Here is a 144,179-nt window from a genome sequence, read left to right on the forward strand (position 1 = left end):
ACATCACATTCAATGGTATACTTTAGTTGTCACCATATTTGCTACTCACAATATGATTTTTGAATCATTGTTGTATGTAATAATAAATATATTGAATTTTTTTCTGCAAGCCAATTACACAAGAGAATAGTTTAGTAATTACATGATATTCTAAACTTCAATAAAATTTTATTTGGTACTTTACTTAGAAATTAACTTCAAACTATGTAGCGCATAAACATTACATACATATATACAGATAAAAATACAGAAAAAAGAGCACAAGATAACATATTAAATGTACGAAAGTCAAATGATACTTTACAGATCTTTTAAAATATGTATACTTCATTGGAATACATCTCTCTTGAAAACAAAATAATGAGTTAGTTTAGATTTTAATTAAGAGAAATCATGTTGTTATTATACAAGTTTCACCTTATTTGACAGAAGTATTTATTTGATTTTCTCGAATTTTTTCAATAGATACAAGGATATTGAATCAACTCAAATTGTCTCTCTATTGGTGGTCGATACAATGTGAACCATGAACTGAGTCTAAATAGAACGTTCAGTCAGAAAATTGCCCAATATTTTGGCGATTAAAAAGATTCATAAGTTAATAATGATTTAAGTAGGCATCTTGCTTCAATGCCAACAAATTACTGAAAAAATATAGCCTAGAAACTTATCAAAATGAATTTAATGTTAATAAGGGTTTACTAACGATTAAGTTTATGGATCCTCTTTAGCTTCCAATATCACTGAAAGCTAGTAGGAACGAACCTGAAGCACTAGCCGAAATATCAAAATATAGGAGTAAAAACGCAAATATCCGTGTAAATCAAGGTTCAGAAAGAAAAGGTTATTATAAAGTGCACCCCGGAATCCGGTGGTTAAGCTGTAGATCAATAAACCTGTAACCAAAATTGCTGGATACGATACAGTTGGAGTTAGTAAAAAGTTGCAGTATACGTCTAAGTGGAACAACATGATACAGATTTCTCTCACTGTTATTTATGAACGGTTAACTACGATTGTAAAATAATTCGATCTGTTGGTTTTGAGAACTGATAATATTTTGGATGTATACGTAACCTTCAGGACACAGCAATTGATTTTTTCATCTATAAGCAATTCTTTTACGGTAGCGAACCGACGGACTCATATCATAGCTGTTGGGTAGGTCAAACAATTATGTTATTTCAACTATTCGTGAATGATATAATTAGTAACACCACTGAATAAAATACTATATTTCTGTGTCAGTCATTAAAACTTTGTACTGTTAACCTTTTATATAACGGAATCGAGCACTCCATACATAACAGGAATGTGAATCAGATAGGATAGTTGCACATTCAATTGATGTTTAACACTTACAATAAAAAATAACTGTTACTGGTAAATGGTAAACAAAAGTGTAAGCAGGTACTTTCTACTAACATTTATCTTTACTGCGATTTGTTTGACATAATGAAACATTGGTAACACTGACTAAACCGTTTTTTATCGGTTATGTCAAATATTAATCAATGATCAATAATGTCTGTAGTTTAAATCCAGAGCTGGTCTTAGTTAGATCACGAGTGAAAACCTGGAAGCACTGGATGGTCATTTCGTCCTAGTAAGAAACTTCTCAGCTGTAGGCATTCACGACCCGGACCCAGAGGTCGAATCCCCTCCAGAAGAATCTTCTGCTGGGAATGAACAGCCATCATAGTATTTTAACGTTCGCACTAGTGGTATAGATAAGATCCGTTCGTGATCTATAACATAATAATTCGACAATCATCACAAATCTCCCCATACTGATTAAAAATATCTTTTTATGTCCTATGATTAATAGATGGAGTTAGACTTTATATGATGTAATTTAAGGTTGTTAATTTATTTGTAGAAAGCAGAATGGGTGAAAAGTAAAATTTCAACATTTTTAAAACGTACCATTCATTTAGTTCAAATATTCATGAACATAGGATTACGAATTAAGTGTAGCACGGAAAATATTTAAACTGTATGTGTCCTAAAATATTATTGTTCAGAAAGTGAACAATTTTTATTTAGCACCCAAATTAAATAATAAATCAGGACTGTGAATTAAGCCAAAAATGAATATTTAATAATGTCAAGGAATAAATACTGATAATCTTGATTTACTGAGAACTTATATCTTTTGAATTCGGATTCATCTGCTCAGAATCGAAATGTTCAAGTTTGAGAGGTACACATTTGCTCATTTTGCTTAATTTCGTGATAGATAGTGATCATTATTCATTATCAGCTGAAAGCATTCACATTCACTTTCGACTTTGTTTCGGTATGATAATTTCCTGACATCACTGAATAGTAAAAGATATCTATACATCTTCATTGTTATCTGTATGCATAACACACTTGCGCTTAGCAGATCTGCTGTAAAAGATATCGCGAAACCACTAGGTGTTTCTTTTCCAGAGATTACTGATAATAAATATTTAATCCACCCATTCGGTTCATTTAAAATGTTTTACTTGTGAACCGTAATATTTTACAGGTCATTAAGTCACCAGACAATCATAGAGTCAAGAGGGACATGCTTCATCTTGCCAATTATTATTTTGTTAAATATTAAGTAGTTTTAGTACGAACAACGATAGTAAATACTTTAGAGTTTAGGTTATAAATTTTCTTGTATTCAAATCAATCTCCTATTCTGAACTTTCATGAACAGAGTTTCAACGTTGGCTTAAGTATTGTTTCCAGTGCACATTCACAACAAAGTTAAACCATTCAATAATACAAGTCACCATACAAATTTTTACATTGCTATTTGAGAGGAATTTTAGTTATACGTTTTAGTAAACGCGTTTTATAGGATGGAAATGAAAGCGAGATGTCTTCTTCTATGAACGTGAAACCAACTGTTCAACATATAGAAAAGTGCTTTTTCCATTCACTTCACTCGAAATGACTTCAACGTATCCCGAACTTTATTTTAATTACAACTGTGACGTAATCGTATTTATATATCAAACAATATGAAATAACTCGTGAGCGCTCTTCAATAATAATCTCAAGTTTCATTCAAAGGATCTAAATCATGAGTTGTTCGATTTTCACATGTAAAACAGCCAGAATGTAGTCGATACATCGAATTTAGCTAGTGAATTGAAGTCTCCTGAGTTTTACATTTAATAATAGTGTTAAGAAATATTCTATTGACATTAGTGAAGTTGGTTTAATACAGAGCTAATCATGGTCGGTGAACTTCAAGATGTGAGATTGAAATTATACGTCTCATCTTGAAATAAAAAGAGCGGTTATTGCGTGAAACAGTGAGAAGACGATCATCATTATGTGATAGTAAGTAGAATTCTGGAGTACATTTCTTATCCCATTACTCATCACATGTCTGTAACTTACTTTTGTGTAACTATAAATATTGATTAACGCTTGGTTGAATGGGTGTTGGCTTACCAGCCATCTCCACTCTGCGTCGTTTCTCTTCTCTCTATTCCATTCGTTTTATATACAAAATATATGTATTCACAAGGCCATTCTCGTTATTCGACTTATTCAATTCCGTTATTGACTAACGCGGTTTAAGTCGATGATTATATACGAGGATAGGCGATAACAAACATTCATACGATCTAATTGGAGTCAGATCCACGAGCCGCTAAAACACAAATGACCGGCATAAAATAGTCAAGTAATAACATTTACTTCATTTGTTGATTATCAGAAAATGCATCTTACATGTAGCACAGTTTAAAAGCATATTGACCGACTGACTCAATTAAACAACGCAGCGATGTTGACCTCTGGACAATTGTTTAAACTATACCTTTGAAAAATTAATCTGAAACAACCAGGTCACGATGTTTAAATGTATTTTCTCAAATCTTTGCAATGTGACGTTAATTATTAGTAAGTTCATTGTTAAAACATAATTATATATGCAATGTCAAACTATATAAACATATTTAATATCTTTAAAGCAATTAGTCCCTTTTATAAATTTCGATAGAACAATGAGAAGACGGAGTTGATCTGAAAAATGTGATGTATTTGCTTGATGTATTTAATTGAACTTTTATTTGTTTGACCTTTAGTATTTTCATATAAAAATGTCCTGACAAGTATATGTGTGACCAGATTGTTCGAAATGTATAGCGCAAATACATCACATTTTTCAGAGCAACTCCATTTTCTCATTGTTCTATCAATATTTAATATCATTCGGCTTGAATATAGGTGAAAGTAATTAAAACAAAAATCCATTTAAATTGTGATTTGTCGAAATCCTTATATACGTATCAGTATGATAATATATTGAAATAACAAACATCAATTAATCAAATCACTACTATATTTAAATAATTGTGTGATTTGGAATTCTCTTTAGAGTTGTGACTGGTTGATTAGCTTTGAAACTATTAGTTAATTACAATTGGTCAGTAGAAAGATAATTTAAAATTACTTGGATTCGTATTTTTCTGCATAGTTTTAGAATATCTCATTTAGAAAATACACATAAAACGCCAATGGAAGATATTATTAAAGAAGCTGATAAGTTAGTTGCACAAGGTCAATTTCACAAAGTTTATCATTATCTCAAAGCTTCATTGAAAAATTACGATGATGTTGAATTATTATGGAGATTTGCTCAAGCATGTTATCTTTGTGGTAATGTTCTTGCTTTATGTCATCATGATGAGAAATTTTGTTAATAATACTAATTATTATTATTCTTGCTATTAGTTTATTATGTCACAAATAAACCAAGTAAAGCATTCTGTGAAACTTATTTCTCAGAGGGGATGAATGCAGCTAAAAAGGCTATGGAGAAAAACCCTAATCATGCTAATTCCTTAACGGTATTTTGAAATTTCATTACATTTATATAAGTTATTTATTTATTCACCAAATCTATTCAGTGGTATGGTATCTTATGGGATGAACACAGTAATTTGAAAGGTTTCTCAGAAAGATTCAAGAATGTCTCACAGTTATATGACATATGGATTGTAAGTTGACATGTTACTTATTCATTTGAAAATCGATGGAAATTAAAGAAATCACAAAAACTTGATCCGAATAACTTTTTAACTGAGGGTAGTTTAGGCATATGGTAAGTAGTTGCACTTGAAATATTTTCTTACATCCATACAAGGTATTTTATTATGACAGATGTATACAGTACAAAACCAGAACTTTTTAAAGGTACAAAGTATACTGGGAAGGAATTCTCTTATGAACTGGTATGTAATGAGTAAATTCCCAATAAAAACCCATTATTTGTATGTAGGCATTAAAACATATGCTGAAATGTGAAGAATGTAAGTAGAGTATAGATATGCGCACATAAAAAATGTTTATAATCTTTTCGATAAATGAATAACACAAATTCTCATTGATTTAATTCTTTTTTTTTAATTAAAACATGGAGTGGCTCCTATGAGATCTGTAATAACACTGGCACATTTGGCTAAATGTTATGCACGACTAGGAGAAAAAGACAAAGCGAAAGATTATGCTCTTAAAGTACTTAATTATCCTGCACATCATGTCGAAGCCGATGAGGTAAGTATATGAATGTCATGTATATATATATATATATATATATATATATATATATATATATATATATATATATATATATATATATGAATATGTACTGGTGACCTAGTTATATTTATGACGCAACTAAAGTAAGTGTATTGGCATTGGATTGGATGGTGATTATTATCCGATAGTTGAAGGTAAGCACCAAGGGGCTCTTGAACCAGGTCATCTGTTAGTTGAAACCCTCTAGCAATGTAGATTTGGACTCATCAGGGAACTGACGGTGCCCATGAAATTTGAACGAGTATCATTCAATATCACAGTCACTAACGCCACCTATTAGATGCAAATACGCTTCGTTAACGGGTGACAACTAGCATAAAATCTAGGTGGACGACTCACTAACAGTTTCAGCCAACCCTTTATCATAGAGGTTGATAAGCATATCTGCTAAACGGCTAGATGAACTCATATAACACATTCGGTTGGCTGCACGTACGAGATACTGTGATGTACAATAAATTGATGAAGTAACATTTACTTACCCAATCTTAGGTGTTACTGATGCCGGGTTTATTAATAGTACGAATTCAACTGTGCACAGTTTTAGTCATCACAGTGTAATTAGGAGTCATTTTAATTGTCCTTATGAGCAACAATCACTCTAGATTTGTATCTGTTAGTCGAGATCTAGACTTGGATATGTTCAAGTTCACACATGGAAATAGTTGCTCATACATGTAAACCGACTCCGAGAAGCGAAGATTTCACACATAGACTTATAGAATGTTTCCTTTGCGATAAGCGAATAGAATTCAATTAATATAGCACTTTCTCAACCAAACCGTTGTCACCTTACAAGTTTATTATTTCCATCTGAAAGGTATGATCATATATACTTGTGTCAAAACAAAATGAAACTGGCGGAAAATTAAATTATTACACAAAAGCTTTGGAAAGTCACAACAATTCACTTTTAATTATATGACTTCAGTAATCGTTTTACTAAACACATTTCTGAAAAACTGTTTGTATGCCTAATGTCGGGAAATAGCCACATTTAGGTCCTTCAATCTACTTGGGTAGTGAGTTAAGTTAGATCTCACACTCAATTTCCTAAGATTCAAATATGGAGAGTCATTTCTTTGGCATAATTTCTGACTGCATTTACACACATTTAGTAGATGAACTTACGGGGATCATTTGTCCTCTGTATTGCAGTTTGTTCATCGTTGATATGTAATAGGGCAATCAGTGTATTGTTTATATTATCTCGGATAACGTCTACCACATTATTTTCTACTACATGTTTGTAAACATATATGTCTTTAATCATTTATAGGCTAGGAAAGAAGTTGAGGAATTATTTCAAACACTTAAATGATTACATTGATAATTATAGTAACTACTGTACTATAATGAGGAAGGAATTATATTCCATCACATTAAAATTAATGAAGCGATTACTAGTACTAACGTATCATAGTGTTTCATGTATATGAACATTCTACAAATATATGTGAAGTGTGTGTATGATGAACTTTGTTATTTAAGTTCTGTATGTTCAATTGAATTGTTAACTGTCTATCGGAGTGGCAGTAAACAGCCGTATCTGATCATTTTCTCTATCATAAGAACATTTTTCTAACCACAAAAGAAACGTGTTGCAACTACAGTCCTAATCTATCACCATGATTATTAAGATCAGAAAAGTTACAGTTTGAATATGTTATTCACAAATTTAAGCGATTGAACTCATTGTATATATTATTTGTTTTACTGGTTCCTGATGGAATTCCAATGTGTACACGGATTAGTCTGTGAATAATCACGATTACTACAATCCAGTTGTTAGTGCTTATCAAAAGACTATGGAATAATATATGAAATGTGAACAAATAAAACTTTTGATATTATATATATATAAGCAAACGAACATTTAGGAAACAGAAGTACTCGTAGTAGTCTCAATTTAAGCAGACAGCTGGTTGTTTGTTTCAGAAGTGTTCTACCGAGTTATGTCATTTACATAAAATTCAGGATATTTTACGGATCTGAAGTATTTCAAAGATTGTGATGGGTCATATCACCAACAGGAAAGGAGTAACTTTCAAGACTATTCTTTTGTTTTGATTCATACAGTTCAATGTAGTGAATTTACTACCTAGTCATGGTAGAATATGATAATTCGTTCGGAAAGCCTTGTTTCTAAGCACCAAAACTGGCATAAGTAATCAAATACTACAATCCGCATATCGGTTGGTAATCCGATTGATATATTGGAATTAAATGTATGAGGTGAAAATCCAAGAGCCAATACCTTTCAAATGTCTACACGTGCCTGAGGCTTCGTATAATACTTCTCAATCAGTAAGCTCTTTGATTTGGTATGTTGATATTCTTTCGTTATTCGACGACATACATGTATTGCCTAGTACCGATCCTCTCAGTTATTCTGAAGTCTTTCAGAGTTAGAAGCACTCTCTGAATCCACGGAAATCTTTTTAAACAACATAAGATCCTAATGAAACATAATTGATGACATAGTTAGTTCTTCTGCTTCTGTAATTTTACTACTCGAAGATCTCTTCTCTTATTAGACAAATCCTATTCCAAGCGAGAAACTTTACCAGTACGAGAGAAAAGTCAACTAAGTATTGCGACGGAAATAGAAAGATAAATGTGAGTACATTACCGCGTTTATCCATAGTACACTGTAGGCCAGGATGATAAAAGCCTTGCATAAACGATTAGCCAGTAAGCTTTATTACTATAAGCTTGCTATCAGTGACGCTAAGATTGACCAAGAGTTTGCTTATTTTGTTCCGCTAGTATATGGAAAGTATTTTTAGGCTTCATAATCGTTGATAGTTATTATATCAGAACAGTCTGAAAGTGTTTATGAGACAGAGCAACATACCTAAAATCCCACTGCAAATAACACATTTCAGTACTTTCTTTGATACTACTAAGACCAAAACCAGTAGCATGTTTGTGATGTGAAAAGCTTTGTAACTCCTCTAATCGTGTGTGTTCCTTGTCTCATAAAAAATTAAAACAGGACATTCTGTATATCTAGTGTCTGATTTCTAGCTACCAGCTGCAAGTTTTCTTCTAAGCTAAATACCTTAAGCTACACACTTCTTAATTTGTAAAAAGAATAATTCTTTTCTATCTCGAGGAGAGACATCAATTCAACATATAGAGGACACTGTCCCGTGTCCACCTAATGGGAAATTAGGTGTCCACAAATCTTTATCAGATTTTTTTACCAACTTTACCTTCAATCACAGTTTCGTTTCTTTAAAGGATCGAAACATTAGCTACACTATATACATGCAGACATGACATAAGATATAAGGGTACGTCAATTAGGGAGGTAACCTTTCACTAATAAAAAACGTCAACATAGATGCATCCTAATAACACTTTTTGAATTAATGAAGCCGAGTTTATCGCTCATAACTGAGGTTATCACAAAGCCAGTCATTTCTGTCCCGTCTGTTTCGTTGGGATATAAATAACGCTGTGGTCATTTGTGTTCTGGAGGGGTAAAATGTCTCATTGGATTAGTAATACAGGGTATCAGTAACAAGATTTAAGTGAGAATGTAATGGAAGAAGCAATACTTTAGCATTAGTGTTTGATTTAGTGTTTTCACATCACCAATTACACTTAGCATATACACAAACTATAAGTTATGTTTCACTTGACTATAATCGTTACACTTACATACAAATGTCTTAGCAAAATGTAGTTCTTGAAAAGTATTGACGACATTGTGTTAAATTCATGAGTGTTCCATAAAGTCTGATTGCTTTAAAACAAGATTTATCTAATCATATAGTTATCTAAAAAACGTGGGGGCATATTTTTAGAATAAAATATAGACATAGACTTAGTGTGATCTAATCAATTGAGAGATATTCATGAAGAAACGATACTATGGGCGGGGACATAATCGTCAGTGAGTATCTGAAAATTCGACTGTCAGAAAATTTCACCCAATATTAGCTCTAATATGTACCATTATTCATGCATCCAGTAACGCACAGAGTCCTCTCATTTACGAAACAACTCAAGTACTTATATCTCTCATTAACATGACGATGTATCAAGGGTAAACACAGAATACATTTTACACATGTTCTACACAACATAAAACGCATCAATATTAGTGATAGGTAACCGAAATGTACTAGTCTAACACAATCCAAAGTAGCACTGACTTATACAAGTTGTGTTCATTTCGGTCGTTTCTAAATCTAAAAAGTAACAACATTCCAGAGAGGATCAAAACAAACACTAACCCAATTATTATATCCTCTCAGTAAAATTAAAAGATAATTGAGGACTAAAAGCATAATTATAATACAAGGCCATTACAACTGACATCGTTAGTTAATGGTAGACAGTCAAATGAGAGCAGAAGGATCAAATATGGAACACGGGAAAGGCACTATACCATATGATAAAGCGACTCTTTACAGAATCTATAGCTATTATGAAGATCATATAAGTGAGGGGCTAGTATATGGTTCGATTTCATCGCAGTAAGGTATATCATACGATTTCAACGCTATTAATGTAGGGTTCCCAGACACATGTATAATTAGATGACAAAGGCCCCACCTCTGATTGGTAGTACGGTGATGATTATTTCATAGTTTCACAATAATATGTGACCTAGTGATTGTATGTCAAAAGTAAGGATGTGTAAGTTTTTTCTAAAGCTAATAAGGGAGTCCTGTGGATCGTCAAAAACAACTTTGAAATGACCACTGGTACAGTATGTTGTTCCAAGATGCAGTTATTTAAACTTATATTTGTGAGACGATTCACACTGAAAGATAAGTTTGTCTGCATAACTATACTTCCGTGAATAAGTCACAGTTCATAATGGAATGCAAGTTATTATATTTCGTTTATTTATAAATATCAACAGCTATAGCGAAATACAGTTAAAAATTCATTATGAACTCGTCTATGAAGAATTTCTTTTGCACGGACTCTTCCATTAGACAACTTTTTCATCATAAGATGTACTTCTTCAGGACAGTTGTCTTTCGATAACAGTAAGTAAATGCAGCCGTGCGGTGAGAGCAAATTGTAAGCTTGACTTAAAAATGGGTCAATCACCTGAAATTCAGTTAAGAAAACGCAATGTACAAATAAGGGGGTTGAAGGAAGGACGAACAATATAAACCATTTTATTTGACACACCACAAGCAAATTATGGTATAAAGGAATATGGGGAAATCTTCAGCAAGCGTTTAATACATCTAGTACATTTATTTGTGAGAGTTCCAAAAGATCATATTAATCTCAGATTAATAGAACAAGTTTTAGGAGCAAGTGACTTAAGCTAGCAAATTAGTGCTTACAGATAGGAAATTCGAAATGCAGGGAAAGACGACACTTGGTAATTTCATATATAATCTCCAAAATGAACCTTCTACTTTATTCATTGCTATCCTCAAGATACTGTCTAACAGGCAATCTAATATATTTTCATGTTGAATAACGGTTTCGGTATACAACACAATTACATAACAGAGTACAGAACTATCAACAAAAGGAATAATGAGAAAGTACTAACACAGAGAGTGGACTTTTTTAAATACAGCTACAGATGTTCAAAATGGACTTCAGTGCACAACATCCAAATAAGATACTAAACTTGGATTAAGTTCTGTAATATCCATTGATTTCTGTGATGTTGACTCAAGACCGGTGAAATTAAATCAATTGTTACACACACTGAGTTTACCGAAAAAACACCAAAAATATGCTTATGCCTGCAGGAAGATTTGGAACGACAAGTTTATAACTTTTAACTGAACCAAAAAACCAGCAAAGTAGTCTTACTTCTCTTCCCAGTCGCCCACCAGACCATGAGGCAACTATAGTCGAACTAGCAGCTTTGTGTTCGTCTGACGTTGTCGGTACATAGGGAGGATTAAACATGACTAAATCCACACTTTTATATAGTCTAGACAAGAGGGGAGTTGCTAAAGAACAATTAATTACATCATATGTCACCGATGTACTAGGAACATTTACGTTCAGCACACGTAGAGAAGCGTAACATGCCTACAATGGTAAGATAGTGATTGAATAGCCGCATACAGTGAGGGATATGTCGGTGCATATGTGGAAGAGTGGTTTTGAAATGGATGAGCAAAAGAATGCACTGATAACTCCACTACCGCTTCCAACTTCAAGAGTTAAAGTGGGCCTCAATTCGGACAAAAATCCAGAATCCAACTCCAAAGCATCCAAAAATAAGTAGGAATCCTCAGATGGTGGGTAGACTTCTGAAAACTCCGATTCGTTCATACAGGATGTTATTGGAGTGGTCATGAGATAGATAAGTAGAGATACGAGGGACACCTCAGAGTATAGACCTAAAATGTTGAAAGCATTGTGGGATGAATGATGATAAACTCAGACCCGATACAAAACATCTCAACAGTTTTATGAAATACGTCATTTTGTGAGTTACACGAAGCAAAATTGGTGATGACTATGGTTAGGGGCTCGATCTTCAACGATTATGTCGTGTAAAACCTGTTTCATTGAATCTCAAAATACACGTATTACTTCTAGTCTTTGCATCAGTTGATCAGAACCCACACAACCTACTCTGATAACTACAACTCTGGATGAGCACTTCTAGCATCCCAGTACATCATTTATTCGCTTTCAATGGCACAGTGGTAACCAGCTTTGGGAGAAAATCGATCAGTATTACAGAACAAGTGATTGATCGATCAATGTGGGAGCTGATTGGACTTTGGTGGAATGCTGTACAACTGTGGTTAGTTGTAGTTACAAAAGACATTTTCCCCTCCAGATGACTTTTAGGTAGGTTTTGAGTCGAACTCAGCATCTTCAACTACTCTACAACCAATATTAACCAGGATGACATACTACGGAGTGATTCGGGAAGGTCAGGTAGGTAGATTGATGATTATATGTAGGATACAAACTTCAGAAAACACAAGGACAAAGAACGTCAGAACACAAGCACATATGAAGAGTCTGAGGTTAGTAAAAGTCCAGTTCAATATCCTGACGTCAATATTTCCGCCAAAAATTTCTCATCTATCTTCAAGTAAATATTCACTTCGTAGACTATTAGCATTCATTTCTTCTAAGAACAAATTTGTCACCACACAACTGATCCAATTCAAAGCCCGTCACACTACAGACCGTACACAAAAGTTTGATTCTATCGGCGCCTATTAACATTCCTGAAGTGCGTAAGTTATCACAAAGATAAACACTGATGATGTTGAAAGTTAGTGATTCATCGAATCGACAAATCAGGTTAGAGGACGCGTAAGGGAGTCTGTTGATATTAGACGTAAGATTAGATGCAACATGGGTTCTTGGTTATTAGAGATCACGCCTCACACATCTGAAGGGCTAAATGTGTTGGAGTCTGCATTGACAGACAAGAAGTTACATGATTACGTCCTAAGTTGTACTCTCTGTGTACTACGACCAATACAACAAAACTACCAGGGGTCAACGGAACAAATTCCTGCAGAACGGAAAGACCAACCGGCTTGCATTTTACCGTTATTACCTATTAAGTATACACTATATAGGACGAAAAGCAAAATTAGTATTAGCAATTACTGCTTTTACCCTACGATCCTGAGTATTGACGACCAGATGTTCTGTGTCTACGACTTAGTGACCATTTACTTTGAGAGAAGTGCCATAGGGAAGCAGACTGACTTTGCATACCAGACTCACTTGTTGGATGCAAGATATGAAGTACATCTGTGGCAATGTCACTTGATGTCAAGCGAAAACGTAAGTATACAACAGTTACTACAGTTCTATTCCTATGCATTTATATTCCCGATTAACAGATTCCTAAACAAACTAGCAGTGACTTTTTTTGCTTTCACTTCATAGTCAGGCAGTCAAGTATTGAGCTGTTGGTTCACAACTTGATGCGAACAAGTTATCACAACTGATATTATTTTCAGTCAGTCTATCCTATATTTTGAAACTAAAGACGCTTTTGGAATGCGTATTTAAAATTCGAAAAGTCACTAACTTCAGTTCAGAAGTCACTAGCTGAGCAAAAATAGACTGATTTGAACAACGATTTTGGATCCGCACGACCTTGGAATTCAAGTCAGTACGCGGCCGTTGTACTTGATATCAAACTCCAAACGCTTACTATAGGTAATAGAGAAGTGTCAGTTTGTCGGACTCTCGCAAAAGTCTCTGAGAGGCTTGGAACGTTTAAATAATGAATAACACTCGAGACGGTTGTTAAATATGTCTGGAGTAATTTTTGCAACGGGAATATCAAGTTTCCTTTCAAAAGTATCATGGCCATCTATGTCGTTTTTTCAATCCGTAGTTTTCAGACTGCGACCGAGAAGATTTGCATGTATTTTACATGTACTCTATAGTGTTCTGATAAGCCTAGTACATGTTGGAAGTGGGATACGTGCATTTCAGACATGCTAATATTAAAATCCCGATCTTAGTACTAGAATGAGGTCAATAATGACAGAAGATAGTCAAAAACAGCTATGATCAATCGCCCTAGGCTGTAACACTGATCTCAGTTGATCCAGACCTTACTCTAATGATCATGTTCGACCAAACTCATGGTTATGGTATGATTCACTGCATGACTTATCCGTTGACTGTCCTCTTAGAAGGGTTACAGACACTATCGCGAATAGATATTTGATCCCGTCCTGTTGGAATACTCTTATTGATTTTTAATTGCCGAACACTTATTTATTAACTGGTGCCTTTGCTATACAGGACGATATTTTGTGCCAGAGAAACCCTTGACAATATGGCACAGGCAATACTGTTTGATAAATTCTACGCCCTTAATAATTTTTTCTTAACTTTGAACCGCCTTAATCGAGCCCAGAGTGTGTGTTGATATAATTTAATAAGAGTTACTCAAGAACGTTTCGTACGCTATACGTAACTTTGTTTTGATGGTCTAGTTTGATATTAGTACGTCTATAGTGATGGACCAAATCCCAAAATTGTAGATTTATCGTGATGCTACCATATAATCTACAAGATCTTGTGTGGAAGTCACACCACTGTTTGTACTGACTCATCGTGTTGTGACAATCAGTAATATGGTGTCTAGCACTTCTGAAGAACACATCTGGGCTAGGGAATGATATATTTAACATGAAAAGGTAGAAGTTACATGGAGTTACTACGCCTCCATTACCAAGCAATGCCATTCATAGTTTGTGCTCTCACGTTCGCCGTGACTTGTCGATTCCCAGTCACGTGAACAAAATATGAGAGGCGTGTTAAAATTTCTAGATGAAAACGGAATGAAGTTAAGCAAAACCAAGCGTGTTTGCCGGGTTTATACCTTATAATTTTATCGAACGCAAAATAAATTTAAAAAGGGATTACATCAATCAAAAAATAGGCAGAAAATATTAGACCATATCCCACACCCAGTTTTTTGACACGAGTTTTCAGGCTTAATTGGGCTATAGGTCCGAATAACTTTAACACTATGGCTTTTTGTTAACCACTCATTGATAGTGTTTTCCAAGTAAAAACCCCTTAAACTTTGTTTAAGTGTCTGGATCCTCATATAATTGGCCAACGTGGTCGAATAAGGAAGCTGATAGTGAAACGAAAGAATAATCTTAAGAAGAAGTAAACATAAGAGGACAACCTCAATATCGTTTATTAGTTGCTATGTATGCTGAAGACTTATGTTTCGGATTAATCCTGCTAACGTTTTATCAAATACAGAGACTTAAAATAAATGTACATTTACAGGATACAGAGTTATTATTAGAATTTGAAAATGTCATCCATTTTCACACGATAATAATTGTTTTCATGTGTTAGTGATCGTAAAAGAATGTCTGTAAACTGATTTCACTAACGAATAACACTATTACATCCAATAGTTAGTTTCTCTACCCTCTCTGTAACAATCACGACATATGTATACAACAGCCAAAGTAATCACAATTGATTGATCACTGGGTGGTGATCAATGTCATGCTTGTCTAGTCCTTATTAGAGCAGATCGAATGCTATCGATCATGTTGCAATGTGGCCGCCAGTCTAGGTGACTCGACACTGCGGGCACTATGTATTGAGATTTAGATGGTAGTTGGAGGTAGTCAACAGCCAAAGTATTTGATATAAATGAGTCCGTTTAAAGTGGACATGTGAGCCTCAGGAAATGTAGGTTTGGTCCAAACAAAAAAAGCAGTAGTTCCAAAAATTTAGTTTTCATGAAAATCACATAAGGTGACTACAAAGCCGTCTTTTCTTCCTCGAAACAACTGAACTGCTACAGTCTGTGCCTCTACTGAGTTAGCCTACAAAATAAAACGAATAGATTCGAGTAGGTTACAATCACTTTACACGACCGTCCACTCACTGCCATGTCGTCACTCAGAAGCATTAATATCGAGCAAGTTCTTTCTTGCTTATTACACTTTTCATGTTCTAGCACACAGAAAATGGTTCGGCGTCTATGCTATGGCCCCAAGCATTCGTATTCATATTTACCACGGCCATTGACAGCACGACAGCTTCAGTGCAAAGACAACCGCCATTCTGTTTTATTACAGCTCTGTGGCTATGTTCCAGCGATGCCGTGATCTAGTTGTCCGTGTTCGCTCTGTAGATCACCAATGTAGATGATCTATGTCGAATGATCGGAAGCCTACTCAAGTTAAGCGGGAATGGCGTAACGAACCAGCTAACGTTGAAGTCACACCTCGTGGTCAGCAGCTTACGTAGACCACCCTATTGACGTATCAAGGTACCATAGATGATTTAAAGACTGCACAACACAGAGGACGTTATTACAGAAATACATATTACTTGAAGTAGATACAAACGCAAGTAAGACAACTGCCACATGGGCCAGTCCATGGCATACGATTAACTGATGCGCATTGGTTGTCCCTTATCTTGACGAGGATCGATGATTTGCTCGATATTCAATGACCCGACTCCCGGGTGACTTGGCTAGGGCTCAGTGGAATTTCACTGGCCCTACGATACTCCGCCACCAGATTCAACGGCCGTTTGAATCGATACCAAACATGTTGGGAGTTGTTGAGCGCCGGAGAGTGCCAAACGATTAATATGAATCCCCCGGGTATTGCCGAGCTGTGAGACAGACGGAAAGCAGGCGGCAGAAACTGATCGAGAAAACAGTGAGTATTAATATGTTAGTAGGACGTTCAGTGAACGTAAAGCGATTAACCATAGAAATAATAAAAAGAACGTCGCGCTGAAATATATGACTTTGACAAGTAATTGAGTTCCTCCGATGAGAAACGTTAAGTTTGCCGCAAGAGTAATGGTGATAAGTGTATTATCAATCGGTGTCGATGTATATACTGCCATTGATTTAAAGTTGAATGTCAGACAGTGTCGTTGACAGCCTCTAGTTATATCTATATTTAACAGACTAACCGTAAGTACAGAAGTATAAACGTTCTTACGTATACTGACAGTTGCACTAAACGTTCGTCTAGGTATTATTGGCGTGACAGTTGGACATGTGAATAAAAACATATGCGAAAACTATGGTTGGGCTCGTGGAGAATTTTTGAGAACGTTTAGATATTTTCGAAACCCGTATTGCATGCAAATAAACCGAAAATGGAATTAAAATGACTGTCGTGTAATAAAGAACTCGAGCCATGATTTACCGTGTGGAATAATAGCAAATACAAGGAGTATAGTAAACATTAATTAGAATGGTAACCACCAATGTAACAAAAGTTTAGAGGGTTCAGGTGACGTGGCCATTTTGTAAAAAGCTGATACAAAGAGCTTATTATCTAGCGTTAAGAGACATATTACGTACGACAAAGTGTCTACTTAGGACATGAACCAAGAGTGCTCATGTACATGCAATATGTTCTACCACAGTATGTCAACTAACGAGTCATAAATTTACATGATTTCGACTAAAACTTGACGGCAGTGACAGAATATATGCCTGCTTTACGTGAAAGCAACTACGGAACGTTATCACCCATCATATATATAGTACGAAATAATCTAATGAAATTATGAAACTCGCTTGGGTTACTCTTGCTTCTAAGTAATGAAGATATGAAGTAGACAGTAGCTTGAATCTGGATTATGTACGAGGTACTGTTGGTTAAATTTTTCGATTAACTGAATTTGTGTAAGTCCGACATTAATTTAAGCCAAATGCGTTGCATTGCCTGACGAACAGTCTAAACGAGATCTAAGACTGCAGAGGATTTATAATTCAAACTATGATGATAAGGAGTATTTGAATCATAGTACAAATTTAGAATCCCAGAAATAACGTAATTGCATCAAGAAGTACTCGACAAGCACGAACGAATGTACTGTATTTGGAATTCGAAATCAAGCATTCAACTGGTACAAAGGAATCATTAATTCATTCAAACACCACATCTGCCACTGCCTTAATTCGAGTCTAGGTGTCTGTAATAAATTGTACGTCTTCTTCCCAAATGCATTATGGATCTGTCGGACAGTGTATTGGATAAGGATTCTGTAGAATGTACTCACTAGTATTAGAGTTAACAACCGAAATTGGAACAGACTCACCTGGTTCCTGGAATTGTATTTGGTCAACATGCCGGTTGTATGTACTTAAGTCATTGATATCTAGAATTCGCTTCATAGATTCCCCAACATTCTCCAGCACAATCCCCGCGGATGGTCGAAGATCATTTCTACGAAAATATGTAACTTCTGCAGACTCCAAACATCTCATATTCGACCGAAGAATTCTTCCTTTAAATAGATTTGATGAAATCTCTTGCGTCACCGAATGTCTGGCATTTCTATATTGCAGCAGAAAGGTATCTAGTCCCCTCTCCATCTCATTAAATGTTGGGCGGCAATAGAATAAATAGCAGTTTTCAATGTCCTGATAAAAATTCCTGCCTGACCATTAGAACAAGGACGTCTGGGAGCAGTAAACAGATGTTTGCACCCTGTACCATTCAAACAGGTGGTGACTGCATCTGTATCAAAATGAGAGCCATTATCGGTCACTAACACCATGGGAACCCCTTCGCTACTAAACACCTTTCTTAATGCTTGGATTGTCAAATCAGAATTTGGTGAAGTTGTGAAAAAAACTTCAGGCCACTTTGAAAAAGAATCAATAACTACTAGTGCCTAGTATTTACCAAGAAACGGGCCACAATAGTCAGCATGAATTCTCTGCCAGACCTCAGACGATACTGGCCATGGAGTCTATTTCGAAGGCTGATTTTTCAACTGATGACATTTTTCACAATTGTTTGCCCTACGACATATAACTGCATTTATCTCTGGCCACTAACATGTGGGACTTGTCAAGGACTTCATTTTCTCAACACCTAAATGATCACAGTGAAGATCTTCAAGAACAGATTTACGCAATGAAGGAGGAATGATAACACGATCATTTAAACACAGAATACCATCAGGAGTAGTGGATAACTCACCCCGCTTTGAAAAATAAATAGGAATACTACGTTTCAAATTAGCATTCCAGCCTTTCCGTATAGCACTGAGTATACTTCCAAAATATCTACGAGTTTTTCCAATGAAATCTGAACGTTTCACTGGTAAAGGTTGCACTTACAAGCAGTCTGAAGTATTAACAGGTCTATCTTGTAATGACTGTCGAGCAATGTAGTCAACGTGTTGAAATTGTTTGGCACTTCTGTGCTGAACCGTATAGTCATATGCACACAAAGCAATACTCCATCGTTGAACCATAGCAGCTGAGGAACGTGCTAAGGATTTTTAGGATGATAAACAAACTTTAAAGCTTCATGATCAGTAACAATAGTTAATTTCTTTCCGAATAAATATTTGTGAAGTCTTTTAACAGCCCAAAACACAGCTAATGTTTCTCACTGAATCTATAGATAACCTTGTTCAGCAACAGTAAGTTTGCGTGAAACACAAATAACTGGTCTACCTTCCTGCCCCAAAATTGCGCCAATACCCACAGGTGATGCATCAGTAATAAGCACAGAATATACACTAGGGGAGTAAGTTTGAAGAACAGCATCACTTTGAAGAGACTTTAGTAGACTTCGTAAGTATGACTCTTGTTCCTTACTCCATTTGAATGAATTGGATGTCAAAATACTAAATAAACAATTTGCACGATAAGAGAAGTCAGGAATAAAATGGGTATAGTACTGAAGAGCACCCACTAGTGAACGTAGTTCCGTAAGATTTTTTGGAGACGGTGCATTTGTCAGTGGAGCTAGTCATTTCATATATGGTCTAAAACCATTACTATCAACTAGGTATCCAAGACATTCAAAACTAGATACACGAAGTGAACACTTATTTGGATTCACTGTTATATTCTTCTCAACTAAACGACGCAATAAAGCAATAAGTCTCTGGTCATGAACTACGTTATCAGAACCATGAACAATGAGATCATCTTGATAAACTTCAAAACCTTCGAGACCACTAACTACTTTATTCATAACTTCCTGAAATATGGCTGGAGAACAACTTAGAGCAAATGGAAGGAAATTATATTTGAACAGACCAAAAGGAGTGTTAATTGTCATCGAAATAGATGAAGAATAATCTAAAGGAATTTGAAGATAAGCATCTTTCAGGTCAACTTTCAAGAACACTTTAGAACCATGAAGTCCATTTAGAATATCTTCAGCCTCTACCGTCGTGCACGTTTGCTTCAACAAATGGGAGTTCAGAGTTAATCTATAGTCACCACAAATTCTAGGAGTCTTGTCGCCCGACTTCAGTGGCGTAACGATAGGAGTATCCTATGCTGAAGACTGAATTGGTTCAATTATGCTTTTCGCACACAAATCGTTTAATGTCTTATGTACTGCTTCTCGAAGACCATAAGGAAGTATTCGTCTTTTAAGAAAGACTGGATCACCCTGTACTTGAGGTTTTATAGGCTGAATTTTCATACCTCCACTGCACTTAGCACACGTAGCTATCAAATCTTTAAGTAAAGTATCAGAATTTTCTTTAGAAACTAGGAACGACAACTCCACTTTAAGCCTTTTCAACTTTCTTAAACCCAGTATTGACAGTCCTGTTTCGCTAACTGAAAATTCACAAGGTATGTATGAAGAATTATCGTCTCTTATTAGCAATTCACAACATCCTCGTATGGGCAGCCTGTGTCCAGTAATCCCCAATATTGATACTTCAGTGGGTCTTACCACAAGGTTAGGATCTAAAGATTTCAAGTTCTTGAGTGAAATAATGGACTCTATACTGCCTGTGTCCACAACAAAGTCACGACATGAACCAAGCGATGTTTATAATCGCTTTTGAATATGAGCATTAGCTTTCGAGATGGTAGACAAAAATAAATGATCATTAGGGACAGTCAAATTATTGGGATCTAAGGTACAAGATCTAGTAATACTTGAAGCAAAATGAACAGTAGATTTGTATACTGACTGAATATGTCCTATCTTACCGCATTTAAAACGTTTAGCATTACGAAATGCACATGGATTACGAGAATAAAACTTTCCACATGATAAACATTTACCAAACTTGATCTCACCTTTATGATTCGCTTCGTAATTCCTTGTTAATGCACCTGTGTGGCGTCGGGTTACGGTTGACTATGATCACCACTACAGGAAGACTACGTGCCAGTTAACCGATAAGATCCCCCGTAGGTCAAATATCAGAAGGCAGCTGATGGTTGTAGTCGAGATGTATTTGTTGGCGATCTCGTGGTACCGAAAGAATACTAAGATCGTGCCAAAGGAGTACAAGTGGGGTTACTGAGCGTAACCGAATTCGTGCAAGGCCACAATCAACGGAAGAAAGTATGTCCTTAGTACAGTTAAACAAACAAGTACAGTAAAACAATCACTGGTACAATTGTTTATACTAATAATTGTTTCCATTAAACCAATCGCGTTCTGTTGATAAAAGTAGGTCACTACAGGAGCCCTCCGCTATAAAGGGTTTAGACTTCCGATACGTAGCGGTTTTGTTCGTGGGACTGATCGGCAAACGTGCGATTGTAGGACGAGAGGATTGACAGAGCAGGGAGCGATCGTTGATACTCGAGTTGCCATCAAAGGTCTTTTACGTAGAACGGTACCAGAAGTGTGTTGTACTTGTTGCTCGAGTTAGCATACCACACCAGAATGGCTTGTGTCCAGGATCTGAGGATTGCGTTCGCAGGGGTGCGGACCAGAAAGCGCTGCAGACGTGGGACGGAACCACGTTGAGCCGAGAAACCAGAAGCGGCCATTATAACCAATTGCGAAACCAAACATGTGCCAGACAGATTCGAAACCAGAATATCGACTGAGTGCGTTGACAAGGGCGTGGGTGATAAGGCCAGCTTTCGCCAAAATGGACTGAAGTCGACGGTACCAAACGGGCGATGTTCGGGAGTGTGGCTCAGGATGCAAAAAAAATCAAAGAAAAAGGGAAAAGGTGTAGCATGCATGTAGTATGGGTATAGAGTCCTATACTGTATCAGTTGTTGATTGAGCGGTTGGTTGCGAAAGCGTACAGGTGGGTGTAATCGGTGACTGGAACGTGAGACGGTAGTCTCGTTAGTACCTCATGAGCCTGCAATCTCATCCGAAGTAAAGGGCGGCGTGGTCTGTTGATCTGGATGTGAGACCGAAGTCTCGTCCGTATATGGTGCAGACGATGCGTGCTGTTGACTGGAACGTGACGATGAGGTCTCTGATGTATCTAGAGTGTGATCTGAGGTAGATGTAGAAATCGGTAAGGGCATTGGGGTAAGCCAGGGGTTTTCGCGCATATGTTACATATTGTCATGGATTGTTTGTGTCCTTACTCACTAGCTATTAACAGCATTTTTTCCATCATACGTCAATTTTCGTAATGTTTGTGCTTGTTACATAGGTTTTATTCTAGTTTATTAGCAGTTTGACGTATTTGTTGTTCACCACCTAAGTGAATCTTTAGTAGGCCTAATATAGTTATTTGTAACAATATAAACTCAAGCAAGTAAAATTCACCATTTTTCAAGTAAAAAAATAGACCACAAATTGAGTTTTCATGAAAATAAGCTTTAAAACCTATTACGTCTGTTTCGAGTTCTTGATTATGGTCATGATGAACATGGATGTTGGTAGTTGTTTATAAAATGTAGGTTGAAGCAATTAAGCGTTAAACTATTTATTAATATCATATAACTTGCTAATATATAGCCATAAACAGTTACATCCATTATAAGTATCATCGTTTTGTACTGAAGTGACTTATTATAATGCAACGTATCCGAGAAGAATTATGTGAGTAGCAATTGACGTTGATAGTCTTTCCCATCCTCTTTCTTAACGTATACAGGAACAGTGTATAACACCACTGGAAGTGTCACATTAAGTAGTCACAAAGTCTTCTTGAGTAAAACGATACGTGTGTAGTGGTAAATAAATCCCCAAAATAAATAGCTCTGTAAGTTTTCGACATTGGATGCTGACCACATTAGTTTTAATGGACTCACCTAGCTGAAGGGGCCCGGTCATGCATCCGCACCAGATCACGAGTGGGAACACCGTGCTCAACAACCCCTGCAATCGCTAGCCAGATTAGATCAGACGGTCCTCGATATATTGACAACCTATCAAATATATTTTCGAACCTCCTCTCTTCTGTCTTTTGATTTCGCTTAGTGGGTACGATTCATAATAGGTGTTACTGGTTGAAGCGTTGTCAAACTCCGAATACCTGTGGCATCTTAACGTGTTTCTTTTGAGAATGGTGACAAAACCATGTCGTAGTTAATACTGATTTATGATGTGCCGCCTGGAGTCCCTCCGGGGGCTACCGCCGGCCCCAAGCCCGGATAAAGGAGGAGGGTTGGGCATGGGGTTAGCGTCCCATCCCGTAGAAAACTAACCCGCTAAAAAACTCTCACCAGAAAAATTATTCAAACCTTTTAAACTCTGCCCTGGGAATCAGAAGGTCTTCATTTAGAAGAACTATGACGCCTCATGATGAAAGCCGAATTCCTTCGGAAGTTACGAGGCCGATGCCCCTTCTGACAACCAGAGTGACCATTTATTTAGGTACATGGAATGTTCGTACAATGTGGGACACCGGGAGAGCCTTCCAAATTGCTGCAGAAATGAGAAGATACAACCTAGAGGTACTTGGGATCAGTGAAACACATTGGACACAAGTTGGACAACAACGACTAGCTACAGGAGAGCTCCTGTTATACTCCGACCATGAAGAAGAAAATGCACCACACACACAAGGAATCGCATTGATGCTGTCCAAACAAGCGCAAAATGCGCTTATAGGATGGGAATCTCATGGACCAAGGATCATCAAAGCCTCCTTCAAAACAAAGAAAGAGGGCATTTCAATGAACATCATCCAATGCTTTGCGCCTACCAACGGCTACAATGAAGACGCTAAAGATCAATTCTACGATAGGCTGCAGTCAATCGTCGAGAAGTGCCCAACAAAGGACCTGACCATCCTGATGGGAGATTTCAATGCCAAGGTTGGAATGGACAACACTGGATATGAAGACATCATGGGACGACACGAACTGGGAAAAAGGAACGAAAATGGTGAGAGATTTGCAAACCTATGTGCCTTCAACAAACTGGTCATAGGCGGCACCACATTCCCACATAAACGCATACACAAAATCATATGGCCTTCACCGGATCACTCTACACAAAACCAAATCGACCATATCTGCATCAACAAAAAGTTCAGGAGGACGATGGAGGACGTGAGAGCCAAGAGAGGAGCTGATATAGCCTCAGATCATTACTTGCTGGTCGCCAAGATGAAATTGAAACTCAAGAAACACTGGACAACGGGGCGGACAATATCACAAAAGTTCAATACGGCCTTTCTTCAGGATACTAACAAACTCAACAAATTCAAGATAGACCTCAGCAACAAGTTCCAGGCCTTTCATGATCTACTCAGTGAAGAAGGAACTACTATGGAGAGCAACTGGAAGGTGATCAAAAAGGCAATCACTTCAACATGTCATGAGGTCCTGGGTCACAAGAAGCACCATCACAAGGAATGGATCACTGTTGATACACTGGATAAGATTCAAGAAAGGAGGAACAAGAAAGCAGCAATCAATACCAGCCGAACAGGAGCATAAAAAGCCAAGGTACAAGCTGAATATACAGAAGTAAACAAGCAAGTGAAGAGGAGAATCAGAACCGACAAACGTAAATATGTGAAAGATTCAGCAACGACAGCGGAAAAGGCTGCAAGAGAAGGAAACATAAGAGAACTGTCCGACACGACAAAGAAACTCTGGAAATCGCCGCAAACCAGAACGACCAGTGAAAAGCAAGGAAGGCGAGGTAATCACCAACATTGAAGAGCAACAAAACAGATGGGTAGAACACTTCAAAGAACTCTTGAATCGACCAGTTCCACTGAACCCACCCAACATCGAAGCAGCACCTACGGACCTCCCAATCAATGTTGGCCCACCAACAATTGAAGAAATCAGCATGGCCATCAGACAAATCAAGAGTGGCAAAGCAGCAGGACCGGACAACATCCCAGCAGAGGCACTAAAAGCAGACGTAGCGGCAACTGCAAGGACACTCCACATTCTCTTCAATAAGATTTGGGATGGGGAACAAGTACCATTAAACTAGAAAGAAGGACCTCTGGTCAAAATACCAAAGAAAGGCTATCTCAGCAACCGTGATAACCATAGGGGTATCACTCTTCTTTCAATACCGGGAAAAGTCTTCAACGGGGTATTGTTAAACAGGATGAAGGACTGTGTAGACGCCCAACTTCGTGACCAACAGGTGGGATTCCGTATGGATAGATCGTGTACAGGCCAAATCGCAACTCTACGGACCATTGTGGAACAATCAATTGAATGGAATTCACCACTCTACATCAACTTCATTGACTACGAAAAGGCATTTGATAGCGTGGACAGAATAACACTATGGAAACTTCTTCGACACTACGGCGTGCCCCAGAAGATAGTCAATATCATACGGAATTCCTATGATGGATTAAACTGCAAAATCGTGCATGGAGGGCAGTTGACAAAGTCGTTCGAAGTGCAGACCGGTGTTAGGCAAGGTTGCTTACTCTCACCCTTTCTCTTTCTCCTGGTGATCGACTGGATCATGAAGACGTCAACATCTGAAGGGAAGCACGGGATACAATGGACATCTAGGATGCAGTTGGACGATCTGGACTTCGCAGACGATCTGGCCCTTCTATCCCAAACGCAACAACAAATGCAAGAGAAGACGAACAGTGTGGCAGCAGCCTCAGCAGCAGTAGGTCTCAATATACACAAAGGGAAAAGCAGGATTCTCCGATACAACACAGAATGCACCAATCCAATCACAATTGACGGAGAAGATTTGGAAGATGTAAAAACCCTTACATATTTGGGCAGCATCATTGATGAACAGAGTGGATCTGATGCAGATGTGAAGGCGCGGATCGGCAAAGTAAGAGCAGCATATTTACAACTGAGGAACATCTGAAACTTAAAGCAACTGTCAACCAACACCAAGGTCAGGATTTTCAATACAAATGTCAAGACAGTTCTGCTGTATGGAGCAGAAAGCTGGAGAACTACGAAAGCCATCATCCAGAAGATACAAGCGTTTATTAACAGTTGTCTACGCAAAATACTTCAGATCCATTGGCCGGACACTTAGCAACAACGTACTGTGGGAGAGAACAAACCAGATCCCAGCGGAGGAAGAAATCAGGAAGAAGCGCTGGAAGTGGATAGGATACACATTGAGGAAAGCACCTAACTGTGTCACAAGACAAGCCCTCACATGGAATCCTCAAGGCCAAAGGAAAAGAGGAAGACCAAAGAACACATTACGCCGGGAAATGGAAATAGACATGAAAAAAATGAACAAGAATTGGATGGAACTAGAAAAGAAGGCCCAGGACAGAGTGGGTTGGAGAATGCTGATCTGCGGCCTATGCTCCATTAGGAGTAACAGGAGTAAGTAAGTAAGTAAGTGTTATAGGGTTCGCGAATAAGTTTCTGTAAACAGAATCCACAATCACTGACCAAGTTATGAACAAAGTTATAATGCATATTGTTGAGTAATATCTAAGTGGTGCTTACCAATTTTTTTGTTAATACCAAATGTCTAGGTGAAATACTGGAAGGGTTAGAAAATGACGCGCACTGTTTACATGAAATAAGAAACTTATAGGTTATTTGTAACCTGCTAGTGAAGTCATAAATATACTGAAATCAGAGTTTTAAGGCAATATGAGCTGTTAAACCATTAACATTTCATTTGTATCATAAACTTGGTATAAACAAGTGTCACATGACTGTGAAGCGTTCACAGTTATATGATAGGGATTTGAAGCTCCCAGTCCTTGATACGACACAACCCTAGAATCAAATAACAACTATTAATGAGTTAATTCTTGAATTCCTATTCCATTACAGACTGACTCGTCCAAAGTAATTCATGCAAAATACGTGACGAAAAGTGAACGAGCAGTCGAAGCTAAATCACAAATTTATAGCACTCATTTCTCCTTTGTGCCATATTAATTAGTCACATTTTCCTCATAAGTCGAACGATGCCTGTATGTTGTAATCATAGTAATTATAGCAATTTGTAGATAACACTAATTTGTGATGTGCCTGCTCTAAAGATTACCAATGAATTTCTATTAACGGAATCCGAAATCTCTAATGAATAGCATTGTTAACAAATAAGAGAATTATAGGTACATTCTGTTACCTGCTATTTGATTAACTTATTGAATTTGATACTGATAACAAAGTTTAATTGTTTGTCTCAAGAATGATTTGTTGATTTTCAGAATAGTATGAAGCTTATGGGATTTATGATTGTGAAAGATTGTGTGAAAAACCGGTTTACAAGTTTACGGTAACTGTTTTGTATTGCCTACTACCATGTTCATTCATCTAATAAATTAGTTAAATATAAATATAATAACCATACTCAGTGTTTTACATTATAAATCCTGTAAGTATGTATAATTATAGTCTAAATAAAGCCAAAACAAATATTGATGCAGAATAATGTGACTGCACTATATTTCTTGTTTTCTCGCAAGCTGCATACAACCAAATATGTATGATAATTTAACAATGAGGTAAGAAATAGAATGGAACAATTGACATAATAGAAAGCAAAGAATTGGAATGACCTAGGTTATCAATAATAACTATATATATACATATATATATATATATATATATATATATAGTGTGGCGTCTAGTCGCGTTTGACTATGAACTTCACTACAAGGAGGTTGCGTACCAGAAGTCAGAAGGCGGTTGCAGGTTGTAACGAGATATATTCGTTGGCGATCTCGTGGCATCGAAAGAATACCAAGATCGTGCTAAAGAAATACGAGTGGAATCAGTGGGCGAGCGTAAGAGCGTACAAGGTCACAATCAACGGAAGGATAATGGAAGAATAATAGTTGTCTTTAGTACAGTTAAACAAACAAGTACAGTAAAACAATCATTGGTACAATTGGTTATTATAATCATTGTTTCAATTAAACCAATCACCTTCTGTTGATAAAAGTAGGTTACTACAATTGCATGAGAGACTATTCATCTGGCTAGTGATCTTGTCTTTGATTTCTAATTATTCGAAGTCTCAAGTCAATAATACGTCTCTTGTGGAGCCAGTACACGGTCACATTATATCATTACGTTCACCTATCGATTAGCATTCTATTAACTGATTCTGACAATCGAGAATTTCATACACTCAAACCATAGGAAAATTTTCTTCCATAACAGTTTTTCAAAGTAATATCATCAGAACCTACTTCTTTGTCACTAAATTAACTAACGGAATGTTGTAACACTGAGTGCACCGTAAAATTAGTTATGATTGTGCACTGGTCGATGTCTAGTGATATAACCAGTGGCTGAGTGGTTATTACTCATGAAAAGGCAGAATGAATGCACAGTAAAACCTATTTCCCTTTAATAAAACAGTACACGTATTTACAAAATATATGATGAAAAACTTTCGTGACTGAAAGTCATTTAAAATCTTCCACGTCTGAACATTACTTGTCAGTTAATAAAACTATGATTTAAGTATTGGGCTAAATTCCAGCTTACCAGTTAGTTATTTTTTGAGCTACAGTACAGGAAACATTGCAAGTTACATGACAGTATCATTTTGAAAATGTTAAATGTTGTAAAGACATTTTTCTTTGTATGTCTGCTGTATCTGTTCTTCCATGACATTTATTTCTTATACTCACCAAACTTTTAAACTCATTTTGTCAACCGATCTTCCAAGTAGAAGTGAATACTGTAAAATGTCCCGTTGTTTCGTTGATCATACGATATATTTGACTTCAGTAGTTGGAAATTGCTTTCTAGGTTTCGTTGTTTTTCTATCAGTGGACGTAGAGCCAATATAAAATGTAAGGGAGTGACTGACTTGATATTAATTTTCTTGCTTTGATGCATACATTAATCGTTATTGTAGCTTCAGTGTTACTAGCCAACTGTTTATATCCTAATTGAACTAGTCACAGTCGACAATGAACTAGAGTTTTACGTTAACAAAGAAAGTTTCTAAAACAGTGAATTGATGATTCAATTAGTCCTTCCAGTCATAGGTTTGGTATCACCACCTGAAATTTACGCAGTGAACCGAAACATGTTACATCAAGATAGAACATTGGAGGTTACTAAAATAGTGAACGAAGTCTTGGATAGGGTAAACCAACCTAATGTATTATGAAAAATCACACACTATTTAGAAAATATGGAAACATGCATTAAATATACTATTTCTGTTTATCTTCCTTGAGTTTTCCCATACAAACTCCATCGTTCTTCCATTCCTGTTTCCATTTTGACTGTATTCTGCTTTTTTCTTCTTGTTCTCTTCACTTTCCTTTTCTGTTCCTAAAACTTCTGCTTCCAGTTCCTGTTACATACTATTTACATCTGTCCGTACAAGTAGTACACACCACATTAGTCAACAGTCCGATTGAATTTTTATTTATTTTATCATCGAATCACTGAATTATAACTTGATGGTCAACAGATTGCAAGACCTGAATGTTATCGACTCTACGTTGATTACTCACCATAAAAGTGGCTGAAATTAAGACGAAATACATGTTTAGTGTTCGATGGTTGTCAGTAGTTCATCAACTGGTCTCAGTCTATGATTAGGGTTGTTTTTCAGCTGAACACATTTCTACAAACCAAACAGTTGAATAAATGTTTGGTTTTATTAAATTGTCGTCTGTGTCTTTCTGATTTATTGTTTTATCTAAATCTAAATAGTTATTTTTATAAGTAAAATTCAAAGTAATGAGTTATACTAAGATTGTTGTTATGTTGTCAAGTGCATATTAATTCCGTCCGAAAAGTAGATTATGTAGATTATGCGTTATAAGTCACTGCATAATTCTCCTCACCGAATTACATTGGGATCAATGATTTAGTTTATGTAATCGTGTGATAGGAAACTAATGAGTTAATATGAATTAACAGTTGAGTTTTGTTAGCTTATTCAAGTCTCTTAAAAATGGAAGTAATTATGTTAAAGTCCATTTTAAAAATTTGTTGCATAAAATTACTGTAACATTTATGATATTCTCTCAACCATGACAATTATTAAATCAATCAATCAGTTAGTCCAATATCAGTTATCCTAACTCAGAAATGATGTCTGTCAGTCAAAATCATTATGAATAAAGCTGTGCCATTTCATGTGTATTTCTAATTTGTTAATTACATTCAGAGAGCATAGTGAACTGATATAATCTTGTACACAGGTTTAGAGAAAGGAATTATGTTGTGATAATATCACGCTTGATTATCTAAGCATATAAGTGATATGTTTGGACGAAGTAATTTGAAAGGAGATTTTCAGCTAGATACTTTTCATCAAAACAAATTATAACTCATCTTTGGATTTGAATGATTGAAATAATAACTTTAATTGACACATGTATTCTATTAATGAATATTAATGAGTGGTGAAATGAAGCTTGTTGTCACGATGATGAAAGAAATAACAAAATGATAAGAATGGATATCATTAATGTTCTTATATTGTCTCTACTTTGTTGGTTACTTAGAAGTGCTGTTTATTTTGAGCTTAATTTTTGTCATAAAGTGGCATCATTTGAGAAAGCATAATAGATTGAGGATCAGTGGACGAATGTTTCATCATATTTATGAACTCTTCCGCAGTGCACAGTGATGAATCCTTAAGTCATAGAAGCGTGTGGTGGACCAGACGATATATAAACGCAAAAAGTATCAACAAAGTTAATAAAAATCAATAGTAATATTAATATATACAAGTTAAATGTTACAAATACAATAAAAATGGGACTTTACTTAAGTTCACCCAAAATGATGCGTGTTCAGCTTTAATCTAGGACAATAAATCCACAATTATAGATGCTTGGTAATTCCAAACGTATCGATGAACTCTCCAGTGGTGTAATCCAAAGTGAGGTATGGTGTATTTGTTCTCACAGTCTATGAATGTAAATAATATTTGTTTTAGATCTCAGTTAACTCAATCTCGAATGAAAATAGAACGAGGAATGTGTGAGAAGCAGTGTATTTGTTAGCCAGCAACGGTATGTCACGCTATGTTAGTATCACAGCGGAAAAAGTGTTCAAGGTCATTTACTAAAACAACAGGTACAATCATTTAATGATAAATGTACATGTAGTGAGAAATTGACAAAATAAATACAAATAATATTAAAAATTATTTACAAAATAAGCTTCTCAGACCTATCTCCACAAGCGAAAACCATTCAACCTCTCAATGAATGGGAATCTCGTGTTCCACAACGTTTACATCTGTTAATATTTGCTATGGGTGCATTTCTGTCTAATTCTTATCTCATGTTGACATTAAAAGTCACAACTGCTTACAAAAGTTTAATATAGTTGTCATGCGGTATCATGATGTGTTGGTTCTAAATTCTGATAACTCCAAGAAGTTGATAGACAAATATATAATTAACTTCACTATATACTTATGCTAACACAAATGTCATGAGGGTACAAATTACAGTTTAAATTGATGAGTTTTTTTCATCAAAATGACACTGAAATTGTGGTTGTAAATACTGAAGAAATAAGACATATTACTGCTATTTGAGAGGAATTTTAGTTATACGTTTTAGTAAACGCGTTTTATAGGATGGAAATGAAAGCGAGATGCCTTCTTCTATGAACGTGAAACCAACTGTTCAACATATGGAAAAGTGCTTTTTCCATTCACTTCACTCGAAATGACTTCAACGTATCCCGAATTTTATTTTAATTACAGCTGTGACGTAATTGTATTTATATATCAAACAATATGAAATAACTCGTGAGCGCTCTTCAATAATAATCTCAAGTTTCATTCAAAGGATCTAAATCATGAGTTGTTCGATTTTCACATGTAAAACAGCCAGAATGTAGTCGATACATCGAATTTAGCTAGTGAATTGAAGTCTCCTGAGTTTTACATTTAATAATAGTGTTAAGAAATATTCTATTGACATTAGTGAAGTTGGTTTAATACAGAGCTAATCATGGTCGGTGAACTTCAAGATGTGAGATTGAAATTATACGTCTCATCTTGAAATAAAAAGAGCGGTTATTGCGTGAAACAGTGAGAAGACGATCATCATTATGTGATAGTAAGTAGAATTCTGGAGTACATAGTCATCAGGATACTATGGCTTTAGACTAGGAAATAGTTCCACAGTTCAACATTAGTACTTTCTTGATGGAAGTAATTATCTTTCGTTCTATTAGATAAGGATATACTAGTAGTATACGTTCACTCGTATTGAATTAGTCGGTAACCAGGTGAAAAGCATCTGTCACAATAGAAATGTTGTTTTCTTTATCTCCATCGTAAACAATGATTAAGGTTAATTACGGCTGAATAAACTCAATTGAATTGGGGTTAAGTCTTCTCCCATAGAATGGCCACCAATTTATATATGTAGCATTTGTGAAGTGTACAAACTAACTGAACAAAATTTCAGGTTTACGAGTGCTGTAACACAATTCTGGAAAAGCAAAGTGAACCGAAATATTTTCTGATGCCTAATGTTTGTCTGCTCTCTGTTCTCATGTATTACGATCTACTTTTCGTGCTAAGCTTAAATTTGCGAAGAGTATTTTAACTTTAGACCAGTTGAAGCTGATTGCTCACAGTATAGAAGTCACAGAGATTTAATCATCAGTCATTAGTGACATCAAAATATTACATTCAACACAGATTTATATTCGTCCATTATATTTATTCAAAATTAGACGGTTCTGTTACTTATCGATTAAATAAGTATCAAAGTGATCGGATGAAGCAAACCAGACATACTAATAAACATCAAGTTGACGATGACATAAGAATTAATTGATGCACAGAACAACAGCAAGAAGAGTATATCAAATTTTATTCACGTAAACAATTGAACGATGACAGCTAAGATCCAACATTTAATATAATAAATATTCGCTCGATTACGCACTCTTTTCCGTTAAGTTGGTTATATGAAACTGAATGATTTTTAACTGCTTTTATTGACAAACTCTGTGAATGATATATCACAGTTTGTAATGATGGGTTGGATTATCTACAGTTCACAGTATTTGATGTTTAAGGACAATAAAGTGCACGAATTAATGAATTCCTATGACACAAATGACCAACATAAAATAGTCAATCAATAACATTTACTTCATTTGTTGATTATCAGAAAATGCATCTTACATGTAGCACAGTTTAAAAGCATATTGACCGATTGACCCATTTAAACAACGCAGTGATGTTGACCTCTGGACAATTGTTTAAACTATACCTTTGAAAATTTAATCTGAAACAACCAGGTCACGATGTTTAAATGTATTTTCTAAAATCTTTGCAATATGACGATAATTATTAGTAAGTTCATTGTTAAAACATAATTATATATGCAATCCATTTAAAATGTGATTTTTTGTAATGATTTAAATTCAGTTCTTAATGGATGAAATTTACTAACATAAATTACGGCAAACTTTCAAATTCTGTAATTATTATTTCTAAATTAATGAATATCATTAAAATCACCATTCATCTCATCATCATCATCATCATCATCATCATCATCATCATCATCATCATCATCATCATCATCATCATCATCATCATCATCATCATCATCATCATCATCATCATCATCATCATCATCATCATCATCATCATCATCATCATCATCATCATCATCATCATCATCATCATCATCATCATCATCATCATCATCATCATCATCATCATCATCATCATCATCATCATCATCATCATCATCATCATCATCATCATCATCATCATCATCATCATCATCATCATCATCATCATCATCATCATCATCATCATCATCATCATCATCATCATCATCATCATCATCATCATCATCATCATCATCATCATCATCATCATCATCATCATCATCATCATCATCATCATCATCATCATCATCATCATCATCATCATCATCATCATCATCATCATCATCATCATCATCATCATCATCATCATCATCATCATCATCATCATCATCATCATCATCATCATCATCATCATCATCATCATCATCATCATCATCATCATCATCATCATCATCATCATCATCATCATCATCATCATCATCATCATCATCATCATCATCATCATCATGCTAATTATTATATTATTAAAAATGTCACTATAATTTCTTCATTTTTCTGTTGCACATAAATTACTTTTATAGTTCCCTTTGGTCAAATAAAATCACTAATAATAGTAATCATTATACTTACAGAATTAAACTTAAATGACCTTAATTTAATGGTCAAATAAACCATTTCACTTTATAATTAAGTGTTTGACATTCTACTTTTATGTGTTTGAACGATTAGAATGTTAGTAGGAAGGAGAATAAATTATAGGTGTGTGTGCATGTGTACGAATAGAAGGGTTATGAATGATGTAGTTAAGTGGATAATAAAAAACATGTTAACCAACTAGTAAATTTCCTCATTCCGATTGACCTATTCTTATGTCTGTTTATTTGTTGATACTTGTCTCTACTTGTTTTTTATCCTAGTTACGATTATATCTTCGTTTGTGTACCTTTTTAATGTTCATATTTATTGTCATATGAATTAAAGATCAAACAATTGAAATAAAATAAAGTAACTTAAATTCCATGAATGACTAAAAAGAAATTAAAACAAAAAATATTTAATTACTGTCATGTAAACTCAACAACAATTTGTTTGACCTATTAGGAAGTGAACAATTAATACTAAGTAGAACTTTCGTTCAAAGCATTGAACGCATAATTCTTATATATATTATTAAGAAGAACAATGTTTTTTTTGAAGGGGCTTAGTAAGTGATTTGGAAGTGTCTCACTTAGAATCGGTAGATTTTTAGAATCGAAAATGAAAACATGATAAATCTATGGTTCTGTTTTGTTTACAGTAATTTAACAATTGAGATTAGATGGTAATGTAAGTAGTATTCAAGATGATAAACACTTATCAGTTGTTGAAAAATAACAGATTGAAGTCCGGCTTATAAAATTGTGACCAAATTATAGACTTCGTCAATTCACTTAGTACAGGGAGCTAGGTACTTACTTACTTACTAACGCCTGTTACCCGTGATGGAGCATAGGCCGTCGACTAGCATTCTCCAACCCACTTTGTTCTAGGCCTTCCTTTCTAATTCTATCCAATTGTTGTTTATTCTTCTCATGTCTGTCTCCATTTCTCGGCACAGAGAACTAGGAAGCATAATATATTTTATTTTTCATTGATCATTTATCATACATGGCTTGAACTTGAATATAGTTAGCTGTTAATGTCATTAATTGATGAGAATTTGAATAAGTGAGGTAGACTAGCTTTCTTTGAGTTCGGGGACTTACTTTTCTGATGAGTATCAATTATGTCTTTTGAAGTCAACTTGTAACTTGATAACTGGTTTGCGATAGTGTTCTATAATTTTGTTATCTTCCTTGTCCAAATCTTCGTTGTTTTGTTCTTTCCGATAGTCTGGGACGTATCTGTCATTGAAATATATGTAATTACCTCTAATGGTACATTCGCTTTGCCATCTCTGGTGTGCATCGTTCTTCTGTCTTTATAGATTTGTTTCTTATGTGTGATGAATGTTTTGATTTCGTCTGTGCCCATCCACTGTTTTAGGCGGCAATATACCGTTGGAAATAGTCCTGATACTTCTTCAAAACATGACTTTGGTAGAGAACTTTTCGCCTGGGTGTAGTTCTATAGGCTGTACAGAATTTTGTGATTACCTGACTAGTTTTCACCTTGTCTCCGCCTTTTAGTAATGCTATTTTAGGTGTATCGACAAAGCGTTCTATCTTTTCGTTCGATTGAGTATGATAAAGTACAGAGCGTAAATGTGTTATTCCATTTACACTACAGACGTCCGTTGAATGACTCTGAAATGAATTGTGAGCCACTGTCAGTCACTAAAGTCTCTGAAACTGAGAAACAAGTAAACAAAGTAGACAACTTGTTTATTGGACGGAATCTCTGTCTTCTTTATAGCATCAGGAGGCTTCGTCGTGCTTTTTGAAGTCATTCCAAAATAAAAAATAAAATGTCTTTGTATATGCTATATTCAATGATCGAATAAACCCACTTAGTTTAGATGATGCATTTAACTTTCTTCTCTGTATGTAAGCATAGAACATATGGCGTTTAAAGTGTGCGTGTGCAGTTATCAACTGAGAAATTCAATTGATTATAAGATGGAAGAAAAACACTGTTTTGTACAAAAGATGAATTCTATGGAGTTAAATGATGAACAATTTTAGTAAATGACAAAGTGGTAATTTCTGATTGTGTTGAAAAACTGTAAAATAATACATTATTACATATGTTAAAGTGTAAATCAATACTTTATAATCTATATATATAGAAAGATAATCTGGGTCACATTATCATTTTGTATCGACGAGATTTTGAAAAAAAGAAACGATGTTACTTCAAAGTACTTTGTTTCTAAGGTAACATTAGCTAGAAAGTCAACGAAAACTAAGTTGTTGAATCCTAGATTCCTAATCATCTTATGAATACAATTCAAATCATAAATTAAATATGATATTACTGATATATAAATTTGAATGGTTCACAATAAATATGAAGGTGCTTATTTAACTAATATAATGAAATTAAAATCATTTATTTAAAACTAACTAGTTTATATCATAATACGAAAACATAAAATTATTAATATGATTTAACTATTGCAATGTATACTTTTTATTCATTAAAATAACATGGAAATACGACCTTCCCTTTTTATTGGTTGAAATTAATTTTGTATTATGTAATAAACTTATAATTCATTATTTGTATTAAAAGGGGTTTTTGTGGATATTATAGTAATTATAGTAATCCATAATATCCACAAAAATCTCTTCTGATACTAATCAACAAATGTTCACTAGTGACTGGCTTCAAGAGGTATATCCTGGAGTTCTAGTGAGAAGCAGTGACCAGTGGAGTTTAACCGGGTTTGTTGTAAGATAGTAACTCACTGATGAAAATGGTGGATGTGTCGCTCAATTTTGTGGATTAATTGAAGTTAGACATTAATACTGTTGTATTCCGGCCGACTTAGTGGTCTAGTGGTTAAGCGTTCGCAAGTGAGACCAAACGTCCTGGGTTCGAATCTCACGAGGCATGGATGCGCTCTGCTGAGGAGTTCAATACTAAGATGAAACGGCTGTCCAGTGCTTCCAGGTTTAGCTTCAATTGACTCATGATATCAACTATTGAAATTACTATAATGTTCACAAAAATTCCTGATAAAATCATTTATTTAATACTAAATAGTTTATATCATAATACAAAAACATAAAATTATTGATGAGTATAATTTGACTACAGTAATGTATACTTCATATTCATTAGAAAAACACGGAAATATGATCTTGCCTATTATTTGGTCTAAATTAATTTTATATTATGTAACAAACTTATAATTCATTATTTATTCATTTATTCAATTATATTTTATTAGATATTATATAATAGTTGGTATTGTAGAATGTATTCATTGTCACATGTTATACATACATTATTGTATATAATCAAGATCATAATTTACATATACATGAATGAACACATTATCAAAATGATTTTGTTCTATGATTATAAAATGAATAGAATTATTTATTTAATTATATTATATTATACTTTCATTTAAAACATTAATTATCATTATGATAGATATTTTATCTGATTAATTAATGGGATTATTCTATTATTATTCATTCAATGATTTCCTAGTATTAATTATTTAATGCTTATCATGTCATTATATATATATTCATTTTATTGACAGGAAGCAACATACGTAAAGATTCCTATAAGTTGACATTTGTTAGTTAACCTATAGGCTTTCTGTCGTGGATCAATTCAGTCATATATAAATAATATTCTTTTTTAAAATAACTAAATACTTAATTATATATGAGAATATATGTACTAGTCAACTTTCTACTCATAGATTAATAATGTATTCAAACTATCGATAAATGATTATGGATAATAGGTGAAAATAATCTCCAAACATAAAAGTGGTATTTACTGATGTTTGCCAATAATTCTTATTCACGTAAATATAAGCCTTTCTGCAATATGGATTCTAATGACTAGGATTGAAGAAAACATTGAAGCATCATGTGCAATTCATATGAAGGATAGTGAGTTGATTAGATATTTAAGACAACGGACTAAACACTGAATGCTCTTCTATTTCGTTCTGGGTGTTAATAGAATTCTATTGATTAAGAAGTAGTTTAGTTTCCAGGTCAAATGATTTAATACAACAGTTTACTTTCTCTGATCTTAGGTAGAGATTTACAGAAGATCAATGACAAAGTCTCCTTGCTGCTCATCAGCAAGGGTTTCCTACAAACATCTGAGTCATTGAATAATCACTATTGATTTTGATCCAACCACATGAAGTGGTTTCTTTCAGAATCATCTTAACAAGTTGTTTGAAATCATACCTTATCATATCATTCTCACATTTGGATTAAAGTGTTTTGTTGTTACTTCTTTCAAAAGCCTCATAAAAAGAACAATATAGACCAGACTAGCACCACGATGCGTATTTCTTCTGTAATTGACTGATCGTCCTACATAATATATCACGTCTCCTACTAATGAAGCATAACAAGTTGATTTGCCCAAAAAGCATAGCTACTTCCATGATCGAAATCTAAAAGCTAACACAATTTAAAACACAACTTCTGCAGTTCTTATATTTAACTCAGAATTGGCTTTTTCCAGAAAAATAGAATAATGGTTCTGTCAATTATAAGCCCATGAATGGATACTAATGAAGAATTCTATACCAGTACAAAACAGCCTCATTAGCTGATTTTGATCAATATTGAGAACGATTTTCCGAAATAGAATAATCTTCATAGATTCTCTTTCTTAATAAAATGTATTAAGTGGTATTCAATTCTAATGGGGTAAAATCTATAAGTATATTAATATTATTATGTTTCTATTATTAAGCTTAGACGGCCTACATGAATATATGAATTAGCTGTTCGTGACATTTAGATATTTCAACAGGTTATTTGTTTTTTAATTATATTAACATGTTATTATGTATATTAATCGCATAACCTATTCAGGTGATTTAATGAAAAAATTTATGAACTTTTGCTGTACAAATTACAAAAAAGTACCAACAGAGACATCGTGGTTACTGGCAATGCGCATCTAAAAGAATGAACATTATTCAGATATTGATTCTCGAAGTGCTAACATCTAACTGTCGATCATTTAATATTTCTCTCAAGGATCTATTAAGAAAAAAGAATACTTTGTGCTAAGAATTATATACTATTCTGAAAGTGCAATATTGAATAAAGTCAATAATAATAATGATAATAATGTCTTATTTAATCAAACGAGATTTACATTAATCTTTGATGAATTAGAAACTAAAGCACTACAAAATTTGTATACAACAAGAATTTACCATCATTGTACAATATGGAAATTAAACAAAAATAAAATTAATCATTATTTTCTACTTTATAATATGAATAAGATAAACTAATCCTATTGGTAATGATTAATCTAGTTAGTTTTAATTCTATATTCTTTCATTAGTTATTCAATTGATGAAGTCTATAGATGTCCAATTAGTTTTTCTATATTTTAATTACTACCACTATTGTATGCGTGTGTTGTGTTTGTATTTGTTTTTTTTACCATTTACATTCCAGATCACTACTCATGGTAATGTGATTAACATTGAAATTTAATTTTTTTTTAAAAAAATATTTTTTAATTTGGTGTTTATTTTTTATTTTTTTGTTTGTTTGCAATGAGTTTATTTTATTTATTGTGAAGGTATTCTGTCATGAGTCTTTATCACTGAAGAGGAAGAAGTCACGATGTTATTGATTTCATTGTTCCCTATACTCTTGTTATTCAATATAAAATCATTGGATACCACCAGATGATGAATATAATTATCTTTTTTTTGTGAAAAATAAACGTTGTGCTGTATTTATTGCATGCAACCTAGATTTCTTTGGACGTAACTCATAGTTAAGGATTGGGTATAGTTTCAATCAGAAAAATAGGGGATTGAATAAGATTATAAAAAAGCCTGAATCCTTCTAAACATATATATATATATATATATATATATATATATATATATATACCATTATCGCGTTTCATATAATTTATAACATGAAACATATATATGTCAGCTTACATTGGCAAAATTTATATCAGTGGATCCAAAGGGAAAAGTTAAAATGTAAAACATAAACGGACTGAAATAAATATATCAATTTTAACAGAAATTAATGAAAAGAAAAACCGAAACCAAAGAATAAAATCTATCAAAGATTGATGAGACTGAGTGTCTAAGAGAAGATAAGAAATCAATATATTTGTGTCAACGCTGTCTATTTGAAACTTTATCTTTCATAGTTTCTAACAATAGATTAAGTTTATCTAACATATATTATCCAAAAGGTCTGTACCTTGTAACATTTTTCAGTCTAGGAGTGTGTAACTTAATGTACCTTATGGAGTTGGTTTACAAAATACCCTATATCCTTTTGTACTAACATAATCCCTTGTTATGCAGCATAGCACATTAAGAGTAGGCGATTGGTTTTAAATGAGTAACACATGAGTCAAACACTTCATTACTATCAATGGATAATGTTTTTTGTTAGAATTACTAAGCAATCAATGAAGAATAGATATATTTGAAAAGACCGAATTATTTTCTAAAATGTAATGAATGTAAATAGGTGATAAGGGATTTTACAGAAAGTCTTGATAAGGAACAATGTAACATACGATGATTGCTACAAAAATCAACATTTTTTCACTGTAAGTCAGAAATGTATCTATGAAGAAGCTAAGGTATTAATTAACGAAAACCTCATAGACGCTCTAAAACTAAGTATATTCTCACATTCAATTATATTCCATAAGTTTTACAGTTGGTCGTATCAGCTTATTGAAGTTTAGGTTGATTACTCTTTCATAACTTTTATAAAATTGTTAATTCATATTTGGACAATTTATTTGTTTGCTTTGATATTCAGGTGTGTTTCTACCTTTGATTGGTTTCCATTTTGATATGAATGTTAACAATAAAAGTAGCACGAAGCAAACAAACTTGTTATCACCCCAAATGTGTCTTAACATTCATTGACTCTCTCTCTCTCTCTCTCTCTCTCTCTCTCTATATATATATATATATATATATATATATATATCAGTAATTATAAGTTAAAGATTCTGACTGCTTTTACTGAATGATTAATTATCTCTAATAATATAAACTATATATCATTGTGTATATAAATTGTATTCTCAAAACATTTAGCATTATAATAGACAATAATTTGTGAAACACATATACAACATGTTAAACTCACTGATTACTTACTACAAATATAATAGTAGTGGTAATAATAGCAATAATATCATTAATATCAAGGGTACCACTCATAAAATTGTAGATATTAATCATCTCTGTCAATATTTAATAAGTACCCATGTTAAATAGGCTAAGTGATATTCTACTTAATAATTCAAAACTATCATAAATCAGTTTATATAAGTTTAATTATCCTTTAAATAGGAAAAAAACAATAATTAGCTCAATTAACGGGAAACACTTAATCCTGATCATAAAACGAAATGATCTACAGTCACTACATAGAAGTAATTTATTTCATATATTAAAAGATAATTAAATATATATATATATTGAAGTTACTGTTATTATTGTCATCATTATTATTGAACAATTTAGTTGGAACAAACGTTAGAAAACATAAAAACTGTTTAGTTTTAATGTTAATTTATTTCTTGAGTTTATTCAATATTTACTACTGATTGTAATCAATGTTGTAAAGTGAAAAGAAGTATCCAAAAAAACAGTTAATATACCTAACATGTTCAAGAGTAAGTTAGGATATTTTTTTAGGAGAAGATAAGTAGATGCTTAAACAGTTCAGTGAACATATACATAAAAGTTAAATTTACAAAAGTATAGTCAATCATATGACTGATTTAAAACAGTACAATTTCGACTGAAGTAATTATAGTAATAGTTGTTACTTAAAGCTTAGGGTTGAGTTATGTTTTTTTGAACTGAGATGACTGTTAGTTTATTATTGTTGATATAATTTACAGGACATCGTAGCCATATCGTTGCACAATGTACCGGGACTACTCACCTATTACCATGGGGTAGACTTTTAAATCCTTCATTCTTTTGATGGATTTCATTCAGAGTTTGAGTATCACCCTATTAAGTAAGTGTAATCAGCATAATCACTGTCATTTCATCATCCAGTAAAATCGGTGGTTCATGAATAACTCCTGTCTTGTATGACTTTACAAGTCTCTGTGTGAGGACGGCCCCTAAGTGAACTCAAGATAGCTCTAAGAAGCTCAGAAAGAGCTGAAGACGTTCCATCTAATCACTTTTTTGAAGAATATTCCAGAATCTCGACTTGTAGCCTCCCTATTGGACAAGTGCTAAAATCCACTGTATGCAGATTGGGTGACTGTAATGATGATTTCGTTTTTACTAAAGACTGTAAATACCTGAGAGTTTTGTACCATATTTGACACTGTTTGGAATAAAATTCCTTCTCCCTCGTCTTCTGTCGTCTTACTTGCGATTTGGAGTGTAATAACGCTCGAGTTTTCAAGCAGTACACGGTATAGTAAAATCTAAGCTCGAGATATAACACTCTGGGGCATTTTACAACTAAGAATTATTTTTATTTATGAAATAGCCATTGCTTAATAAGCTATATTCTATAATGAATAAATATTAGAACAACTACTGTAGGTTTCATATTCAATCCTAACATAAATAGTGAAGTTCAGAGCGGACGGAAATTTTGAACTCTTTCGACGCAACTGCAGATAGTTGAGAAGAAAGATGTATTGATAAAAACTTATTGCGTTACTGATATACAAATATTAGGACCTGGTGAATTAAGTGGATTTTACACATAATGAGTCAACATACTGAATAATGTAAACAAAAGACTGATAAAATTCACTCAAATCTACACACAGTCGAATTACACATTCCGTTCAGCAAATTGTTTTACAAATACTTTGATGGCATTACTTTAAAACAATATTGATGTAAAACAATTTTTAAAAAAATTACTTCAACCGGATGTTCATGAAATACTCTATATTTGATAAGGAACTCAGTTATCATGTACAATATTTTGTACATGTTTGAGTCATCTTTTTTTCCATTAGTGATATGATGATATTGTTAGGCTGCTTAAACCCAAGTAGTCCAGCTTGCAAATTAGTGATTAAAAGTAGGATAGTTTAAATAATCAGTTGATGCTTCAAATTCAGAAAAAATGGTAATAATGATTAGTGAGTTTTTATGTTTCTCTTAGTGAAGTACAAGACAGAATCAGTGGTTTTAATGAATTTGAATTTTAGCTAGCAATAGAGTATATGACATGTTAAGTCCTCCTCTAGACCTGGTAGCCGGATCAACTGAAAGCCTTAACATTAACGGGTAGGTAAAAACACTTACAAATTAAAAACAATGATTTCCTGATGTTAAGAAAACATTCTAGTTTGTATGTGTGTAATATTGGTGATGATTATTAAATAGAAAAATAACAAATCTAGAACATCATTGCTTCACTACACAACACAATATGGTATGATAATAGGAAGTAGCCTATATTCATGCTACTTTAACCAATGTTCTCAATTTTCTAATCTAATTATAAATTTCTTTACCAAAAATATTGACTGACTAAAGAGGATTTGAATTTTATTTTATTTTTCAAAATACCTTAATTTATTGAAATTCATTAGCCTGTAACTAGAGATTGGCTGGCTGTATGAATCGGTATAAAATATGAAATGTTGACTGAATATGGTTGACCGGATTCGCCTTTAACTATATTTGTTCCTTTTTCTCATTCTGTCAATAAAATTTATGTCATGTATCATGAATTTATTGCTTTCTCTTATTTCCATTTTTTTTCTCATCGATTCAAATGTCCTCATTTTATTTTTGTTTTAAAACAACTTTATTTTATGTATATTATTCAAAGAAATTTAACTGATATTTGTTTAGTGAGAATAACAATATATAAAAACAAACTAATTTATATCTGAAAAAGTCATCGTTATATTAAATGTAACACTTAATGCTTACGGTTAAACTACCCATTAGATTGAACATGTCAATAAATTAAAATATACCTATGTAAGGGTGAAATGGATGAGTAGGACCTTTAATAAAACTGTAAACTATTCTTGTTATAAACAAAATATAATAATAATAATAATAATAATCTTGTTTAACAGTTAGTTTTCATCATGAACTGATAGAAATTAGAGACCTATTGAAAATTAGAAAGTTGTGAATAGCCGGTAGGTAGTAGTTTGGAAATTCTCAAAAGTGTACAATCTCAATTCATATTGAATCTAACCATATATTTATAGGTTGTTAAGTTGGTCAGATCTTTATGTTATTAACCATAAACTATGACTTCTCAATAGTTCTTTCATTGATGTCATCTTTTGATGAAAATGAACTTTGTGTTGTGATCAATGTCATACTTGTCAATTACTTCTTGGCACTGATCGGATCACATTGATGGGAAAACCTGTCAACTACAGCTGACTGCCTAACAAGTCAAAATAGTTCCACAGTAGGTCATTGGTAACGTCTCTAAATGTAAGGGTGGGTGGCACAGAAGTGAATCCTCCTGGGAGCATTAACACTATCAAGATTACAGAAGGGTCTCTTGTTGACTAAATCTAACCACCTAGATTGATGATATGCTAGCTACATCAGTGGATTCGATTCAGGGAAATCTTTATTATACATGACAATCAGCTTTTAGTTTATTCGCTCTTAAGTAGCTTTTAAATTTATTCTATATGCCTTACTTTATGAATGAATAAAATGATGTTACCATTTTGCATTATAGTACTAAAACCCGTTTTGACAAATATCATTATAGGCACAACATTGTCAGAATTAAAATAATGTTCGTCTTGGAAGCCTTTTCTTTATCAAAAACCATTCGATATAGTTGAGCTCTGCCAAATGTGATCGCAATATTATGTTCATTCAAGTGTTATTATTTAATTCTAGACACCTAAAAACCTAAAGTGTCTAATCTCGAAAGCACTTTCTTTGTAACAGAATATGTCTTGCAAATTCTAGCATAAATGCCTAATTAACAGATAAAACATATTGTACAAATTACTACGTTTTTAGATAGTTAAAGCATATCACAATATCAGAGCTTTTGATTCATCTACTTCATCACATAAGAGAAAACGGGGAGACTATAATTTATGGACAAAACTATGAGATTTAACATATCACGTCTTGGATTCGGGAGCGACATTCATTCTTCTGTACGTTTAAGTATTATTTTGGCATTATCACTTATGTCAGTTCGTGATGGAAACCGTAACTCTAACTACTGACCCCAACTCCTAACTGTTAATCCTAATTCTATTTCCTCGCACTAATGTATAACCCTCTTTTGATCTTAGTAAGTGGCTGAATTTTCACATGATGATCTTAACTAGCAAACTTTATTACATAAATGTTACAATTAACTTCTACATGTTAAGGAATTTTAGGTTACACCCTATTATATTTCGTATTTCCTTTAAAGGTGATGGAATTATTAGCTTCAAATTGGATGGTTTTAATTCTGTATACTAATTTATTTCATACCATCCCTATATGCGGGAATTATTTTGTCAAGTACAATCATCGGAAGCAGTCTAGCCAATATGGAAACTATCGAAGCTGTATTTGAATTTTTTTTTAAAAATCAGAATAATTATTTACTATAATATAAGGTAATTTTAAGTTACGTGATATGAGGTAATTAGAATTTCTATTTTCAGATAGTTCACGCAAGTATAATAGTACTCTGACTATTTTAATAAAAAAAAATATTTGTTATCAATGTTTTGTACTCACAGTGAAAAATACTATTAATCAAATGTGATGTCTGCCATTGAAATCCCAGGAACGTTACTCGTTATTATCGGTAACAACTCTACTGGGAAGTGTTCATAGACAAGTGTAATATAGTTACTAACACTTGAACAAAGGACTATGCTTTTAGAATGCTATGATGAACTTTTAAAAGGTACATTTCATTTTGTTATAAATTAATGTACAAACTCAACAACATGCTCTTACTGCTTCAGCTAGAAGCATGTCTAAACCAGTATTATAAGATATTTGACTATTGTCGCTTTGTAATTTTGAAACAAAAACTTCGTTTCCATAAACCATTACTTAGAAATATTATTATAAACATTTAATAGGAAGTTCTGTACTGAGATCACGATTCGGTCGGCATTTATCAGTAGGATGGACTTACATCCTTAAGAAGACTGGCATCGCCTATGGGATTTGACCCTTCATCAAACACATAACTCAGTGGTAACGTCTCTACCTGTGATCAAAGGTGATGAGAGTTCAATTCCTATGGGAAACATCTATCCCCTCAGGATTTAAGGTTCACCTTAATGATGGGTGTTGGAAAGAATAAAACTTAGATTCATAGGCTGTTATGCACATGGCTCAGCGTATCTAACTTAAAACATAAGTAAAATAATTAGTTTTCAGTGCCATATATTTATGAGATAACATACAATCACATAATTTTCAAACTTAAAATTAAGTGATTTAATGAATACTTCAAGGTTTTAGAAATCTTATCTTCATACTAGTCACTAACGTACTTAAAAGCTATATCTCAGTTGTTGTCATGATTATCAATAGTTTATTTTTTTCAAAGTATATTTATTCTTTTGTTATCAAATAAATGTGTTCAATATCTGCTAATTTCAGTAACTAAACAAGTTTATAAGAGTGTTATTTCTGCATATATCATTAAGAAATACTTGATTTGAAATTACTTTTAAAGATATTCTACAAAATACTTTATACCCGGGGATAGGTTTTTCAACTCTTCTAAACATAACGGGATATTGTAATATTTTTTTGTAGATAAATATAATTAGTAGAATAGGTCCATTATTTTTCGAAGTATACTTCTTCTTTAAAACCGACTTTAATGAAGTGTATGCACCAATTAGTTGATGAGTAATAGTTCATAGTACTGATCGAGATTTTTATCCATGAAGTTGAAATTCGAGGACTAGACTAAGTAACTTAATATCGTGGTATACTCGTTCAATGTTAGGACAGTTTCGGTGATAATAACAATGGATGTAGATTTTGTCTTGGGTATCGCATATCAACAAGGTGTTTCTACTATTATTCACTTAGTAATTAATCAGTACTTCTGTTCCTACAACTAGTGAGAACACTTGGATACCGTATGTCTGTAAATAGTGTAACAATAAAACTTAGACGATGCTTATAGTAGTAACCTTATGAAGGGCTTGGAATTCATCACAATTTTATTGGAGTTCTGTTGAATGGTTAGATATTTAATTATACATTAATTAATACAAATTAATTGGTCTCATATAACTGTGATTATATTCTACACATTTTTTGGAGAAATAAAATGAAACCAAAGAAAAATGATCAAAGTTGGGGATAGACATAAATATTCTTCTGTTATTTCATATTCATCACAGTGTAGACGTAGTGGGATTTCGATCTTTGTAATTTTCACATTCTATGCAAGTGGAATGTTTATTTCCTGACATTAAAACACATCCTGCTGATTTCATCTCATTTAAGTTAGATACTGCTGAAGTATTGTTTAATAATTTCTGGTTTGATAATGTCACATCATTACTATTATTTACAATATTTGGTTGTTGTTGAAAGTCATCAGAACATGTTTTGGTCCCCACTGTACATGATTGTGCATTGTTTAAAGATGGCCTTACCAATAAGGTATAAGTTTTATTCTTCATAGATTTGTTCGCAGCTTGTGTTGGATTAAGTGTTTCCATATGATAAACATTCTGATTATCTTTTAATGGATTTATATAATTACTATCTACCATATTTGCATGATCGATATATTTCCTATTCATTGAATTTGTACGAATAAATGTTCTCAACTTAACGCCTTCATTTGATACAGAAGGTTTTTGTAACATAGTGAGGTTGATTTGATCAGTCTGCGAACTTGAAAAACCCTGGGTATTTGTCGGTGTTGAAACAAATGGTCCTTGTGAACGTAAGATAGACTTATAATTTTGCTTTAATGTTGGACAATAAAGTTCTTGGTAATAAGGAGCAAGATAAGCACTGTGTGTTTCACTGGAGGTGATTACACTTGCTGGTAAACGTGAATCTAAAAATAGTTGAAAAAATGGAGTTTGTGTAGACCAGACTGTTTTAATGTTAAAGATAAATCAATGTATGATCACACAAATTGTATACTAAGAAGACTATTGCCTGTGTTTTGTACATGATGGGCTGTTGTAATTAATTAGTGATTTAGTTTTATAGAAATTACTAGGCTCCGTTTTAACTTCGGCTGGCCCCTTTATACAGAACTGAGTTTGAAGAATGTTAATTAAAACAGATTAAAACGAAAGAAACCCGTTGATCCATTATCGTGTTCATTGTTTTACATTAAACAGATTTACATTCCTGTATAATAATCACTAGAGATGTATAACCACAAATATACTTCAGTGTAGATTTGTTAAATTTGTAATTCAATTTATAATTCTCCCCTTTGATATTTTTATTTCAATAATTTGATCGTAGATAAACTGCCACTGAAAACCTGGAAGCACAGGCCATCTAGCTAAGATTAGTTTCTGATTTAAGTAATGAAAATTCCGCAATCTTCATAAATTCCCCTATACTAATAATAGATATATGCTCACTAGTAACTTGCTTCAAGGTGCAACTCCTTGAGTTTTGGTGAGTAGCCATGAACAGTGGAATTCAGCTATTTTGAATGTGAGACAGTTATTTATCCCATGCAATCGATGAGAGTTGAGCACTACAGTAATCCGATTGAAGTTAGACCTTAACGCCATCGGATGACAGCCCAGTGGTTTAGAGAGTGAAGGTTTGAATCCCAATTGCAGGGTCGAGAATGAGTATTTCTGAGGAGCGCCATCCTGGAATGAAACAGTCATTCAGTGCTTCCAGGTTCCTAAAGGTGATCTAGCTAAGATCAATTCGTGATTTAAACTATTAAAATTCAACAATTTTCAAAAATCCACTCGTATTGATATCATAAAAATCTATGTTATTTTAATGTTATTTATACGCTATGAGATGTAAATAGAGAATGAAGATATGAAAGAAGCACAGCTAATTAATTTAATGTCTCTTTATTTTATTTTTCTAGATCATTTCAAGTTCAAGCATAAGAAAAATATAATTAAGTTACAACACTGGCTTAATGTAAATTATCCTTTGTATGATTATTAGAGGGATTCCAAATTATGCTGTTCTTTATAATCTTGACAGAGCCATTTTTAAGAAAATTCCTTATAGAATAGATGGATTTGTGTGAATATAAAGTAATATTCAAATAGAAATAGGTTTCATCTACGATACTGAACAGTCATTATGAAGCTCTAGACTTCAGGCAACATGGAGGCAGTCCTCACAGGATGCACATATGCCAACAAGATACTGATCAAGTGCAGTGCTAAATAACAATGGGAAGATACAAGTAAACAATATCAAGTGAAGTTATTCATTACGTCTAAATAATAAACAACTACTATTTCACTATTATATAGTAATATCGTCGTCCACCATGTATTTTTTATTAATCATTAACGATTGTAAAAAAATCTAAATTATCAGAAGTTTCATTTTATAAAATTAGTCAACTTACATTCATGATGTACAGATTCTCTATTTGTTTGTAAATCATAATGTTGGTTAATTGATGTACATGTTGTATCGACTGTAGCCTAAAATCAAATAGTTTAAGAAAACTGTTTGTATTTATTTCATAGAAAAGAAAATATGGTGATAAACATTCTCATTACTTTTAAATAATTCACACATATACTACTGAATCACAATTAAAAATCACTAATATATTGATTTATTTCCAATGTATCTTCATAATTATAAGATAGATTTCTCATACACATAGGTCTCTTTATTATTTTGAAAAGAGCAAGAACAAAGATTCTAGCAGAATAGCATGAATTCACTTTATTTCGTAGGTTCTCATCAGCTGCTTACAACATAAGAGGATTTGGTTGGAAGTTATATTGAAGACATAGTAGTATAGTACGCTATACTATAGTATACTTTACCCTCTCATGTTGTAAGCAGCTGATGAGAACCTACGAAATAAAATGGATTCTGCTAGAATCTTTGTTCTTGCTCTTATAAAATAGATATAAGCTTTCTTGACTTGTTAAAACCCACCGATTAATCGTTTTTAATGACTTAACTAAAGTATTTAAAATTGTTAGAACGAATGAAACATTGTATAAGTTGAGATATACATATATGCAGGGGATTATCTGACTTGATTGTAACTAACAATACTCATGAATTCAAACAATTAATACGAGTTTACAATAAATGAATTTCAACAGACAGAAGAACTAACTAGTAAAGTATGCTATGTTATATAAAACAAAGTTGATCACTTACTTACAAATTACTCTATACAAGATAAACTTGGTTAAAACGTATTTCAAACTTAAATGACTAATCAATTTCTATCTCACAGATCATCTATCAGTCTATGGAATCAAGGCTTGATCATCAAAATCATTTGTTGCTCACCGTATTAAGCTGAATATCATGTTGAGAAATTAGAAGATAACAATTTGTTGAGCACAAATTAAGCTAAATAATAGGTCAAGAAAAAAAAGTCGAATTTCCATCAAGCATTATACAAATTATACGATGTTTATTGAAAGGTGTAAATTACTATAAATATATAGACTATATGATATGGTAATTCACGTTGATTCACTTGTCAAACTTGTTCTATGCTCTTTTTGAATCTTATTGTGGCAGAAAACACATCATAGCCGAGAGTCATATAGCTTATACAAAACCTTACTGAATAACACCAGTACAGAATATATTGTTTAGTCTATTGGCAAACATAGAATGTGGTAACCGAATTGTAATAAAAGATTATGTCACTTATCATGATTATTGATGCTGTAAAAGTGATGAAAAGCTGAACTACTCAATAGTTTTCCAGAAATATTTGGATTGTTGAAAAAACGTTCATATGCGCATACTTTGTTTTTACTTTCATACAAAAATGTTATGGAAGTACTAGTTAGGGTCGTTAGATAAGACATTATTAAAAAGAAATACAATCTAATCGTATTTAATTGTCTACTTCCAAGTTATGCCAATCATCTCACTAAAAACTGAAGAATTGACTCACTGACTCAGTTACTATTCTTAACACTATTATTTTTTTTATTCACAGTTTCACAGCATGATGTATCGAATATCGAAGAAGTGACTACCAGATTCTTACATTTTAAATTATCTCTTAATGGGTTAGTATACAAGTTGGCTTTCTATTAAGTATATTCTTAGTATTTCCCAACGTTTTCTTGACAATTTTTTAACAATGTTTCTGTTTTATGTTGATAGCACTTTTACTATCAGGAGATATTTGACATTTAATCCTATTTAAAACCTATTTTAACTTCATGACAGCTTTTCTTTTCATTTTGGAAAGAATAAATAGATGAATAAAATGTTTTCTTAAAAATGGATTATGTTTATGAGGTGTGTAACTATCATGGATTATATCACTGAATGATCTTAGTTAAATAATCATTGAAAACTTGAAGGCAGTGGATAACTATTTCGTACTGGTATGGGAGAAAGGTTGATTCTGTAGTTTTACACATGATTTACAATGTCTATCGGTTTATTTTACCTGTGAAAACATGAATACTGTTTTGGTAAACAAATTAGTGAAATTATCTTTAGCGTTTTAGTGTCTATAAGATGTAGGTATTGCACGTTGGTCATTTTTCCATTCATTTAGTCGATGAGTCCCACATATTGGAGTGTACTTTTCATTAAAGATTTTATTTTAAGCCTTAGCTTCTACTGTAAATGCGTTTTTTTCCAACGCGTGTATCTTCGGCTGCATGCGACATGTTCATATCAGATAGTCGTAGATTACCTCAGTCTATACAAACTGTATAATAACCAATAACACTTTTAAGTGATCAACGCAGACAATTTATGCGATTTCTTCACTGAATCATGAGAAAGCATAAAGTCATTGAATTATATATTCGTTTATGCCTTAAACATACTTATTCAAAGTAAATTTGTTATAACCGCATTTAAACAAAAAAAAGAAAGAGTAGTTAACGTCACAAAATGAAAGCAAAACTCTACTGTTACTACATGTTTGCATTAAGTATTCCTGCATTAATTGGTTCGTAAACTGTGAGTATATCCTGTACATGTTCAAAAGCTATTCATGCTGTATATTACTGTACTGTTAAATGATTGTTTATATTTGATTAATAAAGCAACAAGTTTATTAAAGCAAATCATTTAAAACGTTTCCTGTTTAACTTGATATTTTTCACAAAAAAGTCAGTAAACCAGTACCTGCAACAATGATGATAACATGAAATCTGATGAAAAGCTAGTTAATAGAAACACTATGGTGGTCTCTCAAAAACTTTTCGGCCGTAAAATAATGAAATACAGTACTCAAATATATGAATCGTTGGATGTAATAAAATTCAAACAACCAATATAAGATTACAGTCATAGAACTCTATTGGTACGTCTCGTATCTCATAGAGGAAATCATTATCCGTCCCACTGAAAGTGAGCATAATTTATCATTTACCCAGTATTGATTAATAAGTTATATCTAATTAAATGTTAAGCTTTTATTTTTATAAACTGTAACGCAGTGCAACGAAAACAATCTAAAAGTGATATAAATTTATATACCTTGATTCTATGAAAAAAGTTATGTTGCTCTTGTTCATAGCAAGCCTTAATTATAAAAGTCATAATCCATCTCGAACAGACTATATTTATGCATATATATATAAGACATAGGAAGAAGCAATTAATATTTAAGGAATACATCTTAACAGTATTTTTAGTCAGTCAAATTGAGCCCACTCCACTTATTTTAAGCGATAAGGTAATGTAAAGCTTCATAAAATTACAATCATCATTTCATACAAGAATTCTGTCTTCCTTTACCTTTTCACAACTTCTAGGAAACAAATTATAGTTTGAATGTTCGTTTTATAAGTGATTTTGTCATTGTGTGTCAATAAAATGGAAAAATAGTAAAAATCACAAATATTGAAAAATTACTCTATAATGAATTACTTTATAAATCTGTATTAAACAATTGTTTGTTATCACTTGATATTACCCTAATTATAAGATATTTAATAGTTAACTTCATGAGTCAATCTAAGCTAGATCACAATCAAAAACCTGGGAGCACCGGATTTATAAATTTTGAGACATTGTAATCCAAGTATTGTAATTGTGTAATCAAGTAAGTTACATATTGTAATAATAAACGGTACTAATCATTCTTCGTCAATCGTGTGAAAAACATAGATAATGATGAATTTAGTAGACATTTAGTTGATGACGCAGAATATATATATATGCCAATTTCTCTGAATGTTTTGGTTATTCATGAAAATGATTATAGCATTTTAATTGTGCTCATTAGTATTCTTAACTATTTATATAGATTGTCAATGTCAACAGAGAAGTGGGTCGATTTTATCATAAATTTTTACTTACATTTTATCACTAATTGAGAATTATACAAAACAAATAAATAATGTAACACATTTATTGGTAAAGGAAACACAAATAAAGTTTTAATGCGATTTTTTTTCTTCATTTTCTTATTTAACTTGATTAATGTAGACAATAATTTCTTTGTTTCCTTCTATAATAAAGTATTTATTGAGTAATTTGTAAGATTATAATTCAATGACAAAGTGAATTGCTTTGTATTACTTGTTTTCTAATTAAATTATTATCGATTTCCTGTTAGAGTTAATTCATTCATTTTAACAAAATGTTTCTCATAAAAAATTATATATAGAGAGTTATATTAGTTGAAGTGAACTACGATACCGAAATCATTGTATGAATGATTTTAAAACTATCTTCAAATCTAATCTCTTCCGATCATATAAATATTGATAATTTAGTTGTTGAATTCATGAGTCAATCAAAGCTATACCACCATAAAAACCCTGGAATCACTAAACATTCGTTTCATTCTGCTGTGGGACCCCTCAGCAGTGCGCATCCACGATCCCACCGTGTGGGATTCAAACCCATGGATCTTGGCCTCGCGCTCGAGCGCTCAACCTCTAGACCACTGAGCGGGCATGTAACAGTGTTGATGTCTAGCTTCAACCAATCCGCGAAGTTGCGCTACCGTCCACCATTGTCTTCAGTGAGTTACTATTTCATAACACATCCGTTTGAACTCCACTGGTCGCTGCTTCTCATTAGAACTCCAGGAACTAGCTCTTAGAGACCGTCACTAGTGAGCATATGATAATTATAATCTGATTAAAATATTGATAAGTTAGATTTATTGAATTCCGGGTTAGTTTTTTCGTGAATGGAATATTTTGGTGGAATGTATAGGATAGTCGATAGGATTTAAAGATACATTCTTCAACCACTTGTAGTGTTAGCGAAACAGATTAATAAACGATGATTTACAAGCCTAGATGAAATAGTTGTCTAGTGTATCTACGTTTCCAATGGTTTCTCCAGTTTGTAATGACAATTTTACTTCACACATTAGCACACCTAATAGTAATGTAACGAGAGTAATAAAAAATAATAAATGTTTCATAAGTTTTTCTAAATTTAGCTTTTATCTACTTTCTTTGATTTATTTTGTTTATACGTTTATATTGAAAGAGAGAAATATTTTATCACAGCACATGTACATTTGTACATTTGTATATGTTTATATGAAGAGCATGTATATGCATGTACAAAGTTCAACAATACAACACGCACATATTCATATATATATATATATATATATATAGAGAGAGAGAGAGAGAGAGAGAGAGAGAGACCTAACAGAGGGAAAGGGCCATTTCATTTTTGTTTTCTATCTATTATTTTCATTTATTCATGTATAGTTATTTATTTATTTATTTATTTATATATTACTCATGTTTTCCTACTTTTCTATTCAACTGTTAAGTAAACAACTTATTATACTGTTCTTTCATCTTTAGAACAAAATAAAGCATTTTCACCAAGAAACGATACAATCAGAAGGAAAATGGCAAAAAGCAACAACAACAAAAAATACTTTCATGAATTTAAAGTAAATAATAAAAATCTTTGAAATTTATGTTCTATTAATTAATGATAATAAGATCTGGTATTTTATGTCAACAACTAACTATTCTTATACAGGAAATTAACTATGAATAATGAAATGAAATCAAGTAAATACATATTCAATGTTTATAGTTTCTTTATTCAGTATTTAATAAATTTTGATTATGTTTTTTTGTTGTTGTTGTTGCTTATTCATTCATTTAAATATGATCAATATGTCAGTTAGTTAAAAGTTATTTTATCAACAAATAAATAAACTGTAAACTATTCAAATGAACTTACCCTTAAAATTAGTAAACATGAAAAAAAAGCAGAGATAAATAGTTCAGTTTTATGATCACAAAAATATTCTGGAATGTTTTAAATAAAAATTTGAATTTGAAATTTTAAAACTTATTCCACTTAGTAACTAACTTATAGTACACTATTTTCTATTTTTTTATTTATATTATTATTGACTTTATTCACTATTATATTTTTGGTACAATATAGAATTGTTAACATAAAGTATTTCAACACGTTTCCTTTTTTTTAATTTTTTGATCGATCCTTGAGATAGAAATTGGATGATCGCCAGTTAGATGTTAGCAGTTTGAGAATCGACATTTGAATAATATACATTCTTGTCGATGCACATTGCCAACTACTACGATGTGTCTGATTGGGCTCTTTTGTAATTTGTACAGTGAAATGTTGTAAACTTATCATAAACGCTTCTGAATCGGTTATGCGACCAATGGGAATAATGATGTGTTAAAACAAACAAGAAAACAGATAACTTGTTGAAATATCCAGATGGCAGGAACAGGTAACCCGGATATTTAAACAGGCCACCTGGAATTCATTAATATGAAAAGTTCATGTTTTTATGGAATACATATTGATGAGTATGACAAAGTTTATTTTTCATCAAAATATGGGAAATGAATCTTTTTCAAGTCAAATAATTATGTTTTCTCAGGTCAAACCATTGAATTCAATAACTTATTCTAATAGTTTCATATAAAAGAAAATAGTTCGCTACATTTGATTTTAAGTGGAATTGGACAAGAAAAAAAAACGTAGTTTTACTTCAATATACTACTTATACAAACAAATTATATAATGATATTGTTATATTAATTTATAAGAGAGTTCAATATGTTGAAAAAGTGTTATGAGCAGAAATAATGATTGTTACTGACTAGTTTTTATGAATACAGTGATAACTATTATTGTTACTTATGTGAACGATGATCGGTTTCTAAAATTTTTCCAGTTTATTTTAATAACTAACTGATAAAAAGTTCAGTCTTTGCACTTCAAATGTTAGTTTTCTTTAGTTTAATCTTTTTCATTTTCTGTTTCATATAAATCAAGATATTGACCTGTTTGTACGTGATTATTTTTGCAGTTGTCTTTAACCTTTTTAATCGACAAAACTAAATATTCAATCTTATCCTTGATTAAATTTTTTCAGTAACATTTCAGGAGTTTCAAACATTTCAAAATTGAAATCTAAATTGTACCTTCAGGTGAACTTAGTGAAATAATGTACCTCGAAGTTTTTATAAAATTAACCCGTAGGTACTGGACGGCTTCATCTGAGGTCAAGTTCATGATATCATGTCTCGTAGCAAGAAGTAACGAATGGGTGTACAGTTGTCTATATTTTTAAACCTAGTCACTTTATTTAGTTTTGCTGTCAATATTAATGAGATGCAAGTGTATCCAACTGACGAGTACGAAATAGGACGAAACTCGCTTCACAGAATACAATACGGGCCACCATCCATCTCTAGTTATAGTGAGTGATATCTGTTTCATTCTAAACCTGATGAAACGTCACAGGCCACATTTTTGCATTAGAACTCTAAGACTTCATTCGTTAGTTTGTTGGTTAAGGAAAAACGATAAATATCAAAGTATGCAGGAAGACTATTTCCTAATAATTTAATTTTCACAAAACTCTCACCGCGGTAGTTATTACTGATATCTTAGTTACATAAGTAATGAACAAATTATAAATGAGAAAATATCAATAACAGGAAACTTCAAATTAAACAATTGCAATTAACAGTGGAGTTAACATTAATTTACATGGCATGAAAATTGGAGTACGATTGGAATTTTTTATTCTATAACAATGAATACAACTAAGTAGTCGGAGAACAACAATACCGAAAATGATACACATAATTTTAATACCTAAATCTTTCATATTAAATGGAATTATGAATAAGGAAACAGGTTAATTAGCCAATTTAGGAAGTAGTTCAGAATAGTATCATATAAAGCTTATTTTTATAATGTACTGACAAAGTTCAGTTCACTTTTGAAGGTGAATACCTTCGTCAGATTGATGGAGTTGCTATGGGTAGTCCGCTAGGAACATTACAAGCAGATGTGTTCATGGCACATGTTGAAAATCAGACTGATGACCTAATCGGAAACACGTCAATTTATAAGAGGTATGTGGACGATATCTTAGTTGTTTGTGAGAGAAAAGAGGATATGTACCGTTTATTAAATAAACTTAACACTCTCCAAAACCATATTAGTCTCTCATGTGAAGAGGAGAAAAACGATCAGCATCCCTTCCTAGATATACTCCTGAGTGGACGAGAAGATGGTTCAGTCAAGCGATCTATTTTTAGAAAACCAACGTGGACAGGTCAATATCTTAGTTATTATAGTTATTGCCCTGTGCAATACAACCGTGGTTTGATAAGGTGTCTTTTCAACAGACTCGACCGTATTTGTACCAATGACGCCATTGATGATGATGTTAAGTTGTTAAATAAAACTTTAATAGAAAATGGCTATCCTCTGAAATTCATAAATAGATGGAAAGTCCATGGTTCAGCGAGACCTACTGTAGCCTCGGTAGAGAAAAAGCCTGTCTACATCACCTTACCATCCAGAGGTGATTCAAATAGCCTTTTATTGAAACAACGACTTAAGTCAGTCATCAATAAAATCTATTGCACAGCAAAGGTCATCTTCAAAGAAAGAACAAGGTGCATGCTCCATTCAAAACCTAAAGTACCTGGAAACGATTGCGTCACATCCCACTGTGTTTACCAATTTAAATGTGTGTGGTCACACATACATAGGGAGGAGTAATCGTGATCTAAACATTAGGGTGAGTGAACATGTACCCAAATGGCTTCAGAAACAAATACAATTAAGTGACAAAATAAGAGCAGAGGATAAACATCCATCATCCTCTATTGCTAAACATATAATTGAAACAGGTCACAAGATTGATTTAAATTCAGCTTTTGTAGTGTTGTATAAAAGTGTAAAAGGGCGTATACTAAGGTTTATTGATGCCTTACCCATACGAAAATTCAAACCCCCTTTGTGTGTTCAAAAACCGTTTGTTCTTATCTTAAACCTACCCTGGTAATATTGACTTATTATCCAGAGTGATTAGGTTTCGCTTTGTGTTCACATTATTATTATTATTACTTTTATCATTATCCTTATCTCCTCTTACACCATTTCTAGTCTAGTTGACCTTTTATTTTCTATATATAAATGCTCTTAACAAGTATGTGTGACCAGATTGTTCGAAATGTATTGCGCTAATGTATCACATAGTTCTGATAATCTTCGTCTTTTAATATCATTATCGAAATTTATCAAAGGGACTAATTGTTTTAAACAAGATAATCGTTGTAACCCAAATATCAGTTTTATGTATTCACATGTTATCTTTTATTATAAACACAATGCCTGTTATCATAGTTAGTTATTATCGTTTGTAGATGTTATAGAAATTTTTCAGTTCAAATAGTAATGATTATTTTTATATATACGTTTTTTTCAAAAACATCCATTTTGTTTGCCAAAACTATAGAAGGATTATATACTTAGTTGTTTTAATCAGTATTAAATGATGTAAGCATCATTTCTATTTAAGAACTCTAGTCTTATTCTCTTAATTAAGCGTAATCATGTACAATGTGAAAATAAATATTTTAATGAAAATCTAGTTTTACTATTAATACAACTATTTCAAAGAAAATATCAATCTGGAATATATTCATGAATAGTTGGATCCAAATTAAATGTTTAAAGTTGAATAGAACTACAATTTTCCTAATGTAATCGAAAAAAGAAAAAAGAAGGGGGGAAAACAAAAATCCATCGAATTTTGATGGCTTCTAATTTAAAATGTTTCTTTTTTCTTCACAAAAAAAACATTCCTCAAAATGAATCTTGAAAAAAAATGTCACTGTCTTTTCATGACATAAAGTTGCTTTTTTAAAAATTTTTAATTTTATATTATCCCATAAAATTTCATGAAACGTTTCAATGAAATAGAGTTGAGCAATGATCAACTATTCAGAATATTTCTCTCTTGATAGTTTCGTGCAGTTAATTATAAGTAGGTATTTTATTTTATTTCAAAAATCCAAAAAAAAGATAAACAAATAAATAATAATTTGGTAACTAAGCAATGATTTCCAGTCCATGATTTCATGCATTTCATAAATTAGGCAAAGAAAAATACTAAAAAAAAGAAAAAAAGTGTTATTTATCCTCAAACTAACAACAATCAAATAATTAAACTTATTTAAAAATAAATACAAACATAGAACTGTTGAATCAGAAGTGAAATTTGATAAACAGTTTATAATTACGCTTAAATCAGTTTGTTTTTTATGCTAATTCGTTATTACAAAAATATAAAATGTTAGTAGAAAACAACATTATTAAGGACTAACTCTTATGTTTATGAACATACTGTGTGTATTTCGTTAAATATACGAAAAGTACTTTATGTTCATTCTTTAGACCACTTTTTTTAGTTTTAATATTGATACTACAGATAATTCAATATATCAATTAGATGATTAGTTGAATTCAATTAAAAGAACAAATATTGAAATCCAAGGAAGATTGAATACTTATATATGCTTTGATAATTTTAATTTTTACTCTGAAGAGGTTCAGACAAGTTTGCTGGACGAAACTTTGAAATTGTTTCAATTTCAATTTCAGAAATAATGGACTAAACATTTGTTGTATCTTGATAAGGGACAATTAATGGTTTGATTTTATGTATGCACCTCTCAGCTGTTCGAAACTAGTGCGAAACAGCTATCCATTGCTTTATGATTTGTTATGGCTATTTACTTTAAATCACTCATTTTATTTGTTAATAATAATATAAATCAGTACAGATTTATCAATTCAACTTTGCTTTACACATTTTGTGTGCATGTAAAGGTTAGTATAAAACTACAGAGTTATGATCTAAAACCCAGAGATATAAGTGCAAAATGTCTGAATTAATAAAACAGTGATCTTAAGTAGACATAGAAAATTGAGGCTACAGGTTAAGCTTTACTTGTGAACAATTATTTAACTCATTTATTTAAAAAAACAACAGATTATCGCCATACAAGAAATGCTTTTTCTAATCAAAGAAATGTACATTAGTATTGGGAAAAATATATTATGGGGTTTTCACATAGGATATTCAAATAAACAAACTTTTTTAAAGCAAACTAATTATTTCACTTCACACGGAGTTTCTTTTAATTATTCAACTGATTTCAAACATTAATCTTAGTTGTGAACAGTCCGAACGTGTCATTTAATAATTTTATTCAAGCTCATTCAAGAAAATAATCGAAATCACGTTAATCAATATTAAACAAGATCGAAATAATAGTTTATTAAGCAATCTGTTGTCACACGATAAGATATCAATGATAAAGTTGTGTCATTAATGAAAATATACTAGCTAAAATTCAGAACAGAAAGTGAAAAGTTTCTCAACAACTTTACTTATGAATGTTTTAAGATTTTTCCATTGATGCTATGAAAGTTTGTAAAAGTTGAAACAATTTTCTGCAAAGTCTACTTAAACTACATTAGGATCATTTAATCCTTAATTTAGATCAAGTAGTGTGAAAGTGTAACAGTGAAATATCAATTGATAGTTATCTTTAAAAAGTAAAACTGATAAATACCTTGAATTCGAGCACTACACCAAAAGTTATACTTTGATCAACTAGTCAACATAATCTAGCCTTTAAGATGCTTATTAACACTTACATAGTAGTAAACTAGACTGAATAACGTCAATACTAACTAGGAAAATGCTATGAATATTGGTATATGATAGTTTTATAACATTTTATTAAGAAATCTTGAAGAATTGTTTAGATATGAAAAATCACTATTGATCAATAGTTTTACAATTAATCTTACTTGTCTTCCGTTAGTATCTGTTGAACAAGTCGTAATGAAATTTACTTTATGATGTCGATTTAATACTGGAGAAAATGTTGATGGTATTGTGTTTATTCGTTCAGTATTAGGAAAACTTGTTGATGGAGTTAAAATGTATGTTTGATTTGTATTGTTAAGTGTGCTTTCATCACCATTGGTTAAATTTACCACCATATCTAAAACAAACAAACAAGAAAACAATAGTAAAATTTGATTTTTATTAAATAATTGTTTGAATGTGAAATAAAGCACTAAATTATCAACAGTAAATAGGTTGGATGGTTAAGTATTTGCTTCAAACTAAATTAAGTATTAAACAAAATCGAATGTATTAACATTCAGTTGTATGAATAGACGAGTAGAATTCTTTACTACTATGAAATAAATCTTCAACGGATCGTATGTTGACAGATCCGATCTTGAAAGTTAGTTATATGTTTACGCTATGTAAATCATACATTTTACTTCAGTAGGTCATTCAAACTCTATGCTTTCACTCTAAAGGTATATTTCTTTCTATGTTCAATTTGTTTTATTGTATGTATAGATTTTTATTTACGTCAGAAACTACCATGTCTGTATTGCATTTAAATCATTTTCTCTTAAATTGAAAGAAAATATTGAATTTATATCTTGCCAGAAAACTCATTACATTTCCATCTATTTTGCTTATTCGAAAACCGTAAATACTACTATGGTTGAATGTAATAGGTCTTTCTAACGCTAATACTCAAACATGTGACTTATTCAGTGATGATTTTATAGACCTTCATAAACATCCCATTCATATATTTAATTCGCAAACCTACCACCTTGTACCTTGAATATATTATTTTTGAAAAGTAATAAGCCATTTAAACTATTCGAACAAGAATTAAATGAAACATTTATATTGTAATATTAGCATATACTTTAATCTTTAAAAACATATCATTACTGCTTTTCCTTAGAAACAAATAACGCTAAATAGCGGCAGTACATTAATAATTTTAATTCAGTGAATGCAATCAATACAAGAAACAGATATCCATGTTGTAGACCATTGATATTTACTTTTGCTCAACTCAGAGAAAACAAATGTAGACATAATTTAGTTTGTGTGAATTTGACCTTATTGTTTTCTAAAAACATCTCAACAATGTTTAGGTAGAATAACTTATAAATTTGCATAGATTTTCGGGAAAAGATGTTTGATTTCTGGACGAAACAAAAGACTTAGTCAGAATGTAGCAATTTTTAACTGTCAAGTCATTGTCTGTAATATAACTAAAGTCAGCTGATTTCACTTGAACCCCAGTTTTAATATTCACTAACGCATTCAAGCTCAGTACCTATGACTTGAAAAAAAAACCATCTCCGTATTCATTTGACTACTGAGATATGATCACTATGTAATTTATTCAGGTCTTTACAAACAATATAGTAGTATCAACTTAAGTTGACCATATGGCAACAGATATTATTCAAATTTAACCATAAACATTAACAATACGAAAACATAAATCTTTACATAAGTTAATACTAATTGTAGATATCTTCTAAATTTCCTAAAAAACTGTTTAAATCGTCTTTACTACTTAAATTGAGTTTAGAAAATAATTAACTTCTACATATGTATCAGAAGGGGTTTTGTGGAAATTTTAGTAATTTCAATTGTTGAGATCATGAGTTAATTGAAGCTAGAACACCATGAAAAACCTGGAAGAACCGGACGACAGTATCGTTCTACTGTGGAAATCCTCGGCGATACGCATCCACAACCCACCTCACGGGATTCGAACCCAGGACCTATCAGTCTCGCACCAGACGCTTAACCAACTAGACCACTTAGCCGGCTGGAATACAACGGTGTTATTGTCTAACTTCAACTAATCCACAAAACTGAGCGACACATCCACCATTTTCATCAGTGAGTTGCCATCTTACATCTGACCTGGTTGAACTCCACTGATCACTGTTTCCCACTAGAACTCCAGGATATACCTCTTGAAGCCAGTCACTAGTGAGCAGTAGGTCCTGGGTCCGAATCCCGTGAGGTAGGATCGTGAATGTACACCGCTGAGGAGTCCAACAATAGGACGAAACGGCCGACCAGAGCTTCCAGGTTCTACATATGTGTTTAAATAAAATGAATGTTTCAACATGTTGTTTATTATTTTAATATTGACATATCTTTTTAAAGATAGATTAAACAATAACTCTTTTTGACACAAAAATGTTTCTTTTTTTTGAATTCGTATCATTTATTGCCTAAAGAAAACTTTTCAAACTATAATGTTGACTCTATGGGAAACTTTATGAATGAGGAAGAAGAAAAATTTAAAAAAATCAACAAACACTTGAAAATAGTCAAAGATTTTTAAGTAAATATTGTTTAACAAGTAAATTATATTTTATGACATAATAATCTTGATTTTGTTCATATTGTTTGAAGAAGCATCAATATTCAGTAGATTGTTATAAGTAATATTTATATAAATAAAATTTAGATCTATTCTTTAATTATAAAATAACTTCCTATATCGATAATAAAGGTGTCATATTGTATATAACATTAATGTTTAATAATTGATATGAACTGATTTAATATCACTTAACTTACAAGATGTTGGAGAGTGTTGGTGGGAGGCTTATGCTCCTTGACGAAGAGTAACAGGAGTAAGTAAATCAGTAAATAAGTAAAGGATGATGTTCACATGTATTTCATTCGATCATATTGGCATAATTTATTTATTTTCTAATTTTTTAAGATGAATGTGTTATGTTTATTAGCCAAGATTATAATCTACATTTATCAATGAAAAAATTCATCCGTTTGAATTCATTTATTTTTCTTCACATTTCAAATGAATTCACATAAGGATTTATATAGTCAATTTGTGATTTTATTGAATATTGTTGTTTTTTGCTGAGATATTTGTATCAATGAATTGAGTTTCTTGAAAATTGGTTGATAAACCAATGAAAATCGAAAAGTGCTACATCATGACCTCGGGTTGTCTTTAGACTGAAGTGGAAAATATGAACTAGTGGGTTATGATTCTTATGTTAAGAAGCTAATTATATTGATTGCCAGACTTGAATGCTTTTAGTTCGACTTTGTATAAAGTTGAAGATGTAGAGAGTAAAGGAGTAAAACACTACTTAAAAGTTTTTGATCATTATCTAGTTGGTGCCACTTTGTGATGGATAAAGTTTTAACGCAAATTTTTCTGCTAATTTCTAGCTCAATCAAATGTCAGATAAATTAGCTAGTTGAAATGACATCATAGGCAGTAATAAGACAAATTAACTTCAAGAAGATATAAGGCACTGTGTTTAAGACTATCCTAGACAAAATGAATGTTGGTTGTGAAGCCCACAGGTTTTATAGAAATGAGACAAATATTGTAAGTAAACACTTGATGTATAAATGGAATCGACTTAAAAGAGGTTTAACTTAGGATAAACACCATTCATATTTAGTTGTTGAATATTTCATACTTTAGACAAATAATTCACACTATTAAAAGAGTTATTTTTATACATCTTAAGTATTTATTAGTTATCCAGTATTCAGATTTCAGCATACCACTAAAGTTTTACCAATGTTTTAGAGCTAACACTATGACTAATGAAAATTTGAGAGAAAATATTTAATACAGTGAAACTTTGAACTCATCGTACTAATTTATTGTCCGGCTTTTGACATATGAAGAATTGAAACTCTTTGTGTAATGATAACATGTTATTCCTCTGATTCTGTTAAGTACAGAAATTCTGAAACTGTTCTCTTAAAATGAAAATCTTTTAAGTTTCAAGTAAATTTACCTAAAACATAAGATAAAGTTGTCAAATTATTTTTTAACCACTAGCATTTCAAATTGCATATTCCATTTTCTTTTTCGACATATGACTTGATCTAATTGGATCTTTGTTCAGAATTAATTTTCAGTTATTGTTATATATGTTTTTGTAAATTACAGTTTGGATATAAGAAAACGTTAAGTTTCATAAATTTAGTTCTCTATATTACCTTGAATGGAGCAAGAACAAGGAATTGAGCAAAGCAATCCGAACTCATTTTATTTTGTTAGGTTCGAGACAAATAGTGCAATTTTTCAAACTGATTGAGTTCAACTCATGTTATTTCTAATTTTTAATGATTGAGATCATGAGTTAATTCAAGCTAGACCACCATGCAAAACCCGCAAGCTCTGGACAGCCGTTTCGTCCTATTGTGTGACTCCTCAGCAGTGCGCACCCACGATCCCGCTTGCGGGACTCGAACCCAGGGTCCTCAATCTCGCGCGCGAACGCTTAACCTACTGGACCACTGAGCCGGCATCCAATGGTGTTAATATCTAACTCCAAATAATTGTTTTTAATTTATGTTCAGTTGTTTCATCATGTAATCAATTAATTAATTGTTGCTGTTTGATGATCCATAATCTTCTCTCACATATTAGATTTATTTAGAACGCCCACTATATGTCTTCACTCCCACTACTCTACTGTGATGACACATCCATTTTTACTGTTGTAAGTATGTGAACTTGACAATAATTTTGATTATATATATTATACGTTGTAAGCATCTATGTTATTCTGCTTAATTATTTGCTCTTGCTCTATTCGAAATGACGAGTGTTATCAAGGAAATTCTTTATCTAGATGTAATTAACTTAAGGTTAATTGGTAATTTTCCACTGTTAAATCAAACGCTTCTTTCATCAAGTGTTAATCTAATCAGATTTTGAAAAGTGTAATGTATTGGTGACTTCCTTTCTTTGACAGTATCGTTATCCACCTTAATTAGCAGAACCAAATGCGCTTGGGTTCTTTGGACCAATGATGCTATGTTTCATGTCACTATTCGTGTCTAAACACTGTTTATTAGGGTTAGCGTTGTCAATCACTTTTAGTAAAATTAATAATCTACCCTCTACTTTGTAGAGATAACCACCTTATTAGGGATCTATTCCACTGATGCGGAGAGCATAGTTAGTGATCCGAAGCATTTCTCTTTTTGTACCTGAAAATTCCTGACTAAACATGTATAACGAAATGTAACTATTACTTACTATACAAGATTTTGTTTGACTAATACACATTCGTTTACATGTATTTATTGAAAATCAATAACAGTCTTATCATTTTTGACAACTAGGCTGTCATAAACTATGGACATAAGGAAGAGTAATTTATATGCAGGTTAATTTTTGCAGAATTTAAACACTTTCACAGAACACTTGACGTTTTAGGTCTAAATTTACAAATACTATTCACTTCATGTGAGTCAACAGATGATTTTCTTTAAAATAAACATAGGTTTAAAACAATATTTATGGGGAAGGTTTTATAGATTAACAGTAGTTTCATTCTCAAAGCGACATTTCTGGAATGGTTGACGATCAGGTCTTAAAACAAAATAGAGTTGAAGTATATCACAAAACAACTAACTCCCTTGAAAATGCCTTAATTCGCATAAAGGAAAACATCATTTTTATGTCAACACAGGATTGTGTCTGCAAATTAGAATGTGTCGATTGTGATGCCTTCTACATTGAAGAGTCATCTCGTTAAATCTTAGCTCGAGCCAAAGAACATCTTAGGTACACAAAGAATCCTTTTAACAACGAGAGAGACTCCAAATTAAATCGAAAATATCAATCCATGCCATTTTTAATAACCATCAAGTCGGTATTAAAAATATTAAAATAATACAAAACGGTTTTTCCAAATATAAAGAAAGGCGAGTAGCTGAAACTTTACACATACTGTTTAATCCTACTGCGATAAGAAGAAAAGAAGGCCTTACCGTCAGTTCGACGTGGACCATCTATCCGAGACACGATGTCTGATTTTATTCAAATCTTATGGCATTATCGTACATACAAATTTAGTTCTGTCATTTCGCATCACAAATGTCGCATTTTCCATCCTTTAACATACATACACACGAATATACAAACATGCTTCACATAAATCACCTAAACCAGAGTGACATGACGTTGACTTGGTCAGACCTGTTATTTTTATTGATCGCATCAAATATTCTTGCTTTGTTCCCTTTTACTTTTTAAACTTGGGTTAATTTTATTTATTCTCTGAAGAAGTGGCTTACACTGAGTCATGAAATGCCAGAAAATTTGAAAATTTAATTTTTCTACTCATTGCAATATTACAAATATACTATTTTTATTAATACCAATTTACCGAATACTCAATTTATTTGGAATTATTAAGTCAAACCTTGGTAATGATACCTATTTACGGTAAATTGATTTGTATACGGGTTCCAAGTAGGTAGTACTTAAAAGTATCTCAATAAAAATATTTGTTTATTATTCAGTTGTTTTCAATTGACTACCGTTTGTAACAAAAGCCGCTCTTCATGTTCAGAAAGTTCGATCAAAAAATCAATTGGACTTTTATATTTTTTCACCATCTAAATCATTACGATGATTGATATTAATCGATATTTTTTATTGAGATCATGAACCGATTGATGTTAGACCACCATTGAAAACCTGGAAGCACTAGTTGGTCGTTTCGTCCTATTGTGGGACTCCTCATCAGTGCGCATCCACGATCCCGCTTTCAGGTTTTCAATAGTGGTTTAACATCAATCGGTTCATGATCTCAATCAATAACTTAACAATCTCCACAACCCCTAAACTGTTAATCGATATTGTTGATTTCAAGTTGAATTTAAATTATTTACCACACAACTAACATTAGAATGTTAACATTAATTACTGTTTTTATTAGTTGTTACATTATGAGATAATTTTTAATTTATATTTTACTCATTCTATGTGCTACATCAAAGTATCATTCATTTTAAAGTATTGTCATCTGTACAAAAAATTGCACATTTTATTATCATTAAGTATCTTAGAAACAGGATATATTGGCCAGAAAGTACCTAACAAAATATACAAATAATTTGTCTCTCAAATCACTATAGATATTACACACAACTTTATTTCGTCTTTAATCAAATTTATCGGTCAGATATTACGTCAAAAGTATTATGTAATAATTATTAAAATATTTAAATTATATAAAAAAAAGTTGCTTCAATGAAATTAGCAAAAAGTCAACATACATTTAAATGAAAAACGCTTTCTTAAAGTAAGTATCATTGCGTGCATAAGATAGTTAGTAATAGAGAACTGACAAAAATAATTCCATATTTATATATTCACTTAATTTGATCATAAATATTATGTACAATGCAAAAGTCAACAGTCATAAAAATTTCATTTTATTTCATTGAGAACTGATTTTAATTTTAATGCATTGATGGTGGTGGCATATTTATGCATGAATATTTATATACTTTGAGTAACTTTTGAGGGAGGGAGGTGAGTGGGGGAAAACTTCTAAAACTCTTTTTTTTTTAAATTCATCTAATTTTCATTCAAATGGATGTCATTGTGTTTTAAGTTCTTGTTGTTCAGTGTTTAGTATACTGGAAAGAAACTTTTCCTTTCGATAAATCTTACATTATTATTATTTGGTATACTATATATACATATATATATATTTGAGGCAACACATTTATAGAATGAAATGTGTATATAAATTTGATATTCAGCGATTTGAAAATAAAGTGATTCCTTGGAGACTTCCTTTTCTAATCGTCCAGTTAGTTTTAAAATAGCTTATGTTGATTCGATTATAGTTAAGTTTTGTACAAAAAAGACAAAAACATAAGTAATTAAATATAATAAAACATAAAATAAATAAAATGAAATAAAAAACCCAAATAAACAAACAATGAATGTTTTTTTTGTGTAAAATATAATCAAGTATTGACAGATTGACTAGTCAACTAACTAACTGGTCAATTATTTTAAAGTTTAATGATTAGTGTAAAATCAATAATTGATTAGTTATTTATTTGTTTGAATAATGACAACAATCTATTAAAAATCAATATCAAAATTATTGTTTATCATTAATGTAATTGAATTGAATTAAGGTTGATAAATCGATGTTATGATAGGGCTATATTAATAAGTAACCTGAAATCAAATTAATTTCATAGTGATGTTAATTGTAAGATTATAGACACATTATATTTTTTACGAGATTAAGATACGCAGCCCCGTTCTATCAAACTGGATCGATAGCGGTCATGTCATGGACAGAAACAAGTTATTTAAAGTTATCGTATTCTTACTAGTTTTCCTTGTGGTGTTTGATCCCGTCTATCGCACATAGCAGAAGCTATAGGAATTCGAGCCAACAATTCAAGTCTTTGTGTTCATAAGAAATTTTTAACGCCCTTATCTCTCCCTTGGCCTTAAGAAATGATGATATTAGAAGACGAAGATTATCAGAACTATCCACATAAATATTACTGTATATTAGGGTAAAGCCTCGTGAGGACCTAATCGGAAACAATATTGTTCGCTTATATATGTGGTTCTAAATTTACAATATGGGAATATTCCAAATTTACATAGAATAGTTGTATTTTCTGGTGGTTTATGTCTCTTGAAATAATTGAAATCGTTTTCTAAAAACTTTTTTTTCAACTGACGTAGTCTAAAAAGTTAACGGAAACTAATCAACAGTACACAATTGTTTAGTTATACTTTCGAATTTCTTGAGAAGTGTGTACTTAAAAACGCTCAAGTAACTAAATACCAAAATCTTAATATCTTACTGCAAGCACGATATATTTGAACTGCGGAGCTCAAAACCAGTAGCACATATGTTAAAGTTTTACTGGTAGGATTTCACCAGTGATTAAATTAGGCAGACAAATGTAGAGAATCGAACTAGGATGAATTAAGTACCTAGTGCACACTAGATTTTGGTGTTCACTAATTTAGTGTCAGATCATGTTGGATATCACACTTAAAAACTCTTTCCAGAAAACTACTTAGCCCATTAGTTATTTTGTAAAACATTGTATATTACACTTTTTCAACCAGTAGTATTCCTACTCGTTAAAAAACGACTTCAGTCAGAAAACTGTTTATAAAAATACTTGATTATGTAAAAAAACCCACCCAAGTAAGTTTTTAACATTCTATTTCAACGTAGCTACTCTTACTATTTTTTGACTAAGAATAGTTTTGCATAAATATCAAGCCAGACATGCAGCTGTATAAAATGGTGAATCTGTTTTCATTGTTATATATATGAAGATGAGTAGATAATTATTAATGTACGTAAAGGAGGAATTTCAGTTAAATAAATTTTTATTTTTGCTTAAATGTACATATGTACATTCGTCTACGTAGTTATTCATTATGTTAGATAACTATGAAAACGTATTTCATGGTCTAACAAAAATATTAAAATGAAACAACAATCTAGAGATTAATAGTGTCTCAATCATTATTTCACGTATTTTGCATCAACAATGAATCATTACAAATGATCTCAGTGTAATATTGTGATAGATTTAGTCTTATGAGTAAGGATAAATATATATGATGGGAAAAAAATAATGACCGGACAATAATATAATGAGAAATATATTAACATTAAGGCATAAGTAGCACAGGTTTTCATTATACAAGAAAAATAATAAACACAAATAACAGAAGATTATTATGACGACGAAAATAGTTAAAAATAGATTTTCAGACAAAGTCAGTATTTAAACTTAACTTAGATGGTCAAGCATAACTTATAACTAATAAGTTAAGTTTCCGTGTCATTTATGGATAGATATTAACGGTTATGATTATTTATGATAGAACAGAACAACTATTTATGTTTACTGCTTAGTGATGTTTATTACAATTAAATCGATTTGTAGTTTTAGAATCAAGTATTGATTAATTGTAAACTGGTAATTTTTTTCCCCATTAGCTCTCTAAATATATTGGTATTTTGGGAATACCAATATATTTAGGTATAAATGTGATTGGTATTTGACTTGAAAGTAAATTAAGCTTTCAGTTTGTCAGACATTTATTTTCATTTCATATTTTTTAAAAATGAGCGGTCGTTTTGATTTATTGTGAAGAAAAAGTTTTATATGAAATCTAAACAGAAAATATGAGTCATTCATTGTACAGCACTGTTACCTTCTATTGTATCAGTAGTTCTAGGTAATTTTTTTTCTTTATTAAACTTTTTTTTGTTGCTTAACAATGAGTGCTAAAGTGAAAGCAGTGACCAGTGGAGTTCATCCGGGTGTGTTGTGAGGTAGTAACTCACCGAAGACAATGGTGGATTTCTCGCTCAATTTCGTGGATTAGTTAAAGTTAGACATTAACACCTATGGATGTCGGCTTAGTGGTCTAAAGACTAAGCGTTTGATCGCGAGACTGATAGGTCCTGGGTTCAAATCTCGCGAGGTTGGATCGTGGATGCGCACTGCTGAGGAATTCCACAATAGGACGAAATGGTCGTCCAGTGCTTCCAGGTTTTCCATGGTGGTTTAGCTTCAGTTGATTCGTGATCTGAACTAATGAAAAATATATTTAAGTTAAGAAAACGTTGAATCGAAAAAATGCAGATTTAAAATAACTGGAAATTTTCAGTTTAGCTGGTTTAATGAAGTACAGTCCAACTTCAAATTATGCTTGATCATGGTTAAAAGCATTTTTAGATCTAAATAATTAATTATGAACACCAAATATATCAATAACTGGTAAAACTTATAATGTCTTGAATACATTGTGTTTTTGTGGATGACAATTAACCAGATAATTCTTTGGGAAACTTATTAACAAAAAGATTCGCAAATTCATTATGTACAAAGAGTATACAGCAACATCCATTTTTTACAAGAAAATGTTTTATGTGGAGGGCGTGAACAGATATAATTTATATTCGATTTTGAAAAGGGCAAGAACAAAGATTCTAGCAGAGTAGCATGAATTCATTTTATTTCATTTGGTTCTTGTCAGCTGCTTACAACCTGTGATATTTTCAAAATCATAATTACAAAATAGGTTCGAATTACTTACATGAAAGGGTTTGGTTGGAAGTTCTATTGAAGACACATTAGTATAGTTTAGCAAGGGTGTAAATAAATCGAATAAACTGAATATTGTAAATATCTATATTATATGAAAGAGCATTCTACAACATTGATTGTAACAACAGTTCAAACGGTCAGAAACAAGTGATTACCTAATGAGTAGACACTGATAGGAATAAAATAAGTAGAGCCCAGTCGATAAAATACGATTACTAATTTGAAGGATAAAACTCAATTATGTAATAAATGCAAGAAAAAGTAAAAAAAATTAAGATGCAGCGAAGGAATATTTGTCGCGAAGGCAAGGAAAGATTAATAACTATCTCCACTTGAATACATAAATCAGGTTTTTGACACCTCATAGCAGTGGCTTCAGCAAACGTCATAAGACTGGAGATTGGCTGCTTAATAATCACCTTGAAAGATTGCAAGGTATCGTATCGACCTGATGTCCTGTATCAAGACGAGAATCAACAAAATGAAATAAATTAATGCTATTATGCTAGAATCTTTGTTCTTCCTCTTTTCAAAATGATAAAGGGAACTACGTGTATGAAATTTTTGTTCAGTTGAATGTTTTGTGAGGATTAGTTAAATTGAAGGGTAGTTTCTGCCGAATCATCTAATGATCTAACATAAACAACTAGTTCATTTTATTTTGAGGTTTTTCAGTCATTTACTTCCATGGAGAACATTGAAGGATCATTAGACTGTATCATGGACTGAGTGAAATTAGAAATGAGGTCTCGACCTGGGTTCATTGATCTAATGAGTTGTACTAACTATAAGGCTCTGAGGGATTTTGGTGTCAGAAGAAATCCCAAATAAAAACGGAAGAGCTAGCCATCGGTTCGTAGTTCTCAATAGTTCCCCAGCTAATGTCGATCCATCATGAAAATCACTTACAATTGAAATTTCCACAAATAACTAATTAAATCTATTATTGATGTGGTCAATAGTAGCTATCTACTAGGAATTTCAGTAAAAAGTCATAACTAGTAAAGCATAACTCTGTCAGTTGTGAAAAGTCTTACATCTTCATACTTTGAGTTTGCCAAATTTCATTTTATGATTCAATAAATGATAATTTATGTAATTTTTCAATCCAATTATTTCAAGAACACAATAGAATTTATCTAAATCCAATGAAGTATTCCTAGAAAAATGTGTCTTTATCTGGATCGTTATTGTAACTGATATATATCAATTTTCACAAAGTGACAAGAATTTACTATATATATATAACATAATGCATTATGCTTAATGCTTATTCACTTATAATCTAATTTGTTTCACAAATAAATAATAAATTTGTCAAACTATAGACTAAAGAAATAAACCAATCTTCTCTCCATTTTTATGAAAAATCTTGATAATATATATGAATTCTATACAATTCATTGTTTTATTCTTTCTGTCATACATTTTTCCTTCAATTGTTACCTATACACATATGTATATCTATACATATATTGTCAATTTCTTTGTATAGTCAATATTCTATTGGTGAATACATTTGTACATAGGGTACATATGGGAGTTTTAAGTTGTAATAATGAAACACTTGAGAAATTAAATAATTCATGAAATTAGTTTATAATCTTCATTTTTTTGTTTAATGATATAATAACAAGGGAATTGTGATTTTGTCAAATATTGTACACTAACTCATTTTAACTTATTATTATTATTTATGTCTACTGATACAATATTATCTAAGTATAAAATACAGATTCATTTGACATTGGAGACATAGAAAAAAGAATAAAGAATTTAAATGGATCAAAGTTGTTTATTTTAATTTTATATAAAAGCAAAACAAAATTCTTTATTTAATCAGGTTAATAAATAGAAATACTAATACAAGATATATATATATATATATATATATATATATATATACGTACACTATAAACAAGTAGGTGGAGTCGTCAAAGGGAATTCAGGAAAGAACATGACAGAGTACATATATATATATATATAATATGAGCGGAGGAAGCAGTGGTATAAATTAATCATATGCGTATTAATCACTTACAGTTATTTCCTGTTCTATAATCCTTTCTTTTTTTAATATGAAAGAATAATTTGTCAAATTAAATTATTTATTATATAAATAAATGAATTAATATAACTATTTTACATATACGTTATTATTATTACTATTATAAATCGGTAGATAGATTTGAGAGGAGAAAAAGAAAACTTAAGTATAGAATGAAATGACAAAGATAGAATGAATATAAATATGAGAACTATCAATAATGGTGATCAGTATAATTGTTTTTGGTAACAACTAATTTCTCTAATTTATATATATAATAATGAATTAATTAATAATCCTATCACAATTTTGAGGTAAATATTTAGAAATTATTGAATTATATTACTGATGAAAAACAATTGAGAAACATATTGATCAATCTTTAATTCTACCAAGATTTGTTGTTGTTCTCTTCTTTAATAAATCTAATTACTTCAATACATTATAGTTCATTTCTATGTTAAATAGTTATATAAATAGTAAAGGATTAATAATGACTAATGATATGGTTTAATAAAGATAAATAAAGAAATAAAAGATTATAAATGTGAAACCTGCTTTAATTTCTTTTTTTTTTTAAAGAAATTGTTTTCTATTTTTATCTTTATGTTCCTTTTTTTTCTATTTTCCTTAGATCTTATTTTTGGACAATAACGAAGTCTAATTCATAACTGGCTTGAACATTCTTTTATTTTATTTCATTTATTAGAATCTCCTTTCTTTTTATTGTTTTTCTTTTTCAATGTTATTTCAAAATCAACTTCACTAATTAATGTATTCAAAAGTTTGTTAATAATAATATTATTAAATGAAATTGTACACCGTTCTCAACTGATATAGGTCTACAAATGTTACTGTTTATGATTTTTATTTATTTATTTGTCAGTTAGATACTACCTCATATATTTCGCTACTTGGATAGATCTTTTTCTAAATCGTTTAGAAATGTTTACAATGATTGATTACTTAGTAATATATTGTAGTAACACCTCTCACTGCAGTACTAGTTGATACATGTGAGAATCCATTGATTTAAGATGTAACGTGATTTATTCCAACTAACATGTTGTTTAAGTAAATAATTAACGATATTAATCTTTATTCATCGGTCGCTAAACTCTACTTATAAAAAACAAAAAACAAACCCAGAAAAACGTAGATATTGCTGATCAGATAAGTCGTTTTCTATATTCGGAATGTTTTACACTGGTTACATCGGCAATTGTATATAATTTTAATTGTTTGAAAAAATTACGGAAGGCTTCCTTAGTTTTCCTCTTCTGTTATAAAAACATACCTGTTATATACTTCGCATTGTAAGACAGAGTTCATCTACTCCGTAGATACAGTTAATTAGGTAATAGTCTTAATGGAATGAGATATATAAGATGTACAAAAAATGACGCGCGTTCATAAAATACAAATAAAAGAATTTCAAAGGTGAACATAAATCTTTTTTATTCGCCTATAGTTCATAAATAACATACTAACACTAGAAAATGAATTACATATACTAGTTATTTCCCTTTGGAATAATCAATCTATTTCCTTCTGTAGAGCAAGTCACGTTATTAGATACAATAAGAAATTACTTTTTAACATTATTGAACTCCTAATGTTGCTTAGCTAATGCATAGTTAAAACTGTCAATATTTGTAACTTAAAACTACATTTAAGCGAACAATTAGTAACTCATCAGATTTTACTCTTATATATGGTAATATTTGTATGTTTATGAAAAAATAATTAACATGCCAAGGCAATTTTTAAGCCGTTCTAGCAGATAATAATATTGGATATAAAAATCATATTTGGAGTAATCTCAGATACCGATATTTCTAGAGTTTCATGCAGTAAGTTGATCTAACCTTCTTCATGTAGATACTCAGAATTTCAATTATCAAAGATGAATATAGGTTGTGAGGCCAGTGCCTCTCCCAACAACCAGAGCAACAATGTTTATAGGTATATGGAACGTCTGGACAATGTGGGAGACCGGGAGAACCAGTCAAATAGCAACGGAAATGAGGAGATACAACTTGGCAGTACTCGGAATCAACGAAACTCATTGGACCCAAACTGGACAGCAGAATTTAGATTTAGAAGAGATGCTACTGTACTCCGGTTACGAAGAGAAAAATCCTCCACACATTCAAGAAGTTGCTCTGATGTTCAAGAAAGCATGAAATTCACTTATAGGACGGGAATATCGCGGATCTGGGATCAACAAAGCATCATTAAAAACAAAGAGAGAGGAAATCACAATAAATGTTATTCAGTTTTATGCACCCACCAATGGTAGCAATGAAAACAATAAAGATCACGTCTATGAGAGGATGCGATCAATCATAGCGAAGTGCTCATTAAAGGATCTTACCGTCTTGATAAGAGACCAAAACACCAAAGTTGGGATAGACAACTCCGGGTATGAAGATATCATGAGATGACATAAACTAGAAGAAAGGAACAAAAATGTGGAGAGATTCGCAAATCTATGTGCATTCAACAAATTGGTGATAGGTGGCACAATATCTCCACACAAACGCATACACATAGCTACGTGGGTCTCACCGTGCCACACTATGGACCACCAAATGGATCATATTTGTGTCGGTAAAAAAATTCAGAAGTTCAATGGAAAACGTGAGAACCAGGAGAGTAGCTGACATAGCTTCAGATCAACACATGGTGGTTTTTAAGATGAAACTGAAGCTAAAGGAGCGTTGGACGACCGGACAAACAGCAGCACAAAGGTTTAACACCGGCTTCCTTCGAAATACTAACGAACTCAATGAATTCAAGATTACTCTCAACAACAGGTTCCAAGCCTTATAGGATCTAATGAAAGAAGGAACTACGATGTAGAACAACTGAAAAGGGATCAAAGAATCATTAACTCCAACATGTGAGGAAGTGTTGGGTCACAAGAAGCATCATTATAAGGAATGAATCTCTATGGAAACCCTAGACAAGATTCAAGGAAGGAAGAACAAGAAGATAGCAATTTGCAGCGGCCGAACGGGAACAGAGCAAGTCAAGGCACACACTGAATGCACAGAAGCAAACAAGCGAGTGATGAGGATCATTAGAGCAGACAAGTAAAAATACGTGGAAGAGCTAGCAACGACAGCGGAGAAAGCCTCAAGAGAGAGAAATATCAGACAACTATATAACACAACGAAGAAACTAGCGAAAAAATATGGTAAACCGGAGAGGCCGACCAAGGACAAAGAAGGCAAGACAATCACTAAGATTCAAGGACAGAGGAACAGATGGGTAGGATACTTTGAGGAACTTCTGAATGGACGAGCGCCAATGAATCCAGTGGACATCAAAGCAACATACATAGACCTTTTCATAGATGCCACTCCGTAAACGACGGAATAATCCAGGATGGCCATCAGATAAATCAAGAGTGGGAAAGCAGAAGGAGCTGACATTATGCGAGTTGAAGATTTGAAGTCGGATACAGAAGTAACTGCAAGTATGGTTAACGTTTTATTGAGGAAGATTCGGGAGGAAAAACAAGTGCCGATGAACTGGAAAGAGTAACACCTCATCAAGATACCAAAGAAAGGAAATCTGGGCAAATGTTAGAACTACATAGACACCGTACTACTATCGGTGCCAGGAAAAGTTTTTAACGGTGTTGCTGAACCGAATGAAGTATTCAATAGACGCCTAACTCTAGATCAGACCGAATTGCGACGCTACGGATCATTGTTGAATAATCAGTTGAGTGGAACTCATCATTATACATCAGTTTCATTGACTATGAGAAAGAATTTGACTTTGTAGACAATGAACATTGTGGAAACTTCTTCGATACTATGGTGTATCTGAGTAGATCATCAACATCATCAGGATTGGTAAAGAGAGGGCCACATTCCCACGGTTAAAGAACATATGGAACTTAAAACAACTGTCAACCAGTATCAAAGTTGGAATCTTCAATACGAACGTCAAGACAATCCTACTGTACGGAACTGAAACGTGTAAAACTACTACAAGCATAATCAAAAAGATACAAGTATTTATAAATAGTTGTCTACGCAAGATACTCAATATCCGTTGGCCGGATACCATCACCAGCATCTTACTGTAGCAGAGGACAAACCAGCTTCCATCTGAGGAGGAAATTAGGGAAAGACATTGGAGGTAGATAGGACATACACTACGGAAATCACCAAACCGCATCATGAGGCAAGCCTTAATTCAGAATCCTGAAGGGAGAAGGAAAAGAGGAAGGCTGAAGAACACATTGTGTCGAAAATTGGAAGCAGATATGAAAAGAATGGACAGCAACTGGAAAGAACTGGAAAGGATTGCCCAGAACAGGGTTGGATGGAGAATTCCCGTGGTCGGCCTACGCTCCTCCACGAGGAGTAACAGGAGTAAGTAAGTGATTAGGGTTCTGTATATCTGATAGAAACATTCATGCGATTGAATGTGTGGTAAAGGAAAATAAACATGTTCACAAATCCTGTGAGGACATCCAAAAGCCTGAGAAATGATCAGGAATCGTATCAGTTGTCAATATTCTTTGCTAAGAACTAAAACATTTTGAAGGAGCCTTGTTGCGCTTCAACCGATTGCATCCTCTTTCTACTGCATGTACTACTGTGGTGTATGTTACTTATACTGATAGATATAAGCGATATGTAACCTCATTCGGAAGTGGATTGTCTGTCAGAAGAAGATTGAATTGAACAAAACGGAAAGGAAACTGTTAAGTAATCAAAATAACAATAGAATTATAGGAATAATGGAGTAAGCACAGGACAACGTAAAGGAGATGTGCAAATGAAGTATTCAATGAATGGTTTTCATGTTTTTCTAAGCCATTGTGTAATTTTGCATTAAACAATAAATTGGTTTTCTTCACCTAAATTCTCGTTCACTACAGTAATAATACAGATCTCTTTCGAGTTTTTTTTATCTTCATAGAGCTATGTCACTTTATTCTCATATTCAATTGTTTTAGAGTCCAGTGTAGACATATCAAATTACTGTCATTACTTTGATTTTATAGGTGAAATTGTAGTACAGAAGTAAGATGTTACCATTATTATTTCAAAACACAAACTGACTAATAAATCACAGTAATTGAGAAAGCTTATTTTATTCTTTCAGTTTTTAACGTTTTTCCAGAACTAAAATTGAGTATTGGCACCTAATTTTATTATTAAACATAAAAACTGACAATTATTTTACAATGTTTTTGATTTATCTAGAATATTATGCAATCTATGATCCGATCTATGATTTAGCGTATCTTTAAAGTTTAATAACAAAAATATCGCACACAATTGCGATTTCTTATCAATTTTTATAAACTGAATATAAATTATATGATTGTCCAGTCACGTATAAAGTCATCGTTTATTTGTATTAGTAATATTAATTTCATAGAAGTCTCATTTACCATCAAAAAATTTGAATATTCATTTCATATAATTTTCTGTTGAAGGACTTCTACAAATCAATTAATTACCCTTATTGAAGTTCATCTCAGTTACAGTATATCATTTTTGACTGAAAGAAATTAAATGTATGCAACAGTTCATCAAAATAGCTATTCAGACGATTTCCTACTCCCAAATCAATTATATATATATATATATATTTAAAGAATAGTTAAATATATATATATATATATATATATATATATATATATATATATATATATATATATAATGACAACAGTTAATTGATAAACCTGTTTTTCTGTCCTAATTCATTCTGATTATCACAAAGATAATTGTCCATAATTACTGGATTACATATTCAATGAAGTAATATTAAATTCCTTTAAACTAATTAAGAATATAAATTGATATAAACTTATTGATATCTGGGATATTATAATTAAATTATTAAATCTGTCATTTGATAATGCAGTTCGTATATACTAGGAAAAACATTATCTAAGGTTTGATTCATGTATATAGAATAGTTTAAACAATATGAATTACCATATTTAAATGTTCTATGATAATGATATTTGTAATGATTCATATTAGCTCAGTTGACCTTCTATCTTTACCAATCAAGAAAGAAGACTGATTTTCATCAATAAATAGTAATTAATATAATTTTGTATTAAAGAAATTTTCCAACATTATTTGATATGCATTGTATTCAATAAATACACGAACAGAGGACATGGAAAATTTACTTTGTAAAATGTGTAGTATATTCATCTGCTAAAATACTTTCCCATTTCTAGTAATATATATGTATTCACTTTCACCTCTAAATCTTTCTTTGCCTTGTCATTTCTAGTCTTTTTCTATTCTTGGGATAGATAATTTTCCAAAACTCAATATTTCAGCAGACATCTTGATAGTTAGTCGATAATCGGGAAGTAGAAAAAATTGGACAGTTTCAATATTTTTATTAGCATTAGAAAACTATAGTTGTCCTGACCTTATATCTTCCTCGTAATGTTCATAGCCCTCACTAAGAAGTTTTATCCGCCTAATAAATACTATTTCCTTAAGAGGCCAAACTTACATATGTTTTCTGTGAGTTTTCACTAAGTTGTACTATGAAGCTTAGTAGTTCAACTCGCAAATTTATTGACATGACAATATACAAATTTTTTTATAGATTTCATTCATAAGAATGGAAAACACTTGTGTTTTCTGTTTTTAATCGTTTAATGATCTCCATCATATTAAAGGACTAAGATTTGAACGAAGAATATTCTTTTCGATAAATTCTCTTCAGATTCTACAATTATAGATCCAAATTAATAATCCAAAAAAAATTGCCAGGTTAATGGTAATATAGTTTTCCATTAAATATTTGACTAAATTATAATTGCACTATTATTTCTCTTACTCTCTCTGACCTATATTTATTCTGATCATGGATCTTAAATTCTTAATTAACATATAAGCTAACTCAAGTTAACATTCTATATGAGTCATATTAACATTGACAACTTTATTCTATTTTGTTTGACAATCTTAAATTCGCATGCTATAAAGGATGCCCTTTACCCATTTTTCAGATTATTGATTTGGATATATATTTGTATAACCTGAATAGAACTTATTGAAAAAAATGTTTATCTTTTCTGTTTTTCATAAAGTAACGCTTACAAATGAATAAAATTATTCGATACTGAAAGAAATGATGTGTAATAGCAATAATATCCGCTACTCCTCCTCCTCATCATCATCATCATCGTCGTCGTCGTCATCATCGTCATTGTATTAAAAGAACAATTAGCAACTGTTCAATCATAATTATTACTATAAATATTTTTACTTTATACTTATTTATAAAATTTTAACATCAATAGAATGTTTACAGAGAGAGAGAGAAAAATTCACTGAATAATCTTGTTGTTGATTTTATTGTCTAGTAACAAAATGAGTGAAAATTGATTCTGTTTCATACTCTCTCTCTCTTTCTCTCGGGTTGTTTTGTTTGTTTGTATTCATTACTCACATTAACACATTGATTAACTAGTGATTTTGTATGAATATGTAATGAGACATATTTAATTGTCAAAACTTTTAATATTAAGACATTAAAATGGTATTATTTCCAAATGTGAAGATTTGAGAGTTAGAATGAAAAGAAATTAATCAAAATATAGACATAATAATAGAGTATACATATTTCTAGTTAGAACTTTATATGGTTATAACTAGAGTGATCCTTTTTATAAATCTGATTTTACAGTTGTTCAATTTTATTTTATTGAATGTAAAATCTGATGATTGTTTTATTAAGATTATGAAGTAATTCAATGGTGGATATTCATTACAAGGTGATGTAAGTCAAAGAAAATTATAAAAAGTGAGCAATTACTGAACGGCAATTTTAATTCTTATCTGTGACTGTTTAGTTGCACACCATTTTTTACACACATTAGAAATTATCATTCATGATTGAGGCACACTAATGTTTTATTACGAATTCATTAAAGCTGAAGACAAAGACTAGTGATTTCCAGCCCTATGGTGTAAATATATTTTGTCTTCTATCAGCGATCGATAGATTCTAGTCTGTTATAAGAATATAAAGTTGGTGAAGTTTAATCTTAAGTTTTCCATACTTTGAAGTTGAGATCCGTTTATCATTAAAAAAAGTCTTTCAGGTTTAGTCGAATATTGTGTTTTAAAAGGTGATAATGAAACTAGAATTGGAAGCAAGATTTATCAGGGTAAAGTGATAAATTTTCGCTTTCTACTTATAAATAAAAACTTTCACTTAATTCAATAAACATAATGAGAAATCTTCTTGTTAGGTGTCGATCACTATTGGATATGAATTCAAATGATTGGTTACTATTTGACGGTTGGTAGGTACTTATTAATAACCAATTATTAATAATCTACTCAAAAACAGATGATTATAAGTTACATGGAGATATTTACAAAATTCAATCTTGACACTCTAGGATTTCATGTTCCATTCTATATGTGCTCGATGAACCTTTTTTATTTATTCATATGAGTAATATTCATAACTCTTTTCTCTACCTTATCAAAATATCTATCATTTCATATCCATATCTTAAGTGGAATGCTTCAATATGATTAGTGTCTTCTGTAATTATTGTTATTAACTATTTGTTTCATATTTTTATTCATGTAAATCATCATGCGATTATGCAATTGGTTCGTTACTACAGTTCTAACTGTGTAACCATTATCTTGTATACTATACAGCAAAGTTTACTCAAGATTTCTACAAATTCAACAGCTAGTATTTCCGAGTTTCATTCGCTGAATAATTATGTACAAATTCAAATTGTTTAGATGAGGTATACTTAATATTAATATTTGAAAACAATAGTAACAATAGTTGAAATGATGGCTTCTAGTCAGTTGTGTTTATCTGAAGAGAAATGCATAAATTCTATGTATTTAGACTTTGAAACACTATTAACTGATGAATGTTAAAAGACATAATATTCATGAAGTAGCTTTTATTCAATTGTCTTAGAGCATCAAACCTAATATATAATGCATTGCAAAGTCTAGACATCCTATTTTTGTTAATAAATTATGTTAGTCACCTACTAGTTTTTTAGAGTTCCTATGACTTACCGTTATTCACTTACACTTAAAATACCATTAGATTTAACCAATCCTAAAATTTTACTATCAGCATAAAAAGATGCACAATCACTAAACATTAGGTCAATAGATAAATGATTACATTTAAGTCAATATACTTTGAAAAACAATCGATTTTGATTCTTTTAAAGAATTAGTTATTAGTGGAAAGATACCTATAAGGCATTTTATTTACTTCTTTTATTGTCAACCATATCAAATATATTTTCAATCAATTTACAGAACTATTCATTGAAAATGTTAATATTACTTAAAGCTATTAAAATAGTCATTTAGAGTTATGTATGAATATTAGAAGTAAAATATTGTGATTCTCAGTTATCCAGGTCACAGTATTTGTCAGAAAAATAGATAAATATAGTGTGGATATTTAAAAAAATGGATGTGATAAGGTTTTCACTAAAGATTGATTGAGCAATTTTAATGTTTTCTATCTAATATGATATAAATTCTTAACTATTACAGAAGTGAACAACTATTTGAACTCAGTAGTTCATTTGATAACGTATTGAGTGTTTGAAGCAATAAGTTTTCTGTGTGAATATCAACACTTGTATTCAGGTAAATATAATTGATAATTCCCATATAGGATAAAATGAACTTCCTGTATTCGATTGTTAGCCACTATTCACGTTTAATTAAATCTGAACTACGTGTCTAACCCTTTTTTTAACCCATATAAAACTTTATTCCAAGACTGTTTGTTCTAATTATTGACAGTTGTTCTAAAAAACAAAACATAAACAACACTATTGTTTATACTTCTATTTTACTTCAAATAGATGACACACACTCTCAACTGTACAGATTTTTGATTATTAAATGAGAAAAAAATATCTGATTTTATTGAGTAATAAAAATTTAGCAAAACAACTAGTATTTACTGTTCTCTTGTATTATAAGTAGTAAACATTACTCTTCATAAAATGTCACATTCTTTAAATAAACATTTCTCGTACCCTAGACATGAATATTACGAATAAATTTATCTCAGTAGTATAATCTCAACATGAAAATATTATTCATAAATAAATTTATATTCAACTAAAATCATTTACTGACTAAATTTTTATTTCAGGACTGTTACATTTAATCTACATTCTGACAGTTAACATGTAAATAGAGGGATCTTTGACACAGTTACAAAATACATTTTTATATATCAGTAAAAAGAAATTAAAAGAATTCATTGACTAATATACAAAGTTATTTTAATAAACACCATCATTCTGACCATTAAACTTCAATTAAATATCCATTAGTAACTACTATAATCATTGTCATAAAATAACACTTTTATTCAATGTCCACTAAGCTTTTAAATTAAAACAAGGTGCAATGTTAAACCAAACTAATGGTAAGTGTAACGTGAATAATTCTAATTCATCCTATTACAAAGTTTTAAACTTTAGATAATGACAAAACGAGAATTATATATATATATATATAATAAATTCTTGTCATTTTTATGAAAACTGATATATATACCAGGTTAAAATGACATTTCAGATAAAAGCACTTTCGTCTAGGAATAGTTCATTGAATTTAGATAATCAAAATGCTTCTTCATCTGTTTAAACATCAATATTCATTTACAGCAATTCATGTAGATGGTTGTGAATAAATTATGATTTATTTATTTGAACACATATTGGTACAAAGAGGCACTGAATATATATGCGCCACACAGGTCACTTGATTTGTGCTTGGATTGTTATACTTCCCGGGTACCCAAACCAAAACAGGTGGTTTTTCTTAGGGCGCCACACCCAGAGCCTTCGACCTAAAGATCTAATCCGCAAGATATTCGAACAACATAAGGAGATGCAGTCCCATAGTAGCCGGTGACCAACAATTTGTTCATACTCCATTTGTTCCTTCAGGATGCTGGAGCCCATATGCAGCATTGCATTGGAATCAGGGTTTTCCAACTACCCAAGGTGGACTTTCCGTTTCCACCAACTCGATTAAAGCCCCGGTCATCCTTTTTTCGTCCTCTCAATTTCGTATACAACAACTTGCCACGAGAAGGCAGTGAGTCGGACTTCTATAGCAGTGGCTGTATACGCGTGGTCATATGAGAGCATTCCGAGAGGGAGAGCTAACTCTCCTTACCCTCGACCGTACCAGGGCATGTTCTACTGGAAAAAGATTGAATCTTTGACAAGAATTAAGACAAAAAAGACAAGCAGATGTTTAAAAGGGGAAAATGTTTAATAAAGCCTTCAAAATTGATAGTAGATAGTCTTAGATTAATATTTTTGCCCAAAATATATTCTCGTTCGTAATATTAGATTAAGGTTAGATATTTGATAGGCATTTTTTTTATCTAAGAGATATATATAAAGATTTGTGAAGTAGCCCCTACAATAAAATGAGTGGAAACAACCAATAGGAAATTGTAGATCAAATAGTTAAATCTTGTTTGAACTAAAGCTAGTTGTTGTCTCACTTCATCATTGATACTTAAATCACTCAGCAATTACTGATGTAACTAATCTGATGTATATTAGATTACTTTGATTCATCAGTCTTAGGATTATAAAGAGTGCTTTTTTATCAGATTAACAGAATAATTGCTAGGATAATTGACGATGTATACTATTTAATAAAGTATTTCAATACCTGTACAGTGTATACGACTAAGCAAGCTACGTAGTTATTTAAGGTGGTCATACTTGATATATTAAAAAGAATAATAGATTGATTTCAAGACAGTATTACAACAGCGATCATACAAAACCGAATGGAAAACGTTCTCTCAGGAATCCGGTGATATAAATAACACAAAATTCTCTGTAAAGAAAGAATGTGATCATGAATAGATAGTGTTTGTTTAGAAGCTGTCATTCAAATAAATGCTACAAAAGTAAATTCTAATTCATTTTTAATCTCACCATTGACGTTTGGGACTAAAATTGGTCAACCCCTTTTTTTGGCATATGTGCACTCTGTACGGATGGCATCGAAACCACCCGAAGTCACAAGTATTATAAGCAGAGATGAGTGGTGACTAGCAGTGGAATCCAGGATGTGTGTTTCAGCCTATTTGGCACTCATTAGCTGGATATGTCTGCATCAGAGTTGATGTTCACTTCGGGACTCAATACCAGTACAGTTTACTTCAATAACCACCGCGTTATCCCCCTAGTTGGTGATTCTAGATAGCCATTAGTTTGTACAATAGAGTGGCTATCTGAACTCATTGGCCAAGTGGATAATGTCAAGCAAATGGTATTGAGTTCAAGTCCTCTGGTGAGCATCAACTCAGATGCAGGTACATCCAACAAATCAGTGCCAAATTGGCCGAAACACATATCCTGGATTCGATTGTTATCCACTATCTATGCTAAAATGGATTCAATCTTAATCGTAAATCCGTCTGATTTGTCGCCTAGTGTATCTAAAAAACATTGAAATTACTAGGAACGGAAATTCATTTTTTGAATTTCTTATATCTTTTCACAGTGTTCTTTCAGTAAGTTTTATTTTCTAGACATAGACCAAACTAATTAGCTGATTTTTTATTAAAAATTGTTTGAGTAAAATTAGATATTTTCAGGATTACAGTTATAATTATCACATCAACCCACAACAACAAATCAACCCATTTCTTTAAACATGTTCAGTAAGTTCATGAAAGATCTCTAGATTAAATTTATTTGTAAGTATTCAATATAATTTACTTTAAAACGTTCAGATCATCAATAGCCTCATAATCGTATCAACGTAAAAATTGTATATTGTGTAACATGCTACGCTGGATGATATGGTTAATTGAAAATCATTCAGATCAATTTTCCACTGGAACTGATTAGATCTAATAAATTCACCTATAATATAATCATTTCACTCGTTTTGTCATCAGTTACTTAATAGTATATTCAATTGTTTGTACTCCTTTTTGAATTTATCCCAGTTACTTAGATCTTCTATTTCTTCCTTTATCAACACTACTACTGATTGATATGAAATTTTTTACTACTATTCATTTCATTCAATATTTATTCATTGAATAAAATCAAAATAAATCTTAATTTTAGAATTTCTACTTGATCTCTTGAACCAATTGTAGGTTTACTTCAATAACTGAATCTCATTATGAACGATTTTTCCCAATAGGGTACAAATAATTAAATAATAATAATAATAATAATAATAATAGTAAAGAGAACTTTTGTCGTGTACAATAATTCCCAGTGAATGTTCATTACTCCTTCTTCCTAACAAATATAAACATAAGATAAATAGAATGAAACTAAAGAAAAGCCTATAACAAGAATAAAAAAACGACAAATATAATCCTATCTGCTCTTATTACAAATGATATACTGATTCAATTAGAGTAACATAAGATAAGGTCAAAGTTTTAATGTATTGAAAATTTCAATAGTTGAGATCATGAGTCAATTGATACTAGACCACCATGGAAAACCTGGAAGTACTGAAAATTGTTTGAAAAAAAACCCCAGTAACTAACAACGAGATAATTAAATTTTCATTGGTTTGAATAAATAAAATTTCATTATTTTGTTATTTTTGTATACTCTATTGGATTATATATACATATAATACATAAATAAGATAGCCAACAAACATATCTTCATTTCAGTTGTTTCAAACTTACTGATATATCTTGTTGACAATGAAAATGATAATGATTGCTGACGGGTATAAAATATTAGGTTCATGGTTTCCTCGCCAAATAAACTTCAACAATCTAACATCAGACATTATGCATTGTAATATCAGGTTAGTCAGTCCAATGTCTACAGTTGTGAAGTGATTATTAAAATTAATTCAGTAAAGAAAATATGATATTGGTTTCTAATCAGTATTATTTTTGTTGTACAGTTTCACTTGTAGCCGGAGTGGTTCATTTGAAAAGTTTTTAATTATATATATACAATAGTGAGAATAAGAATCATTTCACCTGATTGGTATATTGGTTGAGATTTGAACCTGCTATTTGAATATTAATTAACCTATGATAACGGAATATAACAATCATTTATGTTTAAATAACTTCTGGTTTTTTGTACTAAGAAATTTTAATATAAGTGTGCTATTTTATTTGAAAGAGATGACTCGACTGTTCATTTGTTCTTTTTTCTAATTACCATTCATGTATTAGTTTAAGGGAATAATGGTTTCATTAAAATCATTAACTGATTTAAATTAAATCACCATTAAAAACCTGGAAGCACTGGGGTCGTTGATGCACACTGGTGAGGAGCCTTATACTAGAATGAAATGGCTGTCCAGTGCTACCAGATCTTCAACGGCAGTCAAGTTTAGAACGGTTCATGCTTTTAATAGAATTCAACTATCTCCACAACCCCATACTAGAAGTAACAACCACTTAAGTGAAAGGAATTCATTGGGTATTAACACTTACATCGTTACAACTAGAAAACTAGCTGCGTAGTCACTGTTGTGATTGAATAGCTAACTGTTGTTGTCGCTGTTATGTACTTATCGACTCTGTTGAATCCACAGTCTTGTCGCTTTGCTTAACAATCTGGAATACCTAATATTTTTCTATCCTGCCTCTTATACTGGGAAAAAGAAACCACTAGAATCCCCACGACGCAAAGTGAGAGCACGAAAGACTGGTGCGATGAGCATTTGTGGTCTTTCCAAAAACATCTCTCGAAAAAAGTCCGAAATCACAGCATTATATCAAGGTACAATCATTTAGACAATAATTTTTACTTACACTTGGTAGTATCACGAAGGGGGGATTGCATGCAGTTACTGTGAAAACAAAATAAATATTGTTCGCTGGAATTAATACAGGGAATAAAATTGCCACACTGAACGAGACTCCATAGAACAAAGTTTTTACTGAATTAATATAGGAAAATTTTGACCTCAAAACGTCACTCTGAACGAAGTTCGCACCTGTCACCTTGGGCAAAATTTATAATGAATTGACAAAAAATTATTGACCTAAATGATGTCATATTGTCCCATCACATCACAAACACGCGCACACACATGTACTTATTGTTCTTGAGATATGATGGAAAGCTGGGAAAAAAATATTAAGTTTGTATCAGGCCATACATTTTGAAATGAAAGAGTTATCTCCCACACCAATGGAAAACGCCGGTGTATTGTTATTAATTGACTTAGGTTGAAAAAGTGGACCGCCAGGTATTAACTTAATGCTCTAAAGTCAACACTATCGTCCGAAGGCCTGAGTTGTAGGTGTGTATTACTGAAGAAGCCCCCACTAGAAAGATACAGTTTTTCCATTAATCCTAAGTTTTATATTTTCGTCTAGAAAAAATTAAGTTCCAAGTGCAAATAATTCTTAAGTTAAACATTTTCCAAGAACCTAACATCTTAATAAAATTTCTTCAAAATAAACCATCTATGACAAATCCACTTCTTTTCTATTAACCAGTAAATTAACAAACGATTACTAGGTCTAATAATACAATGTTCAACTTTAAACCTGACATGAAACATTGTGATTTAAAGAATCATTGACTATCAGATACTGTAAACAAAACAAACAAAAAAACAATAAACAATCTTTAGTTTCCGATTATCATAAAAAAGGAAGTAAAGAAAATAATTTTTTGTCGCTTAGCGACCCAAGTGTATCAGAAGGAAAACTTTTTAAGTGTATACACAATAAAAAAGTAATCATTATCCATATAGGTTGTGAACCATATTACACAAATATATATATATATATATATATATATATATATATGTCAATCAAACATTTTTAAAAGCAAAGTAGAGACCAGAAGAAAGTGTTTCCATCTACTTAGTAAGATGTTTTCTTCTTTTTCTAGCATGACAAAGACCTTCCAAGCTATAAATACCAATCACTAGCCAAGTATCTGAAATTGATTTTAAAATAATACAAATAAAGGCACCGAATACTTTTGTATTATCAATAATAATAATAATAATAATAATAATAATAATAATAATAATGGTTGTCCATAGCAGATTATACATGTGCACACATAATTACTATGCATAAAATATCTTTGTTGCGTGACAAATAACACCTTATTTTGTTTTCAAAATAACTATCATTTGTTTGACGGTGGATATTTTTCAATGTGCTTATTGAATTGGAATGTTTTACTATTTCATTTCGAGCTAAATTATTGTATTGTTTCATCATTATAAATAACCAAACAATATGAGCCATAGAACTACTGGGAAACAGAATGTATTCGACAGTTGTTTCGCCCTCATTGTGTCTCGTTAACATTGTACTACAAGGACTCAATATAAAGTTAAGATCAGTACGTTGTTTTGGTTTAGGGGTGAGATAAACTATACAGATTTCAAGCAATAATTCAGAATCCAAAGGTCTGTGTCTCTACCTTCAGTCAGCTTATTTTATAATGGTGTCCCCATATATAGTCATTGATGTATTAGTATCACACCTCTGAGTTTAACAACTTCCCCACCCGGAAATTCATTTTGAAACTGGTTGTATGTGAATGAACAATTACTACTTACTATGTTGGTTTTCCAGCGATGTTATATAGTTCAAAGGTAAATTTCGTTCTGAATTAATGAAACAGTTATCTAGTGCTTCCTGATTTCAAACTGTTTTCTTATCAACATTAGTTTCTGATAAAAATTACTCTCAAAATCAATGAAGTAGATTTTTAATCAAACGAAATAGGCCTATTTAGTTCAAAAAGGGATATTTCATATTTCAAAAATGTTACCTGTACCTATCATGATCGATTAAACGGTATTCCAGTGAATAAGTCAAAAGAATCTGAACAACAGTATCGGGACCGTGACTAAAAGTTTCAGTAACTTAACCATATTCCGACTTTTTATTATCTGCTTACAAAAGTTATTGTTAACTGCAACATTTTACTATCGATTAAAAGTATTTTAAATGTAGATAGTCAAAAAAGCTTATAATATCTGGTTAAATGGTATGTTATGAGGATATTCACTAATATGTTGTGGAACGTAAGTGTCCAAATTCCAGGTCAAATAAAATCCCGTTGTATTTCAGTTACTTAGCAATATACCGGATATATAAACTTGAAAACACTGAAATAATCGGTGTAGATAAGTACTTTTCAAACATTTTTTTTGAAAAAAATGTTATCTTATACAGTTACATTAAAATTAAAATCATAGCCTGACATTTTACAGGCTATCAGTTATACCTATCCTACTGACTCTACTTTTCAAAGAGGTTATGACGTATCACTAAAGGCGTAAAACAAGATAGTTTTTCAACTTAGGTTAAATCAGACGGAATAACTGTTCAATGATAAGAATAAAAATATATTGCTATGGGCAATCAGTAGGAAGAAGTAAATCAGTCTGTCGTATTTACAATGTTGGGAGAAATTATGCATTGACAAAAAATCGTACTGGGAGTTATTCAGAATCATAAACAGAGATGTTACCAGTAAGCTAATTCAGTCTCCATTGAGCTCCCTTAGAAATGAAATGTTTTAGTCGATCAGTCGTTTCTTATTTGATCTAAAACCATTTTCAATTAAGCGTGAATTTACTAATATGTATCACGTAATATAAATGTTTATCCACTTTTGACCTTGTCTATGCATGTTACAAGTATACTAAAACTATGTCAGAACAAACATTCTAGCAGAATAGCATGAATTCATTTTTATTTCGTTGGTTCTCGTCAGCTGCTTACAACCTGTGATATTTAAAATCATAATTGATGGGTTTAAATTACTTACATAAAAGAGTTTGATTGGAAGTTATATTAAAGACATATTCATATAGTATAGCAAGGGTGTAAATAAATTTAATAGACTGAATATTGTAAATATATACCTTATGTGATGAAAGAACATTGTGACAACAGTTCAAACGGTTAGAAACAAATAAACCTTGATAGGAATAAAATGAGTAGAGTTCAGTTGATAAAATAAGATAGTTGGAATAAAACTCAATGGTGTGATAAATGCAAGAAAGAGTTTAAAGAAAAAGAAAAAAAATTATTAAGATATAACGAAGGAATATTAATCACCAAGGCAAGGAAAGATTAATAACCATCTCCTTTTGAACACATAAATCAGGCTTTTGGCGCCTGATAGCAACTGCTCCAGCAAACTTCAGAAGACTGGAGTTTGGCTGCTTACTAATCACCTTGAATGATTGTAGTGTATCGACCTGATGTCCTGTATCAAGAAGATGTTTGGTGATTGCACTATTTAGAGTCTTTCTTCCTCTTGTTCTGAGGCTTTTGGGAACATGTTCAAAAAATCTGAGATATGCCCTCCTTTCTGTTCGGCCAATGTAGCTGCTTTGGCAGGTACACGTAAATTTATAAATACAATTGGCGGTAACATGAAAAGGATGCTTATCAACTTTTGATTGAGTTATTGAGCATGTTGTTTTATACAGAACTTGAAGTTTGGCCGCCGGATAAGTTCTGGCTAGCGCAGTATTCAGTCGCCTGTTGATTGTGTTTGCAACCTCGTCACCATTGAAGTTAAGACTTATAGTTATTACTTCAATATTGTTTTCTTTACGCTTCTTATACTTGTCAATAAACTTTTGTGGGTAAAAGTTGTCTCGCAGGCATTTTTCCACTTTCATCAATTCTTCTTCGAGTTTGTCAGTGGTACATATCTTTTCTGCCCTATAAAATAGTGTTTTAACTAATGCCTTCTTGTAACTGAGTGGACAAAAGCTATTGAAATTCAGGTAAATGCCATTCCAAGTACTTTTTCGATAAATCGAACGTTGGACTGTCCCGTCTCTCCTACGTTTTATTTTGTTAAATAAATTGTTCACTTTTTCTCTATCCTGCATTTGTAAAAACTTAGAGTTTGAGGATTCTTTTGTGATTTGATTATCTTTATTCATTCAAGACTACTCTTTTTTTTAACTGTAATCTTTAACTAGAATGAAGTTTTATCGAAACCGTACTTCAGTAAAATTATATACAAATAGATGAGAAATGTTTTCTTTTTCCGTTCAAAATAAAGATGTTACAACATATATGTTATATCCTAACGAAGATTAAATTATGGGTAACTTCTGATAGTTATTAATGAACTAATATTATACATATATTCTTATTGCATAACTGTTGAGTAACTAGATTATGTATATTCATGTTCCTCTTATTATAAGATTTATTTTGGCCTACAGACAATCATTATACAATTTATTCTTCTTAAGTTGTACCCAGTTTATTAATTACAGTCCCTCATAATCACAGCCACTCTGGGCAACTGAGTTCCAAACTTTATAAATCATCTATTTTCCTGCTTTGTGATTTATTTTAACTGATCAGTCATGGATACTTAACCATATAATATTTGCAAACTGTAATATGAAAAGCTTATAACATATGATGAAAAATAATAACTATTAAACAAATTCAAGAGGAATTATCAAGGTGACAGATATATTCTTCTCTTTACATATTTTTTAGATGGATGAAAGGTGATTCCATAAAAAAACATGTTGTGAGATGACAAAAGGTGTCATGAGAGAAAAAAAGTGGTCAAAACATGTTTATAGACCAACATAAATAGCAGCTAGGCTCCGCTGATAAGTTATGTCCTCATACATTTTGAATAATAACAAATTAACTGAGTAATAAAAGAGAATAGTACTCTTTTTTGCTAAAAATTATTCACTTTAATAAAACATTTGATATTGGATAAAGGAATAATAGCGATAATAATTATTACCGACAGTATCAAATGGTAGTGATCACACAGTGTCATTAAATATGCGAATCACGGAAAAAAACTAAGCAATTCAGCTGTTTAAAGTTTTAATATTTTCTATCTGAACTAAATTTACTAGGATAATTTTCAAATGACATCGTGTATGAGTAAACTATTATTATTATTATTATTACTAGCTTTATTCAATGATATTTCTTTTGGTATAAGATAGAATTCTCAGCACAAAGTATTTCAACAAGATTCCTTTTCTTACTTATTGGTCGATCCTAACGATAAATATTTGAGTGATCGCCAGTTAGATGTGAGTAATTCATGAATCGACATCGGATTAATGTGCATTCATTTCGCTGCATTTTGCCAGCAACCACAATATCTCTGATTGGGCGTTTTGCACCTTGTACAACGAAAGGTCGTACACTTTTCAGAAACGCACCTGAATAGGTTATATGATTAATAGCCATAATGATATATTAAAACAAACAAAATTAGATAACTTGTTGAAATATCTAGATGGCAGGAACAGGTAACCCAGATATTCAAGCAGACCGGCAATAACTAGGTGTCAGATCAGGACTAATTAACTGTAGCAGAACTCATTCATTTTCAGTTAGTTATTCAAATGTAAACAAACTAACTTTAAACAAAGTGAACAAGGAAATGATGTTTTGTTTACAATTAGATAAAACAAAAATTAACATATCAATTGTTTTGTTTGTTTGTTTATTTTTAAATCTATTGTGTTGATTATTTTGGGCAAACAAATAAAAAATGTCCTGTATAAACATTAGTTATTATTTAAAAGTTTCAACTTTTTGGAGGGGAAGAAGCATTACAGAAGAATATTAATTGACCTGAACAAACTTATTCAGATAAATCTGGTAATAAATGGTTAGATTCTTATAATGACTCATCACTTAGTAATAATAATAATAATTATTATTATTATTGTAACACCACACCTACAAAAAACATTATATATCATATTAACAGTAAATTCTATGACAGTAAATTTACGCTTATCAATTTGTTCCCATTAGTCTACCAATAAATAAAGATAATGTGCATTAAATAGATTAACAATAACTAAAGGAATATAGTTGACCTATTCAATTTTATCTATTTCAAGAATAATAATAACAAACATATGACCCAACAAAATATAGATTCTTATTAAGATAAATAAAGATAAGTAAAAAACTGAATTTACAATATTGTATGATTTGCCATGAGTATAAGACCTTTCTAATGGTTACTGTGATTATTAAATAAAGTTCATTACAATGAAGTAATCACAGCCTAGTAGTCACACTATATTTCAAGATTATACAAAATGACTTCTTTTTTATACAGAAGCTAATTTGTGTAAATTTTTCAGTCATACAGAAATACGAACAAGGCAACAATAGCTAAGTAATAACTCCTCTCAATATAACATTAGATGTCTTGGATTTCTTTCGATTTTTTAGAGTCATCTTGAAAATGAGTGTCGATTAGAATATGAAACCTGAATTCCTTATCAGTATGGGGTTGTGGAGATTGCTAGGTTTTTAACCGAGATCATGAATCGATTGATGTTAGACCACCATCGAAAATTTAGAAGCATTGGACGGCCATTTCGTTCTAGTAAGGGAATCCTCAGCAGTGTACATTCACTGTCCCGCTCGCGAGATTCAAATCCAGGACCTTCGATCCAGAGCGCGAACGCCTAACCTATAAACCACCTAGCCGATATCACACTGTGTTAATGTTTAACTTCAACCAATGCATGAAATTGCTCACTGCTAATGAGTCCCATACTAGGACGAAATGTACGTCTACTGCTTTCAGGTTTTCAATGATGGTCTAACATCAATCGATTCATGATCTCAATTGAATTCCTTAATTATCGTTTATTACCTGGAAACAAAACATTAGAAACTGTGCGCAATCAGTCTTCGGTTGATTGATATGATGATGATTCCTATGAAATTTTTAAGCCTTATCACCAACGAAAGTGATGAATAATAGAAAAATTAAAGAACTATATTATGCTTAAGTCTATAATGAATAAATACAGAGAATGTTGAATATTCAGATGGTTTTTCTAGAAACAGTTAAAATAAAATTTTGGTAAAGTTAATTCCATTTCATATCTACTAAAACATTCAATTAATGTATTTTTTAAAAACTGATTTAAGAAAACAGAAGAAATAACCGATGATGATAACTTTCTCAATTTCTTGCATATGTTTACCCATTATGCATTAATATAATCCTCTTGTGGATTTCTTTAAACTAACATTTTATTCTATATATATTGAAAAGTATAAATGAACTAACCGGATGTATGAATATTCCATATAGTTTCTATAGAATTATCAAATCACTACAAAATTTTATTAGTGAAAAAATCATACTTTATTCATTTCAAATATTGTCTAGGTAACAAATGTTCTAGAAGTTGTTTCTAGCATGTGAATGATATTTACTGGAGTGTTGATGTTTTTTTTCAAATCATATTAATATATTCGATTTGAACTGTTTAACAAACTTAACTGATAACATTTCAGAATCAGTTACTTAGTTTAAATGCAAATAGCATTGTAGAATCATTCTATTTTATTTTATTTAAATTGAAGATCATTTTGTAATATGTGTGAATATAATTTCTTTCAGTGGTATTATCATAAGGATCTTTAATTTCAATGTATCAGTTATAGGTATCTTCATATTCCAAGAAATTAATACTCGTTATAGAATTTAAGGCTATAAATTTTAGTTTTATAGTCATAGTCAAATGTTATTTAAGTTTGTAAAACTAAAACTTTTACACAAATTGATCATTAAACATTATTTAATATTATGTTGTTCACTCTACAGTCCTAATTGAATCCTATAAATCAAATAGTATAAAAAATATTTTCATTAAGGTCTGATAGACTGATATATTATTAGACTTCAGATTCGGAACTTAATTGTTCAAATTTGTAACCTCAATTAATTTACAGAATAGCAAACTCTTTAATATTTAAGATATTAGCATTTGAATCCCATAGACATGAGTTGACCTCACGATTATAGTTGTCTAGTTATTGCATCGGTCCGATTTGCCATACCTCATTAGCACGACAAGATGAACACCAGATTCATAGAAGTAGTTCATTCAGTGGTGGTAATATATGAAAGAAAGATTGCATAAAAGGACATAGTATAGGAAGAAAGAATTGATTAGTAGAAAGAAAGATATGAAGCAATTTTAATCCCATAGTTTAAGGGAAGACAGAGAGTATGTACACCGATGCTATTGTCATTGATTCTGAGTCATGTCACTCACAGTCTCCAATCATTGGTTATGATAGTCACACGGACTCCAACCTTGTAGTGTGCATCTACCACCATGGCTCAGACTAGAAGTTAGTGACTTTGTGTACTGATGCTACGTTTTGGTTTGGACTCCCCTAACTTTTTTCCAACCAATCCCTACAAAAAGAAACATCACTTACAAATTATATCTATCTTTTATGAAAAAAAAGCAGTTAACGATGACATAATTTTTATCCCACACTGACTCCTGTTAGTGAACTATTAAAAATCAAGAAGCGTTTTAAAGCTATTTTATTCTAATATGAGACTTCTTGAAAATGTGTACCGATTAACCTACCAGGAATTGAACCAAAATCTCAAGGTAACTATGATACTTTCCTAATCTGCAATATAATTTTGATAACAAATTCTTTATTAATGAACAATGAAAATAAAGAGAACCCTTCTATGGAACATAAAAAACAAGCAAACAAACTATTTTAACAGAATATTGATCTATTCTATTATTTGACCCTAATTTATTCAACAATATTGAATTGTCAGAAAGGTTAAAATTATTTTATCGTTTTTACTTATTACTAGGATTTGTAATTACTATTATTGCTTAGAAATAACCAGTAGAAAAAAAAAGATGAAATAACATTTCTAAACAAGGATGGATGATGGTTGGCAGAGGAATTCAGGACTCGAGTTCCGCACTATTCGGGACTCATCGGCTGGATGTAGCTCCAACGTAGAGTTGATGTTCACACCAGAACTCAAACTCACTACCGTTTTCTTCAAACTCTATCATGTTATCCACTTAACTATTAGTTCCTGATAGCTAACGAGTCCCAAATAGGATGAAACGCGTATCCTGGATTTTACTGCTAGCTACCATCTATCTTTGCTTATAATACTTATGACTTAATGTAATATCGAGGCAATCCGTACACGATTCTTATATGCCAATATGAAACTGATCATTTGCAGTCCTAAACATCAATAGGAAGATTCAAACAAACAATTCAAAATGAATTTAACAATTCTAAAGTTTTTATTAACAAAAACTTGATAATTACTTAAGAAAATTAAGTATATTATCTTTCTAATTGAATGGGATAACATTTATGTACATTACGTACATTACAAATAATTAGTTTATATTTGTTTATCGAAGAGAAAAAATTCATTTCAATGCATTTTATATAATTCATGATTGTCAACGTAAATTAATCACTTTGAAAATCAATGATTACTGTACAATTGTTTGGTCATCATTAGAGAATAGTAAACTGTATACAAATTGTATTAGGGTACAATTTTCACATATCTTTTTAAAAGAAAAATACTTTCTACGAAATTAATATGAAATTCATGTAAGATTTATTCTAAAATAGATTTTTCTTTAGTTTTGAACCATCATTAATTTTATAGACTATTATTACAACGTTTAGACTAAAAACAAATTGTGAATAATTGGATAAATTAAGAAATCTACTGTTTCCGTGAAACAACTTATTTACTGAATCCTATGGAAAAAAAGATAACATCATTCACTTAATTGGACAACTAAACAAGTCTACACTGTTCAAGATTTCAAACAAGGAAATATTAAACTGCATATTTAAACTATAAGGGATTCTATAAAGTTATTCTTGTTACAAGTTCATACTTAAATTTGATTGGTATTGTTTTACTTGTATCTTCCCATTGTTATTTAGGACTGCAATTGATCAGTCGCTTGTTGGCATATATGCACCCTGTACGGATTGCCCCGATGTGGACTCAAGTCACAAGTTTTTTAAGCAAAGATGGATAGTGACTAGCAGTGGAATCCAGGACGCGCGTTTCGTCCTATTTGGGACTCGTCAGCTGGATGTACTTGTATCCCAGAGTTCATGTTCACTTAGTGTTGATTTAAACATCACCCCATTGAACAAGCAGGTGGCTCTCAAGACTCAGTAACTAATTGAACAACGCGATGGCGTTTGAAGCGAACGGTACTGGGTTCGAGTCTCAGAGTGTACATCAATGTAGGTACATCCGGTTGACGAGTTCCAAATAGGATGAAACGGGAATACTAGATTCCACTACTAGTCACTATCCATCTTTGCTTAAAAAGTTCATATTTAATATCAATTATTAAACTATAATTAACTCTTCCTTAATAACAAAATAAATCTTATACAAAGGTATATTTGTAGACAATAATTATTATTTGCAAAACTTTTAGATAATTTTATTAATAATACTCACCTTTACAATTTAATGTTTCCCAACTTGATGGTACTTTACATTGTTCACTTAATTCTCCAACTGACCAATTATCTGAACATGTTTTATGTGTAGTTGTATATAATTCTGATGATCTAGGACGATTTACTTCTTGACAATTAGATATATTTCCACGAATATAAAAAATAACTATTGAACAAAATACTCCAATAAACATACAAATGATAATAATAGATACAATTAATAAAATAGTCATATTACTATTGTTATTATTAGTAGTAGTAAGTTTATTTTGAAATAGTTGTGTATTATCTTTTAATTCAGCACCATATGAATTTAATCTTTCATCATTATATAATCGATCAGAATTAATTTTATACATTTCAGTATTACTTAATGATGCTAATTCAGAATTCATCGATGAATTGGAATTTTGTCTATATGTAATTATATTTGATGATAAGGAAGGTGTTAATATATTATCAACATACACATGTACTCGTAAACGTGCAGTCGATGTAAATCCTACCTCTTTATCACTATCTTTAACAATTATATACAAAAAATATTCTATTGGATAATGTTGATTATTAGTATTATTATTTGTTGTTGTTGTTGATGATGATGATGATGATGATGATGATGATGAAGATGATGATGACGACGATAGAATAGATGAATTCGTTTGTTCAATATTTAATTTCATATTTAAATTAACTTCATTCATTGTTGTTGTGTACTTAGTTTTATATGTTGGTAGTAATTGTGTTAGAGAATTAACTAAAATTAAATCTGCACTTGCTTCACTATAACTATTTGTTTCAGATATTTGTATTTCATTTGGTTTTAATAAAAAATAATCAGATAAAAAACGAGCTGAATGTAATGTAAAATTAAATTTAGTATGTTTTGGTTCATCTAAATCAGTTACTTGTATTGAATAAAGAATAGTTCCAGGTGAAGTATGAATAGTTATATTAATTAAATCTGATGGAATTTTATTTGATACTGACGTTGATGGATGTATAAATTGTGGTGGATTATCATTTACATCGAGTAATTTAATTAAAACTAGTGCAGTACTAGTTAATTGTTGATTTATTGGCCCAGCATCATATGCAATTACTGTGAATTGATGTTCACGAAATAGTTCTCTATCCATTATACCATCTGCATAAATATTACCATCTAATGATACACGATAAGTAACTGGTAAGTGAATTGGCGAAAGGGAACCATTAACAATTGCATAACGAATAGTTTGATTTGAACCTAAATCATTATCATATGCTTTAAGACGTCCAACTAGTCGACCATGTACACGACGATTACCCACTGATTCGGTTAACTGAAATATAATCCTGCCACTAGGATCTGTAGTTTCAAATACTGGTGGCATATCATTAACATCAGCTACATTTATTCGTATTCTAGTTGTTGATGATAATGATGGGATACCAGAATCCATTACTTGGACATTCAATAAATAACTTGACTGTGTTTCACGATCTAGTGGGATACATGTGGTTATTCTACCAGTTAGTTTATCGATTTCGAATAAATTCTGTGGACTCACTTCATCAGTGACATTATCATCAGGTAACAATGTAAAACTGTAAAGTAATTGTGAGTTAATACCTTCATCATCATCTTTGGCTATAATTGTACCAACATATGTACCAAATGGTTCATTTTCTGGTACACTAAAGATTTGACTTATAAACTGTTTCTCATCTTTTCCTTCTCTGTTAATTCCAGTACTAATTGAATGTTCCAATGGATCATTCATTTTTTCAATGGTCGAAGTAACGGTAGTAGTAGTTGTTGTTGTTAAAATACGTGGTGTATGATCATTGATATCCTTAATAAAAATATGTAATGTTCGTCTAGTTGTTTGTGGATTCACTTCTCCATTATCCGTGCAAACAATATCAATTGATAACTTTGGAGTTTCTTCTCGATCAATTTTAACCCCACTTTTTTTATATAAACTAAATATTGATGGTTTATCTGACGATGTAATATTAGCATATATATCATTTTGCCTCATACTACTTAAACCTTTGTTAGTATTTGTACTGAGTGCACTAAATGTTGGTTGACTTGGTATTAATTCAAATAACTGACTGTAATCGATAGTGTTTACAAATTGTCCAGATTTATCTAGATAACATGTTACACGACCACTGTCTTTTTTATCACGATCAAATGACATAACTGTGGCTAACTTAATTTGATCGTAATTTTCCTCCTCTATCCACAATGACTCCACATTATTGGAGACAGGTAATCCTGATAATGATGGAAATGAAGATGATGACAGTAAATTCTTGGCATTGATATTTATACTATTACTATAATTATTGTCAGTAATATGTGATAGTGATGACTTTACAGGAATTAGCATTATTGTAGGCGCATGATCATTACAATCTTCAACAGTGACTTCAACTTCCGTAAAATTCAACAATCCACCACCATCTATAGCCTCGACATAAACAACAAATTTAGTTAACTGCTCATAATCTAATTTAGAAAGTAAATATAATTTATTTTCTTTAATTATTACTTTGGGTTTGTGATTGTGAGTTTTCGCAGACTCGAAATTATTATCTTGCGCTAATCGATAAGTTATTTGTCCGTATATCCCACTATCAGTATCCATAGCTTTTAATGTATATAAATATCGAAGTGATGATATTTGTGACCTAAACATATTATAGTTATTATTATTACTACTACTATCGATGTATGCTTGCTGATAATCTTGTTCACATTCACTAATCGATGCTTTATATGGTAAACCAATCCATTGGGGTACATTGTCATTCGCATCAATGATTTCAATATAACCACATGTAGCGCCTTGTTGACCACCACCATCTACAGCTATCAAACACAGATATAGCCACTGAAATTGTTCTCTGTCAAGAAGACGAATTTGTTTTAAAATTGGTTGTAGTTTTCCATTAGATCTTGAATACGTTTTTAGCATGAAATAATCGCCAGCATAGTTTTTTTGTAAAGATTCTTCATTGTATTCAGTGGATAATCTCCTGTCATGTTGGTTAATAAATATATTGATGTTTGAATATATCTGTTTTAGAGTTGTCATAGGCTTATGACAAGAATAAGGATATAATGTAAATTTCTCATTATCTTTTTTATCAATACATGGAACCAATCGATATTCTGATATTCCATTCACACTAGTATCTCGATCAGTTGCTTGTGGTAAACGAAATTCCGCATCAATTGGAGAAGTTTCAGGTATTTTTAATGAAAAATTTTGTAAGTCAAATTTTGGCTCATTATCATTTATATCAGATATTGTAATTTGTACATCTTGCAATACATTATTTTTTGATTTTAACCCAGTAGTATCACTGATAAGTACTTGGAATTTAACTTGACATACGCTTGTTGTCATTGGCTGACTCACCATATCAAGTTCGTGATTAACATTCCTGTAGTATCTGGAATTATCTGTTCTAGTAGTTGTTGTCTTGAAAGTTTCAGCTTTCGATTGATTTCCATTGAGTTTATCAATGTCGATAGTATTGTTATTCAATGAGTGTTGATCAGTTTTTATCCTATCTATAGTATGTTTTTTAACACGTTCTAATAAACTATATTCATCACATAAAGCTTCACGATCGATTTTTCTTAGGGCATATATAGAACCATCATTGGAATCAATATGAAAATAGTTTGAAATAGGCTGTTGAGCTAAACTAGTATAGACACAGGTATATGAAGATGTATATTTTAAATCCATTGGAGTTAAGGCAATCGATGATACTGAAGTATCTGCTATCGCTGTTTCTGTTGGCGATAACGATGATGATGTTGATGATGACAATGATAGCCTGCCAATAAAAGTACCTTTTTCAATATTTTCTTCAATCCAAAAGTTAAATAAAGGCGATATATTCAATTCACAACAAGTAAATAATGCTTGTAAACAATTTATAATGTACAAGATTGAGTAAATCATTTCATAAACTTAATCAAGTTCAATGTAATGCTGGTGATTAAATTTGGTTGACATTAAGTAACCGGCCTATATGATTCCCTACCACCCCTTTTAAAAAAATTGTGGGGTGTGAATGAAAAATTTAGGTATCATTGATTGGTGGACTTGTTTTGCAAGTGTGTGCTCAAGTGATAATGAACAAACATTTTGTTACCTTTAATAATTTTGTGATTGGTCGTAAACTGTTCATCTTTGTAATCTGATTAGTTGAAATCGAAATCACATCTGGAGCTGTGATTGGATACCAGAATTTTCATTTTTTACATTTGAAATTTAATGATAATGAATAATTTTTTTTGTGTAATCTTAGTCTTGAAAAAAATTTAGACTTTTGAAGAAAAAGACACCAACTTAATTGCATTACCATGCAATCCTACTGTTAGTGAATGTGTATTGGGATCAATTTTTGTTTTCCGATCAAGTATACCTTGAATTGAAGTCGTTAGTTATCGGAACAGGAATAATCATATGTATCTCAGTAAAAGAAAGTTTTTGGGAAAAAGCATCTGTAAACCGGTTTGAATATTTGATAATAGTGATTACTGAATGAGGTCGGTAGTCAAATATTTAATACCAAATTAATAAACAAATTATCACCAAAGTGTGTGCATAGGCTTTTTTGTAACACACGGTGTGTTAATGGGAAAAAGAAATCAACATATCAATAAATCATCATGATAAATTACTGGTTGCAATATGTATAATTCAGGTGAACCAACCGTAGACGATCATTTAATGAACTGACTTTGACAGTATATGAAAGTAGTAATAAATTTTCCGAAAAAGACACTTAATATTTAGTAAAGGATTATTTTGTAAATGTTCATTCATAATGAGAATTAGACAACGTTAGATTTAAATGTGGTTAAATTGTAAAAGTCCATTGAAACGGCTTATTGTGTTCACTTGTAAATTATTTGTAGTTCTGTATTTTAAAATTAATTTTTTGGTCGTAATAAAAACTAGTTTGTTTAATCAGTCATGTGTGAATATTGTTAACCGCCGTAATATGAAACCTGAATTATCTAGACATTATGAATGTAACCATTTTTGACAAGCATTTGAAATATCAGTTTCATGAAGTGTAAATGAACAAGCCTACGTCGTCTGACTGACTCAACAAATATCTATCGACATTAAACGTATAAATATGAATAAGGTCAACTGTATCAATGAACATTTACAATGCTATTAGTATTATTTATTTTCCTTATTATTATTATTATTATTATTATTATTATTATTATGTCAATTGACAAGATTCAATTCTTGTACTATGTATTTCATTGACACAAAATTTTTTGCATTTTCAATTTTCCTATAATGCTTAGTCACTTATTGTGACTGAACACTTTACTGCAAATCATCCCGACCTTTAGTGAATGACCTTTTAATTTGTAAATATATATATCGTTACAGATGTAAACGTTAACCATTGTTAACACATTACATTGTCAAATTCATAAATGTCATGCCTTATTTTTGGACTTTATAAAATAATAAAATTATGGACTAATAACTGTATAGTGTGATGATGAAGTTAAGGAAAACGATTGTTTCCTAAATTATTTTTGATTTTTGAATATTTTAAGGGAATATTTAACTGGTACAACGAGATTGTACCAGTCATAAATAGTTGATGAGGTGTGCAAATGAATACGGTGATATAATCAGTAGTTATGAATAACTATGGAGGCTTAGTTTACGATCAGACGTACTTCTTACGTACGCATAGTTCTGGTTTCAGGAAATTTTAATATAAAACAAGAATATGAAGTTCTTGTTTTGTGTATCTATGAAACGGATAATATTCTTATTTCTTTTTACACTTACTGTATGACCTTTTATCACCATCATCATTTCAATGATGATGGTTTCAACTTGTTTTCAAATGTCATTATTTTATTCCTAAATAAGTTAATTTTCTCAATTTCGTTTACTTCTCTATGAGCTTTAATCACATTCATCTTTGTAATTATCTTATTACATTCACTAATAAATGTCATCATAAGTTTATTGACCTAACGACAAAATTACGATTTTCACTCATTTAAAATATTCCTATTAAAATGTACTCAAAATGTACTTTTATTAGATAGTTTACAAATGTGTTACTAAAACATGAACGCTAATCACATTATTTTCAATATAAAATTACTAGATTAGTCTTCATTAGATGACAAAATCTTGTCTAAGTTTTCTTAACCTTTATATCTAATAAACGTTAGAAACAAGTTTACGAATACATGAACGATAATCGCTTTTCCACTATTAATCTCTAAGGGATATCTAAATTCATGAGACATTAATAAGTGCTTAATCACTTGACCTTTGCGGCGGAAAAGTAGTAGATAAAAAATAATGGAAATCAAATTGTGGGTGGCCCTGAAAAGGGCCTTTACTCGTTCTCGCGGTCGAACGTCATCACTATTAGTTTGTAATGGCGCCACAGATAGGACAGTGCACTGCTCGTACGTTCGGCGATGGGTCGTAGGCACAGAAGGTATGAAACATTGCTTCACATCTACAGAAAACCCAACCAACAGCATCACCGGTTTCACACGGAGGCTGCGCAAGATTACAGATGTCGCAGAGTCGATTCTCGTCATGCTCTTCTTCATTTTCGATGTCCCGTTCAGTTAACTCTTCCGAGTTAATAGAAATTACTTCCTCCTCATCGTTCATGAGCGTTTCATCCAAATCAACAGTTCCTCGTTGTATAAACGGCACTGCTACGTTAGTCGAGGTTCTTGAAAGGGTGTACGAATGCTGTTCTCCATGTAAGTTTACTGGCGTTGTTGGTAGTCTACCGTGAACTATGAAGTCATGAAGTGAACTGCATTGTTCCTCCGACATTCGCCTGATTAACGCTATCACCGCATTCTTCATGCTTGGCTGACTCAGTTGCATTGGGAAATAATTTTCAACTGCAATATGAGTCAGATAACCATCATAGTGTAACCACCTGTCACAAATTGACTGTACGTTCACTTCGGTGTTACTGTGTATGCAGTAAGCCAATATGTGACGGCATGGTAATCCGTTTTCAATGAAGAATGGACACGAGCACCGGCTAGTGTCGACGTGTACGTAGTACGTCCCCGTGGCGTCCATAGCGGTGAATAAATCTTCCGTCAATGCAGACTGCGTTATAGGAATGCGAAGGTGTCGCTTCAGTAGTTGACAGGCAACTGGTGTCAGTCGTTCCTGAAGTCGACGTACTTCCGGCTCCTCACCAATACCGGCTTTCCCCGACAATCCATTGAATATTTATGTAATCTTGCTTCCATCCAATATCCAGTACGAAGCAGCACATTGAAAATGGATCTGAGAACCGGTGTTTTTCGATTAAGGTGATACATCTTCAAGACTCGGTGGCTGGTCTCGACGAAGTTCGTATTATTCAGTTCAAAGAGAGTGGATGGCGGTCGAAAAGCAGTGGACCATTTGTGTTTCCGTGGTAGAAGGTGGTCTCTGACGTATCTGCCAAATGTTCCGTCCGACATTTCGATTAACGAAAGTACGTTGTTAAAACTACAAAATCATGTTATGTAGATTTTGATTTACCTTTCAACCGTTCTAGTGAACATGAGGCGAAAGAACAGTTGTACAATTTCTGATCGCACCCTCTACAATAACGGTTACTGGGTTAATGTTAATGAACGAAACACTTACCCTCTTTATCACATTCCGAACAAGGTGTACGCGACACAGAATATGGTGTGCATCCGGATACACCTGCGTAATAGCAGCAGCAATTGCAGGTGAATCATCGGTCACAATGCCTACCAGTTGTCGACTGTTGGTACACCGTTGGAAAAAGAAGAGGAATCGAGAAATCAAGGCCGACGTTTCGCGACTTAAAAAGGCAATGCACATGGGTATTGCCTTAAAATTCATATCCATGGCAACGACTTGATATAAATGGACGTTCTCGTTATTAGTTTTGTACGTCCCGTCAAAACCAATTACGTCACAAAAGTGACCGGCCAAATTCACTTGCTCAGCAGTCATGAAGAAGAAATACGATAGACAGTTCTCATCGTCCAATTCGTATTCGCAAAGCCCACCCAAGGATGTTATGTGAGCTTTCAATTTCCCGTAATCACCTATAGTGTACATTATAAATTGGCAAATTCCGTACCAGGAAGGTTCGCGTGTGAGAACACTTTGTACCGCATATTGCAGACATCTTGAGCGGTCAGACATTTCCCATAAGATTGGTAAGCAAAATTCCTGATGTGGAATGCAGCGGTACCGGAAATCAGCAGCGGTCTCACAGTTTCAAACTCCCCATCCGTTAACCTGCGCATCCATGAATTACCCTGGTACCTCAGGGAATTGCACTCGTGATTGTGATGTACATTCCCACGTACAACAGTCCAATAGCCGTCTATAATCTTACAAAACATAAATGCTGGACATTGGGTGTTCATAGAAGCCCTTCATTAAAAAAAATTATAAAACAATTTACCAAATTACCTCCTCCGTCTAATACGTTGTGACGAACCGCTAGATCTTATACGCCCATTTCGCCAACACACAAATTTAATGTAGGATTTTTGATCTCTGCCAATATGCGAATCTCTCACTACATAATGACTGTAAGTCGATCTTTCAAAATTTGTGATGGTGGTCTTTAACGCTTCAACCGATGGAAACGCAACCAGAAACAAGGTAGTCAAAAAGACTTCCTCCATTTCCGTTACGTGAGAAACACTAGCGCTCGTACTCGGCACGTTACTCTGCTCCATAATGACGATTGAGATTGTGCTTCGTCGACAAGTACTGATAATTTATAACAATTTTCAAGACATAACTAACCAATTAAATCTAATTTTTGGAACTAGCCATTTCATTGGACGAAACACGGGATGAAAAATATTGTAATTTGGGGTTGGAAAATTTTTTTAAAAAAAAAAATGGCCGGTCGGACAATATTATTCATTAAATTTTATCACATTTTCTGAACATTCAAAATATATTGTCATCTAATTATTGAGATATAATGTCATCAAATCATGCATAAGAATAAATATGAACTAAACTATAAACGATGATAATTTCTCAAATATTCTAAAATAAACTCATGTAGAGAATGGAATCATCATTACCTGTTATGATGACTAGAAATCATATAAAACTGATAGAAAAAATCTTATAGGTTGTAAAGACAATGGGAGAAAGACAGGTGAGTCAACTAAGTTATACTCTCCAAGCAAACATATACAACATGTGTACACACACACATAGTATATTTCTGTGTACTTAATGATATACATGGATGCATACATACACGAATAGGGAAACATATGAATTAATAATTATTATCATACTCAGTGAATCATTATGTGAAGTTGGGAGAATTTGCATGTAATTTAAAATAAATACAAGAGGAAATACATTTTACAGTGAATTGTCAATTTCAAAAGTATCCATGTAATATGTACATAGACTTTATTATTATTATTATTATTATTCAATATGAGCTTTTATGGAATCTGGGAAGAGAGTCTTTCATTATTAGAGATTTTAATTGGTCCGTTGTTATCATAGTGGTTAATTTTATAATTACAAATTAAATTGGACTCATGATGAGTAAATGAAATTATGAGACATAATTATGTGATTTTATATGACTTAAATGTTATCAAATGTTGAGAAATTATAAATCAATCATAACAGTTGAAATACTTATTTGACTTATTGATAAACTTTGTCCAGAGTGATATTGTAGGAAATCAGTTCGTTTTCATAAATTTAGCTAAATAAGCATTCAGAGTATATAGTTGATTCTTTTAGCTATTAACGAGGCTTATTAGATTAGTTTATTTAGAATATTGTAATACTATTCTTTTTCTCAAAAAGAAATCATCAAAGAATATTAAATTGTTAGAAAAACATAACTTTTGTGAGTAACTACCTCACAACAGACACAGTTAAACTCCATTGGTCACGACTTTACGCTAGAACTCGAGGAAATCCGTGACCAGTGGAGTTCAACCGTGTATGTTGTGAGGCAGGTACTCATTGAAGACAATGGTGAACGATTGCACAACATCGTGGACTCGTTGACATTGACGAGACATTAACACAGTTGGATACCAGCTCAATGGTCTAGAGGCTAAGTGTTTGTGAGTGAGATCAAAGGTCCTGGGTCCGAATCCCGTGTGTGGGATCATATATGCGCACTTCTGACGAGTCCCATACCAGGACGAAATGGCCATCCAGTACTTCCAGGCTTCCCATGGTGGTCTGACATTGATCCATTCATGATATTAATCTAAACTGAATAATCTCCATAACCGCATATTGGTAACTTTTGCATTTAAAAAAGCGTTACTGTTCTGTTAAGTGACTATAGATGCAACACCACACCCTAGATAAAATGTATTCTACCATGACACTAAATGTGTCGATTTGATCTAGTAAAAATAAGTCTGGCATGTAAACAGTCCAAACACTGCTTCCAAACTTATCATTTTCCTTACTTTTCATATGTTGCGTACTATAGTTGCCTTATTACATTTAAAGAACAGATTATTTATTCAGTTAATGATGTATATATCTCAGGTCTTAGGGAGTTATATGAAATTTGTTCTCTTATTTTAATGAAATACATGGTACATTAAAAATCGGTTGTTTGTTTTACTTGAGGAAGGGATTTACCGTTTTTCATTCATTCGTTTTTTATACGTTTTCTGTATTAAACTTAACCTCAGACTGTTTATTCAACCGGCGAGTTAAGTCAGTTTGACTTGCATGGTATATACTTCCATCGGTGTTGAATTACGTCTGTATATTGTTCCAAACTGATAAATCGTATGAAATACTAAGTTTCAATAGACTATCTAAACATAAAAATAATGAAAACCAGACCTTAATTTCCAGGTCATCCAGAGTGAACTGTTTAGAAGAAATCAAACCTAGAATGAGACAACTAGTCTATGTTCCCCAGTTTTCAATAGTTTTGCAGCTGATTTCTGCCTTGATCTTAAGCATTTTTAATAGTATGTTTTAGGCCATTTCTATCAATTTCTGGCGTGGTTACATAGAGGATTATTCTTGATTCAGGTGCAACATTCAACAAATGCTGAAATCACATGGGATATTACTGAAAATCAGAAAGCATTAAATGAATACTCTGAATGGATTTGAGATTTCGGCCCAGCTCACACTGACATCCACATATGAAATTGGGGATAAGACATTCCACTCTCAAGAAAGATATGATATTACGTTAGTCATGAAAATGTATTTATTAATTAAACAAATCTACACGAACCATATAACTATAAAACGACAGTTTTTTCTCTAGTAAATTAATACTATATAAATTTTTCATCGTTTAATTAAGAAGCTGTATTTTACCAGATAAAGGAAAAATGTCTATGAGGCATTGATTTGGCGATACCATTTGATGTAAGTCACGTTATATGATGAATTGATTAAAGTTAGAGAATTTTAAACTCAGGTTATTTGTAAAGCATTCATGTCAAGTATATGTATCAAACCTAACTATTTCTATAAATTTTCCTTTCTTTTAGTGGGTGACCACTACATAGAGATTTGTAATTTCAATAAATTTTCACATCGAACCTTAATTTTTACTAGATTTGTGTTTTTTATCTGCCATTCCTAGATATGCTACACTTAACATGTCAATAACCGACAGTTGCGGATAACTCCTGCGTAAGGTATTCTAGTTACAGCATATGAAATTTATAGATTTAGTGTTGTGTTAAAAAGCGAAATGAAAATTATTAAGGAATGTAAAACTAGTAAGTGATGAAGCAGTGTGAGGAAGTTAATCACCAAGAACGACTTAAGACGGCCGTTCAGTATCGTGAATTGGTTGAAAGTGGTCATGTACACGATTGGATCTTATCTCACTGACCGAAAGATTAAGCTTCTGAGCACACGTCCTGTGTTCGACTATGAAATCGTGATAGTGTTGATCGGTACCGTACTAAGATGAAGTGACTATCCAGTGTTTCAAGTTTTACAATGATTGTCTAATTTACGTCGGTTTATGAACTCAATAAAATTAGTTATCTATCATTTAAAATGATTCATTAATTTTTCGAAATAAAAAGGAGGATAATTTAAAGTGACTTCTATGTATTCAAATATTATCTTTAACAATTCGACCTCATAATCATCAATTATTAAAATGTCACTTTTAAACTTTTATTTATTATTTGGCCCATTGATATATATATATATATATATATATATATCGAAGGCACCTGAACAGATGGCATGATTTTTCGCTTTCCTAATTGTATTTACTTAATAAACTAATGTTCCGTTTATATTATATTTCATTTATGTAACCTTCTATTTTGCATGTTATTGTTTAACAATTTTAACTATTAATATCCTTTAGTTCTATTACTTTCGATAATTTCGTGATGGTGACTTTAATTATCCATATCTCATCTACTTGTCTATTATTATTATTCAGTATTTCACATAAATAATAAATTAAATCTTGAGATGGTGGGGAAGATTTGTAGCTCAGGTGGATGATTTGAATGGAGTTCTGTTCTCTGAGCTGGATGGTTTGGTCGTGGAGCTTTCATCGTTCTTCTGAACGACATCATCAGCATAAACTTCAGATAGGAGTGAAGTGTTCGAATTTATCCGTATGCCTTTCACGGCTTGTTCTGTACACACAGACGTTGATTGGTTCTTATTGACCTTAAAATTAACCTTGAAGTCGATCTTATGTCAATATGAACCAATCAACGTCGATGTGTACAGAACAAGCTGTGAAACGCATATGGATAAATTCGAACACATCACTTCTATCTGAAGTTTGTGCCGATGACGTCGTTCAGAAGAAAGATGAAAGTTCCACGACCAAACCATCCAGCTCAGAGAACAGAACTCCATCCAAATAAACTACATCAAATTTTACATTGTGTTTTCATTTATTTTGTAATTATTTAATTCCTTCATAATTAATATTTACAATAATGTGATGAAATCACCAAAACCTATTACGGACTCTTTGAAACTTTTACAAATCCGTGAGCAATAATTATTATGTAATAATTCATCTTCATCTATTTGAAGTAGACAATTACCTTGGGCATTTCTTATTATGTCTGATATTATTACATAACATTATAATACAACATTATTTCATTTTGTATTGTAGTCTGCTATGTTCTATAGTTCAAAATGTTCAACTATCTTTTTAATGATATGACATTTTCTTTATATTTTGGACTGTGACTTGTAAAAAACTACTCATAAGTATAATTGCATAACTCGAGAGATTATTGTCAAAAAGAAAATTTTCTTCACTGAAATATCTTTGTTTCTATTTAAGAAAAATATAAAATTAATATCAGTTTACTTGATTTTCATAATTTTCGATGGTGTAATAAGAAGACGAAGATTATCAGAACTATGCAATATATTAATGCAATACATTTCGAACAATCTGATCACATATATACTTGGTAAGAACATTTATATATAAAAAATAAAAGATCTACTAGACTGTAAATGGAGCGTAACAGGAGACAAGGATAATAATAATAATAATAAAAGTAATAATAATAATATGGAGACAATTTGAAACCTGATCACTTTGAATAATAAGCTTATATTACCAGGGTAGTTTTAAAGTGTGAACAAACTGTCTCAAATTGTTTTCACATTACTATTATTATTTTCATTATTATTATTATTATTATTATTATTATTATCATCTTTGTCTCTTCTTATCCTTCATTTCTAGTCTAGTTGACCTTTTATTTTTTATATATAAATGTTCTTAACAAGTATATGTGTGATCAGATTGTTCGAAATGTATTGCACTAATATATTATATAGTTGTGATAATCTTCGTCTTCTTATTACGCTATCGAAGTTTATCAAAGGGACTAATTGCTTTAAATTTCATAATTTTATTTTGCATTGGGTACCAGTTAAAATGCTATATTGAAACTATTAATAATTAGTCAGTGACTTATTAAAATGCAACAGATGCGTTAATATCTCATAAGTAGAACATGTTATAACCTATGAAAATGATTAAATTACTACTTGAATTTATAATGAACAAATAACCAAAAGAAAACCTTATATAATGACATTGTATCTCCTCCAGATGAATTCATTAATCAAGATACATCTAGTAAGAAATAGCTAGATGCTTGTTTATGTTATATTGATTGTATTTAATCATCCGATGTTGAATATTATTTACATATACATAATTATTCACAGTGTTGGATTTTGGCTAAGAGTCAGCCGAAAACCATGAAGTTGTCCAATTTTCAGTGTTTGTTCTAATGATTTGATCTCAAAGTAACCTTAGTGTTGTGAATGGAAACTCAGGTGAGAAGGACCAGTTTGCTGTACAATGCAAAATTACGGAGTGATTTCATAAAATATGCAAACCATACATTAAATACATTATTTTCACATCTTTGTTCACTTGTCATTTACATACTTTATGATTCTTTTAATTCTGTTGTCATTACAATTACTTTCTATTTCCCTCCTTATTCTCTTTAATTCAATCTTCTCAATCTTCTGCTGATAGGTATTTCGCTCTCGACTGGTGCTACATGCTACTTATATCTGTTAACACAAGTAGTATACACCACACTAGTATTCAAAAACATTATTTACACTAAAATAATTAAGACAATTAAAATTACCTTATATTATTAAGCAACAGATGAAGTAGATAAACTATTTAAAATTGATTTTTAATAGAAGTTGACTACTCATGAACTTTAAAGGAGCCAATAGTCTAGTTTGTTTTGTCAGAAACAGACATGACTTAAAACACAAATATTAACTCTTAACTATATATTCAAATCATATCCACGCAGCTGCAACAAAGCTTATATTCTTGTATCAGAAGACATGATTCTGTTTGCGTTCTGTTTGAAGATTGTACTTTTAATTTGTCAAAAATCATACCTTAGGATAGAGTAATATATGAAGATAAAGTAGTTTCGTCTACGTGAAATATCATCTGAAAGATGATATGCTAATCGTTCAATCATCCCCATGAAAGACGACAACATACTTTTAGTTTTAAAAGTTGAGTTGTGTTCATGGATTTGTCATTTTCAATAGTATACCTTCAATGTGTATTAAAAAGTTTGAGAAGAGTGATCAATTAAGAGCAAACTACATTTCTTAAGATGAGAATAATAGGATTAAAGTAAATTAGTAGATTTCAGGAAAATCCAGGATGCATGTTTCATTCAATTTGAGACTCTTCGACTGAATCCACTTACATATGTATACAGGAATTCAAACCAAATAACTTTCACTTTATATTGTCTGTTGTGTTACCCACTTAGCTAAACTAGGATGAAGATGCATTCAAAAGACAAATTTAAAATCCACTAACTGCCCTTAATGTAATTAAAATTATTTATGATTAAATAGCAATATCAAGCACATTCACTCAGATAGCATATTTATTAACAGAGTCTGATCAATGAAAGACCCTCACTACAACAACTAAGTAAAGGTTTAAACAATTAGAAGCATGTACAAATATTAGCTTATAAGTTGTGTATCCGACTCCTTATAATAATATATAGCTTTCTTCAAACAACTGTAAACAGATACCAGTATCCTTAAGGTGAAAATAATAGCAAATAAGTGTTAAAGAAAAGAAATTTATTGATTGGTATCATTAAGAATATGAATTATCCTGATAAATTTTTCCTTTATTTAGTAAAATCATTAGTTATGCAAAACATTGATCTATGCTTCTGTGTGTAATTAAAGTCTACCTTATATATTAACTAATGAATACGATCTATTTATTACATAACAACTTTAGAAACCCTAATTATTAAACTTTTCCATATTTTTATTTTCGATAAAATAAGTTTTACTATGAGTAGTATATTTTCATTCGTTTATTTCATATTTGATGCATATATCATTCAAAAATTAAATTATTCATAGAATGATAAATTCTGACATTTATTTATCATTATTTATTGAGAAAATAAATGATTGAAGAATCATTTTGTTCATTTTTATGTTTAACATTAAAAAGTAACATTTTCTAGATTCACTTGGTATTGTTTGGCTTGTATCTTCTCATTAAGTTTTTTTAAGATTGCAATTGATCAGTCTGTTATTGGCATATGTGCATACTGTGCGTATGCCTCGATATTGCCTTAATTCACAAGCTTTTTGTAAGCGATGATGAATAGTGGCTAGCAGTGGAATCCAGGACGCGCGTTTCGTCCTATTTAGGACTCGTCAGCTGGATGTACCTGCATGAGTTGATGTTCACTCTGGGACTCGAACCCATTACCATTCGCTTCAAACACCATCGCGTTGTTCACTCAGCTACTGAGTCCTGATAGGACGAAACGCGCGTCTTGGATTCTAATGCTAGCCACTATCCATCATTGCGTAAAATTTTCTAGGTTCGATGATATATTCGTAAATATATGATTGTGATTCTAAATAAAATGATCAGCATTCCTGTCGTATTTTCATATTGATAATGTTATTTGGAAAAATAATGAAATTTACATAATTAAATTATTTAGATCAACGTATCAATTTCAAACAGAACCATCTTTTGAAGCTGCAAATATCTTACAATACTTACCTACTTACGCCTGTTACTCCTAATGGAGCATAGGTCGCCGACCAGCATTCTCCAACCCACTCTGTCCTGGGCCTTCTTTTCTAATTCCATCCAATTCTTGTTCATTTTTCTCATGTCTATTTCCATTTCCCGGCGCAATGTGTTCTTTGGTCTTCCTCTTTTCCTTTGGCCTTGAGAAGTCCATTTGAGGGCTTGTCTTATGACGCATTTGGGTGCTTTCCTCAATGTGTGCCCTATCCACTTCCAGCGCTTCTTCCTGATTTCTTCCTCCACTGGGATCTGGTTTGTTCTCTCCCACAGTACGTTGTTGCTAATAGTGTCCGGCCAACGGATCCGAAGTATTTTGCGTAGACAACTGTTAATAAACACCTGTATCTTCTGGATGATGGCTTTCGTAGTTCTCCAGCTTTCTGCTCCATACAGTAGAACTGTCTTGACATTTGTATTGAAAATCCTGACCTGGTGTTGGTTGACAGTTGTTTTTCGTTCCAGATGTTCTTCAGTTGTAAATATGCTGCTCTTGTTTTGCCGATCCGCGCTCTCACATCTGCATCAGATCCACCCTGTTCATCAATGATGCTGCCCAAATCTTACAACACTATCCGCTTAGAAAGCCATTCACAATAAAAATCTCGATCGATTAACTTAAAATACTTTTTTTCTTTTCTGGAATAAATAAGTAGCTCTTACTAATGTAGTCAACAGAGTTGAAAGTATTGAATCTAATCATTGTAAATATTTGGTAATGATTGAGTTAAACTAAGAGTTGATTGAGATTTAAACCTGTATGGGCTTAAAAATATTTAATCTTTATAAGTTCTGAATCTAAGCGAAAACGTTTCTCATTACTTGTCAAAAACTGTTTAACATGGTTTGAGCTGTCTTAATGGTTACAATGTTGTCGCGACCAATGAAATGAAACCACGATAAATAACCTTACTTGTAAAACATCAAAGTTCTTTAGAATTATTATTATTATTCGTAAGTCCAACAGTTACGATTAAAAATTAAATTAGAGATATAATAAACAAAGACAAAAGTAGCATACATCAGCATAATTCCCACCTATATGAATAATTACAAAATGAATTCTTTTACTACATAATTTCTGATTACCATTCAAAGAATTCATTATGAAATAGATTAGGAAAGTCATTTGATATAAAGCTTTATACATGTATAGCTACCAAATGACTGCAACTGATTAACCGATTCATTTGAATTTGTATCTTCACTAAATGATGAAAAGTAACATATTTTCTTGAACAATGCATGAACCAAAATAACAGTAATTTAATTCAGTTTAGGTAAACAGTCTAGAAAAAGAGTATGTATATCAACTTTATAAAATTACTCTGTCTTACAATAATGAATATTACAAACATGGTACACGGTAAAACAGACAAGTTTTATCAGGCGCCATCTTATTGTTTTCAATTATTTAAACAATCATTGTATGTATAAGCTTTTAAATTTATTATCATTATAACTACTACTTATTTTAACTGTACGACTCATTTTACTATTGGAATTAGTATTTTTCAATTTTAGGTTGGAATACATTTTTGTCAAACAATTTATCTAAAAAAACCTCTCTAGGTGTTATTCTCTTGGATAAAAGACGAACATGAATATAACTGAAATCTAATTTTGTCCAATGTAAGTTAACACTTGATATAGTACAAGCAGTTATTCAATTATATACACGTTTATTTCTGAAGTTTGTATATCGGTAATAATAATTTAATGGTAGTCACTTTGAACACTGAAGAAATCAATGATGTCAGTCTATGATAGAAATTATCTTTAAATAATTATTTAGTGGTTGAATTGATGTGTCGGTTTAAGCTAGACCATCATGAAGGACCTGGAAGTAATGGATGGCCGTTTCGTCCTAGTATGAAACTTGTCAGCAGTGTGCATACACGATCCCAAACGCGGGATTCGAGTCCGAGGCCTTTGATTTCACGCACGAACACTTAACCTCTAGACCATTGAGCTGGTATCCAACTGTGTTAATGTCTCACCAATGTCAACGAATTCATGATATTGTGCAATCGTTCACCATTGTCTTCAATGAGTAACTGCCTCACAACAGACACAGATAGACTCCACTAGTCACATCCACTCACTAGAACTCCAGGAAACACATATTAAAGCCAGTCACTAGCGAGCACATGATGTCCATTGTCAGAATGACGGTTTATTGAAATTGTAGTAATTTGATATATATATATGCGTGATTGTCTGTGGTTAATTGAATAAAATCACAAATATGACTAATTTCAATGAAAGTAGAAACAGTCAATCCTATTAATTCCCAATAATACAAAGAAAAATATAAACAGAGGAAATCCAAAAGTTTTATTTTATTATATTGATCAATGTAAAAAGATCCGAAATTTATAAATCATATTGTTTACGATAGTTTGTGAACTGATGATCATTCTAAGATTCAACCAAAAATTACAAAATCTTACAAAATAACAAGCCATGGAATAATCATTAAAAAAAACGTTATTGAAAATGTTAACTTCTAATAGTCTGAATTAATTTTTTAGCCTGAATCTGGTCTTTAGTTACTTAAATTATTGTGTAAATAAAAACATTTTAACTAGTCAACTGTTTGCTTGTAATAAATTTGATTAGCAGATTGAGTGTTCTATACATGTATTTCAGTGAAAGACTTGATAAACTTTTATTCATACTTAGCAAGCAGTCAGTCAGTCAGCTACAACGTAGGACCAGGCATATATGTGCATCGGTCCAAGTTACCATACCTCATTAGCACGACAAGATGAACACCAGATTCATAGAAGTAGTTCATTCAGTGGTGGTAATATATGAAAGAAAGATTGCATAAATGGACATAGTATAGGAAGAAAGAATTGGTTGGTAGAAAGAAAGATATGAAGCGATTTTAATCTCATAGTTTAAGGGAACACAGGGAGTGTATACACCGATTCCTTTATGATTCATACTGAGCCATGTCACCCAGAGTCTTCAACCATTGGTCATGATAGTCACACGGACTCCAACCGAGTAGTCTGCATCTCCCAACATGGTTCATACTAGAAGTGAGTGACTTTGTGTACTGATGCCACGTTTTGGTTTGTCCTCCCCTAGCTTCTTCCACTTAGCAGTGGTAAATTCATTAATATCTTTTGATAATAACTAGTAGAATAAATGAATATCCTAATTATTATTATTGAATTAGTTCAGATCATCACAAATTTATCTAACATATATGCGATTATATATAACGTTTTAAGATTTATCACTGTTGATATTAAAAGTTTCATTCATTCAGTCTCTAATGATATATTTGCATCAGAAGCAGTTTAACTCATTATCAACTTAATTAATAAGTTTAAATAAGATTGAGTTGTATCCACCACTAAAACCATACACTTCAACAGACATCGATTAAATGAAGTTCATAGTATTAAAAATAGAAAAACTCAAATCTTTAAACATAACGTCAAAATTTGCTTGTATAACTTGTATGTAATCATTACAGAATCATATTTAAAGCTTTGATATTTAAATCATGAGTCAATTGAAGCCAGATCATCATGAAGAACCTGGAAGTAATGGACGGCCGTTTCGTCCTAGTATGGGACTCCCCAGAAGTGCGCATCCACGATCCTGCATCCCGTGAGATTCGAACCCAGGACCTATCAGTCTCGCGCCAGGCGCTTAACCAACTAAACCACTGAGCTGGCATCCAATGGTGTTAATGTCTCACTTCAACCAATCCACGAAGTTGCGCCACCGTACACCATTGTTTTCAGTGAGCTGATATCTCACAACAGACCTGGTTGAACTCCACTGGTAACGGCTTCTCACTAGAACTCCAGGAGTATCTCTTGAAGTCAGTTACTAGTGAGCAGATGATTATTATCAGAAGGGGTTTGTGGAGACTGAGAGGTCCTGGGTTCGTGGATGAGCACTTCTGAGGAGTCCCATACTAAGACGAAACGGCCGTCCAGTGCTTCCAGGTTTTCCATGGTGGTCTAGCTTCAATTGACTCATGGTTTCAGTCTGTGAAATTTCTAAAATCTCTGCAAATCCCTTCTGACTTTAATATTTACTAAATGACACTTTCAGAAGTAATAATGTTTTAATTATTTAATTTTAAATAAAATATTTTCAATATTCTTCAATTTATTTATTTTTATTTTAAAAAAAAACTAAAAAAATGAAATGTTCATTGTAACTGGATATGAATAGTTTCTTTTTTAATTTAATTTTGGTTTCTTCTTTTCAACATTAACATTATTATTACTTATAACACGCAATTATTGTTTAATGTCAAATTAACTGTCTAAAGGAAACTGTCAAAAACTGGTTTTTGAGGCTTGGAAACAATGATTCGTTCAATAGGTAGCTTGTTTGTTTTTTTGAAGAAAAATTATAATAATTGTATGTATAGAATGATATAAAATGGTTAATAAATTAGGAAGTTAATGCGTGAGTTGCATGATTACTAATATTATTAGATTTATATAATATAAATGTATCCTATATTTCTGATATTCCTTTGCAAATCCATATGAATACAGGTTTGTATCAAGTGACTGTGTATACATCATGAATAATAATAATAATGATAATAATTTGAGATATAAATGTAAATGACTCAACAACAACAACAAAAATAAATGACCGGCGAGACTCTAATTTATGGACGACCTTTGGACGAACTTTAAGTGACCTTGAGAATATTAGCCAATCAGCGAACAGTAAGTATAGAGTAAAAATATATTATACAAAACCAAGGAAATGTAGTGGATACACTTCTTATACGTAGTTCAAAAACTTGTCAAAGTTAGAAAGAGGTTCAGAAGTTCTAAAATCGTAATGCATGCAGTAGAGAAAATCATCTATATGTCTACAGAATAGTCGGCCTCTGGATCCATGATAAAGTTTCAAAAACTCTTTCGGCCTCGACCACATAGTTTCAATATTGCTTGTGTGCACTCTGGTTGTTGAGTACACGAAATACCACTTGTGGATAACGACACGATGCACATAACCAAGTCTATGTAGGAGTCTGTAGGCTCTCCAATCATCCTTATATATTGTAGTATCTGGCTGCAGTTAGTGTTACTGGTACTTTTATTATCCAGTTCGCGATAATTGTCATAATTTGCCTTAGTTAGGAATTATATATGGGGTTTTCATCACGAACTGACATCAGCTATAATGCCAGAAATCTATTTAGCCAAATGGATGCAAGGCTTTCGTGCCCAAATCCGAGATCTGTTATGTTATACCTGAATGATTCGTCCACAAGTTATAGTCTCGCCGTTTTATTTTTTATCGCCGCTCAATTATCACGTTTTGTACAAAATTCCTTGTGAACCGATCGTACGTTAGCATTAAGCACTGAAGTTGGTGCCGTAACCTTGAAATTCTTCAAGCGCCTCTGATTGGCTCGTCCATAAAGTAGAGTCTCGCCAAATGACCATGAGTAAATACAGTGAATGTTATTATGTGAAGGTAATTTTTAAAACATTGATTAATTTACAGTGGATAAATGATAAATAACAAAATATAATCAAGAATAAGTCACTTGTTTCTAGGTATTACATAAATTGACAATTATCAGATCTAATGATTCAGACTTTAATTTCAGTTCTAATCGACTTTCGTTATTTATGTAGGATAATCACTTGATACGTAAGAGACTATATTAATTGTAATATGATTGATAACCCTTCTTCTCTAAGTATTTAAAACACTTCATACTTACACTAACACACCCTGATAGTGTTAGTTTAATATAAAGTGACATAATTCATATTGTCTTTCTTATTACCTTTGTCTTTTCCTACCTTTCAGTTTGTCTATTTTGACAGATATGAATGTTCTTACGAGTAAATGTTTAATAAGACTATTAGAAATGCGTTGCATTAATCGTTTACACGGTTCTGATAAACCTTATCTTCACGACGAATAATCAAAATTGAGTAGAATGTAAGATACAATTCGGTTATCAGTTCAGTTTAAACTTAGATTCTCTCTAAAAAAAGATTTACATTCACCCAAATGTTGTAGAAAGTTGACATTTTGATAATTATTTTTGGAAGTTTAATAATCTTAAATACACATGGCTTTATTAGGTTTAAAATATGCTGTAGTTAATGACTGTATAAGTTGTGAACTAACTTAAATGAATATAAGGAATAATTTTTATCTTTGGGTATATTTAGTAAAAGTAATGATATTTTTTTATATTCACTGACCTGTCTTGTTATTAATGGATTTATTGAAGTACAATGCACAGAAATTTAAAATCACTTGCGAAATAGGATCAGCCAACTGTGAGAAACGTGACACAGATATAGTGGACATGGTTCCCATTTATACGTGCACAATACATAAATTGAGATTTAGACAATATATATGATGTATCATATCTTATATCAATGTATATAAACAGCTACAGATATGAATTTAACTGGGACAAATTTCAAAACGTTTGTTAGGAAACAATGTTAAATCACTCTCTGTTTAGTAGATAGGGCCAAATACATTCAGTCTGTTACTTCTACAGTTAAGGGCTGATCACAACACTGTCAGTGATCAGCTTCATAAAATGTAGTTGAAACTAAAAGTGCTTTTAATGAAACTATTTCTTCTGGGGGCGAACAATCATAAATAAAATCACATGAATAGACTGATTTAAAAAGTATCAAATAATTCTAAATAAAACATCCCTATTTATTGTAGGAACTGAAGATGATGTAGGGTCGTCTAAATTGAAGAAATTATTTAGGAGGTGGAATTATTTGTGATTTTTCTCTAAATACATATGCATTATGAATTTAAGCTTTATCATAGCTGTCTACCGGGATATTATTTGTACAACATACAATAAATTTTGTTCATAGTTACTTGTACTCGCTTCGGCGGTATTTACATTTATCAAATTAACAATAGAATATCAAACCATGATTAAAAAGAATATTTTGGAAATAAGTAAAACAGTTTATTCAAACAGAAACTCAATTTTAAGTTTACGCAGAAACTGTTAAACTCATACTGGTTATAATCAAAATTAGGATTTTAAACTTCAGTTTTTATTCAGTGGAAAACACTAAGGCTTTCTATTAATTTAAATGATATCCATCCATAGAGAGTATCTGTGGTCTATTTCATCTGTAACTAAGTATCTAAATAGTTATGAATTAATCTATTGCTGGTGAGCGGCCTATGCTCCTCCACAGAGGGTAACATGTATAAGTAAGTAGGTAAACCATAAGAGCGTTAGGGAAGAGATATATTCCCTTCAAATAGTCATCATCTCCAAAAGCAGGGAGAATCTTACCTGACCTCACAGATTTCCTTCTATGATTAGACCTAATATGTATGGAACTAAAACATTTAAAAATGGTCATAAAAAGACCTTATGTGAGCGACCTTGAGAGGTTTCCCTTTGAATTCTGAATTCGCTCTCTCAAATTGTGAAAACCTATCTCCAACCTAGTTTTCTCTTTAGATTCTTCAAGAAGGTTTATTTTTTTACGCTGGGAGCGAGTGAAAGGTGAAAGCAACTCATATACTTCTAATATCACAAAAGATCACATAGCTTATTCATTTCCTAATTTTTTTAAAAACGCTTTATAATTAACTCTCATTCCTCTTTATTTTTTTCACATATATCTTCATTACTATTGATCCAAATTCACAGAATGATTCAGTTATTTGATTTCAATAATCATAATAATAAAAGAATGAGTTTTATTCAAGTAATAGATATCTGCTGATCATGACATATTAATAAAGTCAACGACAATGCTTCTTTATAGTCTAACATGAGGAATTGTCTAGAAATTGATATAGTTGTCTAAGTATCCGAATATTATATGTGAAGTAGGGAATTTCAATCAGCTGTACGAAAAATAACAGAATAGAAAAATAATTGGCCTGTAGATACTGAATAACATTTAAAACATCTTTATATTTTCGTAAATTAAAATTTAAGTAAAAAACAGAAATACTAGATGTTATGAGAAGGGATTTTATGGAGATTTTAGTAATTTAATAGTTGAATTCGTGTGTCAATTAAAGCTAGAGCACCATAGAAAACCTGAAAAAACTGGACAGCCGTTTCTTCCTGGTGTGGGACTCCACCGCAGTGCGCATCCACGATCACGTTCTCAGGATTAGAAGTTGTACATTAACACCATTTGATACCAGCTCAGTGGTCTAAAGGTTAAGCGTTCATGCGCGAGACCGAATGTCCTAGGTTTGAATCCTATGTGCAGGATCGCGTATGCACACTGCTGAGGAGTCCCATAGTAGGACGAAACGGCCGTTCAGTACTTCCAGGTTTTCCACTGTAGTTTAGCTTCAATTGACCCACGATTTCAACTATTGAAATTTCATTTATTTTAAAAATATATGTTTACTTGACTTTTATTCAGTACCTTTTTTAAATAGGGAAAACTGATAATGACAATGATATTGTAGTGAACGTTAACACAATTAAGGACAATCGAATGTATTTGAATACAAAATTACAGAATCTCTTAATGAAATCTGAGAACCATACACTGAATGCTTCATTTGCAAAATGTCAATCAATTGTCTCAGACTTGACCGATTCTTCGGTGAGACTACAATTTATAGACGACCTTTGGGCGACACTAAATTGACCTTGAGAGTGTTCACCTAATAACTAGAACCAAATGAGGGTTATAAACCAGTGTGGGAAATTAAAATTATGATTTACAGTTGATGGGTAAGGTTACGAATTAGATTTTGGATTTTTATAACGAACTGACATCATCTATGATGCCAAAACTCTATTTAACCAAATGAATGAGTGAATTTCGCGCAGAAATCCGAGATATGTTATCTTATACGTGATTAGTTCGTCCATAAATCTTTTGTACAGCATTCACTCTCTGTTCTCGTTCTTTTTTCTTCTGTCTTCTTAACTTTCCGCCATCAGGCATTTCACTTTCGACTGATGATACATACAACTTATATCTGTCTACATCAGTAGCATACACCATGTTATGATACATTCACACTTTTCTTATGAAATGTTTAAAGTATGAAAAATTCTATGAATATCTTAGAAACGATCGGTTGAAAGTTAGTCAAAGATTTTTTTCAAAAACTAGGAAATGTTCTTTAAATTTGCAAATTTTATTATTTTCTACAACTCACATACATGTTTGCAATTATCCAGTAATTTGTGAACAGTTAAGATAGCCAACAGACTTTTCTTAACGACTGAGATTCAACCTGACTTACATCATTACAATACATATTAATGCTATAGAATATTGATCAGGATTAACTTTAAACAGTTGATAATAAACATCTTAACTAATGAGAAAGAAATTTGTAGTGATTTAGATAGTAAATTATTTGGATCTTGTTACATTAACAAATAGTAGACCAAAGAAAATAATGTTCTACAGACTAATTCTAGAAGGACAATTTGTGGTAATCACAAATGGTCAACTATATTCATAACCTATGCTTAATTATTATTGGATAATAATAATAACAACAATAATAACAATAACAAACTATTATCCTTGAAGCTGGTCCATTCCTACAATACTCTGGGTTCAATATTTTAAACTTAGCTATATTAAACTGAACAATGGTCAATCAGTAAATTGCTTTCAAACATATGTGGTTACAATATGAATGTTCCATCATTAGTAAGGTTATGCGTTTAGCATTGAGGGATATATATCTAGACATTAAATACGATATACTATAAGTCCAGAAATCAAATTCAAAGAATCACATTATTTACGTTTCAATAATTCATTCCATGAAATTCTTTTCAACAATTTATTCTATTCAGTTCTAAATTCTACTTCTAAAATATGATTAAATACTTCCTATTTACGTCATAAGTGATATAGTTTATCGACAAATCGAAACAAAACCCAATTATCAATGAACACTGTAATCTTTAAATAATAATGTCTGACAAACTCTATGAATAATACATGTAAGCAATTATCACTGTTGTCAGACGCCAGTGTGCTTATATAAAAATTTATTAACTTGACAAGATTTCGTTTCTAGATAAGATTAATGTATTACAATTTATAATGGTTACATAACTATTCTAAGTTGTTACCAATGCATAACTTTTAAAAAATTAAGTCATCTTATCATTAACTCCATGCTTTATTTCTAACTGTCTGTTTACTAGAGAGTTAAATGTGATATGGGTTTCATACAATATTCTCTATTTTGTAAATTTCAATAATGCATGAAAAAATCTATAGAGGCATTACTGATTTACATACACTTCCCACCAGGATTCTCTATCGAACTCTGTCCTTGGAGATCCTTTCCAGTTGTTTCTTGTTGAGTAAACAATTGTTTATAAATACGTGTACAGTTTGGTGATAGTTATAATAGTTCTTCAAGTTTCAGCTCCGTACAATAGAACTGTTTTGACGTTCGTAATGAAGATTCTCACTTCGATAATGGTTGACAGTTGTCTTAAGTTCCATATATTCTTTAACTATAGGAGTACCGGCCTTGTTTTACCAATCCTTGCCTTTACATTTGCATCAGATCCTCGTTGTACATGCTGTTTTGGTACGTGAAAGTTTCCACTTCATCTAGAGTTTCACCACCAAGCGTGATTGCGTTGAATCTTGCTTTTTCTTTTGTGTATGTTGAAGCCTGCTGATGCAGAGGATGATGTTGCTGTCTCCTTGTTCTTCCTTTCTTGAATCTTGTCCAGGGTTTCCACAGAGATCCATTCCTTATGATGATGCTTCTTAAGGCCCAGAACCTCTTGACACATTGAAGTTAATGCGTCTCTGGTCCCTTTCCAGTTGTCCTCCATCTTGTTTTCTTCTTTCACTAGATCATGAAAGGCTTAGAAATCGTTGTTGAGAGTTATCTTGGATTCCTTGTGTTCGTCAGTATCTCGAAGGAAGCCTTTGTTCAACATTTGTAATGCTATTTCTTCGGCTGTTCAGTGTTTTTAGCATCAGTTTATTTGGAAACCACCAGGTGGTGATCTGAAGCTATGTCAGCTACTCTCCTGGTTCTCACATTTTCCATTGACCTTCTGAATTTCTTACTGACACAAATATGATCTATCTGGTGGTCCGTGGTGTGGTACTGTGAGTCCCATGTGGCTATGTGTGTGTGTCTGTGTGGGAATATTGTTCAGCCTATAACCATTTTGTGGAAGGCATCATTCGCGTTTCTCTCTCCCAGCCCATATCGTCCCATGATATCTTCATATCCGGTGTTGTCTATTCCGATTTTGGAGTTTAGATCTCCCATCAGAATGGTGAAGTCCTTTCTTGGGCAATTCGCTATGATCGATTGCATCCCCTCATAGACATGATCTTTATCGTCTTCATTGATACCATTGTTGGGTGCATAACATTGGATAACATTCATTGTGATTCCCTCCTTCTTTGCTTTGAATGATGCTTTGATGATTCTAAATCCGTGAGATCCCCATCCTACAAGTGCATTTCGTGCTTCTTTGTACAGTATTAGAGCAACTCCCTGAGTGTTTGGAGCATTTTCCTCTTCGTGACTGGAGTACAACAGCATCTCTACTGAATCTAACCTTTGCTGTCCAGTTTGGGTCCAATGGGTCTCACTGATTCCGAGTACTACCAATTTGTATGTCCTCATTTCCGTTGCCGTTTGACTGGTCCTCCCGGTCTCCTACATTGTCCAGACGTTCCATGTACCTATAAAAATTGTTGCTCTAGTTGTTAGAAAGGGCATCGGCGTCGTGACTTCTGAAAAATCTTGGCTTTGAAAATGAGGCGTCATGATTCTTCTAAATGAAGATCCTTCAACTTGGAGGGCAGAGTTTAAGTTGCTTAAATTGTTCATTCTGGCTAGCGTTTTTTAGCAAGGTTGTTTTCCATGGTATGGGGTTACTAACTCGCTGGGTTTTGGACCAGCAGAAGAGTTACAGGCGGAGGTATTCTATGAACCTATTTATTTGATGAATTCTTTTCAGCAGCTTATTACTTAAATATTTTCTATCATATCTGGAATAAAGTATCAATTGCAGTAGGAAACGATATGGATTTATACTACCATAGATAACTCAATGAGAAGATATCTATGAAAATCGTTTTTTGGGTATTAATTTATAAGGAGAAGAGAAAGCTTAAAGTCGCATTTAAACAAAGAGTTCTTAAAGGTTAGAGATAAATGTCATTGATTACGTTGCACCAATGATATATATATATATATATATATATATATATATATATATCAATCTGAAAGTTTGCTGGTAGACAGTTTATGTTAATTTTTTCTTACGTGTATAATTAATCAAACCTAATGATTTACTTATACCCAAAAACGTTTCTCTTTTTTTTTGAATAATGATAAACAATTAATCATTTTGCTTAATCGTTTCAGAAAATCCCTTCAAAGATATTTCATTTGGCAAGATTAAATATAATTTTATATACTTTTATGTGCATGATACAAATGTTTCCATTCGTTTCTTTTTTTTTTCTTTATTATCCAGAATTAGAGTTAAAGAAACTGCTTTATCATTCATTAATGAACTCATTAAATTGTAAGTAATTAATCTTGAATGTATTCAATAGAAGGAATACTATATATTTTCCATAGGAATGTTAAGTTTTCTATTTAATTGATATTTAAATCAACATACATTATTCAATACATAGTTAAAATTAAGAGATAAAGTTAATCAATCTAAGACAATGAAAAAAAGTATAGACTTAATAAATCAATGAAGGTACTTTAATAGATTTTTAATAAAATGTGGTTATTTAATATGATTAAGTAAGAGGATAAAGAAGGTGTTGGTTCAGATAAAAGTTTTTACTCAGGTGAACAGAGATTTGAGTCCTAGGATTTCATTCTCGTAGATAACACAGGACCAGTTTTCTGAAGAATGGGTTGAATACATATATTTCAGAATTATTTGAAGATGTATTCTACGTTTTCAATAAGATTTCTTCGTAAGGTTTGAGTGTGTATACCAGTGACTATGATAACATATTCAGCAAGAAATTTATATTCATTTGGTAATAGATCGTGTAACATATGAAACTCTTTTGATGTATTTTACTCTAGTCCAATGATGTGATAATTAATAGAGTTGGTCCTTATTTGCCACTCTCTAGAATCATAATTTCAGTAGATAAGATTTCTATTCTTCACTAAACCACCTTTCCTTCTTTTTAATCTCACTGCATATATTTCGTTTAAACTATGAAGTCCACCTGAGAACTATAAGATTACAGATTTTGAATTATTGATGCCAAATTATTATTTCTCATAATACACTTTGATTAATTAGTTATCTCACCAATATCATATCTTATATTATTAAAGAATAGAACTGATGTTATTTATTTAGATTATACAAAGGTACCTGTAGACTTTAATAAAACACCTTTATCCATTAGTATATAAACCTATAAGAAGGAAGTATACATGTGTAAATATGTAAAGGAAAAGAGAAACCGGATACTCAGATTGACCATAAAGAAACGGTCATGTTAAGTTATCCTGTCAGCGTGTTTGTATTTTTCTTAATAATAATAATAATAATAATAATGATAAATTATGCCTTAACTTATGTAAAACAACATTATTCATTAACAATGACAAGAAAAGCAACAAAATGTATGTAGTTCTAAGAAATATTATTTTAAAAATGTGAACTACATAATAGAATGAAATGATACACAAATATACATATTTCTTATAATCTGGAAACGTATCTGATGAATATACTTAACCTACTTACCGGTTGATCTGTATTACTACATATAGACATTTTCATTTATAAGCTTATTTAGTGTTTCCTAATCTCGATAGTGTAATAAGAAGACGATGATCAGAACTATGTGATGCAATACATATCGAACAATCTGATCACATATATATTTGTTAAGAACATTTATATATTTACCACATAGTTCTGATAATCTTCCTCTTCTTATTACACTATGGAAATTGATCAAAGGGACTAATGGTTTCATAATCATTTTTCCTCTATCTTCTATTTTGAGTCATTTGTGAACTTAAAAATTAGGTAAATAAAGCATTCTCTCTTATATTATTGTTCTTCTAATTCAGTTTGTTTGGTTATATTATTGGTTTATCTAAAGTGTTTTGAATTCTTGTTGTAGCTGTGATTAATTCTCTGTCTGAAAATGTCACAGCTTCAAGTTATTTATTTGTTATTTTCACTAAATTTATACTTAAAGTAGTTTATTTATGGTCCACTATGCAGTATACTTGTTTCATTTCAGGATTTTACCTAAAATAAATCAGATTTATATGCATTTAAGTTCCAATAAGTGACTTATATCATTAAAAGTGATAAATCTGGGTTTAGATTTGAAGTAAAGGAAAATATTGTTTTTGGGTATGAACTTATTCACGTACAAATTAGTTTACATGTTGATATACAATGAAAGTGTTTCATAAATATTCTAAGATAACAGATTAGGTCAACACAGTTTCGACTAACCTTTTCTAAACAGGTATTTACAAATATATATATTAGTATTTACTAGGTCAACTGTCATGATCAGAAACCACGTTTTAAATGGGAAGATTGTGTCGAAAGATGTAATTAACTTCAATTTAGACGATCAGCTAGTCTGTTGTATATATTCATTCGTCGGCTGAAGAGTACTTATTCATTAAGGTATGATCATGCACTTTTAAATCATAACCATTCTTAGCTTTAGGAAGGCAGTAAATAATTGTTGACCAAAGCTTTTTGTTAAAAGAGACATATTAATTTTTATTATTGACTCATAAGCATCATGTTTATCGAGTATGAGTTGTCAAAAAAATATGTAACTCATTAGCGCCTCGTAATTTAGTCTACTATGGAAATGACCAAAGTTTAAACTGTTCTAGCATGAAATAATCCCATCTGTTGACATAAAAATGAGTTCTATCGTTCAAGACTAAATAAATTATCATATTATAATGTTGCTAACACTTTTGGCCGATGAAGCACGTTAGAATTAAATGTTATGTCAAATGACTTATGATCTTCAGCTGTTGTATTTAAATAAAATATAGAGTGGGATTATTTCACATTTTGTCCTGTTATGTATTCTCATGTAATGTTCAACTCATATTTTTCAAGCAGATTAAATCAAATGTATAAGTATTAAATTAAACCTGGATTCAGCCAGTATTTTAGATTTCAAGAAGGAAAATTACTGATTCTAGTTCTCTTTACCATAAGAAGTGACAAGATTTTGATCTTCAGATGGTGGAGAAGATTTGTAGCGCAGGTGGATGATTTTGCTGATGATGTCGTTCAGAAGAACGATGAAAGCTCCACGACCAAACCATCCAGTTCAGAGAACAAAACTCCACCAAGATTTTGATCACATTCATTGATGCATTTTTCGCATAATTGCTAGCAAACAGGAAAAATATAGACCATAATTCCTATACTATGTTTAAACGTCTGTATCTCACGAATAAGTGCAGGAATCAGGAGATATTAAATTAAATTTCATAAATATCAACACAAAACGCGCTAATACTAATGGTCGTTAGTGTGCAATTGCAAACAAATTACCTTAACCGAATTCGTTAATTCTGACACCTTAAAAGTCAAAGTGATAAACAAGTCAAAAATTGATAAAAAGTGCTTAAGCTGATTACAAGTGTCTTAGCTTAAAGATAGATGAAGTAAGAGTTTCTCTACCTTATGTTCGGTGTTATGTTGACACAGGGTCTAAGTAACCCCATATGATAATTTTCTCTGTTGCCTAAGCAATCGACTTTATTCATTCAATCATATTTTTTGTCGTAATTCCATGATGATTGACAACAGTAACAAAGAGTTATGTTATTGTATAATTTTTAGTCAAATAATTTTACCTAATGTTCTGGCAACTTAGTGTAATATGAAGTACTCATAAAAGCAATCTCTATTACTTGTCTATTTACGCTATCTAGCGCACTGAATTCATTTTACAGTATCTAATCACCAATTCATTTCTCAGTGATATACTGATTAATTTAATGATTTTGTGTTACGAATCATGCTATTGAAGTATAATCTGACTATTGATTGAAGACAATATAATCGTAAATAGTTCACGGTTTCACTAGCACTGTGAATACTTTATTTCCATGATAAACTATCACTTGCCTAATAATGATGAATATACGTACGGTTTATGAACCAGTTTACTTATTTATATCTTTATTTATACAGCGAAGCTAACAAGCACAAACTCTCTAATAGACTTGAAAATGTGTCTTCATAAACATCACAAAGTGTTCTTGCCATTTTTCTATTCATCAGTTTAATGAATCCCTTGGGAATCATGCAATTAAATTCTAGGTTTTAAGAACCGAAAAACATTCAGACGAAACGTTTTCTACTTTTGCAAGAATAGACAAGAATAAACACAAATTTCACATTCATTACACAGGTAATAAACATTATGCAAATAGAAGTAAATACTAATAAATTTTACATTGTTCAATATATTTATTAAAATAAATGTCATGACAAAACTGTTCTTAGTATGTTATGTATTAACCTACCAAATTAATATGGTGAAATTTATTTCAGAAACTGATTTCAGATACATTAGTTAGATCAATATCACTCATCTGTTTGAATTTCCTGTAGGTATCGAACATAACTAGTGTGTTAAATGGTAGTGAACAATAAGGAGAGATTGGACTTTTACAACTACTTTGTGAAGAATTATTATTTGTATTTTTATTGCAGAATTATCAAATACTTAGATTATGATATTTTTAAATCTCTGTAGTTGTTAGCTTCTGTTTGACTCATAAATTGTTGTTATATGTTTTACCGTACCTAAATTATTGCTGATTAATTATGGATGTACTAACCAGTTTTGCATCGCATATGGTTTAATTATGTGCATATTAGAATTTCTTAATTGTGGTGGTGTAAATAAACCTGTGAGTTTCTGAGTCAAAATAATAGAAAATGAATCTGCTTGCTAACTTCTGATTCCTAACCGGCCTAGGGTCTTGGTCGTCTGTTCATGGTCATTGAGTGACTGTTCAAAGGAAGGTTACTGATTAGATAGATATAAAGTGAATTTATCAGTAAACGGACTCCTATAACTATCTGTTATTAATTCACTTGGTATTGTTTTACTTGAATCTTCCCATTGATGTTTAGTACTGCAATTGATCAGTCTCTTATTGGCATATGTGCATACTGTGCGTATTGCCTCGATATTGCCTTAATTTATAAGCATTATAAGTAAAGATGGATAGTGGCTAGCAGTGGAATCCAGGAAGCGCATTTCTTCCTATTTAAAACTTGTCAGCTGGGCATACCTGCATCCCAGAGTTGATGTTCACTTTGAGACTTGAACTCATTACCGTGAGCTTCAGAACGCAACCGTGTTATCTACTTAGCTACTGAGTCTAGTTAGCTACTAGCTTAAGCAGTGGGATGAAGTTAAATTCATTTTTACATTAGTTATTTGAATCTTCTCATTGAAGTTTAGGATGTACAAGATGTACATATGCCAATAAAAGACTGATCAATTGCGGTCCTAAACATCAGTGAGAAGATTCAAACAACCAATACAAAAATGAATTAAGAGCTTATTGTTTTGAATTTCCAATAAATTTTATATTATATAAAGCCCTACATTTTACTAATGCCAGGTGAACACTTTGTTAAAGAAAATGTTGAACAAACGGTAAAAATTGTCCTCATGATAAAGAAACTAAGACTTGGAAATTTTTTAGTTAGGGTATAATCTACATAATTAAGTCGCTGAAAAATATACTTCAAAATATTTCATAACGAACAATTTCGAAATCTTTTAGATAGTAAGAGACAATCAACTAAATACTTTAAGCGAAGTTTTCAAGTTGGTTAGCACTCCTCAGCAAGGTATATTTCTAATCTTGAAAGAAATGATACTCCTTTTTAGACTAAATCAGAACTACCGAATTTCACGGTTAAAGGTACCACTGCTAAACTAACTAGATTGCTATTGTCTTTCCGTAAGACTCGTAGGAGAACAGAGATTGATCACCAATCAGAAAATAAAATTGCACTACCCAGTCCTTAATCCTAATTTAGTTCTACGGATCAAATTTTCATCTGGCTAACAGGTTGTGACTTGAAATTAGGATTCACCTTGTTTGGTGTTAGATGGTTGGAAGCAGTCCAGAAGAGTCTCTGGGTCAAGGTCACGTACAGCTGATTAGTGATGCATGAATAGCACTATTTCTGGTAAACCTTCGAATGATGCTTCTATATATTAGACTGATTTTACAAAGTTTGGCTATTCTAAAATTGTTTTATACCAGCATTGTAGGTAGTTATATTTTAGAAATAATTGATTAAAATGAGAATTTTAATTTTCTCAGTAGTCATATGTGTGTAAAACAAATGACCGTTTTAGATACTGCTAATTTTGAATAAACTTTTATTGTTTTTAATGTGTTTTTACAAAGCTGTGAGTGTAATTAGCCGATATAATGCAAAACTACAACAAATGACAAACAAAGTCTCGCTCTGATCATGGTATCATCTAATCATTTAAATGTTATTTATCGGACTACTGGAGTCTCAGTCTAAAGTATAATAGCTGTTCAGTACATCCACATTTTTTGTCAGTTCTGGTGAGGAAATTTGCCTGCGAGGAAGCTTATCTTCGAACTTAATAAGTTATCTGAACTAAATATCTTCATTAAACTATACTTTGGTCTGCTTGACCGCTTCATACTGATGTTATTAGATTGGCTTAGATAATTGACATACAAGGGACAATAGTGAATTAAAATCATACATAAATGAATTAAGTACATTATCAATTATTCGTAAAAATAGTATGAATACCGTCTACCACCTATATATGCTTAACAATCACTGTTTGATGATGTTTGATGAGTTATAAATAGAAGTGAATGGTAGTTAATTTGATAATTCTGTACTCTTTATGTATATGATATTGTGGTGTGTGCTACTGATGTCGACAGATATAAGTAGTATGTATTATCAATCGAAAGTGAAATACCTGAAGGTTAAGAAGATAGAAGAAAAGAGAATGACAACGGAGAATGGTTGGTGTGGAAACGAAGGAACAATGATTTCTGAGACGATTGACTGACATTTTCCAAATGAAGTATTTACTGTGTGGTTCTCAGATTTTACTAAGATATTCTGTAATTTGGTGTTCAAATATATTCGATTGTCCCCACTTGTGTTCTCACTCACTACAGTATGACTGTACCCATCTACGTCAGTCAGTCCTTTCATGAAAGGATATACATATACACATTTACAGCTCCATAGCAATTGTTTATTGGTTTTCAAATATTGTTATAAATTTTCTGTTTTGATCTCATAAAACCGGTCAAATAAAGTAAAAATCACGAAAACGTCTAGTATGTAACTTTGGAAAAACTCCTGACTTCATCTTTTAAAAGTAAACATTATTAAATTTAACAGTATACTGTATTATCGTTTAACCAAATGTTTCACAACTCATGAAATAAGCTCGTTTTTATTTCTTTATTTATTAGTTTTGATAATACCCTTATTACTATGATAACCAGAAATTAGATCCGTTTGAACTGTATAACTAATAAACCTGTCTTCATTCACGTGGTTTACAACTCATTGAGATGTTAAATACTCAGAACCTCAAACCGAATTACCACACTTGTTAGCATATTCTCTTCTTTGTCTACCCTCTGAAAAGAACGAGATTCGAATATTTTAGAATTCATGCATTTGACATCTGATGAATGAGAAAAATAGTTGAAATGATAATAAACTTTCATAATTAAAGGTTAGTAGAGGACGATATTTAATGAAAAACAATTTATAAGTAATTATGACTTAATTGTCCGTTAGACAAAAATTCATTGTAATATCAAACAATTGATAGTGAGATTTCATTGCTGTAATGAATTAAGCTATAGTTACTATTATCTCACTGAAAGAAAACTAGTAATTTTGTTGATCAGTTCCTCTCTCCATTTGTTTTTTTAATATCCATTCATTTGAAAGCATTAAATCAACAACTTGGATTTCATGAAGATTCATCTCTTTGTCATGTTTCATCGAGTTTATACAACGAATCACAGTCACAAATACACTATTCCTCAATTTATGCCAATATTTTTCCACCTGAAGCTTATTGCTACTGAACTTGTTTCATAGAACTTAAAATTAGTTCCAATCAGTTACCTAAATAGAATAACTCGGCAGTATAAAATATACTACTAGGCTTGTACAGTTAAAAATTAAATATCTAAACTATCAGTAAATTTTAATGTCAATCATTAAAAAAATCACGAGATTTGTGGATATTATAGTAATTTTAATAATTGAGATCATAAGTCAAGTGAAGCTAAACCACCATGAAAAACCTAAAAGTACTGAACGATCGTTTCATCCTAGTGTGGGACTCCTCAGCAGTGCGCATCCACGATCCTGCCTCACGGGACTCGAATCCAGGGCCGATCGGTCTCACGTGCGAACACTTTACCTCTAGACCATTGAGCTGGCCAGCATCGAATGGTGTTAATGTCTGACTTCAACTAATCCACGGAATTGAGTGACGCATCCACCATTTTCATCAGTGAGTTTCTACCTCACAATAGACCCGGTTGAACTTCATTGATTTCTTTGTTAAATCATTTTTTCAAGTTTAACAAAAGGTAATAAAAAATTTAACTATGATGAATCCATTAAACAACATCTACAGACAAGATTTTATATCCATGAAAATTTACTATTACGAGTAAAAAAATATTATTTAATTCATAATCATTTTCTATAGATTGGTGAGTGATTAATGGGAGTTACAACTTGAAGGCATTAAAATAGAATACTTTTATTCTGTATATATATATATATATATATATATATATATATATATATATATATATATATATATATGTATTGATGAAGATGAATGAACATTTATTTATTGTCATGGTCACCAGATTTAGGGTGTAAACTCGCATTTAATAAAGACAATATAAATATAAAAAAATATTTTATACTTTAAACTTTATTAATAATCTAATGAGGATGACCTTTAGCTCATTTCATCAATGATGAATATTTATAATTATAAATGTAAACATGATTCTTGTTATTTAACTAATGTAATCAAAAGAACAATAAATGTTAACCATGTTAATTATATTTTCTTAAGAATACTTAGATTTAGTCTATTTACCTTTTCAAGAAGATTGCCTTTCAAAATAAAACTATGATTTACTATATTGTACGGATAGAATAAAGAGGTGAGATTTATACATAAAACACTCTGTTCTCTGATTATTAAGTTTTCTAGAGTCTATGTTTTATTTCTAGAATATAATTCATGTAAGATAATTGTGTATCATGAGATAGTGGAGATTTGTAGCTCAGGTGGATGATTTTGATGAAGTTTTATTCTCTAAGCTAGATGGTTTGGTTATAGAGCTTTCGTCGTTATTCTGAAGGACATCATCAGCACAAACTTCCGGTAGAAGTGAAGTGTTCAGATTTCTCCACATATGACGCACAGCTTGTCCTGTAGTCCTCAATCTTGAGTGCTTATTGTTGGCCCTTAACCTGTCATCGTTTGCTTCTTTATTTTAATTTTATCTCCCAATTAGTCGATTCTTGGTCCTATATCTGTCCATGAATTTTCCGATTGATTGATAGATTGAATGGATTCAAATGTATTGTTGGTCAGGCTTCAGTCTTATGTAGAGAAACTCGAATACTTCACTTCTATTTGAAGTTTGTGCTGATGTTGTTAAGAAGAACAGTGGAAGCTGAAGATTATCAAAACTATGTCATATATTAGCACAATACATTTCAAACAGTCTGATCACACATATACTTGTTAGGAACATTTATATATAAAAATAAAAGGTCAACTAAACAGGTTAATACCTTATTTATTATGGTTACTGCCCAGTGCAATACAAACGGGGTTTGATAAGGGGCCTGTATACCAGGATTAATCATATTTGCACAAACGACGCTATTGATGACAACGTCAGGTTGATAAACAAAGAATTATTGGAAAATGGTTATCCCCTAAAATATATAAATAGATGGGTAGGTTATGGTATAGTGAGACCTACTATAGCCCTGGCAACAAAAAAGCCTGTCTACATCACCTAACCGTTTATAGGTAACTCAATTAGCCTTTCATTGAAACAAAGACTTAAATCAGTTATTAACAAGACGTATTACTCAGCAAAGGTCATTGTCAAGATGAAAACAAGGTCTATGCTTCACCAAAAACCTAAAGGACATGAAAACGATTACGTTGTATCGTACTGTGCTTATCAATTTAAATATGTGTGTCACACATATATAGGGAGGAGTACTTGTAATCTCGAAATTATTTTCTCTATCATCTTTTACTCCTCTTACCCTCCATTCTCAGTCTAGTTTATCTTTATTTCTTATACATAAATGTTCTTAGCAAGTATATGTGTGATCAGGTTGTTCGAAATGTATTGCACTAATATATTACATAGTTCTGATAATCTTCGTCTTCTTATTACATTTTTCAAATTTATCAAAGGGACTAATTACTTTAAACAATGAAAGCTCAAAGACTGATGATAGCAAACAGTTCAAACAACAACAAATTGAATGGAATAACTGCATATCATAAATTTAATACGCAAAATGATCGACATTGGTCAGAAGTGCTAGATTTATGAAGCATTACTAATAGAATTTATAATGCTTTTTAGTGATTAATTAGCTGATATTACTATTTTAGTAAAACTAATCTTTATTTCCTTGAAAAAGCTTGGACCAGATTGCCAGGCAAAATGTTGGATTTCCTTTAAATTCATTCGCTGAAATTTTACAAATACATTCTTCCTCTTTAATATTAAGACAATTTAATAAACTGAAACTTATTGATTCGCGATACTGAGAAATCGGTGTTAAGATTGATAGACTTATATTTTCCATATTAATTGTAATACCTGATTTTTATGCGATAAATACACGGTAACTTTTGATAATAGGCATTGAAGTACAGATTTTTGCTTAAATATAAGCAGGTGTTAGAGCTTAACATACTTCTCTGAGTGAAACCCTTAGACTCAAATGAATAATCCAGCTAGATGCTGGTCCTTTATTGAGCCCACATATCTACCTTCTGGACAAACCAATTTATCCATTCTTCTCAAGCTACTTTTTTGACCTTGTTAATTATTCGCTTATCATCCTTGACTGTTTTTATGTAAGCGTATGTGTGTGCATTTCGTATTCCATTCATCACATGTCTGTAACTTATTTTTGTTCGACTACAAATGTCGATTAACGCTTGATTAAATTGAGTTGGCTCACACGCATTGTTTCGCTTCGCTCTCTTCTCTTCACTTGGTCCCTCTGATTGTCTGTGCAGATCAATGAGTGTACAAAATATACGTATTCTAAATTCATTTTCGTATTTGACTTTTTTAATTCCGTTATACACTAATGTGAGTTAAATCGATAATAATATATGAGAATAGTAGACATGTGTATTTCAGTAACAATTATTCATATGATCCAACTGGAGTCAGGTACATATATTTCGAGAGCAATCATTCGATAACGATGATCACACAATCAGGGCCATCAAAATGCTTATTTAAATTAAGATATATTTTAATAGACTTAACAAATACAAAAATAATTCTTACTATTATATTCATTGATATTTGTTCAAATTACACAAATAGAAAATAATACAAGTTTTCTCACAGATCAATTTTAAAAGTGACAATTATTAACTTTATTTTCATCTAATTTTTCATGAACATACGTTGAGTCTTTAATGTGCCAACATATTTAAGTGAAAGTCTTCATAGTATTTATAGACAACCTATTTTACATAAATATAACTAAAGGGAAAATAAATGTTTGAACGGTTAAATAACGGGGGATGGATCAATGTGATTTTTGTTCAGTATTACTTCCGTTTCTAGTTAACTTAACAGACACGAGTGAGAAGCGTCTTTTAAAAAAATTGAGAGGACTCCTGAAGAAAAATCTAATAGATAATCATACATACCATGAACTCAAGCTAAAATGATCACAATTACCATACTTATACGGCCTACCCAAAACTCACAAACCCGACATCTCGATAAGACCAATATTATGCACGACTGAGAGAAGAGTGCATGTTCGCATTTCTGAGCATGTTCCAAAGAACTTGAGGCTGTGAGGGAGTAGGGCTCTCAACAGTGCAATAGCCCGGCATTTACTTGACACCGGGTATACCATCGACATCCTGCACGCTTTTAAAACTATCAACAGACAAAAAAGTATGACTGCTTTTTTTTCACTGAAGCAATCGCGATAAAAAAACTTAAACCGGATTTATGTATTCAAAAAGAGACATTGATAAACTTATTATTACCCTGGCAATCCAATTTTTGTTATTATTTCAGTTATTTTATTCATTTATTTATTTTAAAATATTTATTTTGTGTTATATTCCTCCCCCATTACCTAATTCTTAAACCAACTTTTCATTCACACACTTCCACCAACTGATCCTCATAAATTCTATTTAATTATTACGTAACCTATCTTATCACTGTTTTAATTCTATGAATCCTTCATTACCTCTAAAATTATCACACAACTTATGAACTCCACTAAACTATTACACCACCCATCCTGAATTATTTCCTTATTTCTAACACCAATTAACCTCTGACCTGTTCTTCCATATATATAGTTATTATTGCATACCTTTGTCATTCCAGTTATTTACATTCATTTATGTCAATTGTTTCACACTATTTCTTATCTCAATGTAAAATTCTATTACATATTTGGTTGTAAGCAGCTGACGAGAAACCTCGAAATATTATGAATTCATACTATTCTACACCAATATTTGTTCTTGCTTTATTTAAATTCATAAAGGGAACTAATTGCATGAAATAACTATAATATTCCGTCATAATTTAGTATGAACTATGTTCAGTATAACATGAAGTAGTAATTCTGTGCAATATCCATACTTATATTTCCGGTACTTCGGCTACTTGTATCATTCATTAACTAATAGCAGAAAATCTACTAATAAATGAGTATATTTGACTTAAACTGTCGTCGTGTTGTTTGTAAGCTAAATGAAATTTACATCTGTCATCAGTTTTCCCATTGTCTCTTGACTTTAATTGCTTTTATTCCAAGTATCATAACTGTGTCATAGCTATGACATTAAAAGAAAGTTCTAAAAAAAAATCATAAGAAGAAATTGCTCGATCATACATTATTTCTTTTAAAGTATAAGTATTGTAAGTAAAACTCTAACAGCAGATAACAGAAGGATGTCCAAGAGATTCATATTAGATACGATTTTAATCACTAGCGTCAATTTTCCAATGACTCTTTGCTATTACAATACAATACTGAAAACAGTCTTTGGAATATACAAATACTCATATATACTAAGCAAAAACTGAATATTAATTCATAAATATCAGGGTAACGTTATTAAAAAATACTTTTGGGAACTAAAACTTAACACTTGAAAAAGATTCCAAAATATTTAACACAGTGAAACTAAGTTACTTGGAATTTAAACGGATATATCCGAAAAACTACTTTTAAAAACTGGAACTGTTGTCTGCCCATCGACTAATTGATTGATTAGTCTTGACTATTCAATAACTCCCTCTTCTATTGTTTGTTTATGTTTCTTAATCAACAAATTGATTGTATCGCGATCTAACAACGATCATCTTTCCCATGTGACACATTTCACATGGATAATGTGTTGCGAAAGTCATTTTTGATAATGCTGATTGTTTTCTATTTTCTTGATTGTCATTATTATTTACGTTATTTATTTGTATCAGTTGACTTTACGTTTGATGCTGATTCACAATAAAAATGCGTCAAATACTTGACGGTCATTGGGATGTTGATTTACATTCTTAGAAAATGGTCAGTTTCGGGAGACCACACCTTTATTATTCAATTTGTTAGCAAACCACAAGAATATTTGTCAAGTAAAAATATGCAAAATTCACCAAATAATTTGATGTATCAGAAGGAGTTTTTGTGGATAATATAGTAATTTTTATAGTTCAGACCATGGGTCGATTGAAGCTAAACCACCATGGAAAACCTAAAAGTACTGAACGGTCGTTTCATCCTAGTGTAGGACTCCTCAGTAGTGCGCATCCACAATCCTGCCTCACGAGACTCGAACCCAGGACCTATCCGTCTCATTTGCTAACGCTTTACCTCAAGACCACTGAGCTGGCCGGCATCGAATGGTGTTAATGTCTGACTTCAACTAATCCACGGAATTGAGTGACGCAACCACCATTTTCATCAGTGAGTTACTATCTCACAATAGACCCGGTTGAACTCCATTGGTCACTGCTTCTCACCAGAACTCCAGGGAATACCTTTTGAAGCCAGTCACTGGTGAGCATATGTTGATTAATATCAGAAGGGGTTTTTGTGGATATTATAGTAATTTCATTAGTTGAGATCATGAATCAATTGAAGCTAGACAACCATGGAAAACCTGGATATAATTGGTTATGAAATAGAATGAATACAAATATATGTCTCTCTTTAATATCATTGATTTCAATACATTAGTTAAGTGATTTTAGAATATAATTAGTTCATCTGAAGAAATAATTTCAAGTTAAGATAAGCTTTGCTCTAACATTTTTTTACGAAAAATAATAAAAAGGATAGTTTATAAAGAAAAGTAAATAAAAACATTGAAAATAGCATTGGATCTGCACTAAATAAGGACTTGACACACATGACATTGATCATCACCCAGTGATCAATCAATTGTGATGATGTGAATGTATGCTGAAAATGCTGAAAATCTGAATGAGACATTTGTGTAAAACACATGCGTGAAAAAGTAACCAGACTGTTGAAAAAAAATCATCCTGAACTTCAAATTGTATAATTGTTCCAGGAACTAAAATTAGATAGATTCTTCCGAAATTAACCGATTGTTCATTCATTGGAAAATGGTATGTTTCTAGAACTAAGAAATTCATGAATGTTATGCCAAAATAAATTGAATAAAATGTAGGAAACTTAAAATGATTACATACTACTTATTTTTCAACATTTTCGTACTAAAAAATATAATACGGAAAATTATGTTAATTGTCAGTAATCAACAATTGTTTCAACCAAATTTCACACAAACATCCATAAACACACCACAACAATCAACATACATACATAAGGAACAACCAAAACTAATATCATTTAACAACATCTGCACAATTCAATCACTGATTCTGGAGCAGATATCGTCACAATAATTTCTTCCAATTAAACCAATATGAATAAACCACTGAAATCAAATAATCAACAAACAGTTCGGAAGTTGAATTCAACTGAATAGTTTTCTAGAAAACAAAAAAATTCCACTTTCAGAGAAACTCCTGAAAATCATGAGACCACTTGTACTTATAATTAAGAAATTTTCATGACAAATTGTACGTACCTATGTGTATTAACAATAGAATTGTTCCATTATATCGTAATGTA

The 144,179-nt window shown here is 31.7% G+C and overlaps 3 protein-coding genes across 4 annotated transcripts; 1 reads left to right on the forward strand and 2 right to left on the reverse strand.

The window, feature by feature from the left end:
- Positions 1–4,351: 4,351 nt before the first annotated feature.
- On the forward strand, positions 4,352–8,669 carry FAM82B_1 (Regulator of microtubule dynamics protein 1). Its single transcript, XM_051216010.1, has 8 exons — positions 4,352–4,650; positions 4,726–4,841; positions 4,902–4,991; positions 5,040–5,095; positions 5,138–5,225; positions 5,273–5,303; positions 5,414–5,547; positions 6,872–8,669. Exons 1-8 carry the CDS (start codon positions 4,509–4,511, stop codon positions 6,911–6,913), a joined length of 699 nt encoding a protein of 232 aa, XP_051066558.1. The 5' UTR covers positions 4,352–4,508; the 3' UTR covers positions 6,914–8,669.
- A 1,798-nt stretch (positions 8,670–10,467) lies between these two features.
- N6AMT1 (HemK methyltransferase member 2) lies at positions 10,468–13,925 on the reverse strand (the record flags this gene model as incomplete). The annotated part of the gene is made up of 4 exons (XM_012936444.3): positions 13,607–13,925; positions 11,659–11,936; positions 11,398–11,622; positions 10,468–10,668 (listed from the first exon to the last, which is right to left on the reverse strand). Exons 2-4 carry the CDS (start codon positions 11,890–11,892, stop codon positions 10,468–10,470), a joined length of 660 nt encoding a protein of 219 aa, XP_012791898.1. The 5' UTR covers positions 11,893–11,936; positions 13,607–13,925.
- Positions 13,926–35,479: 21,554 nt separating this feature from the next.
- PCDH1_1 (Protocadherin-1) lies at positions 35,480–104,172 on the reverse strand. Of its 2 annotated transcripts, XM_051208205.1 has the most exons (6): positions 102,550–104,172; positions 100,002–100,184; positions 61,665–61,861; positions 49,954–50,032; positions 48,026–48,438; positions 35,480–36,081 (listed from the first exon to the last, which is right to left on the reverse strand). In XM_051208205.1, exons 1-2 carry the CDS (start codon positions 103,975–103,977, stop codon positions 100,170–100,172), a joined length of 1,443 nt encoding a protein of 480 aa, XP_051066559.1. In that variant the 5' UTR covers positions 103,978–104,172; the 3' UTR covers positions 35,480–36,081; positions 48,026–48,438; positions 49,954–50,032; positions 61,665–61,861; positions 100,002–100,169. The 2 variants fall into 2 exon arrangements, with proteins under 2 accessions (XP_051066559.1, XP_051066560.1); XM_051208206.1 differs by lacking the exon at positions 35,480–36,081 and having other exon boundaries at positions 47,627–48,438; positions 100,002–104,172.
- Positions 104,173–144,179: the final 40,007 nt, after the last annotated feature.

The sequence above is a fragment of the Schistosoma haematobium genome, chromosome 4, assembly GCF_000699445.3.
Source record: "Schistosoma haematobium chromosome 4, whole genome shotgun sequence".
Lineage (NCBI taxonomy): Eukaryota > Metazoa > Platyhelminthes > Trematoda > Strigeidida > Schistosomatidae > Schistosoma > Schistosoma haematobium.

Coding starts and splice junctions, on each gene's coding strand:
- PCDH1_1 (XM_051208206.1), bottom strand. CDS start 103,977: ATGATTTACTCAATCTTGTACATTATAAATTGTTTACAAGCATTATTT. Junction 61,862..100,001: donor GGAAACATTAAATTGTAAAG/GTGAGTATTATT, acceptor TGTTTGTTTTAG/ATATGGTGGTAAATTTAACC. Junction 50,033..61,664: donor CAGATACTAACGGAAGACAA/GTAAGATTAATT, acceptor ATTTGATTTTAG/GCTACAGTCGATACAACATG.
- FAM82B_1 (XM_051216010.1), top strand. CDS start 4,509: ATGGAAGATATTATTAAAGAAGCTGATAAGTTAGTTGCACAAGGTCAA. Junction 4,651..4,725: donor TCAAGCATGTTATCTTTGTG/GTAATGTTCTTG, acceptor TCTTGCTATTAG/TTTATTATGTCACAAATAAA. Junction 5,304..5,413: donor TATGCTGAAATGTGAAGAAT/GTAAGTAGAGTA, acceptor TAAAACATGGAG/TGGCTCCTATGAGATCTGTA.